Here is a 144,179-nt window from a genome sequence, read left to right as displayed (position 1 = left end):
AAATACACACACAAGAAATGCACTTACTCATGCAGTTCATCCTCAGCTGGTGGTGTACTTTGTGTTTCTTCTGCATCTTCATCTCTCTCATCGAATTGTTTGGAAATGTGACATAGTTACATCATATAGCCGAGTAGCCTACGTCCAAGACAAAAACGCTGTGGTATTATTTTTCATTCATAAATTCAGAACAGAGTGGAAACAAAGCGCATTACTGAATATTCAGACGAACATAGAGAGAAGTTGTAATACAGCACACCTATTTACCAATATGATCGTAAGAAATACACTTACTTGGTCTGTTTTGCTACTTTATTTTTTCAGCTATTCTGCTACTCTACCACACATCACGTATGTATTATTTTGAGATGCAATGGTAAGAGTGTTGGAATTTAAAAACGCGCATTCCTGAATATTCCATTTGAAATACACACGCAAGAAATTCACTTACTCATGCAGTTCATCCTCAGCAGTGTCCTCAGCTGGATCCTTTCGCAGCTCGAAATGTTACGTGATTAAATCTAATCAGTTTGGTTGTTAGACAGACAGTAAGTGTATTAATCAGATTAGTACTGTACAATATCTAAATTAGTAGTAGTTAGTAAGAATAGTGCTTTACAACATTTAACTATCGAGTGAAGCCAGAAGTAAGGAATGCGAGGCTGGAATAGTGAAGCATGCAGACAGGGGAGTGACTCGGGCTCAGAACATTCAGACACAGACATCACAGGGGATCACGAATGTAAAAACTGAAATGGAAACAATAACCAGATATGCATGGTAATGAATAAAGAAGAATAAACATCAAAACAAATAGAACAAACTCAGAAACATTACACATATTAATGACTAAAGATAATAAATCGTAGTGGTGCTATTCATCTATTTTCAAACATTTTAAAACAATTCATATTATATGTCAATAGGTGCATTGGGAAATCAAGATTCTAAGGTTTTCATCAATATGTTCGTTGCATATGTAAGGTAAAATCTCAAAATGTAATAATCCAAATAGAAATTCAGTTTCAAAAAATATACGTCACTTCCGGTTTTGGGTAAATATACGTCATCGATGCGGTACATGAAATCGAAATCGGTACACCATGCAAAAAGTCCAGTAACCAGGAAAACTGTCAGCGGGGCAGTAGTGCAGATGGACGGTAGGCAGGCTCAGAGTCTAAGGCCGTGCAAGAGTCAAGACCGAAGTCCGCGGGGCAAAAGCACAAAGACAGCAAAGGTTTGTGGTACAGGCAGGTAGTGGTCAACAAAATAGAAGTCAATAACTTTGGTCAGTAAACGGGCTTGGATCGTAACGGGTAAACAATGGCTTGACAAAACTGCTCAAAAGTGCACTGAAAAACAAGAGGCAACAATTTTGCAAAGGCATGACATGAACCCTGAGCTTATATGCAGGTGTAGACAGGTGCAGACAATTTGCTTGAGAGCAGCATGCGAATGGAAATCAGGTGTGGAGGATTGACACGTTAACAAAATAATTAGTAATCGTTAGTAATAAGCCTATCCTGCCCTAGCGTTAGTAAATTAGTAAATGACATGCACAAGAAACATAAGGTAAGCATGAACACATGGTTAGACTGTTAGTATTACCCAATCCTAATCTAACGTTAGTAGATTAGTAAGAAGACATGGGAAAATGAAACAATTAGGGAAGCGTGAGCGACAGCAAGAGAGAGTGAGAAAGCATGAACGCAAGATTTTGTGGAAAGACACAAAAAGATGTATGCTAATAAATGAACAGAACAACATAACATGAAACAAACATGAATCATGACATAGCAAGCTTTCCAACTGTGATATGAATAAACTATATATAATGTGACATGACAAGACTAGAAAATACATTGTAACAAGAACTCAAGAACTAAACATGAAATGTAACATGACATGAAAATAAAACGTAACAAGAAATAAAACATAAAAAACGTGGCAAGACTAGACTAACATAATACGTGACATGACAATAAAATTACTATATGAGTCATTACAATAACTAAACATGAAACATGACATGACAAGCATGAAACGAGACACAGTATGTGTATTAAACTGCTGCACCTTTTGATTGAACAACAAAGAGCCTTTTTTTTTTTTAAGTGGAGTTGGAGGGCATTGTTATTGGATTTGGAGGTTTGCCGAGAGCTATTTTGAGTAGACCTTTTACACATGAATTATCTCCATGAGAGGTCTGACCCAGAAGAACTTGTCCTGCTGTGGTGTTACCCACTTCCTGTCATTTTCTTGGTCCTTGTCTGGATCACTCATGTGCACATTCCAGGAAACAGACCTGTGTCTGTCCCTTGACATTATGGTTGCTGGGAATGCGATATAATTTTTTTTTCCTGCCGCCAGTAATCTCTAATTTGTTTCAGCTTTATCGTGGCCTTGTAAAACATTAGTCCAATGTACTTGTAGAATTCCTCTGCTCCAATGTCAGCCCACGTGTACTTGCTCCCTTTTGCTTTTGCCTTGGCAGCATGCTTCTTCATATTGTTGCAGTGTCTTGACAGCATCCATAGAGAAAAATAGTTTGAACAAGTCCAGTGGAGTGTGCGTGTGTGCCGGACTCAGATGCACTCCAGGTGGCCGCGTAGGATGGAAACGCATCACCATTGGAGCCACATCAGCAACATTCTCATGACAGCACTTGTGGAGTTGCTTGTGAGCTTGGTGTAGGCCCGCTGCAATAAATAAATCTGTTGTAACATCGAAATAATCTCTTTGGAATGAACTTCAAACCATATGGAACGATTAAATGCTGTAATCAAAGCAAAGGATATTTAGATATTGACTTTTTGTATTTACAATATATTGTTATCTGTTTACTTATTTTCATCTACATGAACAAATATTACATTAAATAAATACTTGAATAGTACTTGGTTTCTGATTTATCTTCATTGTATTAAGAGTATAATCATCACTGCACTCTACTGTAATTCTTAGAGTTGTTCATAAATTCAGAACAGAGTGGGAACTTACATAGAGGAAATATTTTTGTCGCTTTTCCTCCTCGTCCCTTTTACATGGGTGAAGTTGTATTGGCAGCAATGATGTTGAAGAAGACCAGTATTACAAATTACAAATTAAAAAGATTACAAATCTTTATTTTAAAATAAATCTAATATATTAATCTGGGGAAACTGTGTGCTCTGCGCAAGAAGCTTCAAGAGACCAGATAATTCCAAAGTAACAGTAGGAAGTATTCTAGTCTTTATACAATATAGCTAACCAATCATTTGTCATACAAAGATCACATTTTCTCTCTTAACCCGCCTTAATATTTTCTGTCACTCTATGAAAGCTGAGCTGTCTTAACCCCTCATCTCTGCAATGAGTCAGGCCGCCTGGCCTGCAATCACCAAATTAAAGCATTTCCCTGCAAAACCTCACAATGCCTGGCCCGCACTCACTAAATGAAAACATTTTGGAACTAATGTTATGACTTTTAAAACACCTGATTAAGTCTACTCCTTGTACGTTGTGTGCTCTTGTACAGAAAGAGCTCTTGTACAGCTCAATATGTTTGAACAGACACACAGTTTGAATAACTTATACTGACTTATTCATTTTAACAGCATTAAAATGATCCTTTTAACATTATGACTTTTTTATATTATCATTGTAGTACAAAACAGCATTTAAATCAGACTTCATCATTATTCTAAAATAAAAGCATTTTGATCAAACTTACGAACGCCAATAACTGAATATTCAGACGAACACAGAAAGAAGTTGCAATACAGCACACATATTTACCAATATGATTGTAAGAAATACACTTGCTCTTGGAGTTGGTCTGTTATTTCTGATATTTTCCAGAACGTAGATACAGTATACTAACATCGATTGTGCGAGGACACCCAGGTTTAGAAACTTGGCTACTCTACCACACACTCTCGTGGTTCACAAAATTGCTTGCCCCCCCCCTAACTTTTACTTCAAGCTGAAGCTACTGATCACTGCACTGGCATCCGAGAGCTGTCCAAAGTGCAACAATATAGAAAACAGTATAGAAAACGCAATGTGATGACATGTTCATTGAGCTATGTGAGAAGTGCAAGGGCTCAGACAACCCAGGGCCAAGCAAACACCAGAGAATAGTGAGTAGTAATTTGAAAGAATATGTGATTGAAACATCCTTGGGGCAGCATGTAGCCCAATTGACGACAGTGAGTGCAGGAGAATGTTTTTCAGCACCATCGACACTGTGTCAGGTGAAATGTCAGCTTGATTTAAGGAACGCAACAATCTGCTCATTGAGGCCCATTGTGCTTTGCACCCAGAGAACGAGTCATTCATGGACAGGGTGAAGGTGGAGCCACTTTTTGATTTAACTTAATCGGATTTTGTGGAGGCTGAATTCGAAAATCAGCTAAATCAGCCATTCTGGAGAAGAAATGTGGATGACTGATTTTTTGGAAAGATACAATTTGGAAATTCATATTCGCTCATATTTTTATGTCACTGACTTTTTAAAATGGGAAAATGCGGAAAATATCCGCTTCAAATGGTAAATGGTTAGCATTTATATAGCGCCATTATCCAAAGCGCTGTACAATTGATGCTTCTCATTCACTCAGGGACACTTCGACACAGCCCGGGCGGGGGATCAAACCGTATTTTGCTAGTTCTGGATGTGATGCTTTGACTTATGGTAGAACCTATGCACTTGTAAGTCGCTTTGGATTGGCGTCTGCCAAATGACAAAAATGTAAATGTAAATGAACCAGCAACCCTCCGACTGCCAGATGACTGCTCTTACTGCCTGAGCCATGTCGCCATGTGAATATTCACTTCACATGTGAATATTTTAATTCAAGCAGCCCCGTTGAATTTATAGTACAGGTAGCCTAGTAGGAGTTGCAAGTTTTTCCAGGAATGGTCAAAACTTTGCCACGGTGTCACCCCAGTAAGCCACTGAAGATCAGTGCAGACAACTTGATTAATCATAAATGGAACTGTTCATTTATTCCGCAATATTTATATATTTCAGGCTACACCATGTAAATATCAAATAATTAAGGTATCATTTTATCCTGAAATGCATTATACATTCCGATCTTTCCTCCTTTCTGAATTAAAAACTAATCATTAGCATTAACTAAGCATTCAAAATACAACGTTTTTCTTGAAGCCCAACATGTTTGAATCCATCTAAAATTCGAGTGATACCCAAAGTGCTTTGCAATCTTGACATTATGGCATTTGGTCTGCCTTGGCTTGAAGTAGAGGCCAACAGAGTATACTGTGAAAGCAATTTGAGCTATGCCCATGAGCTCAGATCTGCTCAAATGTGCCAGTGCTAAAAGGGGCATTATTTTAATACTTGAATTTGCTGCAGTGGCATCCATCCATAGATTCTATTGGAATATCAATAAGCATATGAATCTTTCATGGTATTTCTAAGCAGCTCAATCATGTTGACATTCAGGCTACTTCAATTTGGGGCATTTTCGGTTCATGACAAGTCAACATAGCTTATTACACTAATGATTTGCTGTCTAAACATGACAAAAAAGCCATCTTTATCAAATGGTATGCTGATGAAATTCAGGATAAATATTGCAGCAATGCTATGTTCATGGTCTTAAGTTTTCCTTAGATAAATGCTTGTCTCAATTTGGGTAGGGGTGAGCGAGTAGTACATTATTTGTATCCGTTAAACCAATTAAATTACTCTTATTCATTACTCGTACTCGGAAGTTGGCGTGATATAACCCAGAAGTGGTGTTGTTTAAAAACAGTCCGGTGTACTACATTGCGACTTGCAGTACAATGAAACCAAGACTTTTACCTGAAACACAACTACTCTCTATTAAATCTTTATCTGGTTAATCTTAACATAAATTAAAAACGAAACCATCTATATAAAACGATGTGTGTGCGTGAACAATTTTACAAAGAACACTTTTGGCTATCTGCATTGCCATCACACTCACCCTTTAAACACACCCCACGTTGTCCTAAAGCACTATACTCTTAAGCATCAGATCCGTCACAGTTTGTTACAAAAATAAAATAAAAAATAAAAATCATAATCATTAAATAACACTTGCGTGACCAGCGACCACACTCCTCGGACCACTAACTCTCATGGCAATCTGGCAGAGGCAATTCACTGGGCTCGAATGGATTATCAGTACATTTAAAAATAAGTAATAAAACTAAACTGCCCCATACCTTGCCATCAGGTTTATTCAGTGTGATAATCCTGCTTTGTCAAATACCACCAGTACCACCACGCCTTTAACATTATAGTATACCAACTGTTAGATTTACAAACATGAAGGGCTTGGGCTTAATTGTAATGTCAATTATGACAGCTGTCAGTTTAGAGGTTAGGAGGGCATACCCCATACTACATACTACAGTATGTTACTGTGCTATACTGTAATCAGTAGGGTATTACCCAGAGTTGGAACAGATTGTCTCCTCCCCAAGTGTGATAGACCCACTAGCTATCCATTGAATTTGATTGTACTGAATTTGTATTCCATAATTTTATTTTGTATGATCTATTCTGTGATTGAGCTTGCATTGGTGGATACACCTAAACTGGACTGCAAATAAATATCTGCATATCCACAGCACCTCCAGTAATGGATGGACCCACCTGTGCCTTAACTGCATAATGGTTACTGTACCAACAAAAAATGCAACCCAAAATTACCTTTTTTGTGTGTGTTGGACAGCACTGTCATGACAGCTCAAGTTTCTCTACTGTAATCCTTAATCACAAAATATGTTATTTGCTGGAATACTGTTCCACACAGTAACTGCAACAAAAGGATGTGTCATTCCATTGATTCTGTAATCAATTACCTGTTTTGCATTAGTAGATTGGTCATAAAATTCATGCTGACTGTCAAGGCAGCAGCCTGCATATTTAGTGATATGCCATCTGCCTTTGGTAAATTTCCCTTAAGTTTGATCCAGATTGTGCCTGGTTTGGGGGAAGAGGCATTGAGCATACTCATGTTGCTGATGGAAGGAAAGAGTATGGGACTATACCCAGAAATCCTTGTTGGAGACCAAGTGGGCAGGGAGCCTGTGAATGTTCATAAGGCCAAGAACCAAGACCAGCAAAACTGTGCACAAAACTGTTTGTTTTGTAAAGAGTAATAATGATGGTAATGATAAATGACTTCCCAGCAGTCTATCAACATCAAATTTTGAATAACCGGAATTGTATTATATCTGGGTCATGCACATAAATGTGACATTTCAGATTTACATTTATAGATTTACAAACAAAACACAGCTCACCCGGTCCTAAACATTTACAATATCTACAATAGGTAGAAAGTTTGCTGATTTTTTTCAACAAAAAAGTGCAATGTAAGCTAGATGCTGTGCAATATCTTGTTTCACGAATATGCATCGCTTGCAAACCGCAAATAAAATAACATGCAAATATTAAACATATGCATGATAATTGTTCCAGCAATTGTCTGAATAGGGCAGCATGTGTGTAAAACGTTCCTCCAGGTTTTCATGGCACAAGTGTGAAAAAAGCAGCAACTTCCTTGCACAAGAATACACTAGGTTATGATATTCTTACGTAGACCTTTTGTTTCTGAGACAATTTCTTTCATAAATACTGTATCTGCATATTGGGATGCAGACATGGTACTGCATCCAGATGTGTTGATAAAGTGACAACAGCTCGCCACATTGTACATACTGACTTGATTTGTTTCCTGAGTCAAAACACAAGCAGCAAATGAAACTTATACTCACTGCATGGCCTCCCAAAAGTCCTTGGTGAAATTGATGAGCCGCAAATTCCCATCAGGGCATAGAATGAAAATGAACACACTTTGATGTGTAGAAAATGTTTGCACTCAATAACATTCAAGTTGTATGGGAGCATGTTGTGATGCTAATTATAGAGCATTGTATGCTGTAGTTAAATACCCTGGGAGCACACATTACATTGTCACAGGAGAAATTGCTGATGGATGGCTTCTAGGTGAGAGTCGGTAGGTTTAATCAGACCTCCAGCTCTTATGTTTAGAAATGGCATATCTCACACATTAATTTTCCCATTTGTAAGTATGCATCTTTATCCTGTGGCTCAACAAACACTTTAAATGTAATAAAAAAGTTATCACACAGGGTGTGCTCACGTTTGGGTAGACAGCAGAGGGAAATTAAATACTGTTGACTTCAAACCAGATGGGAGTGATCTACATTTGATTACACATGGATCCTCCAAGCAAAAGTAGACGGACAAAGCACACCAGCTAAACAAAGCAAAAGAAGCTCAATACAATATAAGCTTTGTGCTGTATGTACTGTACATCTTGAACATTTTTTAAATTAATTTAAAAAAATGTATAATTTTCAATTAACCCTATCCAATTTAACCCTATCCCCATTGTGGTTGAGTTGTCGACGTCTCAAATTATTGTTGCGCTCATTTTTATGTCATAGAAACTGATGTAATAAAACCTCAAAATGGTGATGACACATTGTTAAAAGACTGTGCTTGCAAGAACAGCAGTTTAGTTGGTTATCAGTTGTATTTGCAAAGCAGGGCTATACAACTCAGCCAATAACAGCCATCCCCCACACAAAGCTCACGGTTTACAACCTTCATCTTGCCACAGACTCAGACAAAAAAAGGCATATTCTAACCGTCATTGATATAATTTCTCTATGTCAAAAAGTCATGTCCCAATATAAGATCACAAATATACAATTCAGAAGTGAAGCATTGTTTTTTTTCTTAGCTTGCTTGTATTCCATATCCGGCTGACATATTTCCGGTTTGGTAGTTTGTTTTGCAAATTATTAGATACAGACTTGTGGAACTGAATATCCCACCTGGTCATGTTCAATGTTGAACTATGTCTTTGCCAGGATTATACCTAAGTCTTGAACGACTTGTTATTGTTGCCTAAATGCATTGCTGGGCCATTTTAGTACCAAATTAATGTAAAACATGGCAGACTTCTTGTACGGGGTTTCCTACCTTTTCCAACAAGGTATAATGTATCATATTCAGTTGATGGACAGTTTAGCAATATTGCTGCATTCACATAGCAGGAAGAATATACACACATGGATGATGACAGGATTTTGACTTGCTATAAATAAGCCTGTAATAAATAACAGGGCTCTGGTTAAACTTTGGGCATGCTTTATACAAACATATTCTCATATGTGAATAAAACACACATGAGAATTCATGTGCCTGGACAAATATATGCAGATGTTTTGTATTTGAAAAGATGTGGGGACACTTGGCGCAGTTTTGGGAAAACTCATGTGGAATAGGTGGAAATTCACCTTACATCCAATCCTTAATCACTCCCTACTCCCCAGTTAGACCACTCCGGTCTGCCAGCTCTGGTCGAGCACCTGACAGTCGAGCTGCACGTTCACGCCTGTTTTACGTTCTGGTTCCTCAGTAGTGGAATGACTTGCCTACCACTGTCAGGACAGCATAACCCCTCCCCCTATTTTGACGCAGACTAAAAACACACCTTTTCAAACTGTACCTTAGTCCTACCTCCTGATTTCCAAATATTCCCAAGTACTCACTCATACCTTCCTCTAAAAACTGTCTGAAAAAGTTAAAATGCCAGCAAACTCAAAATAATCAATATGTCATCAACATTCACAATGGACAATTTCAGCTAAAATGAGGCTGGTAGTACATTTCTGACTACTACATTTCTGACCTGTTCCAATACAAAGTCTGTGTCTCAAAGCAGGGTATGTAGAGAGTGTGGAAAGAGAGAAAACAAAAACAAGACACTGTTTATTTATGATGTGCCTTCCAGGACCCTAGTAACACTTTCCACTAAGATTACTATAATTAGCATTAATTACTGTGGTATTCAACATTGATTAACAGTCAATTCATGTGTTTTATCAAGGTTCACAAATTTAACTAAGATAAACAAATACATTAAGTAATAGTAACAAGTAATACACCCAACAATGTCCATACAATTTGAAAGTTTGCAGACTGCTTTTAGGCTATTGGCTCATAGGTTATGCACATTTCACCAGCAGTGGCATCACATGGTTTTTGCAGGGAGTGAATAGTATAAGGGGCGACTTCATTAAAGCTTGTATTTAATATGAACAATAATCTTTATTAACCATTTATTGATGCTGTTCATTTTAATTTATTTCTACTACTGTATTAATTTGTGTTAATTAATGTACCATTATTATAAAAACTGTTACCAGAAGCCTAGTCATCTTGCCAGTCAAAGTTAGGCTCAAGACTCTTGGTAGTGGTATTTTATTGATCATATGTTTTGCTAATACACCTCAGGCAATGCTTGGGTGTGGCTGCTCCTTTTGATGCAGCTGTGTAGGAATGTATATTCTCAGTGAGTGAGCTGAGGTTGTGAATCTAGTGTATTGATGGCTTGAATCATAATATATATAAAGGACTAAAATGTTCTGCATTCATTAAACAAATTCATTAAACAAAATATCTGGTGAAAAAAAATCTTAAATGTTGGACTACCAACTGTGTATTTCAATTTATCAGATGGGAAAGGTGGTTAAAAAAGGAAAGAAAAAAACCCCCCAGTGATATTCATTCCATTGATAAAGTTGGCAAACATATCTTGTGATCTCCCTCCATCTGTCTATACAGGGACAGAACGTGAAGTGATGTACTGGTGCATGCTGCCAAGGACCTGGTTTTCCAACTTTCTCCAGCTTTCCCCAGTATAAGCAAACAGGTTGCATATACACACTATGACGATTACTATAAATGCAGCACAAATGCTAATAATAAATTTGCATAGCACCCATATAATGTTAATACAAGCAGGGATGCTAAAAGTATCTTTAGCCAGCGTCTTTCACTGACACTGTGGGAAATCCAACTCTCCTTTATTTTAGAAAGCGAGTACAGTATAAGATGAAATGGTAATCCTCCGTCTTCCAAATAACGCTTCACGGAAGGATGCAGTGAAACATGTGCAGTGGTATCATAGAATTGGTATGCTTGTGCATTGTGCAGGACTGACTCCTATAGCTAGGATATGCTTCCTTTTAGTGATTAGTGTGCGCTTCGGTATAGTGACACATTGGATTTCCACATGTTGGTTAACTCATTAACCATCAGTGTATTTCTTCACTTTGAAGGAAGTAGTCTACTGACTCCTATAGGCTTCAAATCGTTATGCTAACCAAGCCAGTGAAGTCTCTCAAGTTCACAAAAATGAAAATTAAGTCAAAAATCTAGTTTAAGTCTGGGTAAGTCGGAAAAATGTTGGTGTATTCCTTTAACCTAGCCAGCTGACTTCACTCATTACTTCTACCTCCAGGCTGAGGAATTGTGCTAATTAGCACACCCAGGTGATTAGAACAAAATACTGCCAAGGTCTTTTACTTTCTCACCCCTGGACTTTCCACCTCCAGTTATCTAAGAATGTGTCTGGCTACAGACTAACTGCATACATTATCTAATTCCTTAGAAAAGCAGAAAACTGCTTAAAACTTTTCTGATTGGTGATGTGCTTCCTGACACCATGTTAGTCAGTAACTGCTGTCGTAGGCCCATTTATGGAAGCACACACCCGTTTTCTGTCCCGTTGACAATACTGACTGAAGCAGCTGTGTGTTGTGGCTACCTTTCACATTCTTGAATGTCTCTGCCAGTGTGCTCAGGCGACAAACAATAGGGACGATTGTCCTCATCAGACAGGATATATTGGAAGTCATGAAATGATCTACTTGCTCTAGCTATGTTTCACAGGCTGTGACAGCTAATGTACAAGCTGGCAGTATCTTCTTTGTTTCCCTTTTCCTGTGGGCAGTGGGTGGAAAACAGTTTCTGAAAAGCAAAATATTCTGAAAAGCAAAAAAACATTTCCTTTCTAGTATCAATTGATTTCCAAAATGGTAACTACAATATTGAACAGTACTTGTGGAAGTGGAAAACTACTGTGTGAATGTTTTATTCAGAAAAGTACTGTATTTACTTGTTTTGAATAGCATTCAGAAACCTAGGGACATTGCTGTTGAATTACATCATTGTTGTGAAACGCATGCAAGCCTTGCCTCCATTATCATTAATGTCTCAATACGATAGCCTGTTCTCTGCTGAGGTGGCCATCCCGGACCCAGCAGTGCCACCGGAGGCCCTAGTTGGACTATGCTGACCTGGAGCTGTATTGCCATGACTTCACCATGTGGATCTCCTGTGGATTAGAAGTCTGTGGCTGCACCACCCACCCTGATTCCATCAGGCACCTTCCTGCTTGCTGGGCTTTGGCCATTGTCTGTGTCTCCTGGTTCCCCACTTGCGTTGCAGGCCCAGGGTTCCAACAACACCAAGGACAGCTATAGCTGCTCTCTCCTCTTTTTGCGTATATTCTGTAATGTCAATGATTTGGGTTTTCCTGCCAGCTCCTTGCAACAGTGATCAGGGCCAGACCACCTGCTCTCAGAACTGCACCAAAATGCATGGCCAATGCTAATGACTCCCATTTTCTGTTTGATCTTGATACAGATTTTCTTCTCTCCGTGGCCTTATTGCCCTCTGCGCTGCTGCAACCCCAGCTCTGTCAAACGGTGCACTGATTTGAAGGAGAAGGATGGATGCCCCCCTCCTCATTTTACTTATAAAACATCTATTTCTTCCTCTTTAAACCTCTGCACCAGCTGGATGTTTAGCCATGTCAAAATCCTTTTTGTTTTGCTCTTGGATTTTAGCCCAATTTGAGCTGCAGTAATGTTTTTTTTCATATCTGTAGTTGCATCTGATGATCTTGAGACTTACTCAGTGCTCCCAGTGTCAGAGTGATCACACATCACAACAGGAGGCTGCCCATGTGAGGAAAGGCAACGTGAAATCATTTCATTGCCCTCATGCTGATATAGCCCCAAGCAGCTTCACACAACAGCCGCCAGGCCATCTCTAGAGCCCACAAAGCAAATGGCCTCAGCCTCTCATGAGCCTCACAAGCACCGGCTGTGCTCAGGAACAGCATGTAATTCCCCTTCAAAGAATCGCTGCCTCCACCACTCTGTCCACGCTTTCACAACCCGCCCTGACAATACAACTCCATCACTGCCAGGGACACAGAATTCTCCATGGGCACTGTGCACTGTATGACATGAATATGCCATGCTTTTTTTTGGAAAACCCACTCCTATTCAATGGTATGATTGTTGTGGGATTGGACTAGCTCCAAGCTCCTTTGAAGTAGAACATATTTTGGTGGAAGGCACCATCCACATGGTAGAGCCTGTAAATCATTATAGAGGCTTTTACTCAAGGTATTATCTAGTGCCAAATAGGTGCCCCTTTCTGATTTTACAAGAACTCAACAAGCACGTCGAAGAGACTTTTCTCAAAATGCTTCCTATGCAGATTATAAGGGATGTCTACTGGTTCCACTCCATATACGTACACCCAGTTTCATATCTAAATTGTGCCGAGAACTTGAATTTCTGTACCAAAGCTTTGCTTATGAATTTTGCATGCTTCCCTTTGGACTGTCTTTGGCATAGCTGCCTCTTGTTCCAGTCTCCTCAGGCAAATTAGCCTGTCAATAAAGAGTAGTGTGCTAACTACAGGAGGAAGATATAGCTTGCAATGCAGAACTTGCTTAGTTTGTGTTTTTTCTTTGCTGAATGTAAGCCTAAAGTAGTCAATTGTTTTATCATTTGTAATGAGTTTCTATTTGTAATTATGATGGGCCAATTAAAATGTTTTATAGACTGTACTATTTTTTTCAAGATTAAGCAACACAATACATACTCTCCAAACTAGTTATTTTTTTTATGCAGTTGTGATGCTCCACAGCCATCAGGTCCATCGCAGTCATCTCAAGCCAAAAGGAACCCAAAGTAGCAAAGCAACTTATCAGAATCAGTCTCTTTGCAAACATTTAATAAATAAATAGAAAATTATTTGTTCACACGTGTGCAACAATAAAAATATTCATAGATGTTTTGTTATGATGATATGTTTTGCCTGTACCTTTTTATGAGTTTGTATGTTTTTTTTTATGTTGTGCATATATGGGTGCCTGACTGTGCAATCATGTACCTATAAACTATTTTGTTTACACAGGATACAATTTGTAATTCTATTCATGCCTTGCCTGCACTCTTTTGCACTACCATTTCCATCAAAATATGGCCCAGATTTTTATGCATGTTTGTAAACAGTAATGACAAATAAAGCATTCTACTGCTGATAATAATAATAATAATAATAATAATAATTAATAGACTGAATGTGGATTTTGTAGGCTTATGAGCACCAACAGTGAATTATGTATTGGTTGGAACGTACTTTCCTTACAATGAGGAAAGGAATGATGAATTATCTTGAGAGGAAGTTGATTTTGTTAAAATCACAGAAGACAAAATTTAATTGATGCCAGAGACTGAGATCCATCTGGCAAGATGAATGAAGGACTACTGCATGGAGCAGCAACAGGACGGGAGAGGTAGAGTTGACCAGATGTGAGATGAAAGACTGCTCTTGACGGATAGTGCCATAACTAAGATGGCTGAGCAGAGACTGCAGCTGTCGCTTAGTGCAAGCCTGACTGGAGCAATATATTGATGCCAGGAAATAAAGTTTATTCCAAGAAAGTGCTGCATTTTGGAAATAGAAAATAATTTACAAGTAAGACATTAATACCTCATGTAAGGAATTGAAGTACCAAATAAAATTATATGAGATGCTACAGTATATCTAATTAGCCAAATAACACTCGCAGATTCAAAGCTTCTCCAAACATTTTCAATTACATATGTAATATGTAATATGTAATATGTAATTGTAAATTGACGTGTTGCAACTTTATTGCTACAGACAAGAAGATCATTTTCCCACATCTGTGCACTGCTGTTCAATGTTGACAGGAATATCAGGTTAGGATTCATATTCAGTTCATTTTAAGATTAGGTCTGATTTGAGCCTGTCGTATATACGTTCTAGATTCCAGGCACTGGTTCTCAAGCAAGATTTATTTATTTGGAACAAAATGTCCCAATGCCAAGAACATCAGACGTTTTGAACAGACAAGCATGTTCCAGCATGTTCCAAAGTATAAATAAGAGAAAACTTCATAGCCCAGGACCAGCATAATTGGACTTTGGATATGATTACTCTGAATAAATAATTGAGATTGAGATTAATTGATGAGTCTTTTAATTTATCTTCAATAAAGTGTATTCAGTGCATCTTCTATAATGTTAAAAAGATTCACTGCACTATAAACACTTTTACATATATTGTAATAGAAAAGCATGACTTATTTATTAATAGCCTATTTTTAACACATGCTGTAAATTTTTGTAAAGATTCATTGAGGTTTTTCTGTTTCTCCAGGCTATATAAGTATGATACATTCTTCTAAACTTCTTCAATCCACCTTGTTCTAGAGTAAACAAAGGCACTGCACTATATATTATCAAACTCTGCTTCAAGTAATTCTGCTACTTCAGCTGAATTTTGGATCAGTTCTGCTACAATACTGATTCATTTTAACTATCAAATCAATTTGTTTATTTCTCCTCATCCTTGCCAATGTTTTGCCCTGCATAATAGCTTTCAATCAAACATTAAGTTTCCACCATTTCCATTTGCTCAATGTTGACATACAATCTAAACGAGATATATCAATTGCCATTGTTTACTTAGAATTTGTCTGGAGCTCACTTTTAAAGACAAGCTGAAACGGGGAGTTGATTTGACTGACGTCAAATAAGGAGGAGGATGTCAAATGAGGATGCATATCGATGTGTGAAAAGGATATTGATTGGAAGGGACAGAAAATGTACGCCAACTGGTACTGACGTAAAATATTGTGCCATCTCGTTTTCCAGGAAGTGGATGGAAAAAAAACTTTTCTTTGAAAATACACAAAATAAAAACTTTTGGAATATACTGTGCTGTGGAAAAGTTTTAGGCAGGTGTGGAAAAAATGCTGTAAAATAAGAAATGTTAATAGTTTAGTTTTATCAATTAAGAAAATGCATGAACAGAAGAAGTGAATGAACAGAAGAAAAATCAAATCAATATTTTGTGTGACCATCCTTTGCCTTCAAAACAGCATCAATTCTTCTAGGTATACTTCCACACAGTTTTTGAAGGAACGCGGCAGGTAGGTTGTTCTAAACATCTTGGAGAACTAGCCACAGTTCTTTTGTGGATTTAGGCAGCCTCAAATGCTTCTGTGTGTTCATGTAATCCCAGACAGACTCGATGATGTTGAGATCACGGCTCTGTGGGGGCCATCACTTCCAGGACTCCTTCTTTACGATGAAGATAGTTCTTAATTACATTACATTACATTACATTACATGGCATTTAGCAGACGCTCTTATCCAGAGCGACGTACAACAAAGTGCAACTCAAACACAAGAACAAGTGCAAAAGTGGACCTGAGAGGACAGTACTGTTCCGAGTCCTAGTGTAAACATACAGAAATTCAGAACCCTTGAAGCGTACAATCAACTTTCAAACTAGCATACCACAGTTGGCAGCTAGAATACAACAATTCAACAGCCAATAAAAACAACAATACCTATACAAGTAACGATATCTATACATAAGTGCCATTACAGTCTAAGGCTACTCACGGTGATTGTGAGTTGGGGAGGGAAAGGTGTAGCCTGAAGAGATGGGTCTTCAGTCTGCGCTTGAAGGAGGTCAGAGACTCTGCCGTTCTGACATCCACCGGGAGGTCAGTCCACCACCGTGGGACCAGGACAGACAGCAGTCGTAAGCATGAAGTGCAGGTGTGGCGAGGGGGAGGTGCCAGATGGCACGAAGTGGCAGAACGGAGGGGTCTTGTTGGTGTATAGGTGTTGATAAGGGATTGAATATATACAGCGGCTGATCCTTTAACTGCCTGGTATGCGAGCACCAAAGTTTTTTATTTGATGCCAGCCATAACAGGCAGCCAGCGGAGGTTGCGGAGCAGGGGGGTGACATGTGAATGTCTGGGAACATTGAATACCAGACGGGCTACAGCATTCTGGATGAGTTGTAGGGGTCTGATGGCAGATGCTGGAAGGCCAGCCAGCAGAGAATTGCAATAGTCCAGGCGGGACAGGACCATTGCTTGAACAAGGAGCTGAGTGGAGTAGGTGGTGAGAAAGGGTCGGATTCTCCGGATGTTGTACAGGAAGAACCTGCACGCCCGGGTCACCGTAGCGATGTTTTTGGAGAAGGATAGCCTGTTGTCCATCACCACTCCAAGGTTTCTTGCACTAGGGGATGAGGTCACTGTGGTATCCCCTAGTGAGATGGAGAAATCAGAGAAGGGAGAGGTTAAAGCAGGGATGAAGATCACCTCCGTCTTACCTGGGTTGAGCTTTAGATGGTGGTTGCCCATCTAGCTCTGGATGTCTCTCAGGCAGGCGGAGATACAGGTAGAGACCTGTGTGTCTGATGGGGGGAAGGAGAGAAAGAGTTGGGTGTCATCGGCATAACAATGATAGGAGATGCCATGAGCAGAGATAACGGGGCCAAGGGATCTCGTGTAGATGGAGCAGAGGAGGGGTCCGAGGACTGAGCCCTGGGGGACTCCTGTAACAAGGGGGCGAGGGGTTGACACTCCTCCAGCCCAGGATACCTGGGAGGACCGGCCAGAGAGATAAGATTGGATCCACTCTAAGGCTGTGCCACAGATCCCTGTAGATGCCAGGGAGGCTAAGAGGATGGAGTGGTTGACCATGTCGAACGCCGCAGAGAGGTCAAGAAGGATCAGAGCAGAGGAGAGAGAGGTTACTCGTGCAGCCTGAAGGGACTCGTTGACAGAGAGGAGTGCAGTCTCCGTTGAGTGGCCAGGTCTGAAGCCGGACTGGTGGGGGTCCAGCAGGTTATTCTGAGAGAGGAAGGAAGAGAGTTGGTTGGAGGCGGCTCGTTCAATGGATTTGGATAGAAAAGGAAGGAGAGATACCGGACGGTGGTTTTGAATGCAGGAGGGGTCTAGAGTGGGTTTCTTTAGGAGCGGGGTGATGTAGGCCCTCTTGAATGATGAGGGAAAGCAGCCAGAGGACAGAGAGGAGTTAACAAGGGAGGTGACAAATGGGAGGATGTCAGGCGTGATTGCCTGAAAGAGGTTTGAGGGGATGGGGTCCAGGGCACAAGTAGTAGGGCGCTGGGAGAGCAGGAGGTGAGACACATCAGCATCTGTAAGGGGACAGAAAGAGGAGAAACAGGGGGCAGACACAGAAATGGAGGCAGGCATAGAAGGTGCTGCGGATATCTGCAACCTTCTCATCAAAAAATGCCCCAAAGTCATCAGCAGTGAGCGAGGACTGAGATGGTGGGGGAGGTGTGCTGAGGAGAGAGGAGAAAATGGAGAACAGTTGACGAGGGTTAGAAGTGGAGTTCTGGATTTTTGTTTGGAAGTAATTTATTTTGGCAGTGGTGATAGCGGAGGAGAATTCCGCCAGGAGAGACTGGTAGGAAGACAGGTCCGATGGGATTTCCTCCACTTCCTCTCAGCTGCACATAGGCTGGGCCTGGAGGAACGTAGAAGGTCAGAAACCCATGGGCTGGGAGGGGAGGATCGAGCAGGCCTGGAGACAAGAGGACAGAGAGAGTCAAGGGCTGAGGAGAGAGAGGAAAGCAGCGCAGAAGATGCGGAATCAGTGGGTAGTTTGGAGAAGGATTCAAGAGGAGGGAGGGAAGCGGTGACTCTGGGGGCAAGGGAGGAGGGTGATAGAGAGCGGAGGTTACATCGGACAGAAACAGTGGGGGTGAGAGAAGGGGAGGGAGGCAGTGGGGCTAGGGGGATGGAGAAGGAAATGAAGTGGTGATTGGACTTGTGTAAAGGGGTAACAGTGGGGTTAGAAGAGGAGCAGTTCCTCAGAAAGATCAGGTCGAGAAGGTTTCCAGCCTTGTGAGTTGGGGGAGAGTGCTGCAGAGAGAGGTCAAAGGAGTGAAGTAGTGGTAAGAAGGCAACAGACTGGGAGACTTCCAGGAGGATGTTGAAATCTCCCAGGATAAGTGGGGTGCAATCCTCAGGGAATGAGCTGAGTGGAGTGTCAAGCTCATCAAGGAAACTTCCCAGGGCACCCGGAGGACGATAAACAACGACAATATAAAGTTTAACAGGGTGAGCAATTGAGACAGCATGGCATTCAAAGGTGGATAGGGATAGGTCAGTGAGGGAAATCGCAGAGAATTTCCACGAAGGGGAGATCAGCAAGCCAGTGCCACCTCCACGGCCAGAGGGCCGGGGGGTGTGTGAGAAGGAGAAGGAGGATGAGAGGGCAACCGGGGTGGTGGTGTTCTCTGGTGTAATCCAGGTCTCGGTGAGGGCAAGGAACTGTAGGGACAGGAGGGAGGCATAACCAGTAATGAAGTCAGCCTTCCGTGTGGCAGACTGGCGGTTCCATAGCCCCCCTGCAACTGTGAAGTTGTCATAGGGGGTCAGTGAGGGGTAGCAGAGGTTGGTGGGGTTCCGTCGCCGTGGAGGGCCACGTCGCTATATAAACTGCTTATTACTAATGCAAACTAGCGATCTAAAAATTATCATAACAATTGCAGCGTCCAAAGTATCTAACTGATTCTGATCACCTAATCAGAATAACAGAACCGAGCAAAACTGCCGGTGGCTGGTGGAAAACACACGAGATTTGCTAACTAATAACAGAAAATGAACACACCTGGTCTAACTAACGCAGTAATTTGACAACAAATCTACAACTGCTGATAGACTAACAAGGTTTCCTTATTACCTACTGCTCACACACAAAAAACACAGAAACAATACTTAAGTTCCCTGGAGGTCTTCAAGTACACACGGCTAGTGGAAAAAATGCACTTAAGGACATTGGCTGTATGTTTGGGGTCGTTGTTCTGCTGCAGAATAAATTTGGGGGCAGTCAGATGCCTCCCTGATGGTACTGCATGATGGATAAGTATCTGCCTATACTTCTCAGCATTGAGGAGACCATTCATTTTGACCAAATCCCCAATTCCATTTACAGAAATGCAGCCCCAAACTTGCAAGGAACCTCTGCTTCACTATTGCCTGCAGACATTCATTCTGTTAGCGCTCTCCAGCCCTTCGGCAAACAAACTGCCTTCTGCTACAGCCAAATATTAATTTTGACTCATCAGTCCAGAGAACCTACTGCCATTTTCCTTCCTGTGTTTTTGTGCATAGTTGAGTCGCTTGGCCTTGTTTCCACTTCGGAGGTATGGCTTTTTGGCCACATTTCTTCCGTGAAGACCACTTCTGACCATACGTCACCACACAGTAGATGGGTGTACCTGGTTTCTGCCAATTCTGAGCTGATGGCACTGCTGGACATCTTCCGATTGCGAAGGGAAGTAAGCATGATGTGTCTTTCATCTGCTGTACATCCAAGTTTCCTTGGCCGACCACTGTGTCTACGGTCCTCAACGTTGCCCGTTCCTTTGTGCTTCTTCAACAGAGCTTGGACAGCGCATCTGGAAATCGCTGTCTGCCTTCAAATTTCTGCCTGGGAGAGACCTTGCTGATGCAGTACAACTATGTTGTGTCTTGGTGCTGTGGTCAGTCTTGCCATGGTGTATGACTTCTGACATCTTCAGCAACCTCACCTTGGAAGCAGAGTTTGGCTGTTCCTCACCCAGTTTTAACCCTCCTACACTGTTTCTGTTTCAGTTAATGATTGTGTTTCAACTTACATATTAAATTGATGATCATTAGCTCCTGTTTGGTATAATTGGTTCACACACCTGGCAATATGCCTAAAAAAATCCCTGACTTTGTGCAAGTATACCTAGAAGAATTGATGCTGGTTTGAAGGCAAAGGGTAGTCACACCAAATATTGATTTGATTTAGATTGTTCTTCTGTTCACTCACTTTACATTTTGTTAATTGATAAAAATAAACTATTAACATTCATATTTTTGAAAACATTCTTACTTTACAGCATTTTTTTTTTGCACGGTACTGTATACTTCAAGACATGTTCGTATGGTTATGAAGAATTAACTAAATTGAAGAAAAAGCTAATTTTGATGTCTTTAAGCCCTGGGCTGATTAGATAATCTCTGGTGCACATTGCAGGAGTTTTCAAATCCTGACTAATATTGACAGTATTGAGTGTTATACTGCACACATAACAAAGGATTTCACATATTTCACTTTCAGTTATCAGTGGGAAATTTAGCCAAGACAGAGCATCACACACTTATACTAGCAGTGAATCAGAATCTGACTCAGAGACTCAGATCTCTGAGAAACTTGCATAATCCAACAGAAAACAAACATGGAAATGCAAACAAACACAGTTTGTGACCTTGTTGTGTCTGCATTATATAAGCATTCACACTGTTGCCATAATACTGCAATAGCTTGTCTTCCATTTCTACTGTCTACCTTGTTCAGAAGTTCTCTTTGTATTTGCCACCATGCTTTTGTTGTTGTGAGCGCCTGAACTTCTGCTTCCCCACAGGTCATATTGGCTTTTGAGGGGTTTTTTGTTTGCGATCCCATTGCTGTTCCCCTCATGCTGCAGGATTTCAAAGTGTTTGATATTTATGATTCGAAATCGAGGAAACCCTGTCTGTTAACACCTCACAGTATAGGATCATTTTAGCTGATAATCTGTTTAGATACGCCTAAAAACAGGATTGAGCACAATTGATGGGAGGGTTGAAGTGGGCCCAAAATCCTCACTATCCTGTTGTGTACACCAGGCATAGTGCAACTTAGGTCTGTGTGCCTACTTAACCGGTAGTCACAGTGCTGAAAAACTTTATTAGGTATTTTCTTTTACTTATTTTGATTTATTGGACTTCTGCTGCAGTAACCTACCCACTTAGAAGTTTGACTCATTGCATATTCAGAGATATTCTTCTGCATACCACAGTTGTAATGGGTGGATATTTGTGTTACTGTGACCTTCCTGTCAGCTTTGAGCAGTCTGGCCTGTCTCATTAACAAAAAATTTTTCGCACCATTCTCTGCAAACTTTAGAGACTCTAGAACAGTTTCTGAGATACTCAAACCACCCTCTCTGGCACCAACAATTATTCCACGGTCAAAGTTACTTATCACATTTCTTCCCCATTCTGAAATTTGGTCTGAAAAACAGCTGAACCTCTTGACCACATCAAGCCGCCTGGCAAGCCACCAGCTTGGTGAGAGCACTTCTCTTGATTGGTAATTGGGTGTGTATGTGGACCGGGGTACTTGATCTGCTCAGCTTCGCCCAGTTGATGAGCTCACACAGCTGCCACTGGTTTCCTCTGATGGGCATAAAAGAGCAGAATTTGTGGCAGTGTGGGTTGAGGTCTGTTGTTTTAAAAAGGTGTTTTGAAGTTTTTTTTCCTTACTCTTGTTTCGTTCATTTCGCTTTGGGAGAAATCTTGTGTGTGTGTGTGTGTGTGTGTGTGTGTGTGTGTGTGTGTGTGTGTGGGGCAGGGGGGAGCTCTGGTGGTGGTGTCCTTAGCATAGCCCCGTCCCCTGACCGGAGGATACTGCAATCCAGAGTGTTCCAGGACGCAGACAGAGGAGCACTCCCGAGCTGGATTTCTTTGGGTTTTATTCTTCATTTTGGGACAAGAAGAGGCCCGGCATTTGCGGCGTTTGTGTGAGTGTGTGAGTGTGTGAGTGTGTGGACGCCCCTTTCCCCGGTGCGTTATAGCCCTGGAGTGGAGTATGGAGCAGAGGGGGGTGGAGGGGGGGTGTACTTACCCGTGTGGTGCAGTGGCGTTGCCCTCTCCCAGGGCTTGGCTTGTGCGGCCTGGGGTAAGTGGGTGGGCGGGGCCACCACACGGGCAGGGTGTTGGTGGAGAAGGGATGGGGGATTAGAGCGGGGCGGCTGCCCGTGCATGAACTGTTTTAATAGACATTCTGCTCTCCTTATCCCTGTGTCCTGTTCGGGGCGGGTGGATTCCTGTACCTGGGGAGGTAGCAGGGGGAAGCCAGGCCGACATCTGATACCCCAACATCTGCATGCTTTTATACATGCCACATAACTGGCTGATGGGCTTATTATTAAAATGATTATCTTCTGTACACATTAATCACTCAAGTATGGTATATTCCTTCCTCTGGCCTACTATAATATAGAGTATGTATTTATTTTCAGTGCTGTGTTTTTGATTTACGCTATTGGTTGTTGACCATTACTATTATATCACAATCCCAACCCCCCCCCCACATACCAGAGGGTATGGACTGAATTTCTGCTCCAATGATATAACTCCCCCTGATCTTCCAATCTCGGATCATAAAGTTCTTGTGTTTGAGCTGTCATTGTTAACGTAAATGTACTCCTATAGAAATGGAAAAATAAAAACTCTGCCAGCCTTACTGATTGCATTACTGCTTGTCCTGCCCCTGACCCACTCTCCCACCTGTGAGCTTGTCACCCATTAGAGTGACCTATGATCTATATCTCTTTTAAATCACTGTCTGCCTCTTTCAGTCACACATTGAACCTTGGTACACTGCTGAAATGAGCCTCATTAAATCCCCTCTTTGCTATTTAGAAATGCTGTCTGAGAAGACATAGTTTGCTACTCACATTCAACCCAACCCTGAGTATCTAAATAATAAATCATGCCCTTTCAACTTCTTTATGTCCACTCTGAAATCAACACTGGCAATGTTTCCATTGATATACTCTAAAAGTTTTCTTACAAACTATTTATACTGGACTCTGCAGCACATCACTGGAACTCTCTTTCAGGACAAAACGTAAGAGTTTGCTCCCAGCAGTGGTGCTGACAAATTTAGTTCAGTGCATGCAAGATAATCTCTATGACCTCTCCCCTGTCAATGAGAATACCATCACTGAAGCCTTTATCAATAGTTTACTACAAGGGTCTGTAGTATATATCCTTCTGTAGAGGAAGTAATTACCACCCCAACCCCTCCTCTGGTCCACAATGCATAGGTCTCCTGGGATGATAACCATAGCCTGTATCTGTATCAGCTGTCAGTAGTATTATAATAAAAAAAAACATTGCCAGCCCTTAAAATATGGCATCTAAAATTTTCTTTATATCCTTTCAGTCTTGTCTCCATTAAAACCACAACAGGGAGATTGCCCTGGTCAAAGTAATTAACAATGTCCTCTGGGTGGCTGAATCAGATCGGATAAACATCTTTATTCTCTTGGGCAGAGCACAGCCTTTGATGCAGTTTCCATAAAGTTCTAGCTGAATGCTTATCTCATCTTTGTATCACTGCTCCTGCACTTGCTAGGTTTGAGTCCTTATCAGACAGGAAACAGTTTATCTCCCTTAATAAGCACACACCTGGCCTTGTATGTCACTATTGGCATCCCACAGGGATCAGTCCTTGGGCTACACATTTTTATCATACTGTGCTGTAAAGTGTTTGCCCCATTCCTGATTCCCTCTATTATTGCATATTTGTGACACTGAATGGTTTCATATTTCTAAACAAAGGGAACAAAAGGAAAAGTTATCAAACACCCATATCACCCACGTTGAGAAAAAATAGCCCCTTAAACGTATAACTGGCTACAGCAACTTCAGCAGCAATAATTGCAATCAAACACTTCCTATAAGGTGACATCACTCTTTCACATTGCTGTAGAGGAATTATAGCCCACTCTTAATATGCTTTATGGCCATTTCAGTCAAAGTAAGATCTTTGTTAACAATCGTAAAAGTATACAAGTATGCAGGGATAAGGTAGGGAGGGCAGCAGCATGCCCAGAGGGGTATACGAAGAACAGATTTTCGGCACAGAGGACAGTCTTATAAACACACAAGGATGTAGCATGCAGCAAGCATGCATGCAAGAGGAAGCAGCCAAATGAGCAGGGAGAGGTAGTTTAAATAGACTGCCCTGTTATATAACTGAACTGTAATAGGTGACTACTCAGCAGATTCAACTGGAGCCAGGCTTGACCCTTATGGCCTGCCTGAACTAATGCATTGCCTGATTTATTTCACAATGCACAATGGAAATATTCCATTTATACATGCACACAGCCATATAGGTCGAAATCTTCAGAACACTATGCTGTAGATTTAATTTCCTGCCCTTTCTTATCTGAGCGGAATCCAGTGAAATAAACACATTTTATCACTTTAAGGTGAACAAATCAAATCTTACTTTTGCTATAAAGCTTGTCTCAACATTTCTCTCGTGCTTCTATGTCACTGTATATGCAATCCGTGTTTTGAAAAAAACATACACATGAGGAAAACAGGCTTAATATATTTTCAAAAAGTCCTACCGCTCAGGGTTTTGGCCTGCTTCTTGTTTCTGTTCAAATATACAGTGGTGTGAAAAAGTGTTTGCCCCCTTCCTGATTTCTTATTTTTTTGCATGTTTGTCACACATGTTTCAGATCATCAAACAAATTTAAATATTAGTCAAAGACAACACAAGTAAACACAAAATGCAGTTTTAAAATGAAGGTTTTTATTATTAAGGGAGAAACAAAAAATCCAAACCTACATGGCCCTGTGTGAAAAAGTGATTGCCCCCCCTGTTAAAACATAACTGAACTGTGGTTTATCAAACCTGAGTTCAATTTCTCTAGTCACACCCAGGCCTGATTACTGCCACACCTGTTCTCAATCAAGAAATCACTTAAATAGGACCTGCCTGACAAAGTGAAGTAGACCAAATGATCCTCAAAAGCTAGACATCATGCCGAGAGCTAAATAAATTCAGGAACAAATGAGAAAGAAAGTAATTGAGTCAGTCTGAGAAAGAAAGTAATTGAATCAGTCTGGAAAAGGTTATAAAGCCATTTCTAAAGCTTTGGGACTCCAGCGAACCACAGTGAGAGCCATTATCCACAAATGGCGAAAACATGGAACAGTGGTGAACCTTCCCAGGAGTGGCCGGCCGACCAAAATTACCCCAAGAGCGCAGCGACGACTCATCCAAGAGGTCACAAAAGACCCGACAACAACATCCAAAGAACTGCAGGCCTCACTTGCCTCAGTTAAGGTCAGTGTTCATGACTCCACCATAAGAAAGAGACTGGGCAAAAATGGCCTGCATGGCAGAGTTCCAAGACGAAAACGACTGCTGAGCAAAAAGGAACATTAAGGCTCGTCTCAATTTTGCCAGGAAACATCTTGATGTTCCCCAAGACCTTTGGGAAAATACTCTGTGGTCTGACAAGACAAAAGTTGAACTTTTTGGAAGGTGTGTGTCCCATTACATCTGGCGTAAAAGTAACACCGCATTTCAGAAAAAGAACATCATACCAACAGTAAAATATGGTGGTGGTAGTGTGATGGTCTGGGGCTGTTTTGCTGCTTCAGGACCTGGAAGACTTGCTGGGATAAATGGAACCACAAATTCTGCTGTCTACCAAAAAATCCTGAAGGAGAATGTCCGGCCATCTGTTCGTGACCTCAAGCTGAAACGAACTTGGGTTCTGCAGCAGGACAATGATCCAAAACACACCAGCAAGTCCACCTCTGAATGGCTGAAGAAAAACAAAATGAACACTTTGGAGTGGCCTAGTCAAAGTCCTGACCTGAATCCTATTGAGATGCTGTGGCATGACCTTAAAAAGGCGGTTCATGCTCGCTAACCCTCCAATGTGGCTGAATTACAACAATTCTGCAAAGATGAGTGGGCCAAAATTCCTCCACAGTGCTGTAAGAGACTCATTGCAAGTTATCACAAACGCTTGATTGCAGTTTTTGCTGCAACTGGCCCAACCAGTTATTAGGTTTAAGGGGCAATCACTTTTTCACACAGGGCCATGTAATAATAATAAAAACCTTCATTTAAAAACTGCATTTTGTGTTTACTTGTGTTGTCTTTGTCTAATATTTAAATTTGTTTGATGATCTGAAACATTTAAGTGTGACAAACATGCAAAAAAATAAGAAATCAGGAAGGGGGCAAACACTTTTTCACACCACTGTAATTATATCAAAGACACTACCCTAAAAGTGGTATTTCAGTCCAATAGGTAATTCATGTGTTTTCACTGTAATTTGCAGGTTTCATGTTTTATGGCCAGTTAATTCAACCAGACAAAGTGCCAAGAAATATAATTTGTTTGTTATGCAACATAATGTATGTATGTGCGCATGATCGTAAAAATAACTGCATACATTTGAAAAATGATGCAGAATCTTACAGCTGTCTAGTCCATTACCTTGGTAAATATGAAAGTGAGCTAGCGATGGATTTCATGCATTTCTTAGCCTGTGGGGTGCCAAGTGGCTGCAGGCTGTAGGTACTGGAGTATGGCACTGAGGGCTGGAATTCTGTGTCGGAGTGGGCTCTCCAAGGATCAGATAGAACACCAAGAGGCTGTTGTTGGCTGGCTGGAAACTGTCAAACCAGTGTCTTTCAGTGTCTTCAAAGCATTCTCCCCCCTTGCTCATTTAAGAACAACAGGCCAGTAAAGGGTGGTGCTTCCATAGGCTGACGTTGTTGATCGTGTGCTAGGGCAGAAGAGCAGTAATTTTATATTTTCTTGCCTAGCAAAGCACGGTGTGGCCTCTCATATATTATGGGCCCAGAGGCAACCACGTCATCTCAACGAGAGGCCAGGCTGTTGGTCCCAATGTGGATGATGATGTGGCATAGGATTTCACAGGACAGGATTGCTGTGTGTCTGGTTGTCTCACTGTATCTTCCTCTTTTATAAGTCTAAAAATGATGAAAATACAAAGTTGAAAGATGACAACTATGGTTGTAGAAGCAACATGATCGGTTGGATCACTTGGAGTTTACAGTATCTGCAAAGCAAAATAAAGTAACATAGGCTGATTTTCAGCATTACAGGAGGCAATTGTCATATGCTGAACATTGGAAAAACCAAATTAACATTGGAATCATGTTTGCGTAAGGTATACAATTATCTGCAGATTTTGCTCAAATTGTTTGCTCAAAAAGCAATGAAAAATGTGTTGACATTTTGATCATTAAACATTGTATTTGCCTATATTCTCATTATGCACATGCAATACAATGTTCAGTAATCACATTACTTTGCTGTGGGAGTGGAAAGTGTCTACATCAAAGTACATATGATTAACCCCTTTAGTCTCATCCAGGGTTTTTTTTGCATTCATTCATATTTTTCAGGGAGCAATTATCTATCACTATGGTAACAGGATATACCATTTGAAAGCGTTAACGACTATATCTGTATGACCTATTTTAAGATCCCATTCCTTTAAACAATGGTTCTTTATTTTGTAACATGTGAGTGGTAAAATAAGTGTGGAAGTGTCCAGCGGACCAAATGCAAAATATTTTAATATTGCTAACTCAGAGAAACTTTGATAGAATGTCCATTGTTTATAGTTTTCATACCGTTTTGCCATGGAATACTTCTACAAAAGCTCTTGTACATAGAAATGCTATTCTACATCATGCATACATGCATCTACATCTTGTATAGACTCTCGGGAAACACGATGAGCCCAAGTACAACTGTCTCTGACAAGTATTTGTTACGTAGTTGGAGAGTATATGTATTATCCCCATCTGTGTGCAAGAAAATTCAGTATAATTCAGGTCATCAAAGAAGCGACTACAGGAATGTTATAGAAGTGACTAAAAAGCATTTTAGCAAATTACATTACGTTTCAAGTGGTGTATAATTTGTTAGGCTTGCGTAAGATGCCTGCGTAATGAAACAGTAGCATTTTCAATATACACGCAGAGGGCCTCATTCATCAATATTATCAGAAATCCGTGTGAAAATATATGTGTGATCGTAAAACAAACTAAACATTTGCGAGGGATTTATGAAACAGGAGTAAACGCAGTTTTTTGTTATTTTTTCGCATGTGTATGTTCATAAATACCAATCATTCATAATCAAAAAAGAGTGTGCACAGAAAGTATAATTAGCATGACCTGACGCCCCTAAAATACCTTATAAGGACCACGGAAATCAATTCCAGAGCATTTAAAGAGACGACAGAGAAAAAACGAAAGAATGTTTGAAATACTGTTTAGCCTACTCATGCTCTGATTTATTTGTTTTTATCATTATATGACTGTGTGTGCTATAGCTACTTTGTAACTCATCTTTGCGACCATGAAAATATATATGAAAACTTATTTAGGACCTAACATCTTCTATGCCATGATGTATAATAAACTTCAAGTTGAACTCGCCGTTATTGCCCGTTGTTTATTCTGTTCAAAGATGGATGAGGAAATTAAGCTGATTGTCCTGGTGGAGAGACATACAGCAATGGGCCAAAACCGACAACCGGGGTCGAAACGTTCATCAAAGCTAACATCAAAATATTAGTATTAGCCTACTTTTGTTTATATAAGCTACATAAACTATGTATGCCCCACATAGGACTGGAATAAAAACAGTGTGAAATGTGGAACAGATAACATAAAACTGGAGGCAAAGTTATACAATAATAGGAGAGACGTTACTGTCTGGGATTATCAAGGAGCGATATATTTTCACTATCCTGTGCCAGTCCGCAAGAAGCTGAGGACAGAAAGCACCTGACCATGTTCTTGAAGTGGAACTGGAACTGGAAACGTCATCCTCGGAAATTAAACATGAGGCAAAAAACAAAACTCATTAACAAGTGACGTGCTCACATGCCATGCCACTTCTATACCATGATTGTTTGAACGTAAAATCGCCATTATTGTTTGTTGTTTCTTCTGTGAGCCTTACCAATCGGCTCGGTATTTGAATATGCGCTTTTCCCAAAGTAGGCTACACCACGCCCCAAATCTTTTAATAGGCTAAAGTAATGTAAAGAGAGGCCAAACATATAGACGATGGCCTAAGCAAAACCTTTTACGTGTTTTATGGAATTTACATTAAACCCCACTTAAGCATTAATTAATGAAACATCACCCATTTTCATGTTGAATCTTGTTGCATTTTTATATGATATGAATAATTATAACATTCAATTGGCTTATTAAAATAATTTTGTCACTCTAAACAAAATATAAATTAATGGAATAATAAATGCTCAAAGCACACTTTACAACTGCGATTTCATTTCCACGCATAATACGAACAGCTGAGACCACTTCTGAAGTTTGTTCGGCTCCATGAAAAAACGGAAAACTTTGATAAATCCCACATTATTTGTGGAAATGCATTTCTGATGGATTTACGCTGAATTTAATTCGGCTCACGTTTGATAAATGAGGGTCAGAGTGTGTTGCGCATCTGCAAAAACACTTCTTGAGATTTTATGCCAAAAAAGGTTGATGTTGTACAACAAAAATTGTATGCACCCCCTGCATTTTTTGTAAAATTGTGTTTATTAATGAAACTACTTCATGTATTATAAACAATTACTATATGGAAAAACTTCCCCAGTTATATTTCTAAGCATGAGGAAATACATTTGAGAGATTTCCAGAGTACAGCCTCATTGTAGTTATCTTCTTTGCATAGTGTTGTGCCATTTGAATTAAATGTAGTACTCACCAAATGCTGCATGACAGAATTATCTCTGCACTACAATTGCACCTTGACCCATGTTTGTCCACTTACAGATTTTGTGTTGCAACTACAGAGTGAAGCTTAATAGCAACAGTGATTGTTGTCTGAGATTTGTGAAGTACGTTTGGAGATGAGGTTTTCTGTGAGTACTTTATGAAAGGATGGTTGGCTATTAATTTAACACATTGAAAGTTCTCACTTAGAACATACATTACTAACTCAATGAAACATGGAGCTTTACTTACAAGGAAAGACAGCTTTGTGCTGTAACAAAGAGCTTTCATTTTTGAGTAAGCACACAATATTGGGCTGTAGTGCTACATTTGCATCTGCTTGCAGTACATAATTTTATTTTTCAGCATATATATATATTCACATGCTTCATGAAAGACAGTGCATACCTTTTTAAATGTAAATACTTTCTGGCCTGTACAAAGTAATTGTATAAAAGATTTATTTTCAAACTTTGTTATTAATGCTGTACATGTTTTTTTATTTAGGTAATTTGAATTGGTCCACACTACTGAAATGGGTAGTAGAAATCAAATAGAATTTATTCATTTAATATTTACAATGATAGAAAGCCACAATTCTATATATTTATACTATACGATAGCATAATAAATAAGGACTGAAAGTGAATACATCACTTATTTGGCTACGGAAAGTTAAACAATGACTGCATGGGGTAAATAACATGATTGTGAAAGGTGAGGTATTCACAGTTGGCTAAAACATTTTCATTGAAGGAAGGCCTGAGACTCTATGCCAAACATTTTATAGTCTATCAGTCTTTTTTACATTTCATATAGTATATATGTATCTGTTTTACATATATATTTATTTTTTACATATTTATATATAGATAGATTTTTTTATCCTGAAAATGTAAATGTATTTAACAAACATGTAAAAGTACAACGTTCGAAAAGAAACATTTGTAAAAATGAACAATCAACTTAAAATAAATTACCCATTATATTGATGCACTGTAAAAATGTCATTTTGAAGATAATGTGTGAACAGTATAACCCTACGGTTTAAAAAAGAAAATCTAATCCACAATATTGCTTCTGATTATGATTACTTAATGATAATCTCTAAATCTGGAACAGGATTTTTGTCTCACTGCATAATTATTTTAATGAAGCAAATAATAATTAACAAGAAATATTGAGTTCTTATAACAGGCCTTATCAAACAGTGCATGCCTATGCGATGTGGGTAACTGTGAAAACTTAAGCAGTCTGTTTTGTATGGATGTAAAAAATCAGTGATCATATGTACATAACATATGTGGAACAGAGGGGACTGCAGTGTGTCTTAATTCTTTAGCTGCATGTTATAATACACAAAAAATCCAACAAAACAACAGGATGTTTACAACAGAAATCCAAGATACGCAGGTATGTTTTAAATGCAAGTTCATACTCTTATCAACAATTGATAAATTCATTGTATAATAAAATAGAATATATACAGATGTATCAGAATTCTGTATATTTGGATATATTCGTATATTCCATAAACATGACATTAAAAGTATTATGGGAGATTACAAGTGAAACAAACTTGTATTTGCTACAACTGTGCACAAGCAACCTTCGGAGAAAAAAAAGACCATGGGTACAGCAGAAGTAAAAAGTGTATCTATCAATTTCACCTAAACAGAGCAATTTCTCATTCTACTGGGCAGCAACAACCTTTTTTTTTTACATCATGATGTGCTTTTGCTGGTAACAGATAGTGAATAGAGTTATTTTTGGTCAAATTTCCTACATAGAAGAATGTAGTGAAGTATATATCGCAAAATCTCAGTAGATGTGAACCTCAGAGTAATGGATAGACTGGTCATCCAAATGGCATACAAAACCTGAAGTGGTGTACAGAATTGTGCCTGCTTATTATCACAAATGCAAAAGTGCCTGTCAAACCAGAATGAGTCTCACTTTGCGAGGATAAAAATAAAATCAATTAAAAACTTGAAATATGATCAAAATGTGACAAAGGGGCATGCTTTTTGATATTGCTATCAAATGTATGTTTTTCTAAAAAAGAAAGAGGAGAATAAAATAAATCAGTCCATTCAACACTCACTGAAGCCAATGTGGGAGTGTGTGGGGAAATGATCACAACTTGTAGTACCGTCTAACAAGGTTTAATAAAGAAAGAAAGTTACATGTTCAGATCTTGTCATGGTCAGATATGCTATCCCTTAGCTAGCCTATCCGTCTCAATCCGGATGTTAACATTACTTCTGTTAATACAGTGGTTGTTGTAGTGCTATAACTAAACTATTAACTATGTAGTGACGTCAGGTCCACTGAAAAGAGACGGGAATTCTGAATGTTCAAATGAGATATTAAGATAATAAGATTCTTACTGGTTTGATGTCTTTGCTTTGGCATTGTAACCTCTATATGTAACCTCTATCTCATGAACAAAAAAACAACTACCAACTACCTGCAACCACAGCCGCCTTCATGCCCAAGCCCCACTGCTGAGTGAGAGACTGTAGACAACTGCAGTTCTCCACCAAAACAAGTGGTGAGACTATTCTGATTCTTTTCACTCTACTACACCTAAACTGAGAACATACCACAGATTCTGATGACCTAACCATACACTTCTTGTGTGATTTTTACTGATGTGTGCTGCATTTATAACATACCATGAGTACAGCTGTTTGGTTTGAGTTTTTTAGTCAGAGATAGTGGTCACATTCATTGTGCTAGCAACAAGGCCTATACTTGTAGCATGGGTCAGATTTACTTGGGAAAGAGTTGTAGCACAAAAACATTCACTATAATGTGGCTCTGTTGACCGATTTAGGCAGACTGGTTCTAATTCCTCAATCAAATAAATTAAACATCCTTGTTTGCAATTTTGCAGGAGGCACCCATCAAAAGGGCCAGAAACAATATGGTATGCTTACACATCCAGATTACAAGGATCTATATAATGGGTATGGAAGAACCAGGCACAAGTAGTGAAGGAACCACAAGAAAAATGTAAATTTACAGATCAGGTAATGGCCAATGAGGTACAGCTTTACAATGGTGTACTACAGCATAGGATGCAACACCAAAGGAGAGGACAAAAATGACATCATATACAACAATGGATTGATTAGGTATTATAAAATGAAGAGCAGAGCATGTAGAGCAAAGATGGCATGATGTCAAGTGGTGTACAAAAGAAAAACGAGGGCTAAAGACACAGGTGGTAAATAGTAAATGGCTGGCATTTATATAGCTCCTTTATCCAAAATGCTTCTCATTCATCCATTCACTCACACACCAATGGAGATTGGCTGCCATGCAAAGCACCAACCAGGTGGTGATCCAACTAAGGAAATAATATTAACAGTGATGTGACAACAGGTGGAAAATCCCTGCAGAATTAGCAAGAATAGAACTTGGGAGAAGGCCACAGAGTGAAATTAAAACTGTATTCACATTTGATTGTATACCCTATGCTAAGCACATACACAGAGTAATTGTTTGAAATGTTTGAAACTACCTTTTTATACAAACTGCTAGCTGATGAATTCAATGGAAGTATTGCATCCTTTCAATAAAATAAATATAAATGTATATTATATCTGAAAATAAGTGAAAAGTGATTAGTAGAAATGTGTGATCAGATGTGTTTCAGATTTATGCATTCGTTCATCTTCACCCCGTGCAGCCCACAATGAAAACTGATTAGACTGAGTATGTGCGTATAGCCCCACAAACTTCTTTGTGTGAGCTATAGGCAATATCAGCATGGAAAAATCATTGGCTGCTTTCATGGGTTCTAAAAATGTTGATGCAAAGAGGGAGTCGCATTCAATGCGTGTTTTAGTAATTTTAGTGTTTTAATAAGACAGAATACGTCCTTGGCCTAATTTACATAATGCCCACCCTGTTTCAATGTAATCACTCCACATATGCATATGCCTGAACACATTTATCTGTTCATCAAATGTAAAGGAGTGTAATACCTGCAAGTTACATCCTAATTGTGATTTTGTATTGTAGGTAAGGAAATTTATTTATTTTTGCAGTTGGTTAGGTGGGCTAGAATTTGAGTTGGTTAGGCTAATTTTCTAGTAGCCTTGCTAACTTGGAAGCATACCCGTCAGTCAGTAGTGTAATGCTAATAAACTTGTTTATATAGCTTGCTCCTGCCAAATGCTGCTTTACATGAGAGCTAGATTTTGAACAAGCTGTATGATGTGTGACAGTGGTCCATACAGCGGTATGGACCTTTTTCATACGGCATCATCTCGTTTATCAGGTATGTCTCCAAGCCATGAAGTGATACTTTTGCAGCTGCAATCCCACTAGCTTGCCAAAAAGGGAGAAGTAGCATTGTGTGAGTGTGTGTTTTACTTCATTATGGCCTTTAGAATTTACACTGTTCTGACAATAATGGTTAAGATTAGCACTGCAGACAGGTAGCAGAGTGGAATTTGTACTAGATAGCTGGCTAATGTGGATTCATTTATTAATTTTCATAGGTACCACTCAATAGAGATTAAATGATATCATCATTTCCAGAGCACCTTAAACTGATATAAGGTGTTACAACTGAGCCAGAGGTGAATTAATGAAAATAATATCCAGCAAATGACACTAGAAGTTTATTTAAACCAAAGTAATTTCATGATTGACAAAATCTCACACGTGAGTTACCAAATTTTTATTTGTCGCCCAAGCTAATGGTAAGGTTGTTAGGCGTATTATTAAAATAGTTGAAGCCTCTATTTCAATGAACATTTCTATAATGTAATTTGTACTGTCAATTTTGCACCTGCTTTAAATCAATAAAAATTAACTTAGTAATTTCGGCTATAATTTTACATTACAGCACTCGGGTGACTTGTGCTTGAAGTATGACTGCAAATACTATAGTTTTACAGGCATTTTTCATCTAGATTTTTTAACAATGCTTCCCTGTAGCTGTACTGTAGTACAGTCAGGAGGTAAAAACAGGGTGAGCAGGCAGGCTAAACACAGTGCTTCATTAAGCAGCTGGATTCAATCAGATACCAGCGAGTTGTAAAATATCTATGGTCTTTACAGTAAGAAATCTTACTCAGTAAGCCTATTTCTGCCTGTGCTTTAGAATGCAAGTTCCGAATAAAAACATATTCAGTTTCTTTCCCTCCAGAATGAAAAGAGCGATTAGAGTATCATCAAATGTAATAATTTAAAACTCAGATAATGCAAATTAAATGTTACCGGTATCTCATTAATTTCCATAATTTAATATAATTATAGCCTATGTAAAAACATTTGTTCATTTTAAAACATTTAGGTAGAAATGCACAAAAATGTTGATGTTAGACAATCAGAATCTGTGGTAATTGGTTACATGTGCTGGATATGTCTGCCTTCGCTTGTCTGCTTGTTAAACTTGAATTTCACTCAAGCAAACATTAACAATGGAAATTATTAATTGAGTGGTACAGTAAATATAAAATAAAATGTATGCAATACAACTAAAGGGCACTTACACTCACGCTGCTTTTCCATTGCTAAAATGTTGGCAAGTGTCAACAGTTTAATCAACTAAACTTTTGTTAATTTATAGTTCCTGGTGACTAAATTATTTGATATACTGCATATTCATAACCCACAATGCAACCATAGTATGAGCTCGTAATGAGTGTTCACAGAGCTACTGTTGATATTGCAATTTCAATTACACTACAGTATGGGCGGCTTTGTGAGACAGGCAATTGTACTTGGGTTCCAGTACTGCAATTTTGCGGTTCAATGTTGTACTCATCTTCAGCTTTTCATTACTTGGGTGTTTTTAGGGAGGAATTATTTATTATTCTTAGAATGTCACAAAATTACAATTGTAGGTTCCTCGGTAACACCAAAAGAAGGCAATTTTATTTATTGATAATAAAAATATTTCTCTGTCTTGCTCTCTCTCCATATATATATTCTCTCTCTCTCTCTCTCTCTCTCTATATATATATATATATATATATATATATATATATATTACGAGCTCTGTGTGTGTGTGTATATATATATACACACACACACACACACAGACTCAGTGAGCACTTTATTAGGTATTTATTAGTCCTATTATTTAGACTTATTCTGCTGCTGTAGCCTATTCACCTAGAGGCTTGACACGTTGTGTGTTCAGAGATGCTCTTCTGCATATCACTGTTGTAATGCGTGGTTATTTGTGTTACTGTCACCTTCCTGTCAGCTTCGACCAGTCTGGCCCTTCTCCTCTGACCTCTGTCATTAACAACGCATTTCTGCCTGCAGAACTGCTGCTCACTGGATGTTTTTTGTTCTTTGCTCCATTCTCCGCAAACTCTAGAAACTTTTGTGGGTGAAAATCCAGGGAGATCAGCAGTTACAGAAATACTCAAATCAGCCTGTCTGGCACCAACAATCATTCTATGGTGAAAGTCACTTTGTTCTCCATTCTGATGGTTGATGTGAACATTATCTGAAGCTCCTGACCCATATCTGCATGATTTTATGCATTGCACTGCTGCCACACGATTGGCTGATTCGATAATGACATGTATAAGTAGGTGTAGAGTTGTTCCTAATAAAGTGCTCAGTGAGTGTGTATATATTTATATTTATATATATATATAAATATAAATAACATACTATATAATTTCTCTATTAATTTTCTTAAAGTCTCAATGGATTGCTAGAAAGCTTTTCAGAATAACTACTGGAGTTAATAAATTCTCCGGTGCTGTGATTTGTCAGATTTTGTTAAAGAAACTAATACCAAAATGCATGTGGAAAGAATGCAAATAACAACATCCATAGGAAGTAAAAATTAAGCTATTCTGCACATCATATTTGATATGTGAAATTAACCGAGACAGTGAAACAGTGGCTTAAACAGTGGCTTCACCTGCAGTGTCATACATTTCTTTGCTGTTTTCTTACAACCTGAACACTTGTAAACATATCACTTGAAATTATTTTGAAAATGTTTGTTTTGGAGCACTCTGAATGGAATCAATGTGTTCTATAGTTTATCCCCTCCAATGCTATTTGAATCAGGCCTCAGATTCCTGAGCGCAACGTCCTTCTTCAGCCGATTCTCGATGTTTCCGGTCGACGACATTTTACAGGCACGGCTCTCTAAAACTATTAAAACGTCCCTTCTCCCGTTTCACGTGTTGTTTCTTTGAAGGAAAAGCAAATGTACTGGGAGGGTTCCTTTTACCCTTAATGGAGCGGTGATCCCGGAGCAACCAGTGCACCTTTCCCAGCGGCCATGGTGTGAGGAGCGAGCAGGCGTGATGCGAGAAAGCGGGGAAGGGAAGCGGTCCTGGGGTGCTGTCAGGTGGAAAATTTCATCTTCCCCAGAGGCGCAGTACAGGTGACGGCGCTGGCTGTGGAGGCCACGGCAGCGGCCGCCGCACCTTGACTCCCCACAAACAGAGGATCCAGACAAGCCACTTTGGCAGCAAAAAAGGAATGGATACAATGCAGCACCGCAAAGAGATTGGAAAACTCCAGCTCCTGGAAAGAAAATAAATGGATGTGAGGACACTCATTCATTTTGACATAAGGAAGACGGATAATATCATCTTTGTAGCTATGGGCATCATAAAGATGGTAGTACTTGCATTATCTGGTACTAGAAGCTCACATGGATATGCATTGCAAAGTCATTGTTTTTCTGTATTCCCAGTTTGGCGTTCCCGGTTGCGGTTTTCAGATTATTCCATCTCCACGACATTCTCCATCAGTTCCAGAGGGTGCGCACTTGCGCTTGCAGCTTATTTCCACTGCAGTGATGACGATGTGCCAGAAGACTGCTAATCATATGGGGCTGGTACAGACAGATATCTGTTAACTGAACAACTGGATACGTTTGTGTCGTGAGTCAAAATGTAGCCTGTGGAGGAAGGTTTGGCTGCTGGTATGGTCAGGACTAGCTTCTGAATCTGGACAGGTGTCAGTTCTTTGGCTGGATAGGTCAACTAAGAGCTAAATAATATGATTCTCAATATGAATAAAATTGAGCAATGGATATACGTATGGAGCATTTGACTTATAAGATGGCATTTATGTTTTTATATGATTATATTATTATTTTAATATTATTATTTAATGTCACGCCTGTGCCCTTTTGGCTGTCTATGTGTCCCTAGTGTTTTCGCCCTCTGTCCACCATAGTCTGTTTTCAGTTTTTTTCCCTCTTGCTCCATTTGTTGTCTCCGCCTCGCACTCCATATATGTACTTCCTTCCTGTCTCTTGTCATTAATTGCACCTGTTCCTTATCTGTTCCCCAGTTCACACACCTGATTCTTGGTTTCCCCTGGTTATCTGTTATATACTGTATATACTGGTCTGTTTCATTTGTTCAGTGCTGTTCATTGTATCCTGTATTCCGAGTCTGTCCCTGTATATTCCTATCCCCGTTCTAACCTCCTCTTCCCCGTGCCTCTGCTCTATTTTTTCTGTCAGGTTTTTGCTCTGTTTTTGGATATTCTGGTTTTTGATCTCTGCCTGGTTTTTGGACTCCCTATGTTGTTTGGATTTTGTTTTTATACTTCTGCTGGTTTGGTCTGTCTCCTTGGTTTTGAACTCGGCCTGTTTCACGATTATGCTCTGCCTGCCCCAAATGTACCTGTCTGCCTGGATTACGACCATTGCCTGTTTCTGGATTGCGTTTTGGATCTGCCCCCTGTTAATAAAGCCTGCCGTATTCTTATCCCTGAGTCTGCTTATGGTTCTTCTGTCCCGAACCCTTACAATTTTATATTTAAAACTATTCCTAGTTCATTTTAAGCACAAGAAAAGAGAAATGTGCACTTCAATTGAGTAAACATTTAATATTTGAAAATAATCTTCTATCGATCAGTCTATAAATGAAATTGCTTCACATTTGGTAAAATGTTGTAATTAATTTATGTTCATGTAGAAAAACACATCAAACGATAGCCAAAGTTCATGCTTATTTAAATATATCCAGTAATGTGCAAAAAGGCACATGAAAAAAATTCTGTGAAGATGCTTTCAAATGTAATGAAAATAATAGTTTCTTAATATCAAAAAATACTATAAAGACCTGTGAACAGATAAAAACTAAATGAAATCAATATTTGTTGTAACCACTTTGCTTTCAAAACTTCATAAATTATTTAGGTACACTTTCCCCGCAGTTATAAAAATGTTTGGAAATTTATATGTGGTTGATCATATCGCTGTTATCGCTGTATTATTAGCATTGTATCTTATATCATTGGAAAGTCGGTCCATTTCCCATTTGTAAGGATCATGTATTTGTGGAATGAGCAGCACAGCTGATTATGTGGATGGGGTCCCAAGTTAAATGTGCCAAATTTCCCAGCCAATGTCAAACAGTGTATTCTCCTGTTGGTATTGACTCTATTGTTATGAGTTGTTTGGGGGATTGGATGTGTTTTGAATGGCACTGCGTGACCTGGCTGGTGATCAGCATGAGGAGAAGGTGCCGGGCTGTTGTGGTTGTGTATGGTCCTTCCACCCGGCTGCTGAGGCTCCTGACTGTTTATTCAATGAATAAAGTGTAAAATTACCAATATGTCTTGTTTGTTCCATGTTACTGAAAGAGAATACAATCATCCAATCCCCCAAACAACTCAAAACAATAGAGTCAATACCAATAGGAGAATACATTGTTTGACATTGGCAGGGAAATTTGTCTCATTGTTTCAGCTTCCACCTTTCTCAAGTCACCCTTAGGAAAGGCGAGTGTAAAACCAACTGTGGCAGCCATAACGAAAGACCAAACAAGTGCTATAAAAATTATGTGCAAGTCTCTTCTGGTAAATTTTTCCAAATAAAGGTTGCCAAGCACTGCTTCTTCTCATGCTGCAGTCCAATAACTGAGCTGCAGTCGCTGCATGAGCCAGTTACACAGTTATTTTGTGCAGCTAATGCTAGCAGCCCAATCAACCAGACAAGTTAGTGATGCACTATGAGACAAGAATGACAATGCTCTTGCTAAATACATTCCTCCACAAGACTCCCAGTAATGGTAGCACTGGTACAGTCAGAATTCTGGTGTTTCAAAGCACCAGTGCTTAAGCTGGTCGCTAAACCTGCTGTGTCAGTTAAACATTGTGTGATACAGCCTTTGCGCTTTGTGTCAAGTTACCAGTTGCTGTTTTTATCACCTGTGTTCAGAATGAATATGACCATAGTGAGGTCTGGGATGGTAATGTCTGCGGTGACATAATTCAAGTATGAAAAAATATAAGCTTACCTTGGCTTCAATGAGTTTAGTGTCCTGATTTTGGAAGAGAAATTTGATCTTGCTCTTCCCATCATCGGAGGACCCTTTTAGTTGGGAGAACTTGTATCTCCAGAGAACAGCCTAAAGGAACAACATGAAATAGTATTGTTAAGTCTTTACAATACTACACAGAACTTTACGATAAAAGTCATTATGTGTAACATAAGAGATGATGAAGTCGATGCTGTTGATAGGTTAACACTATTGTATCAAGTTTAATTTGGTATCAGAACTGTCGCAATGAGACAGTCAGTGGTTAGCGGTAATGTATCACACCAAAACGTATCACACCTAGCAACAGGAACCATGATGCATGCGATGGATGGCTTTAAATAAATAAATGTTTATTCTACATTGGATGTTTATGCCCTGCTGTCTGACTTTGTTAAATTCATTCACTAACATCCGCTACCTGCTACCCGCCGGTTAGTGGGGGGTCTGACACCATCTGCCAGAGGTCTAGCCAAGTAGCATCCTATTGTGATCTGTGATCTAATTAAGGGATATTTGCGCTTGCCTGCATGTGTTGATATGACAGATAAGGCTATTTACCAAAGACAAAGGCACAGATGCTACTACAGGTAAATAATAATAAATTTAATAAACAAAAGCATACATAAAAAAACGAACATTTAACTTATATAGTCCTAAATTGTACTGGTGCAAATGTTGTGTGGCAGAACACTTACAAGTACAAATGTAATCTCAATGTGCTGGCTACGGAGACAGTTACTGCAAGACTGTAATCAAGATGGTAATTTATTGGCTACTGGGACTTTCCTACAAGATTGTAATCTACCATTTAATTACAGGATGCAGCATCGTGTCAGTTTCATTTTTCAAGCTCGTCGCTCCCTTTTCAATTCATATCCCCTTCTCAAACATTTGCGAAAATTTCATGTTTCTGAAACCTCAATTTATATTATAACTTATAGTGGATTTTAAACTTTTTAAAGACTGGCATCACAGCTTTTGAAATCAGAATCAAGCAGTTGATTGCATACTTAACTTGCTTGGTATTTTTTGTCATGATTGGTTTAAAAAAAAAAAAAACATTTCTCATGTTTTTCTGTTTTTAAAAAGCAAAAAAACAGCATCTTGTGTAAGAGTCTTCAATGTCTAACTAATGGGAAATGAAGTGCTCTCAAAATATGTGGAATTCAATAACTCTTTCTGCCAACACAATTTTTTTATGTTGTGTGGATGCTTGCTGATGACACAATATCTGCCAAAAATGTATCCCAAAATCCTAGTAGCTATCACTCTGTAACACTCAATCGTCCTACTTTCCCAATCATATCCTTGCAATGTGGCCAGAGTAACTGATAGGACATGGGTCACGGAGGAATCCCATATCACATATACATAAGATTTACCAACAACAATTCACAGTATCTCCATTCAACAAACAGCAAGTACAAAACCACTTCCAGTTTCAATAAATCACAGAGTAATTTACTGCCCTCCATACTCACATTTAAATGGCAGGTGAGACAAACTGTTCAGAAAAGATAGCTGGAGGAAAAATGGATTTAGCTGAAAATAGGACTTGCCCTTCACCTCATTCTACATGCTGCAGATGTCAGGCCAGCTGAAATTCACAGGCCTTTTGGTCGCAGAGATAAGCTTTTGTCTCTGCGGCTCAGGCTCAGTTAATTTGTCTATCCTTAACAAAGTAAATTCTCCAGAGCGTTAAGCAAATGATTGCTAAAGTACGATTACCAGCTGGGGCCGAGAAGAAAAAAAAACATGCACACGATGACAGGATGGAGTGAATGTAATATCTATAACTGAAAATTACATTACAGGAACATAGCAGGATGAACATGAACAATAACAAAAAAAATTCAAGAACTTTTGGTTTTTAATAAGTGATTAATGTAATTAATAAAATTAATAAGATTACAGTCTTGCAGTAAAATTATTAAGTAATAATTTGTGATCTGCATGTATATTGCCTGTGGCAGCTGAAAATAATAAGAGTGTTCTTCTGTAGAAAGAAAATTATAGATTTATTCAAATAAGTTCCACTCGTTATGGGATGCATTAATCCTAATTTTCCATGGCGATCTTTGGCGATAAATGTAACATATTTGCATTTACTACTAATACTACAACACATTAGAACATAAAGCATATTAAGATGTGGAAGTAGCACTCTAAATTCACATTGGTGTACGTATATATGATTTTCAAATGTGCCATTGGTGGTAGGTAGGCCTTTGAGAATAAAAGTGGTTTCAGGAGAGAAGAAAAACATTCCAGTACAAGGACCCCTTGGGGGAAACCAAGCTTATAGAGCTAGAGAGCTCACTGATGGGGTCATGGCCTTCTGATTACTGTGAGTCCACATATTTGCAAGGTATCTTAATGTGTACCATTAAGCAATAAACAAAATCCATCTTAAGTGTTGTCCATAAATTACTTTGTCAAACCAGGTTTGATTTGTTAATTAATTAATTCCCAAATGTTTTTAGCAAAATCATATACACCCACGCTCATGCTATATATTAGAGCAGTGTTTTCAGAGGATTAACCAGCTCGCAGGAGATTGCTAGCAGTTAGCATTCCACTTCCAGCCAACCTGTAGCCCAGATGGTGGGATAAATACTGAGTCACCCTCTCTTTGAGTGTTTTTAATTTTATTTGTTCTTGGCCTTAGAATAGGCAATTAAATAAAAAAATGACTTAATAAATTGATCATTTAAATGGTCACATAATAATTTCTGTTGTTATTCAAGGCTTTATACTGAGGTGCATGATTGGAAGGCTATTTTATTATCATATACAATAGGTACAAATCTGCGGCTAGTTCTGAAAAACCTCTTCAACTTGCATGACTGTATTATACATCTGTTTTCACTGTTTCCTCTATGATAAACTGTTTTTAAATGCCTGGATTATACATTTGTTTGACAGCACCAAACTCAGTATGGCATCTCATTATGGTTTCTCTTCAAGCAATTAATCAGTGCTTAACGACACCCGATTACCTTACCACGTAGTTATACAGACACACAACTGATTTAATCTTAAAAAACTACATTAACAAATCTGATAGCTGAAAAAGCAGGGCCCTGAACCACAAATGGAAATACAATGCTGTTTTTAACTTTGTTCATGATTTTACCATTGGCCATTTTTGCCATTAAGAATGTACTGAATGAAGCATATGCATATAGGTTATAAAATGTTAATATACTCTATCCGCAAGGTAGAAAAAAAACAGTACCTCATTAAGTTGTGATGTTTCATGTCTGATAGGTGCAAAGTTTTATGAACTTTATCAAAACACATTTTGTTTGCAATTTTGGTTTGCTTGGTTTAACATAATTGGGTGGATACAATTTGACCAAATTTCTTTTTCTCATAATTTATGATTTCTAACTGTATTTGCAGGTCCATCTAATCGCTGCAATGCCCTCCATCAATTTGGGAGAGCACGGACAAATATGGAATTTCATCTGAAGCGTACATAAACATTAAGACCAGCTAATACAACAAATGCCATAGGTTTATGAAGCATGTAATTACAATCATTATTTATGTTTTATTTATTTATTTACAATGCTAAATTGTATACATAAGCTTGTGTCAGGGCTGCAATGCATTACATTCATTCCGGGAGCATGAGCATCCTTTTAATGAGCATATTACCAGCTGCTACTTTTCACTTGGCAGTCCAGACTGAGCTCCACAGCGAATGTCTTTGTAGGAATACAATTCATGACATTTGGTGCTGGCAAGCTGAAGGTGCATGAGCAACCACAGGAGTTGCTGGTTGGCCTGCCCAGAACTGGCCCTATGCTTTTGGTGGCCTTAAACAAGAATGTTCTTCTGGCCCCAAACATAAAGCACGCCCACCACTTAACTTTAATTGTGTGGTCCAGCGATGGTTTGTAGCCCTAAATGACTGCATTGAGTTTTTGCCAGCAGCCAGCCCTGGGTCTGCCAACTAGAGCCGTCCCTCTCTGAGTGAGCCTACTACAAATCATGTATCATATGCTGGAGCTGTTATTAGCACAGTTAGTGTAGCATTGCTGCTGTACTCACTGAACTAAAAAAAACTACGCTTCGTGTCTCTCTTTCAGACTGTATCATCATATTTTGCCCAGCTTCGATTCATATTTATTTGAAATCCTCTCATTTTCTGGTATGGTCAGTAGTTTTACAATGTACAGCAACAGCATTAAGACCATTAATCTGCCCACAGTAACAAGACTGATTCATGCTTTGGAACCACTCCAGACAATGACATTTAATGAGTTACTGAAACACTAAAACAGTACTTTCAGAGATCTAGCAGATGCTGTGGCATTTTCTGCAGTGCTACAACGTGAAAGGATAAATTATAGTACAACTGTGTCTCTTTCTAATAAATATATTGCCATATATATATAACCATTTTAATAGCCATAGCAAAATATTGTAACTCGAAATATTACCACAGCTGTGCATCAGATGTAATAACTGTGGTGCAGGTGTTGCTGGCAATGTGTGCATCAGAGTATTCTCATGTTACTGCCTTTTGTGCCATAGCATTTCTGTATAATGCTGTCATGTGCAGAGTTGGCGTAGTTGACCGACATTAATATTATAATGTTACACTTCAGGCTATACCACTAATGTTATAAAGATTTGTAATTTGTATGGAGCTACTAAGGTTCTGTGTCATTGTAACGCAGGGACTACTCCAAGCCGATAGACTCTCAATATTCGAGCAACTACGAGCGACAAGGTGGGGGAGAGGGTAATGGGTCTCATCAGCACTGGTCAGGAGTGATATGACCCAACTCTCTGTGTTCACACTGCCCCAAAAAGTCGCCTCCTTGTTTGCATCCATTTGCATTCTTTGCCTCGGCGAACACGTCGTCATTTTACGACAGATACAGGAATTGTGCTGGATAGGAAGTAAACAAAAGCACGATGAAGGCTGAAGGGTTGACAGCTAGCCCAGGCTACTCCCAGTCAGATCACTGTGTGCTTTGAAACTGCTGCTGTAGACACCAACCTTGTTGTTGTCTTCAAATTCCATGCCCCTTGTCACATAAAAATTGACTGCACTGGTTAGGTTGAGAGACTGACTGAGGAGCTCTGATTCATGGGAGCACGGGTCAACTACAGCCGATAACACGCTGTAGCGCGATGCTCAGACTACAACAGCCTTGGCTGACTGTGGGCTTGCTGTATTTCCGGCTTAAGTCATTGTTAAATGAATCCAATGTCATTTTTCGGCCTCCCAACCCGACGGAAGACATTCTATGGGATGAGACTGCAAGCGATATTTGAATTTTGAATTGACTGATGATGACTAATTTAAATAAATACATATTTTTATGAATTTTGTTTCGCCATAACGGTTCTGCATGCTTTTGGATCATGCCAATTATTTCGTTACCATGAAGGTGCTATGATTCTAAGTCAGTTTTTACTCAATATCTGTGATTCAACGCTGTTCAAAGTTATCTTACAGAACTATTACAAATCCCATTCTGTCTGGTAAGCAATTTTAAGCTGCCCACTGCAGTAATTTTGTGCAAAGTGCAAACCCCTTATGGATTGCCATGTTTCTGTTTATTTATAAACTGGTTATCTTCCCCTTATTATTTTCATTATTATGAATATTCATGTGAAACAGAAATATTGAATTTACTTCATTAACTCACCTTTGATGCTGCATCAAAGCATACAAAACCCATTCCAAAGTCTATTGTGAGTCCCATAAGGTGACTTTCCATTATGCAAGCATATGTTTTGCACTGAAAAGCAAACAGTATGTTAGTTTTCTTAGACACTGTGTACACTGTGTACTACATCCATCCAATCCACAATATTCAGTCAAATAATTTAATTCATGTGCAGCAATAGCATTGTACATTTAATCAATGTGCAACAAGAGCATGCAGTTAAAAAATGATCCAATAAAAGGTTTAATACATAAACATATCAGGAGTAATACTGCTAAAAAGTCCCCCTCTATTCCATATTAATGGCAGGTATCCCGTTTCCCTGTCTGACAAACCCAGCCAAAATGGGAAATAATGTGATGTCATATATTGCATCTAGCATCAAATATGATTGTTGCCTGTTTCTGTAACTGATGCTTTATATTGAATCACAAAATGGGATTTTATGAAATGGCCTTGAATTGGATTTCAACAAAAACTAAAAATGGTTTAAATCCAGCTCATAACACACCAGGGTTTGGGTCAGTTCACAGAATGAATTGAAATTCAATTGATAAATTGAAAAAAACATGGTCATACTGTTCTATGGCAATTTCTGAATTCAATAATGACATTTTCATTGACAGTTATTGGCTTCTAAGCATTCAGGAACCTTGTGAGATGTTGGCTGCACCAGTTGATACAGTATACTGCATGTACTGAATAATCAGTATCTTTAAATTAATTTAAACACTTGTTCTTTGAATAATTACTTTTCATCTTGCGGGCATTCATTTAAACAGAATAAATTGGTTTGTGTGCATGAGACTGGAACACCAATGTGTAGCTAAATCATTGAGATCTTTACATAAGAACATGAAGAGTTAGCATTACTGCACCAAGCAATACACTGTGCAGTGTGAAATAGGCCAAGTGCACCAGAAGAATGGAATCTGCAGTGTGAAAAGACCATATTGCACCAGAACAATGGAATCTGGTACAACTGCCATCATGTCATATTGGAGGATTCTCATGTTGCCCAAGCTGTTTTGATACATCTTTTTCAGACTACTGCAGCTCTTGACACAGGTTTTAGATGGCACTGCCAATTCAAACTATCATGCTATGTGAGTATATTTAATTATATAAAATATGAAATAACAAATTATATCTTTTTATAGCTTTTATAAATGTGTTCATTGCTAAAATGTAGGCTGTGCCCTGACAAGCTGAAGTGTATACGGATCCTCACGTGATGATGGTTTACGTACACACAGTCCATACAGTTATATAAAGTGGGCTGTTAGATTTTAGTCAGGAGGTGCCACTGCCTCTGTAGGTCTGGGTGCAGGTTAAAGTATTTTATCAATGAACCCACCATTACATATTATATTATTACCAATTCCACTTTGCTCCTCAAGCACAACAGTCTTTTGGGGGAAATCAACCCAAGGTCATATCGTCATGATTTAATTGTGAGATGGTTTATTAATCACAGTTCAAAATGTGTATTCCAGAACTACACATACGTCATTGTATTTATTTAAATAATTACGAACATTAGAAATCCTGAATATACTAACCTAATTATTTGGATTCATCAACCATAATATTTGAGTTATTTTGTTGCACATTATTTCCCATGATAATCTACTACCGTGACATGCATAATTTTTATTTATTTTTATTTTTTTACAAATATCAATGATCAAATTAATTCAAACAACAAAATTTCTAACAGTAAAAAAAGGATTTTCTCTTGAGTATTATTTTCATGCTGGTGTTGAATTTATGTAAAGTACAATAATTGTAGACAAGTGATAATGTTATCCAGTTCCACCATACCAATCAACTGCCTTTTATTAAGAGGTGCCCCAAAATCGGCTTTATATGTAGCTGGTACCTGTATTCTCTCAACTTCTAAAAACGTTGCCATCTGGAAGGCTTTCTCCCAGATCAGCAGCTCGCTGTCCAGTTCCACACTGAAGAACATGTCCTCTCCGCTCTCTGTCTGCAGGCTGAAGCAGTGCTTCCGCTGGTCCAGAAGGTCACTGTCCTGAGAAAGCTTACAGTTATGAAATCTGCCACAGAAATGCCTGGACATAAACCGCAGAAATGTTTGCTTCTAAAATTGGCCGTCTGCCTGAGCTATTGTTATTATTTTCTCTTGGCTGCCTTGCTCAAGTGAAAACAATTGCTAAAGAGTTCCCTTTAATTAGCCAAAACATTCTGAACAATTGCAGGCGCTTCCCCTTCACGCACTATAGTGATGGTGCTGCATCAATTATGGCAATTACTGCTTATTTTTTACTGTCTGCAGTAGTCACCTACACTTGAATATACTACAAAAAACAAATGGACACATTGTATTTCCTTTCTCAATCGCTTCCTTAGTGCAGATATAAGAAAGCTCTCAGTATCTAGTCTTGATTCTAGACTTTTGATTGATAGTGGAGTACAGTTGTGCTCATAAGTTTACATACCCTGGCAGATTTTGTGATTTTTTGGCCATTTTTCAGAGAATATGAATGATAATACAAAAACTTTTCTTTCACTCATGGTTAGTGGTTGGGTGAAGCCATTTATTATCAAGCAATTGTGTTTTTAAATCATAATGACAACAGGAACTATCCAAATGACCCTGATCAAAAGTTTACATAACCTGGAGATTTTGGCCTGATAACATACACACAAGTTGACACACACCGGTTTAAATGGCTATTAAAGGTAACCAACCTCACCTGTGATCTGTTTGCTTGTAATCAATGTGTGTGTATAAAAAGTCAGTGAGTTTCTGGGCTCCTGACAGACCCCTGCATGTTTCATCCAGTGCTGCACTGACGTTGCTGGATTACGAGCCATGGGGAAAGCAAAAGAATTATCAAAGGATCTGCGGGAGAAGGGAGTTGAACTGTATAAAAAAGGAAAAGGATATAAAAAGATATCCAAGGAATTGAGAATGCCAATCAGCATCAAACTCTAATTAAGATGTGGAAAATGAGGGATTCTGTTGAAACCAAGCCACGGTCAGGTAGACTAACAAAAATTTCAGCCACAACTGTTGTTCGGGACGCAAAGAAAAACCCACAAATAACTTCAGCTGACATACAGGACTCTCTGAAAAAAAGTGGTGTGGCTGTTTCAAGATGCACAATAAGGAGGCACTTGAAGAAAAACGGGCTGCATGGTCGAGTCGCAAGAAGAAAGCCTTTACTACGCCAATGCCACAAAGCAGCCCGCTTACAATACGCCAAACAGCAAAGAGACAAGCCTCAAAACTTCTGGAACAAAGTTATTTGGAGTGATGAGACCAAAATTTAACTTTTTGGCCACAACCATAAACGCTACATTTGGAGAGGAGTCAACAAGGCCTATGATGAAAGGTACTGTGAAACACGGAGGTGGATTGCTGATGTTTTGGGGATGTGTGAGCTACAAAGGCACAGGGAACTTGGTCAAAATTGATGGCGAGATGAATGCAGCATGTTATCAGAAAATACTGGAGGAAAATTTGCACTCATTAGCCCGGAAGCTGCGCATGGGTCGTACTTGGACGTTCCAACATGACAATGATCCAAAACACAAGGCCAAGTTGACCTGTCATTGGCTACAGCAGAAAAAAGTGAAGGTTCTGGAGTGGCCATCTCAGTCTCCTGACCTCAATATCATTGAGCCACTTTGGGGAGATCTCAAACGTGCAGTTCATGCAAGACAGCCCAAGAATTTACAGGAACTGGAGGCTTTCTGCCAAGAAGAATGGGCAGCTTTACCAAAAGAAAATAAAGTGCCTCATCCACAACTACCACAAAAGACTTGAAGCTGTCATTGATGTTAAAGGGGGCAATACATGGTATTAAGGGTCTGTAAACTTTTGATCAGGGTCATTTGGATAGTTTCTGTTGTCATTATGATTTAAAAAGAACAAACACAATTGTTTGATAATAAATGGCTTCACCCAACCACTAACCATGAGTGAAAGAAAAGTTTTTGTATTATCACTCATATTCTCTGAAAAATGGCCAAAAAATCACAAAATCTGCCAGGGTATGTAAACTTATGAGCACAACTGTAAATACCCTCAAATTACAGGTGACAGTGAAAGGTGACAGTCTCCAATTTTTCCAAAGTTGTTGATCTCCCACCAGCAACCACCCCTGCCGACATCAAGAGTAGATGGCAGACAGGTGACACTGATGACATACTGACCATGTTTCCGCAGGATAACAAGGTCGACATATCATAGTTTGTGTGTACACAGGCACCTGGTCTGGCCAGGAGTGGCTGCTATAGAGCGAGGAGACAGACATAGATGGCGGTTTATCCCCCATCAGTCCCTGGCGAGGCTGAGCCAACTGCTGCTTCGCTAGACATACTACTCCTAGTACTCCTACTAAGCTTTAACCGATAGGAGCATGTGTACTTGAATGATGTATTCTTGAATATTCCCACAGTATATAACGTTCCCTCATCCCTTCCAAAATGAGATGAACTGAATAGACATCAGGTGCACTTCAAATGGGCCATGACTGTCTCAGAGAAAGCATCAATTGGGGTGAGTTATATCACACAGACTATGGAACCGCATACTTTAATCATGCCGGGCAAAGAGGGAACAGGAATTTATATGGCAAGAGTGGGGAGACAAAGGCACATAAACTTAAATCAAATCCTCTCTAAAATACCACTGTGAATCAAAGAAGTACTGCCATAGCAAGGAACCAAGTCTACAAAAAGAAAGGGAGAAGAAGTTTCCCTGCCAAAGCTCTTTAAAATAGACATTACCTGAGAGGCCCCGAGATGCCCAGGCTTTGACTTTTGTTCCCCACAAGTATGAAGATTCTGTTCACGAGGGTATTTTGTGACTTCCCGAGCACAAAACTGTAATGGTGTGTGCCCTGTGCTATGAATCTACAGTACATGATGGAAAAAAAATGATTCCATTGGATCCAATGGAGGAACAGGACTCTACTTTGGGGAGAAGGACATGGACGTGTCTCTCTCTGCCATGCGGAAATCATACACCTGAGGATCAAGAAACTGAGTGTAGCCATGTACTCAGATGTACTGCAACAAATGACATCCCGCAAGCCTTACTCACTGGGAGTTGTCTGCAAAGCAATGTGTCAGGATGGGATCAGACCACAATGCTTTGCTCTTTCACAAAAGCAAGAGGCTTGTCAGTTGTCATGGGGAATGGTGATGGATTTTTTTGAGGGAGGAACTGTTGTCATTGGCAATGGATATACAAAAGAATTTTGTGCAGTGGTGGTCGGTGAGCTGACAATTGGCAGCAAATGTTTTCTTTAAACTGATCAGTGATCTCGAACTGTATCCATTAAGTTTCCCTGACTAACAAGAGGTAGATGCTTGAGTGGTCATAAAAATGAACTGGCAAACAACACACAGCTTCTTCACATTGTGCTAGTGGATTAAATTATAAATGATAAATTCAATACATCCATTAAAATGTTTTAATCACTATGAGTGAGGAACACACTTAACAGAAGAAGATACACGATAAATGGTTGGCATTTATATAGCTGCTATGCAAGGCACCAACCCGCTCGTCAGGAGCATTTGGGGGTTAGATCTCTTTCTCAGGGACACTTCGATACACCCAGGGCGAGATGGAACCGGCAACCCTCCGACTGCCAGACGACTGCTCTTACGGCCTGAACCAATGTCGCCACACAATTAATTACTGTGATCATCGGTTCGCTTGTTAGTCAAGGAAAAATAATTAAAACAGGTTGAAATCAATGACAAAGATTTCAAGGGTTTGCGCTCCACCAACTTCCAGCTCCCTGCCTGCCGCTGATTCTGTGTGTTTCGAATAAAATGTGTCTCCTTACCTGTGTAATAGACATGTTGCAAAACTGAACAAACTGTATGCAGAGAGCCATGCAGGGAAATAACATACCAGGTCATATAATTGAACAAATGAGTCAATTCATTAAGGGTAGGATTTCTGTTTGGAAGACAGCCTTTCAAAAGCAGGCTTGCCTCAACTGCAAACATTTGTGTCAGGCAACACCCTTTATAAGTGTTTAACTCAAGTGATGACTGATCGTCTTAACCCTGTTAACCTTTGAATGTCATATGACACTGTTCTCTGATATTTATTTGTTAACTCAGCCAGGGGAATCAGTGATACTATTCACAAGCTCTGATTTTGCTGCTTCTACAGCCACTGAGCCACAGACGTCCCCTACTTCATGCTAGAGTCCAGAATTGTATGTTTTCCCCACACTCTATTGTGCCATCTGCTTATAATTGAAATATTTAAAATATACCCTCTGCACATGTATATAATCATTTTCATTTAGAACATCATTTTACCTGCCAAATAAATCTGTGGGTATGTATCGCTTGATACCTTGTCCTCACAGAAATCTGGATTCTTATAAAGATTCCTTTATCAATTTGCCTAGGCGGAATGTGTCGTTTTGACTGGGGCCATATATGACCCTAAAGGATCATCACCTAGTCATCATATCACTCCAAATGAAGGCAGAATCCAGAATCCTGAATCTCAGATTTGGACATATCCATGCATGGCCGTAATAGAATCATACACAGAATGCATTCAGGGGTCACATTCAAGTAGTTTTGGTACATTGGTAAGAAAGGATACCCAGATGTTCCTTTGCATGTATTAAAAATGCTTCAATTTGCATGTGTCTGTGTGAGGCTGGATAAAGCGGAATTGTCTGTATTGAATCGAAGTACAGGTTCAAGTTGGATGCAACTGCAAAAATGTGACATGAAATTTCAACTCTCCCTCCCGTCTTTTGAAAACCTGTCAGGGAAATTAAGCCCACCCATCCCATTAGACTAGTGACTCAGTGCACTGAATTTCTCTCAGGTCAGTGCACATAACAGTGACTGTCTTTTTCTGTATTCTACTTCTGGGTTCATGCCCTGAACGGTTGAGTGGTGATGATTCCAAAACTTAGAGGTTTGCATCTCTGAGGTTCTACTGTGTTTGGAGGAATCATAGTTCAAGACAAATGTTGACAGATTCTAGAACCAAGCCTTTATGCATATCATATACATGTAGCCTGGGCAAAAGTACATAGTAATTATTTTAAATGGCCAAGCAACTCCTTTACACACATGCTCCTTTATAGTATCATGGATGATCTCTACAAGTGTATGTATTTCTGGAACAATGGTTTCAATGCAATATAAATAGACAGAAATAATCCAGATACTGTATGTCACAATAAATGACACAGGCAGGCCCTCATCTCCACTCTGCATGCCATCCAGTGTCAAGTGAAGACTTGTTCTTCAGATTCTTGCCATTCTTGCCATCATCCCTCAGATGCTAGAATATATATTTGCAGTAGGAACACATTCCAAATTGAGATACACCACATACTGTGGCTCTTCTGAGAGTTTGAACAACATAGTATTTTATCTAACTGTAAAAACCTCTGACCTTGGAAACTGATTTTACTTCATCGTTTTAGATGAGAAATAAAGATACTTTTTTGTCTCCATCAGCAATATGTTTTTGGATTTTAAACAAAGAAAATCTGAAGGATGTACTATAAACTGATGTCAAGTTGGCATTGCTAATTTTAAGTCTCAGCTGAAAGGTAATTTGTAATAAACTGCCTTTCATGAAGTTATTCATCCTTTTTCTCCATTTTTATTATTTTAATTTATTTGGTTTGTTTCATTTTTTTTACACAAGCTGTGATCACGTTATTCATTGTCCACAGATTCCCATTATTATTATTATTATTATTACAGTATTATTATCACAGTGACAACAGCACTTGCATGCCATTGATGGCATGTGTATGTACAGTATATATGCACAATACATACATAGAAAGAGAAAAGGTTAAAAAGTAATTGCCTCAGTTGAAACACTCCAATACACAATAAACATTATGGTATGTAACATAAAACATTTCAACATGCCTCGACTGAAGCCAAACAAATGCCATTCTGAATTGCCACAATTGGACAAAGAGGCTGAAAACTAGACCTGACACCCAGCCATTATATCTTTGAGAAGCTCAGAGCTCATTTTTATTATTGTATTGTATGCATGTATCAGCGCTCATTTCTACAGCCTCCACTATAGATCTAGTAGAAAAGCAAGTGCTGTCATTGTGCTGGCAGCAGCTGTTTACATCATCACACATCAGTTCAGGCTTGCACAAATATATGAGGAGGACAATTCACATGTAGATTAACAGAAGGACCTGCGGCCATCCGATTGACCAGCAGGTGCTACACATGCATGATGTGAGCAAGTGCTGCATATTTACAACACACAGTGAGCTGTTGGACATAGCCAGCACTGGCGCATTCTCAATCTGATACCAGCCCATGGAGGTCCATCCATGAGCTCAGCTCAGAGGCCCTGGAATTCCTGCTTAGCCAATCCCAACAATACATGAGTTATGTATATACTGTAAGTAAACACAGTGTTAAATCAATTATACTCCGTTGCTTGAATGTTCATGAACGTTCTAATGTCGCCCAACATTGACTATGGTTATTGTTTAATTTAAAATATATTTAATTTGATTCAATATATGTATAAACTGAATGCCAACTGGACTCATATGCACTCTGTTAGAACTGAATTGACACTGGATTTTACTGTGTAGAAGTGTCATTGCTTAAGAAAATGTCTCCGCTAAGTTTACCTGTATTAATCTGAACTCTGAACTCTGAACTGAGAAGTGGAAATATGATGTAGTTCAGGGCCTACTTTAAAAGAATGCCAAGAAATTGAATAAATTAAAAGACAGGATCAAAATGCACAAAACTGATTTGTCCTGGATGAGTGGGAGAAATTGAAAACTGTGTTTATTCAGGTCAATCTCACTGCCAGAGTTTATTTTAGAAAATAAACCCTTATTTTTTTTATTAAAATCTAGTGTCTGCTGCTATCTCCCAGGCACCTGGGGGTAAAAAGTTTGTTTTCTAATGAAGAAAACTGATTTTTAGTGTGCTTCCTGGTATTTTAGCCTTCTATGACTGAAGTTACATAAAATGTAAGTGAACTCAAACATTAACATTCCTCCTACAGTCCAACACTCAGCACACTGCATTACACAATAATTGTTGCCTTTGGGAGACAATAAGACTGTATTATCCAGAAAAAATAAAATAAACATTCTTACCCTTTTGGGGATTCATCTCATAACTAGCCTACATGTGCACTAGCTGCTTATTCATGCTGTCAGTAATAAAGTATTTGGCTCTGAGAGGGACTAAAAATAATGTGTTGGAGTACAGCATTTAAAACAAACATGCACAAACACTCAAATAAATGTATTTGCATGGACAAGCACATGAAATATGAACAGTGTGGCCTTACCTTTAAAATTTTGCACATGATTTCATACACAGTGAAGCTTTTTTCTGCCCTGGTCCAGTCCCACGTCGTTACCTGAAACAGAATAGCATTTGTGATGAGTTAGAATTTTTGGTAACGCTTTATTTTACAGCCTGTTAATTACCTATTACTGACTGTGTAAATACCTGGTACTTATTAGGCAACTATTTTGATTTGCAGAGTTAAAGATGACACATTTCTGAATTTTAAGCAAAATTACTTCATTAAATTTTTCTGCAGTTTAAAAATAATGAAAAAAGGAAAAAGGCCCTGTCAGCTAGTACTTTGTAACTTCACCTTGGGTAACAGCTTGCAATCACTTCCTGTTAAGTCTTTCAATTTTCGCTTTGGTCTTTCAATTTTTCCCCATTCTTCCTGGCAGAAAACCTCTAGCTCAGCATGTCCAGTATGTTTGAGCTCTCTCCACAGATTTTAAATAATATTCAAATCTGGGGACTGTGGTGGCCTTTCCAGGAGATACTTCATGGTTGATTTTGAGGTATGCTTTGGATCATTGTCTTGCTGGAAAACCCAACCTCTCATCAACTTCAATGTCTGGACTGACCTTATTAGTCTCTAGAATTTCTTGATATTTGGTGGAATCTAGTCTTCCTTCCACTCGCACAATATTGCTTGTGCCCCCAGCTGCCACACAACACTAAAGCATAATGGATCCAGCACATGCATAACAGTTGGGAAGGTGTCCTTCTAGACAAAGACTTCACCCCTTTTTTCTCCAAAAATTACCCTCTTTGGTGGTTCCAAAAGGCTTTAAGCTTCTCAATGTTTTCTTTTGCATACTTCAGATGCGGAATTTTGTATTGCGGTCGTAGGAAAGACTTCTTTCAGGCCATGTAGGTATTTATTGTTTAAAGTAGGTTATATTGTTGTCCTGTGAACAGCTAAACCTGTGTATGCTACTCTTTTTTGCAGCTCTTTTGCAGTGATGTGTGGGTTCTACTGAACATTTCTCACCAGGTCTTAGGCCATCTATTTTGTGGAAATAGGCAGCTTGATACAATTAGTTTTTTGTAGCCTTCTCCTTGGTGGAAATGAACCATCTTCATTCTTCATACAGCCATGTTAGAAGTCATGGATTTACTTCAGAATAAAAAGTTTATATTCACCTGACTCATTGAAGCCCTAACCAGTAAATCACCTGGGTCTGGGCTTTAGTAATCATCTTTTTAAAAAGTAACAACAAATACTCCAAAAGGGTTCCCAAGCTTTTGCACAAGGCCCTTCTCCTTTTTTTAATCATTTATAAACAGTAAAAATTTAAATAAAAAGCAATCTTGCTTTAAAATTTGCAAAAAGGTCTCAACTCAGGCTTGCTTTCCATCACTTACAGATTCATTGTAACAGACATTTAAACCTGGGGTGTCCACATTTCTGCACCCCACTGTACATATGGTACTTACTGACTGTTTCATAGTACTGACTGTTTCATAGCCCTCCATGGCACTGAGTTTGAGACCACTCTCTTAAACTCTCTTTTGCTTATTCCCTGTCTCAGTAAAGCAAACAATATGAAATAACTCGACTGCCCGGCTTTTTTAAAGAAAATTTTGTATTTAACAGGTTTGGGGAAAAAACTAGTTATTTCAAGGGAAGTAAGACTAGAAGTTTAAACACCACAAAGGAAAGAATATTTCAATTCTGATAAAAAGCATAACTAAGCCTCCAAGGACATTTGTATCTCCTTAATTAAAGAGGCAATTATCACTTCTGGAAAGCTCTGGATGTTAATCAGCTTTCATTCCTAAATGAAACAACAACTGGCAGTGTTCATTCGCTGATGTTTTCCTGCCCTACTCACCCTCTATCTTCCTCTAGTTAGCTTTGAGTATTACTGCCAAAGGTGCTCAGCATGTATGTCAGTAAAAGTCAGTGACCCAATCCTGACTTCAGGAACTATGCGGTGCTTAGGCACATCTGAGATAGGAAAATCCTCACTGAAGATATGTGACCATTTAATTCCCAGATGGGTGGCCCATGCTGAGTTGCATGAATATAATTAAATTAGCACATTCCCCATCTACAGATGGAAACAGTATCCATTTTGTTTTCTTTTTTTTCTTTGTAACAACAATTCATCGCCTACAAGGCATGGTTGCCATAAATTACAGAATAGTCAGCAGTATACACATTTTACATTAGCAGTATGTGCTGTACATCATACAATCCGTTTTTTTCCCAAATTTCAATTGACTGGAGTGCCAAATTATAATGTATTTTGTAAGAACTATAACAGCTGAAGGCACACACTATATTTATACATCTAGAATCTAAACTAAACTAAAATACAAGACACTGGATTGTTTGCAAAAAGTTTGTTACTCTATCAAAGGCCAACTATACAAATACTGTCAAATGACATTGGTGAATCATTTTTCAGAGTTCTATATAACTGCATTGTTGTCCACTTCAGAAATAATCCATTAAGCTGTGAATAAATTGGGTAAACCTATCCGTATGCTGGGGGATAAGTTTAGCCTCTTTATCCCACCATTTGTGAGCAAAGGCTGGGCAGATAAACCCTGATAAATGCATGCAATTCTCCTGCCAGGATTCGCCTAATTCATAATTGAACGGGATGCACATTCTTTTCAGCAAAACTCCACACCAAGCGTACATATATCATATCCCCACAAATTCAAGTGCACTTGTATTGAGCCAGGATCTGGCCCTCTATCCCCAAGTGACAAAACCTTTTAGACATTTCTGGATATAACAGTGGATATTTTCCCCCTGCTGTGCTGTACTCGGGGACCATGTGGTTTCTTCTATTTGTTTCCCCTGAAAACTTTTCAAATTTGTCTTGTATATTTTGATCCACTTTGATTTCATTTTTATAGGTCAATGCCACTATTACAATGATCATTTGAGAGATTCAAGACACATAGTTCTCCTACAGTGAAAATAAAATTCAAGGCAAAAAATCTGCCTTGAACATAGAAGAGCTTGCTTTGACACTGCTGGTGTTCAGTTATTATTACCCTTAATCGCTACAGAAAACGTCAAGAGAAATATCTCAATATGAATGGGAACATTTATTCTACCATTTTTCTACCATGTATATTTTAATTGCAATTTGAAGTGAAACCATACAAAACAAAACTGAGGGAGAAACAGAATCTGTAGACCTTCATCAATTCAACATTCAGCTTTGAGTAGTAAACATTATTACAGCCACCGTTTGGTACAGACATACAGACACAGCCAAAATTAATACACTTTGCAGTGTATTTATATTTTAAAATGGAAAGTCATGACCGTTGTATGATGATACAATGGCTTAATTTTATTTTATTTGATCAGGCTTACTCTTGACCAGCCTAAAGGATAGTTTGAAGAGAAGATACTATGCACTATTTGACTTTGCATTCAGGTACAGGCTGTGAAACATACCTTTCACACATCTAAATGAGACATAACGAGGGAGGAATCCACTGAGGAGTGGCCTGAGGTCAGAGGATGAAGCAGAGGGTAGCGGGCTGACAGGTGACATGGTCCCTTGGTGGGACAGGAAGCCATTGGAATGACACAGAAAGTGTGATAAGGAAAAGAGGAGGTTAGCAGCTCGCAGGGGGAAAACGACTTATCTAATGTTCAGTCCCCTGGGATGGAGAGGGAAATTAAAGGAGAGAAGAATGTTGGTTTAAAAGTTAGCGATCAGATGAATGTTGACATTGGCTAATAAGATAAGAGGGACAGGATAAGAGGAACAGAATAAGGAGGGGCAGAAAGAGCCAGGCAAGTTTCATTGAAGAAATATATGATATTCCCCAAATATATTAGTTACAGTACTGTGCAAACATGTGGGCACCACTGGTTAAAAAGCCTTTTGAAATTAATATCTAAGTGAACAGAAGTGAACCTGAGCTCAAAATGGTACAAAATTAAATGTGAAACATTTCTTCAAATGTTAAAGCAAGATTTTATTTATTTACAGTTTCAAAATAATAGAAAAGGAAAATGGCACTGTGCAAAAGTTTGGAAACCATGTCAGTTAGTACTTTGTAACTCCTCCTCAAGCAACTATAACAGCTTGTAAATGCTTCCTGTAGCCTTGAGTCTTTCAATTCTTGCTTTTGGAATTTTTCAACATTCTTCCTGACAGACCACCTCTAGCTCAGAAATATTCTTTGGCCTCCTTGCATGTCCAGCATGTTTGAGATCTCTCCACAGATTTTCGATAATATTAAAAACTAATTTTTTCCCAGAAATGTAAGTTGGTTTATGCTCTATACCAGTGGAGGCTCCTCCATAGAGGTGGAGGAGGCCTGGCCTCCCCAATAATTTGAGAGAAGAGAGAGATTTAAAAAAAACAATAAATATATTTATTTTATTTATTTATTTTAACAAAAAACATATTTTTTATTTTTTATATTCATATTATTTTAGTTTTGTTCATAAATCTAAATTTTCCCATGGCTAAAACCCAATATTGCAATTGTAAAGCAACAGGCCAGATTTCCCTATCAGTTTGTATTAAGGGAGGCCAGGCCAGGCCAGGCCTCCCCTAGGAAATGAGATTCTCATAGAAGTCAATGTAATGCATTTTTTTTCATGCCAATATGTGATTGGCCAGATCACTGAAAATGGGTGGGCAACGGAGGCCTGGCCTCACCATGCATTGTGTCCAGGGCTGAAAGATTGACATTTTGTTCGTCCAATCACATGCTACTGGTTCATTTGGAATCAACTATCCTTTCCTTTCCTATTCAACACAGAAGCCATTTTGAGAATTCGGTAGTCACTTCAGTCAAACAAACACTCGCCATAGTGGCTCAACTTGTGCTTTTCAGGAAATTTAGAGAACACCCCTGGCTATCATCCCTGGAGTTTATAGCTCATTTGGCCAAACACTTTTGCTTAAAACTACCTCGGAAGTCGGCGAGATTCTAGCGCAATTTGAGATCTTGGGCTGGAGATATGCAGATTCCAGATACTAGGGAGTGAGAATGACATTCAATAGGTCATGTTAGACACCATTTGGGATTTATTGAACAGTTTTATTTTTAATGTAGTCCATTTCGTTTTATTACAAGTCAATTTAATAATCTTCCATATCAAATTACCGAATTGTTGCTCTGTGAGGAAATTCACTCTAAATACGAATAGAGTGCTGCCCTCTAGTGGATAACGTTAACGTTAGATAAAGCCAACTGGAACCATATTTTTACATATTTTATATTAAATATATTGAATAAAACTACATATGATAAAGAAAGTGTTATCTTATCTTTTTTATATGCTAAACTTGATTAAATTGGTGATTACATGTTGAAGCTGTAGAAGAATGAAAAATGTAAGCTAAACAAAATTGTTTTTAACTACATAATTAAAATTCCTGCCTTTTACACATGTTCACTTGGCATTTATATTACATCCAAATGTCATTTCTCAGCTTAATTATCAGGCAGGCTCATAGACTTACAGCAATGTCATTTCTTCAGGAAGGCACAAGGCTAAGCTCTGCACAATGAATTTCATCAGCCAGAACTTTCTGACTGTAGCTTACACTCCAAATAGTATGCCTTTGGCCAGCACAAAGACAGATAAGAGAACAGGGAACATTCCATCGCGAGTGAAGTGAGCAAGCGGAAAAAAATGGCCTCCTCAATTCTGGAAGTCACCAGCCTCCACTGCTCTATACCATGCAGCACATTGGAGGTCTTCCTAATGTATCTCTTCTGATTGCAGACTTACAGTAAAGTATACTGTAGTGTGGTACATATGAGTACTGATTCGTCCTCCAGGGCCCCTGGGAAGCTTCCTTGATGAGCTAGACACCCTTCTCAGCTCCTTCCCTGAGGATGGCACCCCACTGATTCTCGTTGGAGACTTCAACATCCACCTTGAAGCCTCCCAGGCTGCTGCCTTCCTACTGCTACTCCACTCCTTCAGCCTCTCCCTGCAACACTCTCCTCCAACTCACAAAGGAGGCAATATCCTAGACCTTGTCTTTGTGAGGAACTGCTCATGCTCCGATTTCACGGTTACCCCTCTGCATACATCTGATCACCACTTCATCTCATTCTCCCTCCCTCTTCCTCCCCATCCTCCTCCCCCGCCTCCCACCTACCCTTCCTCAGCCTGCCGTGACCTCCACTCCCTCTCACCCTCTTCCTTTGCCACCACTGTCACCACCTCACTCCGCCCTCTTGAATCCTTCTCCAAACTCCCCACTGACTCCCTTCCTTTTCCACTTTCTCCCCCCTTACAGACTCTGATGTTTCTCAACTCCTGCTCTCCCACCGCCCTACAACCTGTGCCCTTGACCCTATCCCCTCTTCTCTTCTCCAGACTATCACACCTGACATTCTCCAATTTGTCACCTCCCTTGTCAACTCCTCCCTGTCTTCTGGCTGTTCTCCAGCATCCTCCAAGAGGGCCCACATCACACCTCTACTAAAAGAACAAGCCGCTTCTAGTCAACTTTCTTCTTTCTTTTCCAACAACAAACTGCTAGACCCCAATCAGTCTGGCTTCAGATCGGGCCACCTGACAGAGCCCGCGCTCCTCTCCGTCAGTGAATCACTCCATGCCGCACGAGCAGCCTCCCTCTCCTCTGTCCTCATTCTTCTAGATCTCTCTGCTGCCTTCGACACTGTGGATCACTCCATCCTCCTGTCCGGCCTGTCAGCAACGGGCATCTGTGGCACAGCCCTGCACTGGATTGAGTCCTACCTCTCTGGTCGCTCCTTCCAGGTTGCCTGGGCTGGTACGGTATCGACACCTCGGCCCCTTGCCACAGGAGTTCCCCAGGGCTCAGTCCTAGGCCCGCTTCTTTTTTCTCTTTACACTCGTTCCCTTGGCCCTGTGATCACTGCACATGGGCTATCCTACCACTGCTATGCGGACGATACCCAACTCTTCATACCACACTTATGCCATCACCCAGTGCAAAGAACCTCGGCATGGTTATGGACAGCAGACTGTCCCTCTCCGAGAACATTGTGGCGGTGACCCGGTCATGCAGGTTCTTCCTATACAACATACGGAGAATCCGCCCCTTTCTCACCCCCTACTCGACCCAGCTCCTGGTCCAAGCGATGGTTCTGTCCCGCCTGGACTACTGCAATTCCCTCTTGGCTGGCCTCCCAGCGTCTGCCATCAGACCCCTCCAACTTATCCAGAATGCAGCAGCTCGTCTGGTCTTCAACCTTCCCAAATACTCACACGTCACCCCCCTGCTTACTTCCCTCCACTGGCTGCCTGTCATGGCTCGCATCAAATTCAAAACATTGGTGCTAGCCTTCCAAGCAGTTAAGGGGTCTTCCCCAGCTTACCTACAAAAAATCATTAGACCCTACACCCCTGCCAGACCTCTTTGTTCAGCCTTCACAGGCCGCTTGGCACCTCCCCCTCTCCGAACCTCCACCTCACGCTCACGACTACTGTCTGTTCTGGCTCCACGGTTGTGGAACGAACTCCCCGTTGAGGTCAGAACTGTAGAATCTCTCCCCACCTTCAAGCGCAAACCTGAAGCACCTCTTCAAGCAGCACCTCTCCCCATCCCTCCCTACCTCCCTGTGAACCTTAATTGTTGTCTTTGTGATTTACGTTGTGTTTCGATATTTTTAGTTGGCTAGGTAAGCAGTATTTGGATAGTTAAGTTTGGTCACTTTTGCTTTGTTTTTTGTTTGCTTATTTGTTGATTTAAAAAAATATAAAAAATAAAATAGGCCCTTGATTTATTTCAATATTCCTATTCACAAACATACCCCCACCCCAACCAAAGAAAGAAAGGTTGCAAATCTGTTTCAGAATATGTTTCAGTATATGTTTCTAGCAGTAGCACCGTTGAAGTGTCTGTGCTGGAGATCTCTTGTGCCTCGGGGCATAGAGACTTTATGCACACTGGGGTTGCATTCTTCACTAAATATCACTTAGATATTGACACAAGGTTTTTTTTAATTATTTTTCATTTTCAACAAATGCACCTAACTTCACAAAACAGTCCTAAATTAAGATTATAATACAGTAAAAACATATAAACTAACTTTGTTTTAGTAACACTAGGATAACAAACCTCAAAGGGTTACATTTCAGAAGAGTCAAAAAGGTTAATGTAACCATACAATAGTAACCGTTTTATTATGGGTATGTAATGTATTAAGAAAAGGGGTGATACGTTAAGGAAAATATGTTTCTGAAAACATTTGAGGCAAGAAATAAGCAATGCAGTTGCTGAATCTACATTGATATTTGATCTGCAATGCCTAATTTGAAAGTTTATCTCAGCGGGGGCCATAAACATTCCACACAAATCCCATTGTAAAACACGTTTACTACTCACATTTGAAGGGCATCAGTTCGAAAACGGGTCTCGAATGACAGCAGTTGAGCAATAAATGTTGCTAGATATATCTGTCTGCCAGCTACTGCCAGCAGCCTGCTGTAGTTCATTAGCAAGTGGACACACAGAAGTTCTGCAATGGTTCAATGGCTTAATGGTTGTGATTGCTTTAAAAAATAAGGCATCCGGGTTTGACAACATTATAGATACCTCTTCTACAAGTCTGTTTTCTGCATGCATTTCGTTCAAAATGTAACTGTTGGCTTCAACATTCAGCACCAGCACAAAAAATAATCAACATACACAGACAGGTTTCCCAGCAATCTTTGCATATTATCGGTAAAGAAAACAAGTCTGCTGTTACCAAAGATAAGTTCATAAGTGTTTGCAATATTGAGCCTACATTCTCTGCACGTCTGACTAAATGAGAATGTAAATGAAAAAAAAAAATGAAGTGAACAACCATGCAGCAGATATGTTTGTCGACAGTACCCACCCTTGAGGAATATGACTTGTATATTCAATCCTTAGTTTTCTCACGCATTTTGTTGTTAAAGTTGAGAAGCCAATGCGACTTGCTTCACTTTAACATTGCTTAATATTTCTGTATATTTTGGGGAGAAGATGCAAGGGCCCAACATCGCGGGGGTAGATAAAGCTTTCTCAGATATTGGGGCAGACACGTAAATGACGCATATGTATGGACTGAACAGGTGAGCGTGCTCACGTAAGCTCCTCCCTGGCATGGATCAAAACATGTGGGTTGTTGTATAAAAGCGAAACTGAGTGTTCCCCTCAATTTGAAAATAATAATTCCTTGGGAATAGGCGACAAACATAAAAATAACAGCCAAAATAAGAAGGTAACCACTATGGACACATTAATCATCCATTATTACACTATTTACTATATGCCGCTGTACATAATTGCAAACATTGCATAGCAGAATACAGGAAATAAGTCATGTTTTTATTTTTTCTTCAAGTCTATATAGTGATTCCTCACACGGGAGTTGTGAGATTACACCACACGCACTGTATGTGGGTGACATCACTGCAGATGAGGTCTCAGAGAATAGAAAATTAGGCTCCGTTGATTCTATTATTTTGATGTATCTTTTGTCTGTACACACCTGGCTGATGTGTCCTGATTACATCACCATGCACAACTGCTAAACAATATCACAAGAGACCTGTTCCTGCCTGACAACAGAATGAGGAGAATGATGAAATAATAAAAACCAATAACAGTACTGGGCAACGTACACCAATAAGGAATAACAGAAGAGATATTTATCAAAGTCGAGGTAATATTACAGACTTGAGGTTCCAAAAACGCATTTCATATTCACAATGATTTTTTTTTTCAAGAACTCATAAGACATTAGCTCCACAAAGACAAACCTTTGGGGAGTCATGGTTACATATCCAGTCCGCTGCATACATAATAAATTACTGCAATGGAGTTTAATCACACACCATAGACTAATTTTGCTTCTTGACTTTGACAGGAAATCTCATATCCAATCATTCTAGCACATCTTAATACCTGCACCACCGTATTTGCTGCCATTGTTACTTCCTGTTTCATGTCATTTACAGACTGGCTTCTGCACACTTTGCCTCATTTTAACTTTTTTTACCAGCTAACAAACTGAATTTTAACCTCATAAGCATTGTATCATTTCAAATATATTTTCAATACAGAGCCAAAGCAACACAAATTGTGCCATCAATGACGGACTGGGATCAGAAAACAGCCTTGGCATTTGACACTGACCGGCCCTATTTTTGCCAGTAATGGACTGGGATCAAAAAATTGCCCCAGCATTTGCGACAGGCCAGCCCTATTCTCAAGTTAATTGCAAGTTAAATATTTCCTTCTGTAAGCATGCTTTCATAGTTGAGAGTGTCTTGTTTGCTTTGTTGCACACAGAAAGCTTGACAGGGGTGGTGCTTGGTGAAGGGTTGGTTTGAAAATAAGGTTGGTCTGTCGCAAATGTATTCAAATAGTTTTCTGTGCTCCACTGATCTTCCCTGGGGAAACCACAGGTTTTGCACTGAGAGTATTGCACAGGTTCCAATACACCAGTCAAACTAGTATTTTAATCCAAAAGTAATTGATGCCAATACATACAGAAATGGTTATTATGCTTCCCACTAAGAATACTCAAAGATGCTGTTGTGCTAGTTTTAGCACTGGTAACACTTTACAATAAGGTCACATGCATTGGCATTAAATTCACTTGTCATTAGTTCATGTATATCTTAACTCCTAACTAAAGTAAAACATTAATATTTATACAATAGCAAACCATAAGATAAACATACAATTAGTTAAGCATTAACAGATGATGATGATGTTATAGACTGTTAATCGGTGGATAATCGGATGGATGTGTGCGTGTCACATTCTTTTAAAATAGGAGTATTTTTTTAACCACATTAGGCCATTAAAATTTCCTTCTCAAAGAAAGGGCCAATAGTGCTCCTGTACTTTGTGAAGTGTTAAGGCTGGTTCACTGGATCACACAGAGGCTAGAGGAGCAACCCTGGAGCTGATACAAGAAGAAGCTTTGGTTTAACTCTGGCAGACTGCACACCACTCTAAAACAGTCAGTCAGTGTTGTAACCTGGAGGATTACAGGGTTAAGCCCTACTCGTGAAGAAGCTAATTTATGTCTGAGGAACCTTTTTCCACAATCCTCCCTTAGTCCCCCTTCACCCAGACACTAAGAGCATCTCAGTGCCTGACAACCCCATATCGAACACTGGACAAGAATGTACGTTCTTATAGTCGCTTACCTGACAAAATGATTACAGGTCATATGAGTACAGGCTGCTTTTTACTGACAGATGTGACAAGTTTGGTTGGTGAGTTACTATAGGTTAATAGACACTCAGTGATGACTTTATTAGGTAGACCTGTACACCAGCTTGTTAATGCAAATATTTAATCAGCCAATCATGCGGCAGCAACTAAATTCATAAAAGCATGCAGACGTGGTCAAGAGGTTCAGCTGTTTTTCAGACCAAATGTCAGAATGGGGAAGAAATGTTATCTAAGTGACTTTGACCGTAGAATGGTGCCAGACAGGGTGGTTTGAATATATCAGAAACTGCTGATCTCCTGTCTCTAGAGCTTGCAGAGAATGGTGCGAAAAACAAAAAACATCCAGTGAGCAGCAGGTCTGCGGGCAGAAACGCGTTGTTAATGAGAGAGGTCAGAGGAGAATGGCCAGACTGGTGAAAAGTTGACAGGAAGGTGACAGTAATGCAAATAACCACACATTACAACAATGATGTTCATAAGAGCATTTCTGAACAGACAACACATCAAACCTATAAGTGGATAGGCTACAGCAGCAGAATACTAATTAAGGCTAAAAAATAAGTCTAATTACCTAATAAAGTGAGTGAGAGTGTAGGTTTTTGTTCATAGATTTCATATTAAATGCACAGGATTGACAGGAACACAAGAAAGCAAGAAGTGATTGCAATGAAATGCTAAAGAATATGAGATCATTATCCTGGATGGTTTTTTCATGTTCTGGTGTGTCTCTCACTGTAGGAAACTCACAGAACCTAACCTGGAACAGGCCCCAGAACCTCCCACACACTGAATATGCTGATACATGCTATTTTCCCTTTGGTTGACAAAAAATGTGATATTAACTGTATAATACCACAAGCACATGTTCTTGTAAGTTTCACAGAACAACAAATACACTGCTAGGCTGCTTGAGGCAGGCGGAAGTAAAATTGTCACCCCAGAAAGAGCCATTTTACAGCCAGAGTTTTATTTTAAATATAAGAAGTTTGTTTAAACTGCTTTCCAACGCATGGAATAACAATTCATTTTTCAATGCACAGTGCTGTTCTGAGATGAGCTCTTCCAGTTTGTTTTAAAGAACAGAGACATTGTATTCCGTTAATAATAAACAGTGGGATGCAGAAATGTGGGCACCCCTGGTTTAAGTATCCGTTACAATGAATCTTTACATGATGAAATGCAAACCACTAAATGGTACAGCGTTAATCATGAGACCGTTTTAAAGCAAGATTACTTTTTATGTTAATTTTTTACTGTTTATACATTATTTAAATTATTTACTTTATAAGCCCTTCTAAAGTACCCAACTGCAGTGACTTGTCTGTCAGGAGTTAACAACCATAGGTTCCTCTAAACAGTTGTCCAAGGATTTCAGAATGAAGATCGTTAATTTCCACCAAGAAGAAGAAGGCTAGAAAAAACTCTCTCAATGTTTCAAATTACCTATTTCCACTGTCAGAAACATTAGAAAATAGAAGATAAATGGAACAGTTGAAGTCAGGGCAAGGTCTCAAAGACCAATAAATATTTCAGATAGAATGGCCCATCATTTCATCAATGATTCTCAAAGTTTCTGACTGGAGGAATGTCAAAAATCCCTTCAAATGTGTTCTCTAACCTTATCACAAAGGCTAGGAAAATACTCATGGCTGTCATCTTTGCCAGGGGTGTATTAAAGCAGGGCTGCCAATAATTGTGGAACCTGTTTTGGGGAAACAAATATTTTATTTGAAAAAATGTAAGACTTTGGTTGATTAATCAATAATAAAGAGCACTACACATGTTGGAAAATGAAGCTCATGTCAATAACGGTATTCATTTTTTAGTATTCGAGTTTCTGTCCATATTTATCAAGGATGCCAATAATTCTGGACCCCACTGTATGTAGCGAACATAGCTTAATTTTGATGTCCAAACTGGGCATGTTAAGGTTAACGTACAATTGGCTAATATAATCAAATATTATTTTCTAGTATGACAGTCTGGTTTATTTTCTTTTAGACATCAAGCGACCACTGGCAGTGGTACAGTCAACAGGCTTTATGCACTACAACAGCTAGGCTACCGGCCTCTGCCTACATTCCATGGGTCACTAAAGGCAACTAGCCACAGGCTATACATACCACCAAAATCACAGTGGATAATAAATACTCCCACTAAATATTGGTGCTAATGCCAGCTAGATAGAAAATGTAACGTAATTTGTAATTTGGCAATGGTTGGTACTTAGAGAGCCAGGCATGACACTGGACTGGAATGTAGCTAAGTAACAGCAGAGAGGAAGAGCCGAAAGAAACACACATTTCTTCAAGCTCCCGCCTACACAGTTTGATTGACCCTTGTCCCTTGACAAACAAGGGTTTGTATTGTCGATTTGAATTTTGGCAGGGTTTTTGCATGACCATGTGAAAATGGAATGCAAATGGTTTGTTTTTGCTATTCCCCTCTTGACCGTTAGAAGTCCGAAATTACCTATTGAACCTTTAACTTGAAAATGAAAATGCAAAGCGGGCTTTTGCATTTTCATTTGAGTGATGACATGATTTTTACACACATGGAATGAAAAAACTAAATGTAACTGCCAATCTGCGTTTTCATTTACATTTTGCCATGTATATACTTCCTTAGATTAAATGATTTTCTCTTGATTGGTAGCATTACAATTATCTCAACAAGAAATGTGTTTATTGACTTGCATAAATATTATGCTGATTATCTACCTGTGTCAATATCATGCCTACAATGACACAAAACACTTTGTGAATAGGAAATACAAATGGAAAGCCTGAATCTCTCAAAAAATGTTATTGGCCAGATAATTTCATCAGAAGTGCAAGATGAGAAAAATATAGGAATATTCATCCCTACGAGAAATAAATTATGCTTTCAAAATTTGTGTTGGTCATTTTTGTAATGTGCAGAGTGGTACATTCTGCAGTAACATGCAGGCAGTGTCAATCTACAAGATTCCACTGACATTTTCAGGGCATGGAACAATGTTTGAGCAAATGTCAGGACTAAATCCGTACTGGCATGCCTATTTCCCAGTGTTTTCGTGACATTTCCCTGTGGGACATGTGCACACATTTTAAAAACCTGCTATGCCAAGGATAAGAAAATTGTTGCGGTTGTTTTTGTCCATTGTATAGAAGCAATCAATAAGTAGTTTCTATACAATATATGTTCTAGAAGTTGTTCTAATGTTATATTTTTCATATGTTATATTCATGTCACAATTAAGACTACAATGTAGGAAACATAGCTTTTAGTGAATAATGCAGAGGAAAACAAACATTCACTCATACAGAATATTTAAAGATCCCGATCCTTTGATCCATGCTGTTGGACTGCCCTCTTCAATTCAAACCACAAATTATATCCAATGTAGGCTTCAGATGGCCATTGCAAAACAATCATTTTGTCATATTTTCTTTAATCTTTTGTTTTTTATGCTTGATTGGATTGCTGAAAGATCCATTTGTGGATATGTCTGAGCCACTGTACTATAAATAATATACTATACATCTTTGGATATCTGGCAAAAATTGTGAATGAATTACAGTACTGATAAATGGCTAGGAGTTCAGGAAACCCAAAAGAAGAACAGATAAATAAGTATCCTTCTTTTGGCAAGGAATTTGTGTAGCATCTGGTCATGGTTTTATTACTCATGGCTTGCATATTTACTCCAGTGTGTCAAACCCTTTGATTTGGTGAAGTTTTCTGGGGGAGTGTTTTAAAAATGACTGTATTATATTATCTTCCATGTTTACCATTGATAATATATCCATGTTCCTCTTAGTGTTTCCTCTTCTGCTTTATGTACCCAACACAATAATATAAATATAAAACAGAATAATTACAGTAAATGGTTACAGTGGGCAAATCATACCTTTTAATGCAATAAAAGACAGAGCTTCTATTCTACCTTCAGAATTGACATTAACCCTTTCCACTTTGGCCCCCTAGAGGGCAATTTCCACCTATTTTGTACGAGTCTTCTAAAAGTGTCAATATCTCAAAAAATGATTTACTGCACACACATGTTTGAAGATTTAAATTAAAGAAGAGGCTTGTACCATTCAGGAATTTGAGACATTTATGTCAGAGCATGTATATACAGTGTACAGAAAATATACACTAAAATACAAAAACATTTTTTATAGTTTAGCACTGAATATCTAAATTTCTAGGTTAAGGACCAACCCAGAACTACTTTATCTTTGTGCACAAACTTGATATCAACTTGTATCAACAAATATGTACAAAATTTGGTATAGGTAGTGACAGGCATTCAAATTCTACATGAGTTTTCCCAAAACTGCACCCAAATGTCCTCAAGCATCCCCAAATCTTTCCAAATACAAAACACTTGCATATATTTTTGTCCTGCACATGGATGATCAGAAAAGCTTATTTTTCTATTAAAACAGATTTTTCAATATAAAATTTAATGAAAATTAATGAAAACATGGGCGAGAGTATGTTTTTATAAAGATTCCAAAAAGCTCACCCTAACGCTGTGTCACCAACCTGCATCACACTTAAAAACTTTATTTCAAAATTAGGTTAAGCAGAGCCCTGTTAGCCAGTGCAATTACAGGTTTATCGATAGCAGGTCCAACTGTCCGTCGTCTAAATATCACACATTATGCCTTGTTGGAGAGGGTAGGGAACCCCCTTCAAGAAATGTTTTACATTAGTTCAGCACTGAAATGACCTAGCAATGCATTTCCACAACAATAATAAGCAGTTCAAGACGGCATTTGTTTAGATATACTCCCAGCAAAAACATAGTTTTCTGGAAAAAGGCTGAATGGACTACAAAATAAATATCAACGTTTGTCAGAAAAGAGTCATAGCTTCATAACCAGGTTGGATATTTGGTTCCATAAAAACGTCAGTATCGAATAATTTGCAAAACAAACTTGTACTTCAACCAAACCGGAAATACATTTTTTACCTTTTCCAATGGTATTTAAAATTTGATCCTGTACATATTCGCCCAACTTTGCCATTCATCTGTTATAGTTTAGCACCAGTGGAACCAAATTAACATTTTCTAAAAATCTTCTTTGAGTTGCATTAAATGCTGTGTTAATTTGCTCTGTTTTATTAATTCCAGTCACAAGAAGCATTTCATCCAATTTCCTGCTGAGCTTTTGACAAAGGAAACATCCATCATCATCACTGAAATTAACTATTGTCCGTCAATCATGCTTAAATCTATTGATATATGAATTGAGTTATTTAAACATAGAATAACAAAGTATTCATTGCTAATGCCATTCCAACAGCAAATGAAAGTAATGAGCCCTAATGAAAAACTGTTATGAGAGAAGTTATGATTATTCCCTCATATTTCAAAGAATTCTGAGACTGTGATATTGTTGTTGAATACCAGCCAGGAAACTTTCTAATTACTTTTTAAACACTGTGACAATTTATTTGCATGCATTCCATAGGGGTGCATCTATCCTATATTCTCATCTCCCATCATAGAGTGTTAGTCAGTTCAGAGACAACTCAACCCAGACATTGCTTAACTCAGCTACAGATATCACATATTTTACAAAAGCAAGTACTACATTATCATGAATATAGGTAGTCTTTAAATAGTTTCAAGGAATCAGTACCAACAGGAATACAGTACATAATTATGTTTTCATACTGATTGATATCTTGCAGTGTGTCAAAGAATGACAACAGATTATATTACATTTTGTAACATTAAGTAAGAGAGTGTAATAACTGCACATTGATACCACTCAACAAACTGAAATAATACCTATAATTGACAGAGATAATAAAGATAACAGAACTGGCAACTTAATATGTAGAAAAGAAAAGAAAAGGGAATATTTGCTTTGAAAAATTGCGGGATATTCCACAAAAGGGAATACCCCAATATAGCCATGATATACAGTAACTTCTAACGGTATGTGTTCTGTTATTTTTTTATGTCTTTTTAATCTTGCATTTTGCATTTCCAGATCCATATTTACATATGAAATCAGTTTCAACATGATGTTTTAAACCTAGTAAATTAAACTATACCGGGTTTTACAGCCTGTGTACACTGAATATACATGCATCCAATGCATAGAAAGTAGTGTAAGATAAAGGAAAAACTTACAGGAGGTGCAGAGAATTTGAAGAGTGAAGACCCTCTCAAGGCAAGGAACTTTGGTGTATACATTCGGTCCTGTACTGAGTCCTGTTCCTTCTCATCTACCCAACCCATGTAGATGATCTGTCAAAGACACAGACACGGTCCACTTTGACTACATTTCTTCCCAGAAGGCAAAACCACTAAAGCTAAGACTCATGATAAATAGTCAGTTCCTACGACAGTAGATTGTTATAATGAACACAAGTCCACTCGTACAATGGTTGTGTTTTGTGTGTATACATACACATTAAGTCGTATTTAAAGTGTATGACTAATTCTAAAAAGCCCTCAATCATCACAGGGAATTGCTTCTGTCATGTCATTTTGTTCATCATAAAGAGATGATTGTTCAAAATAATTTCAAAGGAAGTTGGAAGAATAACAAAATGAGAGCTATGATATTATGTACGAATTGGATAGAACACATTGACCATTGTCAAAGATAAATCAGATAAAATACTTCCCTTCAGACACAGAACATGTCAGGTTGACTTTGATATATTTCAGTCTGTAGAAGAAGCATTCTACATTTCTCATCTTTTTGACAGCACTATAAAGTAAAACACAATTATCAGTGATTGGTATAATGCGTTTGTACAATGAATACTTATGAAACCACTCTGCAGGCTTTGCACCCTTCCGTTTAGCCTTTCTTTTTTCTTTCAATTTTTCACTACCAGGTATTACAGCAGGTATAATCAAGAGAATGGCCCATATTTCCAGCTTTAAATAGAGTCATTTTGTGATGCTTGAAAGCTGATGCTGAAATGCTCTCAGCTACTACACATAAAATGAAGAGAGCGCTCTCAGTACCTCAGAGGGAATGTACAGGCATGCAGATTATTAATATATCAATAAGATAATTACGAATAGCTACATCTACTCATCATTATAATTGTACTAATTACCATTTCTGAATTTCGCAATGAATGCAAACGTTATCTTGGAATAAATTGGTCCAATGAGATGCAATAATAAATATATTGAGTAAGTGTTTATACACATAAATAACACATATATAAATTAAGGATATATAAGTAATAAACAGATAAAGAAATACAGTGCTTGCAGAAACCATGCCACTGCTTTAACGCTGCAGTTGTCAAAATCTGTAAATCACAGTTACAACCAGGCAAAATGAGGCGCAACAGTCCATTAGCAGAACATGAGCAGCTGCTGCCCTTTCTGATTAATTGACACTATTCAGGCATGATTTGCAACTTCATTTTAAAGAACATTGATCACTGGAGAGCACCTGATTCTAACCATATGGTGAATGCGGACCAGCCGGCCGGATGCTGGCTTCACATGAGCATGCAATGCAGGCAAATCAATACCGGAATGGAGGAAGGAAGTGTTCTTTATTGGTCTGGCTTCATAAACACGGACTGAATTAATTTAGGTAGGCTGACCTTAGTATATAGTCTGCACATATGGAAATCAAAACAGACCACATGAATATTTCATTACTGTAAATGTTAAAGGGGCAATAAGCAGATAAGAAACCTATGCAATTCTAAGACGGACAGCAAAGATGGGAAGAATATGGAGGAAAATAACATTTAAAAAGTACAGCCCCTCAGTTATACAGCTACATTGAATGTTGTGCTTTCATGGACATTTATTTTGCAGTTTTTAACAATGTCTTCAAATATCAAACTTATTTCTGAAACAGTGAATTGTTGTCAAATTTTAGTCAGGTAATATGCACTTATACGCAAGTCAAACCCAACTTTAAACAAACTCAGGGTGATTTAAACTGAAAAATATAATAAACACATATCTGTTTTCAGCTTTAGAATATTTTTAAATATGTGGACTTTAAAATAAGTTAATGAGCTGAGGAATATCAATATACTTCATTTATGCAACATTTCAGAGTAAAGAAATGCAATTATTGACTAATATCCCACTTTTTTCTTTAAAATTTGATGCATATGGTATTGAGAAGTTATTTTTTATTTAATAATGGATATTTGGGGTGAGAGGGGTGCTGGGTGGTTCACCCTGGTAAGGCATTGTTTGAGTGCATGCATGGGCCTGAATGCGGACTGTGTCATTGCAGACTGTGGCCAGAATATCCATAGGGAGATGCACAATACGTTTTAGCATGACCCAAATGTTTGCACTCTTCCGAATCGACAACAGAAGTTGTCATCAAAGGTGCAGCAGGAACATGACTGGGCATTTACAATGAGGGATAAATCGGGAAAACAGGGGCAGATGTGTTTCTTGTTATGAGGTTGATTTCGATGGTGTAACTATTCTTTGTTATTATAATGTATCGGTCTTCATGCAGTGACACCTTATACTGCTGTAAAGACTGCAAAAGCTGATCCTAAAAAACAGATCCTAGAATTTAATTCAAATTCTTGAGAAAAACTTGGCAACCAATGTCACTGAATAACACAGGTCGATGTTTCTCTTTAGTCCTCAATTAAAATGGGGAAAACGGTTGGAGAGAAGTACTTTTGTTCATTTTCCAGTGCACTGTGTCTAGTGTGAATGCAGAGAACCAAAAATACTGATAGAATAATCATTTTACATTCAGAAAATGTTCAGATAAGCAATCACTGGGAGCATTATCGTGAAATCCAGTTTAAAAACCTAATGCAGTCTCTTAATTGCAAGTGTTTTCAGAGACTTTTCAGAGTGCCATGGAGACGGCAGCGATGGTAATCATGTGGATTATAATTGGGTTGTTAATTGATGGGATTTCATTTGAAAGATACTCATGTCTATGTAGGGGTGTTATCCTCAAACAGCCTTCAAGCGGTGTGATATATTTCACATTTTACATTCACAATTAAAAAGTTGTGACAGTGTTCGTTCCAAGTACATGTGCATTTGTTTATGCGTGTGTATGTGTGTACATACTAATTAATTAATTTATTTATTGATTCATTTTTCACTGGTGAATGTGTCCAGACATTTAATGCACATGCATTGCAGAGCAGGATGAATTTGTCAAACATTGTCAAATCCTTTTCTATTCAGAAGCCTGCTACAAATTTGTTTACCTGTTGATTTACTGGAAAATTTCTATTGATCTTCTTCACCTGCAATACAAATACAGTTTCTTAATGTTTCTTAATCAAACACTCAACACACAAAATATTGTCAATAATTACAGCATTTAATATTATTATTCAATTCGCAATCATTCAGGACAGCAGTTATTCTGGAGCAGTTTTCCCACCTGCAATTCAATCATTCATTTATTATTATAATAATAGTAATGATAATAATCACCATATGAAGGTTTTCAGAGTAGAGCTCTCACAGTTATTTAAATGGTTAATAATACAAGAGGATATTTTGCTTACAGGAACAGATTCCAGGCTATGGGCCTGGTAAATCCTTTTTAATTACATTGTCTCACACAAAATAAAACCAAAGCAAAACTTTGAGTAAACAAGGGACAACACTCTTGGTTATGAGTCTACATCAAAGAACTTTAACATAGGGATTTTGTTCAATGGTGTTTCAAAATCATTTACATGAATATTTTGTGAAGGAAACCAACCTCGTTACAAAGTGATTAAAAAATATGTGCTGGGTGAAACTGAGAAAGATACTGTGAGGGTCTGGGTGCTTGGGAATCAGGAAAGAAATGAAAAAAGAATGTTTGCAAATGTTTCGATAGGATCATTTTAATAAGTCCCCTTATCATAAAGTACTGCTGTATCCTCTTATTTACAGTATACAGTATGCAAACAGTGGCTTTTCCTCATATTTACAGCTGTTAGGCAAACCAGCCCATTAAAATACAAAACCCCCTTCAGTGTTGCAGCTGATTAGCAATGGATTTCAGAAATATAACACTGGAAGCAGAAAAACAAACATGGTGAAAGCCCACCAAGACATCACTGGTTAATCTGCTCAGCCCATTGTCTTTATTTAAAAAGGATAAACACTTATGGCATTTATGAATAGTATATGAGCTAATGCATTACATACTGGAGGCATAGTGTGCTGTGTTTGGTACTTACATTGTGCTTTGTGAGAGCAGATATATTAGTTGCTATAGCTTGAAGCCAGTCTAAGCAGTCTTCAGCAGTAGGGCACTGGATTACCCCACTGCAAACTCCATCCACAGCAATCACTTGAAATGCATTTTTCCTGAAGACATGTCAGAATAAATATGCATAGAAGACATCACAATCAAGACTAGAGTAAAATACAAGGCAAATATATCGATTAATTCAATATTCAGTTCATATGCAATTACCTAACGAGGGTCATTACATCGAAAATACAATCAGAATGTATATACACTCACCGAGCACTTTATTAGGTATTTATTAAACTTTTTTTTTTTTTACTTCTACTGCTGTAGCCTATCCACTTAGACATATGATGCATTGTGTGTTCAGAGATGCTCTTCTGCATACCACTGTACCACTTGTAATATGTGGTTATTTTCATTACTGTCACTTTCCTGTCAGCGTTGACCAGTCTGGCCATTCTCTACTGACTTCTCTCATTAACAACGTGTTTCTGCCAGCAGAACTGCTGCTCACTGGATTTTTGTTCGCACCATTCTCTGCAAATTCTAGAGACTGTTGTGGGTGAAAATCTCAGGATATCAGCAGTTTCTGAGGTACTCAAACCACCCTGTCTTGCACCAACAATCATTATCACGGTCGACATCACTTAGATCACATTTTCTCCCCATTCTGATGGTTGTGAACATTATCTGAAGCTCCTGACCCGTATCTGAATGATTTTATGCATCGCACTGCTGCCACACAATTGGCTGATTAGATAATCACAATAATAAGTAGGTGTAGTTCCTAATAAAGTGCTCAGTGAGTGTATGTAAATAAAAGATCATTGAAAATGTTTAGAAATGTTGCGAAATGTTAAGAAATGTTGACTGAATAAAGCCAAAGTAAATCTTCCCTGAGGTTTATTTTCTCATATAACATTCTTCAAACAATTTAACTCTCATGTAAATTAATGCTGACAATCTGAGCGCCAGGACTTCTGGGGTGCGCATACATTACATTATCTTGTGCAGAAAGAAAAAGTCAAATTCACCTGTACTTCAAAGTTTGTTTCTCAACTTTCAGTGGTGATGCACTAATCATAATTTATAACTAATCAACACCTTCTGTATCTTCATTTTTAGAAGAAAGAATGGCATGGCCAAGTTTGTTGATTCTATACTCATTTATGCGGGCCAGATGAATAGTGTTTGTTATAAACAAATATAACTCATTACTAGCAGTAAAAGCAGTTTGTTTGAAACACAGATGACTCAAGCTTATCAATGAAATACGGTCAATAATATTTTGCCACCCTTGTTGGTTGCATGCAGATATTGTTCAGTAAATCCGGAATCCTCTATGTTGGAAATGGGCAGTCTCTGCAAAGTATCATCATAGGATGAAGTTTTATAAGTTTTGGTAGAGGTGATGTGAGCAAAATGTTAGTAAAAATGATTGTCTGCAGAGTCATATGTAGAATTCGGGCAGCTACACGTTCCTTTTATCTCTGACATATTCAATCATCCGTGTTTAGCTAAACCTTTATTTGTCTCAAACTGTTAGTTACAGTTGCACTGTTTGTGGTAGACTATCATATCTTAGTTATATAGCCAGCTAGTTACATAGCCAAATAAATTGCTGAACTGTATAATAACACTTTATATTATGTGTTATATTCATAGACTGTGGGAACAGTGTTGTGGTTTGAGGTTGTTGCTGCAATTCCTCTCTTGACCGTTAGGAGTCCGAAATGACCTATTGTACCTTTAATGTATCAATTGTAAATATCACAAAAAACTAATTGCTGGATGCCAATCAGTGAACACTTACATGGTGGTAACTTATCTTGCTACTTATTTTTTTGGACATGCTTGGTTTGTTTAATCTCAAAAACTCACACAATTTAACACGGTGTTTGTAGCGTCTTCCAACTGGAGTGCAGCCATGGTCTCAAATTATTCACTTATTGCCATTTCAAAAACAAACTGAACAGTCTCATCCACACACAGACCAGACCTCCTGAGGGATGTCTAAAGTACAGCAGCACAGACACAATAATTCTGCCAAGCTTGCACTACTCTGGAACTTTGATTGAAAGACAAATATTTATTAATATTACTAAATCACAATATTGGCACGGATTTAAGCTTACAAAAGCAACCTGCATAAAAATGTTTTATAAATGAGACCGCTGGACCTCAAGTAGCCTGCCTAATAGGGTTCATTCACGGGGTGTTTGCATTTCATAAAGCGCTGCAGCATGACATCATTGAGGATAGAGGATACTGCGGAGCTGAATGCCTCGCACGTCCTGGGGGAGCCACTGTACCGCCACAGTGCCCCTGTCCCCTGGGAGGCTCTGACAGGAAACAGAGGTGGCTCACCTGCACACGTCTGAGCCGGGGACATACTGCGAGAGACGTGAATGGAGCAGGGGGATAAGGCGCAGGTCCACCCATCTCTTCTCCCACCGTAACCCTGGAGACGTGGGCCAAGACGAGCAAGATAGCGTGTCCTGAAAGAATTTTATCCACGGATATGAATGGTTTTAGAAATGGACTATGCAAAAACACACACACACAAACACACACACACACACACACACACAAATATATACACACAAACCCAAACACAGACAAAAACACACACACATACAGTTTGTACACATGACCACTTTATTAGGTATACCTGTACACCAGCTTGTCAATGCATATATCTAATCAACCAATAATATAGCAGCAACACTACGCATAAAAGCATGCAGACATGGTCATGAGGTTCCGTTTTTGCTCAGAAAAATCAGAATGGAGACTTTGACCGCAGAATGATGGTTGGTGCCAGACGGGTTGTTTAAGTATTTCAGAAACTTCTGATCGCCTGAGAATTTCATGCACAACAGTCTCTAAAGTTTACACAGCATGGTACGGAAAACAGAAAACGTCCAGTGAGTAGGTGAAAATGTATTGTTAATGAGAGAGGTCAGAGGAGAATGGCCTGCTTCAATCTGACAGGAAGGCGACGGGAACTCAAATAACCATGCATTACAACAGTGGGATGCAGGAGGGCATCACTGAACGCACAAAACACAGCAGAAGACCTAGCCCAATAAAGTAAAACAAATAAGTCTAATAAATATCTAATAAAGTGGTCACTGAGGGTACCCCCACACAAACCCACACACACACACACACACACACACACACACACACACTAAAGCCACAGTCATTAAACCTGCATTAAAGAGTCACAGTCATTAAACAACATAAACCTGCCAAATTGCAGTTGTTAATTTTAATTGCTTAAAATAAAAATGAAATTCTTCCATATTAAAGTTCATTGCTTGTCATAAAAGATCATTTAATCATACCATGGTCACAGTCTTAGCCTCATATGGTCAGTCTCAAATGTCCAATGAATCATGTTGCACTGCAGTCACAGTCTACTACAGCCCAAGTCACATAGCATATCATGAGCAACCATGACTGCCTGATTAACACTACCATAAAAGCCACTAGACATGTCATAACCAGTCAGGAGTAACCAAGTCATCATTAACTAAATGATCGTTGATGGTTTAAAAAGTGACATAGTATTTTATTGGGACTTAGCAAGCTTAATAAAAAAATAAAAAAAGATAAAACAATTATGTACCATATACCAATTACTTAACATGTTGCACAGCCAGGTTTCTATTGATTTATAACTAAGGCCAGAATTAAACAAAATGCTCTTTATTACTAATACATATGCAGGTGCCCATATAATTCACACCAACCAAAACAAACATTTCTAGTGTGTAATTATTTGTTTGCTCAATGCTACCTTACTTACATATCGCTTATTTGAGACACCTGGAACCTCTTGGAAGGTTTTGGAGTAGTATTTAATGTACATTTTATAGGTAGATATATTATTTATTGCTAATATTTATTTATCTGTGTTTTTTTTAAATCATTAATTTGTTGTAGGCTTGGGGTCACTGAATGCATAAAAAATGTACAGGAAAACCAATTGTCCTCCAGGACCTTTTGGCAATTCTTATTTCCCATGACTTTTCTGTGACTGGAAAACTGCATAAAAATATTCCAGAATTACCAGGGTGCATGGGAACCATGCAACTGCCATTTTATCAAACAACTTAAATCAAAGTTTGACAAAGGAGTTATTGTATGAGTGTTGCTTTCTGAAAGGCATACAGTGATGTTAACTATCATGCTCTTATTTATAAACTTAATGTATTTATGGAATCAATGTAATCTATGGATTTATTGTAAAACATAAAAAAGAGGAAAAACAAATAGAGTATGTGGCATTCAGTCAACTACATGATTCATAACCCCGAATTGAAAAACATTACCGTATTATTGGGATGATAGTTCAAGTGCAAACCGCTATCACACAGAGGTGACGACGTTCCACTACTCTGGTCACTCGGTACACCTAAGGGAAATGACAACATTCAAAATGGAGTAGACATTTTTCAATTTAACATCATCCATTTAGCATTCAGCACATAGTAATATGCGGTTAGTAGTTAGTTTCTACAGGGCAATTATCAGATGAAAAATATGAATGGTAAGAAAGGTTGGATTCACCGACCTTTGACTTGTATTAAAACAAAGCTCTTTCCAGTACATTTTCCGACATTTTGTATGCTGTTACAATGGGCACAGAGCTGTTAAAACTTGCCCTGTTATCAGGGCACGTTGCAACAGTTTAAATTCTGCTACTTTGGATTGAACTATAATTGCAAGGAATGTCCTAGAACTATACTGATGGTCTATAGACCTGAGACATATACAGTATCATCTTTCTGGATGAAAAGTATTTGCCCTAATATGTGCATATATATTTTTTAATTAAGCAAAATCCAAAAGTGTTAGGTTGTTCCCAGGTCTCCTCTACATTTGATAGCCAGTCTCATCCTCTCCAAAGCATACTCTGCCTGCAGGCATTACAGCACCTGCCCTGTGCAGTCTTTGCTCTGTAGGAGTATACCTTATGCACAGCTGGACTGGTGGACAGCAAATGCCAAATTGCTCAGTGATTGGAGTGTGATGATATGAGAATGGCCTCACCACCCTAAGTGAGCCACGACCAATTCTATACCATTATACAGCGCCACAGTTGCCATCTGCATGATCAAGATTTGATACCAGGCCATGAGGCATATCTTCATGCTGGAACCCAGTGTTTTAGGACGACCAGCTATCCTGCAGCTCCGGAATCAGTATTATTAAATGACAGCTATGCCTGCATTACTGAGCTGAGAGGATCTTGCTCAGTCAGTATGGACAACAATGACATTATTATCATCCGTCCTGCTTACTCTTACTCTTGTTCTGGGTTATGGGAGGGGGGGTTGTGGAGTCGATCCCACCAGACATTGGGTGAAACGCAGGAATACAATGATCGGCTAAAGGACCCATACACCATTCCCTGACATATTCATAGCCCAAGGACAATTTAGAACATTTTTCCCCAATTAATCTGCATATATTTGGACTGTTAGAAGAAAGCGAAGTACTCAGAGGAAATCCACATGGGCACAGGGAGACTGTGCACGCTCCACAGAAAGGATTTGATTTGACCTCGGAACCTTGTTGCCGTGAGACGACGGCACGACTCACTGCACCACTGTGCCACTCCATGATTAAGATATTGGTCTAATTATAAGTTTCTGAATCATAATTAATTTTATGCACATACACAATGAGCTTGTTGTACAGTGTACTGCAATAAAGGAAACAGATTATTCAATCAGTTTTGGAAGACAACTGTGGTAACACCATGTGCATGCATATAATTTAGCATAAAGAAATAGGATCAACTTATACATTTGTGGTGACAGCTACAGTTTAGTTTTGAGGTGTATTGGTCTATATAAGACTAATGTATACACCAATCAGCCACAACATTAAAATCACCTGCTTAAACTAGTTTTTTCATGATTAAAAATGCTTTAAACTGTATAAATTTGTCTATAAACACTTATTCATTATAAACACAATATTCCATTATGATATGGGTACTTATATAAGCAGATAGTCATGCTGTGTATATGTGTATATGTCTAATTATATACATTATATCCATATCAATAAAACTAAAATGGTCTTTTTCCTTAATGCTGAGTCATTTTAAGTGTTTTATGTTTAGTATCAGAGGTACCCAAAATAAACATGCATGCTAAGAGACAAAAAAGAGCATGCATAAAGTTATTACAATAAGCTACAGATAACAAGGCTGTTACAAACAGATTTCGAATTTCATGGCAGACATACAACAACGTACACGTGCAGTCTTCACACAGAGGCAATTTCAGAAAGGCTGGGGTCTTTTTCAAGAAGGAGACTGTAAGTGTCACTTCCTCTCCGGCGTTTCTTAATACTTGCACCTGGAACACAGAGATAGGAGCAACCCCTATGAATATTACATAGACAAAAACTGTGAGCTATGCTCAATGGCTGCAACAAATGACAGAAACAAAGAGCAGTACTCAATGCCTGCAACAAGTAACACAGAGAGCAGTGCTCATTGGCTGAAACAAGTAACACAAACAAAGAGCAGTGCTCATTGGCTGGAACAAGTAACACAAACAAAGAGCAGTGCTCATTGGCTGCAACAAGTAATAAGAGTTTTTATGAAACCAGCAATGAACCACAACTGTGAGCCACACAGTCACTAAATGTCCCTGCTTTCCCTAGTTATGTACCACAACAGCATCAAACTTTGTGCAAGAGATTTATTTTATTTGTATCACATATTTCCAATACAAACAACCTTACAGTTTCAGAATCAAAACACAGATAACGGCCACCTTTAACCACTGTTGGGTTGTGAGGGAGTAATCTCTTTGGAAATTGATTAATAATGTTTAAATGATTTACTGACCTGAGACACCTTCACCAAAGCACATTCATCAGCATTTAATACCCACTTATTGGATTCAGGAGGCATTTGAGAATGCTGAAATAACATCCTAATGGGCCCATAGATGCCACACAATCATAATATCAACAAAAACAAGAGAATGTTATTAGCGGAGTAATGCATAGCTCTGTCTTAATTGTAATTGATAAATCACACTGCCCAATGGCTTATAAGAGCTGTAAAAGAAATGGTGCCCTGATATATTGCGCTAAAGTACTGAAAGTCTACATGATCCATCACTGCCCGACACATTTCTAATTTAATTATATCAACTTCTTTCTAAATTTATTTCTCCACCAGGAGATGTGCAGCCCTAGTATGATAGGCATTAAGGATGAATAGATTATGAATCTGATTCCTCCTACAATACATACACAAGGATCCAGCTGGGATATTTATATCAAGCTTATTAACATTTTGCTTCCGTAATGTATTCATTGGTAATGTTTAATATATTTCCCAGTTAGGCTGTCAGCAGAGGGGAAGACAGACGAGTGCCTTGAGACACTTACTTTCAAAGGTGGATGAGAAACACAGTGCTTCACAATGAGGGTACGCGAAGCAAACTGCATTTGTTCCCGACAAACTGAAGTGATTATTAGCAAGCATTAATTAGGTGTCAATTTAACACTGATTTGTCTTTTTGATTTACTGATACAGCCTTGACCCTCCACTTTGAATACAATTGCTGTTGAGAAAGCCACAGATGCAGTCAATTAAAATGAGCGTGGGAATTTCCATGGGTAAATCCCTTGTTTTTCCGCGTGTGTCGCTGTTCCACAACGCCAGACGCAGTCTTGTTGAACAGCCATTTTTAAAGTTCAGTCAGTTTCATAGGCCAGCGGTAATGTTGTCAGCTATAGTACGGGGTTATTATTGTCCCATAAACCATATACATATAAATTGAGACAAATATTTTTCTTTTATAAAATAATTGGTTAACAAATAGACTTATTTGTAAGCCAAGTATTCTTGTGTTGTTGCACTCATAATCTCCTCTGAACAGACAAATGTAATACATTTTAATTTCTTGACACGCGTTATTGTTGTAGCCCCTTAGATGCCACTTGGAAAAATACAGACGCTTCTTTCCTTCAATTTAACAGACTACAATAAAACCCTGCAATAATGCAATTTCTGGTGCAATGGAATCATCTTGGCTCCCATCCTCCCATGTTTCCTCATTTACTTCATTATTAATGTTAAAAGATTAGTGTTGAAAATGCTAAAAGCATAATTTCTTTAGGAAATTCCTGTGTTGTACAGCAAACTTATCATGAATAGCCTATGTTTATAATCTGAGTAAAAGTTTCTATAATGCACCCAGCTGGTCTGAACTGGTCAACCAGCTACCAACTGTTTCAAAACCTAGCTTGAGCTGTTTCAGCAAGGTAGAGGTATATACATGTTGGCTTCCAGGTTAATGCCAGGTGCTCTTTGGATTAGGGTAGCCTACGAAAAAATGCAATTTAGGAAACAAGTGATGTTACAGAATGAAAAAAAGAGGAGAAAAAAAGGAAAACTGCACATGAATGACTCCCCACAGAATTATACAATTCAGCACTCATTTGAAATGATTCCAACTGTATAGATTTCAGGACTGCTTGGGAGCCCTTCTGTCAAAACTCTGTGCCACAAAGATTATATTAACCCCTCAAATGACCCCAGCCAATAGCTTTGTGGGAAAAACTACTTCCTCCATTATCTCACCGGAACTGTGGCTTCTTGCAAGCACTTGTTTTTTATTATTTCATGTGAATCCATGACACTGCACATTCTTCAGCAGCAGTTCAGCCCATGTTTTCAGTTACATCAGGGGAAACTGAGATGATGAGGTGGCGCAGTAGCCCAGTCAAATATTGAATGCACTATTAAATACACTATGAAAAGAATTCTTAACAAGAATCTTGCAGGGCTTCATGGTTTAGTCAATATTTATATCATTAAACTTCAGTAGCTCTGAGTTGACACTCTATCTAATGAATAAAAAAATAATATAAAAAGATCAGAGTAACTTCCAGAATTGATTACTCTCTTTGAAATTTAATTGGAACTTTGACCCATTTAATAAGCACATATTAGATATCTTTAGAAATCCTTGTACTGCCAAGAGCCAAACAAACAGCATAACCTTCAATAAAATAGGGAAATTCTGAACTAGGAGCAGATATTTTGCAAGAGTATACAGTATATGCAAATTAAAACAGTAGGGTGTGCTTGATAATTCTTTTGGAAGGCAAAAAAGAAGCATTCATGCATAAAACTGAGCGCACTAGAGTTAACATATCCCTATTGTGCATTCCAGTCTAACATAGTATTTTGCATGCATTGTCCTGTATTTTATTTTAGTAATATTCACTGCAGTATACATTCCCAGAGGACGGTGTGAAAACTAGTCCAAATGGTAGGTATTAGAGCTTTTGTCAAAATGACAGATTCATTAAATTGGGAAAGGTTCAATAATATTTTGTGTGGCATCTGTCCCGAACAAAGTGTTGCAATTCATCTATGATTGAAGTGCATACATGGAATTTTATAGAGGTTTTAATGACTGACATTTCCAAACACATTCTGTGCTTCTGCATAGAATGGAAATCAGGGACCTGTGGTTTCCGAGGGAATTGTTTGAAGTTGCATCTGCCATCTGTAATAAGACCAGGGCAGGACAAACCTGGCCGAATAGAGTGTGGTACTGTCAGCGTGAATCAGCTCAGCCTGCTGTTGATGCTGAGGCATCGATTTAACACTAGTCCGGGTATTTTTTACTACCTAGAACCGCCAAGCCTATCTAGCAGCATCAGGCTTGTCCAGCATTACAGCATTGACTTCTATATGCACAACAACCTAATTTAACAAAGACTATGAAACCAAATGTCGCAAAACTATTTTCTTGAAATGAAAGACACAATTGAATCTTATTTTTTATTTCTAAATTCACGATCTCCTTGCATAGGGTACATTTGACTAAAGCACTAAAATGTGTGAAAAAAGACAAACTGCAAAATGAAAAAGGTAGCTAAATACATAGCGCAGTATAACAAATTCAGCACACTTGTACTGCCTGCGCTTCCCCCTTCCGAGTTCCTGCTCTTACATGCGGGTTCTCTCTCCTCCATCAATGCCACAGAAAAACACATTTTCTTTTGTGTGAACAGGAATGGTGCACAAATCTGTTGAGGCATCGCCACCATCTATCTAGTCTGTTCTACAAGAGTATGTTCAAAATCTCTATTTCAGTGAAAAACTGAAAATACTGACCGTCTGAGGCGATATCTCTACAGAATTATAGGCTGAACTTATGACTTCTATATCTACAACACCCACAATTATTCATCCCCATGTACAGTCTTTATCATCATCACCATACGATTGCGATGAGTAAGTATCGTTTGATTATATGTGTGAAATTAGTTTCAATCGTTTTTAATTGAGCAATTTGTATCAAAGTGTGGGTCATTCAGTTGCTAAACAGCCTGTTGGAGATGAGGGACACATTCACACCTGGTTTCTATTGGCTTCCTATTGGCTGGTGGTGGATTCTTGTGATGAAGATGGAACAAACTGCCTGGATTTCTTTACTGAGTTTTAGAATTGAATTACTGCAGTCGTTTTAAGCTCAAATATGTGGAAGGCATTTCATGTACAGTGTTGGAGTCCATTTTAAATTTTAAAGTCCAAATGCCTGATGGTCAAATGCCTCAGGTGATAAAACACAACAGAACTTTAAGCATTCAAATGCATAGGTCACTCTTTCCAAAAAAATGGCATTTTATAAAATACAATTATTCAATTTGAAATATTGGCATAACTGTGAATAATACAGATTATTATTCCAAGTAGACTATTTAGGAAGATTTTGTCAATCTCCAAAGTTTTTATTGAATATAGTAAACCTTTTCATGAGGACATTTTGCTTGAATACAATGCAGTCAAGGAATGACTGAAATATGTTAACTGTAACTCAATGTGCTGGTGAATTTGAATGTGGCGTGTCCAAATCAGTTTTGGTCATTTTGTGACACAAGGCTTTAGCACAATTTTTGTGCAGCCGCAGTTTGGAGTTTGGTATAAATTAACTGTGGGCATGATGATTTTTTTTTGTATTGCCAATTTGAGCGCCCTGATTCTTTCCATTAAAAGCAGTGGATTATCACCACAACCATATGATAATATTTCATGGCCAGAGACCAAGTGCATTATGCAAGGCTCTTTTATGAAACCCTACAAACCATTACCCGTGATATCTAAAACAAAGGTATGAATTTTTGTTAAATACCACAATTTCAAATTTACAAAAAATTTGCTCCCTATAACACTACCTTGTACAGGCTCCCATTATGTACTCCATTTGACTGCATTGACAGTTAGAAATTGAACCTAACAAGAACCAGTGCACCAGCATGCATTTAACACATGCGTATCTTACACTGCTTGACATATGTTGAGCTGCTATCCCACATTCCCTGTGTCTCATATTCAAGCAGCTTACATTGACTAACTCCATACCACAAAAACATTTCTGAATACACCAGTGTTATGTATATTCATATGTGAGTTGCATTCATAATGGTACCAAAAAAAGTGACAGCGTGTAGACTTGGTTTGCAGTGCTGAACACCAAACAGTAATACATCAGCTCAGCTATAATATTATAAGGAATGTATAGCACATGCTTGAATACATGCATCAGCACAGGTGTTCACACACACACTCACATGCACACAGACACACACACAAACGCTCATAGGCAAAAATGATGTGGCAAATAATGGGCACAGCAGAATATCATATAAGCTCCATGCACTGAAGAATGACAACAAATAAACAATGTTTAGACAAATAAAGAGCTACACATGATGTCTGAAACCAAGTCAGCCCATTGTAAATAAATGAATGTAACAAGCAACTGAAATAATAAATGAATGTAACAAGCAGCAGAAATCCATCACGGAGGACAGAATGTCAGTTTCTTCTGGATTATAGATGATTCCCTCCTTCCTTTTACTCAGCAATTTAGGGATTTACCATTCTCTATTTACAAAACATCACAATGTCAGTCTAGTTTCACCATTGGTCAATATCACAACAATGATATGAGTGAATGGTACCATCAAAATAAAGGTTGGGGAAACAAATAAATACATTCATCAAAATAATATGAAATAATTGCATCAGGTAAAAATAGTGTGTTCATAAAGGGGATTTTCAAAAGGCTGTGTAAGATGTTTTTGTTCTTGTTGTGTACATGCTCACATCACACAAAGAAGAAACGCCAGAAGAAATGTGGACAATATGAATCCAATTGAATTATCTTCTGGCTAAAACCTGCACGTGACATCAAACAATGATTCAGATTGTCAGTAACCACTCAGTGTGCACTTTTATGTCATTTTTAAGACTTATTCTTTAGACTCATTAAGTCTTCTGCTGCTGTAGCGTATCCATTTAGAGGTTTGACGTGTTGTGTGTTCAGAGAAAATAATTATTTTTTAAGGTCAGTGGGACATGGCACATGGTATTGAAATCTGAAATAGGGGCGCTAAATATTTCCCAGAGATTGACGGTAAAAATATTTTCAGCATGGCTGACAGTGAAACATTTCTAAATTATACAATGTAATGAACACATGCCAACGTTGGCAGAGCTGTTAAATAAATATTCGGACAAGGATAGCAGTTGCATTACACAAGTGATTAATGGGCTGTTGAATAGGCTAACAGAAGCACACCCTGAGAGTGAGGTGCATATTAATGCACACACCACCTCCTAATGTGTGTTCAGAGTAAACAAAATATCTGACGTTTCCATCTTGTGGCACATGAAAAGTCATGGAGAACACACACATTTTCCATAGTCACCCATGTACTGGAATACCTTTTTTGCCAGGTCAAGACAAATGAGTGAAATATCCAGAGATTTTGTACATTATACACATCATGATTCATCACAGATAATTGATGCACATGATTACTATTATGAATTACTATTATAAATATTGAATGTACGCCTAATGTTGTTGTGGAATCACAGTGCATATGATCTCTTATAGCATACTGAAGTTGTATGGGGGGGTGTCCAGCTCAGATAAAATAACATGAAAGCATGTGGTAGCCTGACTCTTTACCTCAAAATCAGACAGTACTCTTCAGACAACACAACCATATTTCTTTGAGTCAAATACAAATATAAGTTGCCATCTATGAATTTCAAATTCTAGGCATGTACATGCCTGTTATTGTAAATCATTATGTTGCTTTCCGACAGCAAAGGGGTGCATGGTAGAGCAGCCATCGAGGTTCTCAGATGTTCCACAGTACTGTGGAGCGGGCAGCAAGGACCAACCTCGGAGCAGGAAGCCGTAGCTACGCAGCCATGCTACAATCCCAATGATTTGGTCACTTGGGATTCTGGGCAATGTATAATAGATCTGAAAGATCTGCAAGAGGGTTTTCAAGCTTGTGACATCTGCCAGGAGTACGTCTAGCATGCAGTTATGACAAGTAACATTATACATTCAGTACATATTGTTTGATAACATGTGCATTTGCTACTTACTGGTTTCTTTCATTTTGCATACCACAGTTGAGAGAGAGGACAACATACTAAGATATATAAATATTGAATAATGCTTGTATTTCAGTGACATATTTTTATGTATTCTTTTTTTTGTCTAATACTGTAGTTTTGTACTCCCAAGAGCTATACTTATGCTCTCTACTACTGCACAGGAATAAGATCACCTGCCAAGAGACTGCATAATGAATGTTTTCAGATGACAGCAATTCATATTTTCACAAGACAATATTCATCATCAAAGCATTTTCTTTTAAAATAATGTCTTTATTTGATTTATTTGATTTTTTTTATACATTAGAACACTTTTATATTATCGAATGTTATTCCCTTTTACTGTATCTTATATCATCACAGTCTGCACTGCTGGAACTGCAGTGGTTTTACCTGCAATATATACATATATAGCAGGTAAATGTATATAGATTTTTATTCAATTTATTAAACTACTTCCCCCACAATTCTGCCTTTATTACCACACTGCACATGAAGCACTATGGCTGAACCATGTTCTCTGCATATGCCAGCCATCGAACAGCTGATCCACACAAAGGCCAATAAGTTACAACTGGAGCCAGAGGTAATTAGAGGATAATGGTATCTCACCCGTGTAGCTTGAAAGCCTGCGCAGAGTATCATTGGAAGGAACAAATGCAACAATAATCCAAGGAGCCCTCGCCAATTTAAACCCATTCTGCACCTGACAAGACAAGACTAACTGTGCCACTGCACACTCCTGGTCATAGTTGGCTAATGATACCGCCAGGCTCAACCATTGTCGAGGCTGCTAAGCCCAGCTGCCAATACTGCATCATGTTTGTGAAGAAAACAAGAAAAACAAACACATTTACTGTAAAATGTTTCCTGGAACATTGATCTGTGCCTCATGTCTGTTTGTTTTTTTTGCATACTGGATGTTAGACAAGAAACTGTATGAAAAATTGTCCTTAATGGCATCTGAAATTGACATAAATGAAAGACTTCTGAAGGCTTCCATATTGCTGTCAGTGACATGCCTTCATTATTGATTGTTCTTCACCTGTCCCTCTGATCTTCCTTCATTAAGTCTTATTTTGTTCTCCACAGTGGAACACAGCATACATGCTGCTATAAATGACGTGGGGGCAGACCTACGATTTGAGGTTGTCATCAATAAAAATGGCATATCACTGTTATATCTCCATGACAAGGACTTGTAAATATATTCATGAAATATTAATGGAATTCACCAGACAGATTTTCTGATCTATAAATGGTAGCTTTATCTTATACGGTCATATAAAGAGCCAGATATCATTTATTCAATAGTTCTGTGAGGGCATTCCTAATTTCTTATATCAATTCAGCATTTTCTCTCTCTGAAATACATAAATAAACAGACGATTGTGTATTCATGAGCAGATGGAGACCTATTTGAAATTAAAATGGGATTTATCCATCTTTATCCATCTATTCAACCATTTGTATATCTTTTTTTGTTTGTTTCCTGCTTTGTAATGTATTTTCTTTGTTTCAATTTTGCATTCACTGCCAATTTATATTCAGATGTTACTTCTGTGTTTTTTTTCATTATTATTTTTACTTTAGTCTTTCCTTTAAAAGATTAAAAACTTATTTTTGTTGGTTGGCTAAGATTTGTAATATCTGCTTGAACTGAAGTGTAACCTGTACAATTCATATTCCATTACATATTAGTTTTGGCAGGAACATAATTAATATATTGATGCTACTTTATAGAATGAAATGTGTTCTTTGTTGAGACTAATTCTTAGCAATGTGTATGACCTACTTTGATGTGAGTGCCATGCCCATGCAGGAAATCAGAATCCATTTACCAAGTGGCATGGATGCAGACATTTCAATTTAATTAAGCCTTTTTGAAGTACCTTTGTGAATTTGGTAAAATGGCTTTTAACTACAATGCACCCTGGTCATGGAACATGCTGCAAAAACAGTTAACGGTTAACCCAGTTATTTAAACTGAATTCAAAGATCTGATTCAAAACATCATAACTGATGTATGTACATGTACCAAGAACTGAAAGTCTGCAAGTTTTGTGTGTTTTAATGGTTGCCTTGTTAATATGCATGCAGTGTTTGTTGCCTCTTGGCCAGGTCACCCTTGCAAAATAGATATTATAAAGGATAAATACAAATTATTAATTCAATGGGCGTGGCTACTGAAGCTGGGGGCACAGCTCACAGCATGGCACAGGTGAAAAAAGTGCTGGATGCTGACGACAATATCAGTGGCTGTGTTATAGCCAATCAAATTAACTCTTTTCATAAATTATGAATTTGAACCACTAAAAAAAGTTACCATTATGTGGGTTCTACCTATAATTGGATGGATATAATACAGAAAATATATAAGCAGCATTACCCATTTTTCATTATACATGTACGGTAAATAATAATTGTGCTTGACAAGGATTTCTATAAGGAGTAAACAAACCTCATCTGTGAAATTCATATGTTATTCAAATTACTGTGGGAAAATTAAGCATGGTAAAAATTCATTGAATGTTTATAGTAACAGAAAAAGCAATAGCTTAATACGCATCCTATTCTAGGCACACAAACAAAAAGCAATTTTCTGCTTGGTAAAATACATGTTAAGTTTTACTGAAGCAAGGTATGTCATGCTACATTGAGCAATTTATTCACCGTTCTTATGAAGTCCTCTCCTTGCAAATTATTGCCGAAATCAAATTAAAACCGAGTTGCTTGCTTACAATGAAAATAAGCTTGACAGTCATTACAGCATTTATTCAATTTCATATGGCCTGTGATGGGAAACCCGCTTAAACAAGGGCTGCCTAATTTGCACATATTAAAAATGAGAAATGAATACTTCTATAAGTTCTGGCTAAGAGTGTATGCTTTGTGATTGTTATGCAAAGAAACAATTGAAGTATTGTGGTAGCTGGACAGAGGCAGACATGGTAGGGGTGACTGAGCGAAATAGGGGTGATATGGGATGGCAGGCTGGCTCTAACCGATCCTGATTTGGGAGTTCCAGTGTTAACAGTGTTAACACCCCCTTAGTGTTTGTTAGCATTCCCCAAATAAACTCTGGGTGCAGCCAGTTGTTTGTGTAAGGACGTTTTGCTTTTTGGTCATTAGTGGCATTGAAACCCTACATCCCAAGTCTCACTATATTATACACACAGTGGAGTTTGCATTTGGATAGTGCCGCAACAGATGTTTTGGCTCTGTACTCCAGCATATTGGATTTTAAATGAAACAATGAATACGAGAGCAGATTGTCGGCTTTAATTTGACATTATTTACACCCATACCAGGTGAACCATGTAGGAATTGCAGCCCTTTATATACATAGTCCATACATTTTTTTTGGCGGGGAGGGCAAATTTAATTGAACAACTGGCAGTTCACTGGCCAGTGGTGTTGTTGCATTAATAGTTCATGCAGCCTGGTTGACCACAGAAAAGCACTGTAGTGGATGATGCCCAGGATATCCATGCATGTCTATGGATCACAGACTTCAGAGCAGGCTGGCACCAAATGCAAATGATTTTTCAACCAAGTACTATATATGATTATTTTAAGACAATGTTCATTTGCCCAATTTGTTTTGGTCCCCTAAAATGAGGGATTATGAATAAAAAGGTAATTCATACATGCATCACTGGATATGGATATAAATACCCTCAAATTAAAGCTGCACATTAACCTTATATTCTGCCCATTAATCAGGTATTCATCATTTCATTTCAAATCTAATGTGCTGGAGTACAGAGCCAAAATAATAAAAACAGTGTCACTGTCCAAATACTAAAAACTTACGGACTGCACTGTGAATAAACTATTTAAGAGCTCCATAAGTCTGTACCTTTCATAAAATTTTCAACTTTTATTAAAGAGTGTTTTGGCTTCATATTGTAGTAAAAACAGCAGTTTTTGTACTCGTTTCACTTATTTCTCAGCCTCATAATGGCTTCCTTCCTTTTTGTTTCACACAACCCTGGTCCTCCTGTTGACAAACACCAATAACAGACTCCAAAGACAATCAAAAGTCTAGAATCAAGACATGATACTGAGAGCTCTCTTATACCTGCACTATTTGAACACATCTGATTAATCAGAAACAAGTGAAGCCATTTGTCCAAAGTGTATACACCCTTTAATAAAATTACTTTCTAAATATATGTTGCAACAGAGAGAGAGACATTTCCATAAAAATGATTTCCACTTACCACTTCTTCATGACGATAGCTTCTTACGTTTATTCCATTTATCTAAAAATATATGAATATGTGGTAAATAATAATTTTTAATGTACTCTGAGTGATATCTGTGTATTTCTGTATATAATTATTTATGTAAACAATGGTTCATTTGCATGTTATCATCTTGGTCAAGGTGTCTGGATTATTGTAATTCACACTCATTAGCCCATTCAATTCTTACTTTGAATTTAACAAAAAAAGCTTCCATATACCATGAGCAAAATCTATAATCATGTCCCCAGAAAATGAAATGTTGTAATGGCCGGCTTTCAGTGACATACTGATTTTAACTAATTATAGTCGCTTTAATTAGGAATCAGTGATTGACAACCCATGGCAGATTCATCCATAATATTGGTCAGGAAGACTCACATTCCCATCAGTAATGGCAAACTATTGTGTATTCTAAGTACAAGTCCGATTATTTGACTCACCTGGAGGATTCCATCTCCTATAAACAGCAACCCAGATAGCTCAGCTTGAAAGAAAAATAAGGTGGTAAGCAACAGCAATTCCTTTGTGAAGAAGAAAAACATGAAGAGAGTAATGCTTACCTTTCTGCTCTTTTGAGATTTTTGATATTACAACAGGGATATTGTGTTCTGCACCACCCTACAAGAGGTAAAAAAAGACACTGTTATTTTGCATCGCTCAATTTGTTGCCTAAAACATTTAGTATGATTCCTCTGTCAGTTTGCTTTCCAGAGAACACTTGCTCAAACACCAAATAAATAGATGCTAATTACTGAAGAGAATCTGTCATTCATCATCAAACTTAATCCTTTACAGAACACAGACACACAAATGATGCTATTAATTCTAGAGTATAATGACAATTAGCATATACTGACTGTGAAATGATCACAATTATGATACAATGCTAGCATTAACAAGGACACTCAAAAGTTAATGGGTTCTAATAAATGTCTTCTAACCATCCGTATTTTTGCAGACATCTGTATGCATTTGCACAATGCTGTGCCTGTGTAAGCACATTGGGTAGTTAATTCCGTCCTCTACATAGCTGCATTGAAATTGAACAGGGTGTTCATTATTCACCCAGTGCAATGTACGCTGCTGTCACAAGCACTTGCCTTGACAGTATCAATGTGGCTAATATGTCCTGCACATGGTAATGGTGACTCACTCGCTACTCCCTTCTGTGAAAAGGATGCTGCCATCACTTTAAAATCCAGTGCCCCTGCTCTGTGCTGCTGTCCTTCAACCAGCCTTCCGTCCGAATAGAGCCTGCTCTGCGTTTACATGTTTAAAGCAGAAGATTCCTGCCTAGAGTATGGTCCCTGTATGCTGTCAGCCTGAACTGCTTCATTACAGGGAATAACCAGCGGTGTGCAGGGATGATGTGCTACATGTCAGCTACATACCAAATGGTTGTACTAAATGTACTATAGGATCCGTCATCTCAGGTTCCTCACTTCAGGTTTCTACCTAATGCACGCTGTGTGCTGCTTTTAGAAATTCAGTAAATGCATCCATTGCTTACACATAATAATTGGCCAAGAATGTTTACTCGGTAATTCTCAAGACTTCTGCCAATGCTTTCATCCAGTTATACTGTATAGCAGTCAGAAGGGAGACCGTTTTGATTCTATCTGGCCATAAAATGGCAAATGAACCACCTCATTTGTGAGGGATTTTCTATAACTGCCTCCGAGGATAGTGCACCTAGCGGCTTCCGAACAACCACAGAGCTCAAACTTCAATTTAGGAAGTGATAGAGTCCCGGAATTGCCAATTACCTCAAACACTAACCATATCCATGGGTTTTGTTTATGAAAAAAATGTGAAACCTTAAGAGCTTTCAGATGCCTGCCATTTATTCCAGTAATTCAATTTCACACAATGTGGCCAGCAGGTAGCAGAAACGGGAAGCACTCAGAATAATAATGAAAGCTATGTAGGGGATGGTTCAGAGCTTGGGCCACACAGGGATGGAGAGGCACAGAGGGGATGTCTCATGGACGCGTGTCATCAACACCAGGGAAAGGAGTCAGGCCATTTCTTGAGATATACCGCCTCCCTGGGTGTCTTTTTAACGTCTGGTTGACTGATCTCACTTGAACTGCATGTTCATCATAATCCAGCAGAAGCCTAAAACAAATTAGGATAACGATTTGAGCTGTCGGAACAGAAAGTGTTCAGCGCCAGTATTGCCCTTATAATAAAACTGCTTCATGGGACTTTTTCTTCATCTATCATAATTAGACTGGCAGTGCACATTGTACATAATGCTCTAGGAAGGCTATCTGTGAGCATCTCTTATTTTCTGCATATCGGATTCACAGATCCCACAAGTACCCCTGCCATCCATTTGTCATATTTATGGCGAACCGACTACTCTGGAATCCTTCGAAGTCTCCCTTGATTTCAAAACTCCCTTTCACGAATCTCAATGTCAAAACATATAGGGCATACCAGGGCTAAATCATTGCATAACTTTCTGAAGTCTAAATAAAAAAGCAAAAATAAGACAAAGCACCCAATCAAGGAATGACACAGTTGAAATCATAGCTCAGTAAAGATCCCTGTGCAATTAACCTCTTCTATTCCATTGTACTCTATACTATATAATGGACTTCTGCCAAAAAAGTGCTGCATTCGGCTAAGAAAAGCATGTTTTTTTCACCTTAACGGTTTTGAGGGTTCATTTTATTGCTGAACTCGCCTAAAAATCCTTGTAAAGAAAAACTTTCTTCAATTTTGATGTATAGTGAAGGATAAATGTTTACGTCATCCAGGCAAAGCTTTTAAGAGTAAAAGCAGGCTGAAAGGCATTGCATCACTAGCAGCAGAAATGCGCACCAACTTCAATTTAGTTGCCAGGGAAAAAAGGAAAGAAAGAAAGAAAAAAAACCTTAAGTAGAAGGAAACATGTCAGTCCCCTGAACTGGATGCATTCCCTCCCAAAGTGCAAGAGGGACAGCAGTGATTTTGATTCACAACCCCTGTCCCTTTCAATACACAGAGCATTAATTATGAGGAGAACCACACGCTCAGCAACAAACAAATGATTAAATCAATGCCTAGTGTCGCAGAGATCCAAATAAAGGACGTGGAGTCTGGGAGCAAACCTGGACACAGCTGGCATGAGAATGTGTGCGCTTGCCTCATGTGCCGTTAGAATGCAACACTTTTTTTCAGGGGAAATGTAGCACAATATGTTACCAAAAGACAAAGCAAAGCTATGAGAAAAAGACCTTAATACTTAAGCCGAATCCTCCAATTGTCTGTCTCCTGATTGTTACTGTTCTTTCCTGCAAGGAAATAAAAAGAGTGAGTCCCACCTCCATAAACGTTGGGCCCTGAACAATGTTAAATCCTTTATACACAAAACGATTCATGTCTATACCGCAGTGTATGTGCAAAAACAGCAGCACGGAGCTGATGTGTTCTGTACCCCTGTTATTGCAGCACGTAGCCAGATTTATATTTCCAATGTGACTTTAGTAACATAACATGAAAAAGATTATTCTGTGCGTTATAAATACATTTCCTCATCTGAAGTGCACTGGGTCATTGTGTGGGGGTTCTTCCAATGTGCACGATCCTTTATCATGATTTATAAATAGGTGCCAGTACTTTATTGTAAGCATGCAGAGAATGAGATGTTCTGCATATTCCACTTAACTGACAATTGCCAGCTGAGGTCTGAGGTCTATTGGATTTTCCTTAGTGGAAAAAAAGATCCAATACAAATAAAATATCCAATACAATCACAAAATGAAACACATCTGGTGATCACCAACAGCGGTCCAGTAATGTAGCTGTTATATTTTTTATTTCAACTATTCTTGAAAACCTATAATCTGAGCCAGAAAAATAAAAACACTAAAGATTATATAAACATGAACCAGTTTGCCAATTTTCCAATAAGCATCACATTCTATGGTTGTGGATGTGAAATAAAAATAATCTGTTCTTTTTACAGTTCTTCTGGCCAGAATTGAAGGTGATCCCTTTACCTCTGTTGCTGGTGATAATACAATTTTATAGCACACATCATAGGACATAGTGTGGCTCTAATGGTTCGGCTCATTCTGTAAAAGTTGACAGACATACAAGCACCCAGGAGCCAGGGCTCATGCTTGCTGGAATTATTATTTTTTTTCTCCTGAAGTGGTAAAGTTTTAATGGTATTTCTGACTCTGAGTGAGATAGACAGTCGGCCTGTAGCATAGTGGTTAAGGTAAATGACTGGGACACGCAAGGTCGTGGTTCTAATCCCTGTGCAGCCACAATAAGATCCGCACAGCTGTTGGGCAGTTGAGCAAGGCCCTTAACCCTGCATTGCTCCAGGGGAGGATTGTCTCCTGCTTAGTCTAACCAACTGTACGTTGCTCTGGATAAGAGCGTCTGCCAAATGCCAATAATGTAATGTAATAATGGAATAAAAAACATATACGTAATGGAGTTGACACTGTTGGTTTATTGTTTCTGCCCCGTTTGACATTTACTGCAAGTCAAAACATCAATTACAACTGCTTTATGCAAACCCAGATCGCAGGCCAGAATTCTATAGGACAAGGTACAATTAATAATTAGAAACAATGGGCCTCATGCAAGAACCACTCGTACAAATAGATTAGTTCTTAAATCACTTAAATATCTTAAAACAAATTATTTAAAAGGATTTGGTGCATTTACCAATTTTTTCTTATTTTGAAAATAATCATGCAAGTCATGTAAACAAGAGCCTTGTACTGCTCGCATGGCACACCAGCTCGGCTCAAACTTTCAAACATGGCATTGCAGATGAAACATGAATCAAGATTCAGCAACTGCATTACTTATTTTTCACGTTTTAGGATACATATTTCAGTGGATGGATCAGGAAAAAAAAGACAAAGTTTATCAAAGTCCACCATATAATTACGTTTTGCCAAAAAATTAAGGAACCACAGTCTACCCAATCAGGTATCAGTCGTCCTTTGTCCTTGTTAATCCCATTGGCCATCTATCTGATGGAACCTACCACAGTACCGTATACACTGTATTATAATGGATATCTTCATTTAGGACAGTTGTCTGAAGCTTGTTGTATCCAACATGGCAGACTCGTATGAGCCCTTCATTCAAAAAAAGTAAGAGAAATTTATGATAGGAAAAATGAAATGTTCTTGCATGAGGGCCATTGTAAGTAAATTCATGAAAATGACAATGGGTTTATCACATACCCTACGTCTTTCTTCTAGAAAAAGTTAGGTCTTTAGGATAATGTTTCAAACAGTTAAAGTTAATGTGTTCATATAGAATAGTACTAATATAGTACAAAGAGTTGGGAGTACAGACAGAAGTAAATACTTGGAACGCAGATGAACAAATACTGAGCTCTGGGAATAATGTAGACTGGTGTTCTGGACACCAAGTTAGCTCTCAATGTTTTGAACAGTGAACCTTTCACAATGAATAAATAAGAAATCATTTCCAGACCTTTGTGTTTTTTGTGTGTGTAGTCTAATTCCTTCCATTTTCATAAGAACTTGGTATGAGATACATATGTGATCCGTCTCAGCATACAGTGACAAGGTAATGCTGCTCCCCTGTGACAGTTTGGTGGGGAAGCTGTTGCCAACGAGAAACTACAAACCGGGGAGGTTTATATGGCTCTGCCAAAAGTACCCCTTGTTAAAGTGTTCACGCACATACACACACATCGTTTTATTTAAATGAAATAACAGAGTGCAAAACTGTAGTCAGCAGTTCTGCTTCAGGTGCTGTTCAGAACATTGTGAGCTAACACTATTCCAAACATCTATTCACTCCTCAGGAGAAAAACTACTATTGAACAGACGATAACTTTGACCAGTCTGGCCCTTCTCTCTCATTAATAATGCATGTTTGCCCTCAGAACGGCTGCTCACTGGATGTTTTTTGTTTTTCCCACCATTCTCTGCAAACTCTAGAGACAAATCCCAGGAGATTAGCAGATTCTGAAATATTCAAACCACCCTGTCTGGCACCAACAATTATTCCACAGTCAAAGATCAAATGTCTTCCCCATTTTGACATTTGGTTTGAAAAACAACTGAACCTTTTGACCACATCTGCATGCTTTTATGCATTTACTTGCTGCCACATAATTTGATGATTCAATATTTGCATTAACAAGCTGTTGTATTGGTCTACCTAATAAAGTGGTGTATATACAGTGTATGTATATAAAGTATACTTCAGAATCAGAACAGAGAATCTGATGCAAATGAAGGGAAAATAGTATCTTTCAACATATCGTGTAGCTTGCGTCAAGATAAAGATGATATGATGGTAAACCTCATAACACAATTTCAGAATTCTGTACCCAAGCAGATAAAACAGCTGATTACAGTTATCCTGAGATGCTGTGCCTGCAGGTCCTCAAAAGCCAGCCCCCGCAAACAAAATGGAGCCCAAACTGTTCACAACATATGCTGTAAATCCAAAGCACTGTTAAAAACTGATTCTTCTTCTTCTTCTTCTTCTTCTTCTTCTTCTTCTTATTAATAATAATATGAATAATTTCAATAATACTAATTTGGTCATTCATTTGTTCAGTTGCTGCCTGAATTTGAGCGAAATAAGTAGGAAATTCTGTATATCATAGAAGTAAAATCCTGTAATTTTATTAGAGTTAGAATACTGCCCAATGTACTCTTAAGGTATTTGAGTATTTTTGCATTTCTTGTTTCTTGTTTGTATATATTGTCTGTTTTTGTTTGTGTGTTTTCCGCTTTTCTCTATTCAGGCAGATTGAAAGCAGAGATGGAAACAGACAAGAGAAGGCACCACGAACCATATGGTGTCGTAGCAGGAAATCAAACCCCTGCATGTGGGGGCCCCTCCATGGCTCATGAGTTGGCCACCCCACAGACCATGCCACGCGTCCCACCTATAGTGAATCTGACAAAAACAATTAGCTATATTGTGAAATGATAATGTGGCCAAATGAGCTGTGATCTTATATAATGCAAAATACCATGTGTACCATGTGAACCACATAAAACCCAATCGCAATGCTGAGGTGGAATATGGTTGGCTTTGCCTGCCAGCGTTTTCAGGGTTACTAGCACATGTATTCACCGCAGTATCACACAGAGGCCTCTACATGCGACCGGGATCACTGATCACTGATCACTGAGCCTCTCGTCATGTGCTGGTTCTGAGGGACTGCGTTCACCGTAGGGTGGACAACAATTACTGGCTCATAGGGAACAACATCAAAAGAGTCCAGCTGCACTGGACCTGGTGTACAGGTGCCATAGCTGTGATTCAACATGGACAATTAACGGGCAGAAAGGAACTGAACATTATAAATTAAGTCATTGCTCTTCGTAATATGTCCAACCTCAGTGGTTATATAAAGCTACACTATAAGTTCTGTGCTTCTAACACGCATAACATTCTATAAAAAAACATTCATATATTACAAGGACAAATGTAATTTACCCCCATATAAATCTACATCATTTACTAGATTAGTTTGACAGAGACAGATGGACATCTGAGAGAAACTGTTCAACTACATATGTAGTGCGCTCCAGAATGATTGGCACCCTTGATAGAAATTAGCTAAAAATGCTGTTTAAACACAGGAAATAGCTACTTTATTCAATTAAAAGTTAATGTAGCTAATAATAATTAAATTTGCATGCAACATGCCAGTTCAAATTTGAATTGTTTATACAGTATACTTTTAGTACACTGCTGGGGTATTCAAATTAATTTCCATATGTTGGAGAATTTGATGATCACTGTTGGCGAAGTTTGCAGACTAGGAATCTCCACAGGAAATGCATAATGTCTGAGAATGAGCATTTGTCCCAAAAATGCTATAAGGTATTTTTCATACATTTTGGTTTCACCATGTAGTAATTACAGCACTTTTTATATGTAGTCCCCCATTTCAATGTTTGAGACAAATTAAATAATGTCAAATGAAAGTAGTCACGTTTCGTACTTTGTTGCATATCCTGAACTAGATTCAGCTGTAAATTATGCTGATACAGCATGGAACACATTTGTTGGCTAAATGGCTTTAAGTCATCAAGGGTCAAAGGTATTAAATGAGCCTCAACCACTGTGCTGCTGTCAGATATGCAGTAGATACTACAATAATTGTTTCTCGGGACTATTTTTCCAGCAGGAAAATTCTTGTAGTATCTACTGCATATCTGGCAGCAGCATGATGCTTTGATTATGCCCACTTTGATCACAAAATCTGGGTCATATACAACTACTAAAGGTCTATGTAGCTATAAAAAACATCGTACCCAGGTGTACTTTAGGGTCTCCAAATGGTTTCATTCATGAAACTCACTTTTGCATAATTTTCATGTGGGTATTATTATCTTATACCAATGGGCCCAAAAAACTGAAATGTAATAGAAAAATAGAAAAATAATGCAAAAATATGTATTACACATATACATTCCTCTGTACTCTATAGCATATGGCACATTTGAATGAGAAACATCCTGCCCTAAGTGACAAGTATAATGGATATACAAATTCCACATATTATGTACAATAAGATTACAATAAAATAATATTCCACCATCAGAAACATTTTAAATGTTGCCAAGGTTCTAGCTTCATGGCAAACTGGAGCATGAAACATAAGACATTACTGAACCACTTATGGATTCATTGTGAGTGGTGTGCATTCTAATAAAGCAGACCATTACAAAGCACAATGCTAACATTGAACAGGGTACCAATGCCCCTATCGTACCAATTATTAGCAAGCCCCCCAAAAAAAGTATTCTTAGCAAAGACAGTTGCCCATTATGACCAAACCGGATATAATAGAATGAAAAATATAACTCAATGTAAATAATTGAAAGCTATATAAAGTCGAAATGTATATATCTTGTTCACATGTATCCTCGTATGTAGCCATTCATATGTAGCTCCAACTCCTCAAATCTCCTGACATCATGTGACAAGCTTCTCAAAAATTATTGAGGGTTAAGCGTAACATTATGCTTGACTGCCAATGCTATCCTGAAGCGTTGTTGAGAAACGTGTCACGTGATGTCAGGAGTCCCTCATTCATAGGATAAGTAAAAAATTTAGGATAGCAGAAATTTGTTGAACAGATACAAATACGTAGTGAAACCAGGTTGTTACATTCCACAGCTTAACAATACAAGCCACAAAAGACACAAAAGATCTGCTGATTCTTTAAATGTGTTGTTAGTTGCAGTGGGAAAATGTTACTTACACTTGAGTAGAAAGGCTCGCCAGACACGCAGATAACATCTTGCTCTTGAATTGTCAAAATGTCTTTAGCTAAGTGCAGTCGAACACTGAAAGGCTCCTGGTTTCCATCTTGCAGCAAATAAACCCCAGTCTTTATCTGAAAGGAGGAAGCAATTCATATGAATTCTTGTCATAGTTCACACTTTGAAATATGTGTTTACACAATAAAGGGTATGGCCGTCTGGGACTTTTAAATTGAAATCGCTCCAACACCGTAAATGCAATACCCTCCTCCTTCCACAACCTTTCCTAAATATTTAGGCTTAAATGTACAATAGGTAATTTCGGACTTCTAATGGTCAAGAGAGGAATTGCAGCAAGAAACACGCTCAAACCACAACACTGTTTATCCCACCCCACCTCTGTGAACGCGCAGATGTTGAAACGCCATTGGCTGTGGCAATTAGAACCAATTTTCAACCAATGACCTTGAATTATTGTACAGCTATACAATGTTTTGGAGTGCCGGCCTGTTAACAGCATATTTTGAAACCTGAATTTAAGGACTATAAACACAAGCAGAGGGTGAGTTAACATGTCAATGAGCCTTTCTCAAAGATAGGAAGGGATTTACAATGGCCTTGTAACAAGGTTTTAACACAAAAATCTTACCTGCAATATAGAATAAGAACCTGGAAAATCAACTCATCAAGAAATATGGCCAGTTTTTCTAGGTGAATTTCTAATTTCTTTCACACCGTTCTCTATTTGTGTTGTAAGTTGTTTCCTTTTTGAACTAAAATATCAGAAAATATAAGTGTTTTAATTGCTAATAACTGAGGATATAATAATGAGTGGCACTATTTCAAATTGAGGGTCAAATTAATTACACATGAATCAAGGTGAATTTACATGCATTTTATCAATTTGTAAACTAGTCTGCATGCTTGTCCTATTTTTGACACCATGATAACTCCAATTAATTGCACATCTGGCTATTTAATATAAGAACATTATGAAAGAAACATCAATTTCAGCCACTTTCTGAACACATTTATCAGCTACACCCAGTGAGTTCCTTCAGAAAACTGTAAATAACATCATATGTGATGGATATTATTTGTATTTTTATTAAATAAAACAATATTAAAGGGCAGATTAAGTTATATATTGTGTACAGTTTTCATTCATGCATATGCTCAGTTGCACACATACTGTACACTTTTGCTGTTTCCACTTTCCTCAGTGAGAATGTGCACTGACCATTGTTTCTGTTGAATCATCCCAGCTTCCAATGCTCTCTTTGCCCTATTTCCTAACTATTTATCATCTTTTTTGCTCACTCCTGTACCTGTACATTTTGTATCTCTAGGTACTAGTCTTTTGACACTTGGAGTCTAAAGATAAGCTACGGTATGTCCAGAAGCAATTTCATCTTTAGGTATGCAATGCAGCATCCTTTCACACTGCAGGCTGCAAATTCAGCTAGGACAGACATGATTGGAGGATTGGGGCGGCCTGTAGTGTAGTGTAGTGTAGTGTAGTGTAGATGTAGTGTAGTGGTTAAGGTAAATGACTGGGACACGCAAGGTTGGTGGTTCTAATCCCGGTGTAGCCACAATAAGATCCGCACAGCCGTTGGGCCCTTGAGCAAGGCCCTTAACCCTGCATTGCTCCAGGGGAGGATTGTCTCCTGCTTAGACTAATCAACTGTACGTCGCTCTGGATAAGAGCGTCTGCCAAATGCCAGTAATGTAATGTAAAATGGAGGAGACCTAACCATATTTTGGCATATTTTACTTTTTATATTATGCTGATACAGGGCAGAACACATTTGTTGGTTAAATGGCTTTAGGTTATCAAGGGTCCAAGGTATCAAATGAGCCTCAAACCACTGTGCTGCTGTCAGATATGCAGTAGATACTACAATAATAATATCTCAACCCCTGAGTGGTCTAGAAACACGGCCTATATTGTCATTGACACGTTTGAAGGTAAGTTTGCAATTGGTTCTACAATGTTGTCCGTCTGTCAAAGTTAGCAACCAAGGAATGGAATCTAATCCCTTTTAAATCTGAATATACCAGCCTCTGTTTGTCAAAGTAATGGGACAATGTGACCAATGGTGGTTTGACACATTTTGCAGATTAAATGTATGTGTTTGATTTATGAATCAAACACTAAAAAAACAATCAGTAATACCATGGGCACCCTGCTCAGGGTTAAAAAGACAAAACATGACTTATATGTCTTCAGCTTCAGCACACTTACTCCACATCCTGGCAGGAATCATTTTAATGATGATACTTGCAATTTGAATAACATAATAAACTTGTTGATGTTTTTTCCGCAAATTTTGGAAATCTCTCTCAAAATGTCTCTAGAATGGCCACTGTGCTAAGCAGCATTATGCAAGGAGCACTCTGGATGAAACAATGCAATCACCAATGAGCTGTTGACTCTTTTAGACACTGCAGATACTTCACAGAGTGCTGCAATGTCTTTTACTCATCGCAAGTGGAGTTCTGCAGTCACCTGGTGTGTCATTTAGAGGCACTCATGCAGCAACAACCCGAGGAGCTCTGATGAAAATACATGTAAACAGTGCTTCTTCTAGCAGAATGAACACTCTGTCCCCCAATGTGGAGTCTCAATCATAGCTGACTGGTGTAACCCCTAGATGAACCCGTTATTCCTCCGATGCCCCCTAACATGCATCCGAGATTAATAAGTTTACTGACTCAGGCAGAAAATACGGTTTAAAAGAGGGGGCTCTGAGACTTCATAGTAGTGACTCCCTTCAGTAATCACCTTTACTGGCTTGGCGTCTTGGGAGACCAATTCATCCTTGGTTTCAGTTATTTTATGCCACATTACTTTTTTGGCTGGGAATATATCTATTTCAACTTTATATCCGGTGCGGAAATGTTATCTAGTGCATACATTTGAATAGTGTAGAAATGCCTTTGTGATTCTTTGCTGTTTATGCTGATAACTTATTCCAATCTTCTACTTTATAGCCATCTTCAGATAGTCGGTTATGTACTGAAGCCTACCAATAAATAACCTTAATGTACTTACAGGTAAGTTGAAACTTTGTTGACAGTTTGTTAAAAACGTGACGGTATTAAGACAGGATTATTTTAAAGGGATGGAAGAAATTCACTGCATTATTTCAAAATGCGCTTGGTTCATAAGGCTCAAACAAAACAAACTAGCAAATGTTATGACAACATTTTTTAAATAGAAAACCAAAATGTGTTCCAGTTCATTAACATCAGAGACTGCCCTTGGAACATTTTCTGATTAATTAAATAAGTTACATTAAATCAGTTGTGAAGAAAGTGTAATGTTGGCAGTCTAATGTCCTGCCAAAGTCCATGTGCCATCTTTTCCCACATGCATACAGATGTTACACATAAATAAATACAAATGAAGATAAATAAAATATGACTTATGCCCCAAGCGGATACAGTCTAGCTACAATTTATTCAGTTGCATTGACCAGTTCTGCTCTATGTTTCTGTCTTTACTTTCCAGACCAACTCTCAAAACTGTGCAATTCTATTAAAACTTACACAACTCATATTTTTTACCTGAACAAAACATGCCAGAGGAAATCAAGCTTGTCACTTTAGATCTGGAATCTTGCAATACTCGTCTATCATTCAGCTATAAATCCATGTGCACAATGTGAAAATATGAAAAAAGTCTACCCGAGTCCGGTTGCTTTTCCCGTCAATCCTCCACATTCTTCTTTGTTGGTGGAACAGCCTAGTCTAAGCAAATACTGTACTGATGCTGTACCGACCACCAAAGTGTATAACAACAAAATAATTGGCTCAAAACACTCTCCTGGATAGTGGAGTAAAGGTTTGCAAAGTTTCATGATGATAGGATGACAATGCACTGAGAAAAATACAGTAATATCATCCAAAATCAGGTTTTGAGTATTATTTTGCAGCAGTAAGCAGAAAAAGGTAAATTTGACTGAAAATGTGATTCTTTTTAGTGCAACAGAACCTTAAAGCACACACCAAATAGTAGAGTATTATATAATTCCTGTGCCTATAATATGCCTCAATCAATTCACCATTAGCAAAACACAACAGCAATACTTTAGAAATAAAACATAGCGGCACTGCTAGAATGTTCTATGCAGTTCTGAGACAAATTGGTGAAATTGGGTCAGAATAAGTAAATTGTCCTGCAAAAAATGTTTTCCCCTACACTACTTCCAGTAGCCTATAACATGGATTGTTTGCCATATTATTCATGCTTTATGGGAGTCTTTCTGTATTGTTCGCTACCCAAACTGTTCCATATTGAGATGATGATTTGCTTTATGGTACACATGAACAGGTACTAGCATCTGTAGTATCACCTGTAGTAACGTTACAAAAATCAGCTGTGCATGTGTGCAGCAATTAGTTATTTTCTTGACACAAGCTTAAAAATGACATACCCGAAATAAAATGGTAACTATTCTTGAACCTTTTTGGCTATAGGCATAATCCTTGTCTCTTCTGAAAGGTAACCCTTTGGGTCAGACTTGCTCTCAATATTACTAAATTAAAGTTACAGAAGCCCAAACACAGTGAACATGGAAGCGTTTATTCTCATTGAAAAGATTTTCTGTTTTTGACTGGATTCAGTTTATTGTGGCTGCGGCTGATGGGGTTAGAAACACAATGGAGCCACAGGCACAACACTGGACAAATCTAATTTCAAATTTGATGACAATATCACCAAAGATGAGCATTAGTTTTTATAAGCTATGTCTAGGCAGTTTTCCAAAAAAGACATTTGGTGATTCCAAAAGGACACATGGAAACTAAATCATAGTATGGGTCTTGTAAAATACTGGTTTTTGCTTACTAAACTGTACAACACTTTTTTATCCTTAAAACAAATGTTTGCACTTCCCCCATCTGTCACCCTTCCCCTACCTCTCTGCGTTAACCTCCTTGCACTTGCAGCAAAAGGTTGAGAAGATAATAACTAATAAGTACAATAATGACAATAATAACATCTTGTATACTAATATATTCATTGACGTTTATTGATTAAAGTTTTTGTCAAATACCCAACCCCCATCAACAAGTCAAACACATTACAATAATCTGGCATGCTATGTGTTATTCAAAAGCAGGCTGGCTACTTATTAATATTACTTGGAGATTCCTTGGAAGTCATCCAATGGAAGTCCTCTATTTAGACATAGACATCACAAAATTCATTTTCTGCTGTAAAACGTCAACATCTCAAGAACTTTTTTTACCATAGTGAGTGACAATTGCACCGTGAAAAAAATCATTAATGCAGAAAAAACCCTCACCAGCCTAGCGCTTACCACGTCTCGTCACATATATTCGGTTTAATCTTTTTTTTCCTGACAAAATTCTAAACATTGCATTACTACTGTAAAACCTTAGAAGAAATCAGAAGAATAATAGAAAACAGCAAATGAGAAATGTCAAGAACTCTTAGTCTCATACACGGCAACAATATTATGAAACTGAAACCGTACCTCCTCACTGGAAGTCTTGAAATCCATGTGCTATGGCACAGTGAGGAAAGCAGGCCTAGAACAGGGAGAAATAACATATAAATTTTGGCAAACCCAAATAAAAATGTTAATCTGCAGCTGAGATTTCACAACTGCAGATTGGAAAGTGCAGTTTGAATTATATCTCATTAAAATGTGTTAACAATCTGCATGTCACACAATAAACAAGTCTATCCTCGTTCCAATAAATTTCAGTCCATACAGTATACTAGATAGAAAAACAACTTCTACATTCTGAGAACTGCTTCAACAATGATACTGAAGTACAGTACAAATTGCTTGAAATAAAAATGCATAATCCATAACTAAATTATTTTAAATAACTGAAAATAGTAACTAGTAACTTCCTGAAGCTTATATTTCTTGAAGATATGTTTGGCTTTGTTGTATATAAACATACAGTATTTTGAGTATTTTTTTCATGCATGCTCAAAACCCTACAGAGAAACCACAGGAGAGGGGTGGTGTGAAAGTCACAGAGACATGTGCCACAAGTGTGAATAATTCACTGACAACAAAACAAACTGAGCATGATAATTAAAGATTAAATGGCACTGTGTCCACCACCCTGTCTACAAGCCCTCTTACTGTCCTACAATGACAGCTGAAGAAATAAAGTGAGAAACCAGCAAGGCAGCTTCTCAATGGACAATCTGAATGGCATTGTGTTTTGGGGTCACGACAAGAGAGCAATCCTTTCAGTAGTGTCTAGTTTTGATTAGAGACTACTGGAAAAGGTGAAAATCGCATCACGTGTCTTTAAGACCCACGACACCATAAATCATAATGAAACGGCAAGACATTTATGCTTGCTGGTGCATGAAGCGCATGTCCATTATGAGGAGTCCTTGAAATAACTTCATGTTCCAAGCAAACTCTGCCCAGCTTTCTTTGGCAGCATCTATTATTGTTCTAATGTAATTTATGATTGCTGCAACCTTTTGATTGAAAAAAAGACAAGAAAGCAAAACGAGTTGGCACTGAATGAATAAAGTTAAATTATTGTTATGGATTTATTCTGTCGCTATTTGAATGCAACAATTTTAATGTAATTTTTAATGTAAATGCTGCTGACATTCCAGAAAATGCTTTCATTATATCGATTAGCCTTTTTGCAGTGGCATGCCACACATACAAATGGGTAATTAGCTCCTAATTTGTAGGATTAAAAAAATCTGTCATTATATATTTAAATGAAATACTGTGTGTGAGGTGATCACTACATTTACAATGTTTGAGTTTTTTTAAAGGTTTCCTACAGAAATAACTACAATGAATAGTAGTTCTCCATCCTCGCAGAATTAACATATGTACTGTCTAATCATATGATATCATAAAAACAGAAATGTATTCCTTATATAGCCACCCAGAAAAGTCCCAAGCTTCTGCTGGTCTCTCAGAAATTGCTTGATCCTATTAATTTGTTTTACATTTACCAAAATAGCTGCTAATTTTCACAAGCATAATGTTGTATATTGAAGTATGATCATTAAATGTGGTTAAACAACTTAGAAATAAACGAATTGTATACAGATGTTTACTCTCGCTTATTCTCTGGCATTATTCCCAGTGACTGGGTGTGTTTCTCCAGATAAGGTCAAAGCCTTTTGATCTTTCCAAGTGGGAAATCAGGCTTGGACAGCAATTAAGCCCCACAATCTGACAGGCCTTCCAAACTTTTGCAAAAAATCTATTATATCACTGTAAAGCCAATCCAAGAGTTCCATTGAAAAAATTCTCCTCAGAATTTCTGTAGACACCCAAGGCTTCACTGTGCAGCTACCCTAAGTAGTACATATACACTCACCGAGCACTTTATTTGGAATATTTTTACTTTATTACATCTACATATTCATGCGATTATCTAATCAGCCAATTGTGTGGCAGCAGTTCAATGCATAGTCATGTAGACACAGGTCAGGAGCTTCAGTTAATGTTCACATCAACCAGTAGAATGGGGACAAAATGTGATCTAAGTGACTTTGACTGTGGAATGATTGTTGGTGGCAGACAGGGTGGTTTGATTATCTCAGTAACTGCTGATCTCCTGGGATTTTCATGCACACTAGTCTCTCAAGTTTGGAAAAAATGGTGCAAAAAAAAAAAAAAGTCTAGTGAGCAGCAGTTCTGCAGACAGAAATGCCTTGTTAATGAGAGACACCAAAGGAGAATGGGCAAACTGGTCAAAGCTGATAGGAAGGTGACAGTAAGGCAAATAACCACACATTACAACAGTGGTAAGTAGAAGAGCATCTGTGAGCACACACGACATCATAAGTGGACAGGCAACAGCAGTAAAAGTCTAAAAAATAAGTCTAATAAATACCTAACAAAGTGTATATTGTACCACCGAGCAAATACTTACGGATTGAACTGTATATATATTCTTCTTCTATAAATGAGATAAGCTGTCAGTTACTCACTAAAAGCGAGAGGTGATGGCACAGAAAATGCTCAGTAAATCATGGTGAAATGTCTGCTTTCAGAAGGCAGGACCCCGGCATTGAAAATAGTCGGATCCACACTATAAGCAGATGAAATGGGGTGCTTTAAAAAAAAACCCAAGCTTTATGCATTCAATATTAAGGAAGTAGTATACTTTGGGTTTAATATAGACATCACCATTGTTGAGTTAATACAACTTATTTTTCCTTTAACCTTTTCTTATAGATCATTTCATACTTCATCACAAAAGCCCGAACTAGACAACACTTCAGCATGTCTAGTTCTTTTGCGATTACTGAATAATGGTCTACGGCCAAAGCTTTTAATGCAAAAGCAATGGCTCTGGAGTGGGCTCTGAGCATGTGATCAATAGCTGAGTGTTATCAACTCTATTTCTCACACACAACACCAGACAAGTCTACTTTGGTACCTTTTCAATTGCCCTTTTCCAAAAAAAAAAAAAACCTTTCAATGAAGCTATGAATGTAAGATTTCCTCTGTTGAACCACTGCAATTATTAAAAATCTCTTTTTTTCTATTTAATAGCATACTCCCAAAGGGAAGGTCTGTATATTAATCAAATTTTAGCCTGATCATGAAACCTGAGAACAACTGATTATTGTTGGAAAATACAGCTCCGGGGCTCTTGGTGCACATCCATGTGGACAGCAAATTACATCACAACAATGGTGTACCACATGGATTATGGCAAAGGCCTTCTCATTCAAATTTAGATCAAACCTATTGATACGGAGCTTGCAATATAAACAAAAGACATTGCATTACCTCTCCAACAATTAAAATACCAAGTGCTGGCCATACTTAAAGCAGCTGTGAGACTCACTACAGTATTTTCCTCCCAATATATTTAGTTGATATTTACAATGAACAATCTTCCATACACTGTTACAGACTGTACATTGCTCTTCCACTGTTATTTACAGGCTGTTATTGTTGTCGTACTGTATTTCTAGGTATAGATGTCATCGTATTCCAGCTTAGCATTACAACAGATAATTTTTAGAAAAACAGTATTCAAAAGTAGCATTTTTTCCTTAATAATCATAGTTGTGTTTTTGAGCAAGAGCTTGTAATAGATGTGATTTCTTAGTTTTTTATTTTTAATAAATTTGCAAAAATCTCAAAAAAAAATATTTTCACATTGTCATTATGGGGTATTGTGTGTAGAATTTGGAGGGAAAAAATGAATTTAATCAATTCTGGAATAAGGCTGTAACATAACAAAATGTGGAAAAAGTAAAGCGCTGTGAATACTTTCCGGATGCACTGTATACTGACCATGGTATTAAGCTTTAAAGTAAATACTATTATCTCCACAGGTACAAAATATTGTGACCCAAAACAAACCAATGTTTTGAAATAAACAAATATTTGTGTGGATGATTGCATATTCAACCAGTATGTCTGTGTACCTTTGTAAGTTTTATAATCATTTTTTACAATTCTATCACAGGAAGTATTCATCTCTGTTAATTATGACTGCCACTGGCTGACTTTTTCCTCCTCTACAGATCACTCATCTAATGCATTTCATTAGCTGTATTATATTGTAGCCATAATCAATGTACTAAATGTAGAAAATGCATCCTGATTAAGGTACAAAGAAGCCTGTACTGTCATTTGCCAGTACCATAGGAATGCACATCCAGATGCCTGAACTGTGCTACAGTCTAAAGTTAAGAACAGGTGGCATGTGACAGTGTCTACAAATTTTAAAAGACCTGACCTTCATATTAGCTCTCCTCATGAAAATGCTTTCAACAAAACATTACTTAACAGTGCTTTGCACAAGGTCAGTGACCAGTCCTCCCCCGGTGGACAGGCACAACGTATAAGGTCAATATCACTTCTGGCAACAGATGCTTTTAAGTTGTGCCAGCAATTACAGACTGTACATGGTGCATGAGGAGATGTTTTGCTCTCTTTGGAAAACAAATGCCAGCCCTCCAGGAAATCCAGTGTAGAGGCAGCTTACTGCAGTGACAGCAAATTTTCATATGAAAGCACAAAGCAAAATGCCAAATTTTGGGAAAAGTACTATTTTACTAGGGGTGAGCGAGTACTGCATTATCTGTATCTGAAGGTGTATCCGTTCAACCAACTATAGATGATCTGCACCCGTATCCCTATTGTGGAAGCAGGGGGATCTCGATAGGCAGCTGTTTGATAAGTCCCAAAGCTTTGTATGGTTACTTATGACTTTGACCTTTGCAAATAATTGTCTGTCATTTCAGTCGTTTATCCAGGGGCCTAGCTATTCAAATCAGTGGATCTTTTTGGAATTGTTTTCATCATCACAACCCCATGCCCCTTTTGCCTTTTGCAATGTATTCCGGACGTTTCGGTTTTGTTGATTTTTTTCAAAGTGCAATGTTGTATGGGAACCCTGCCTTCGTTTGGATCCGAACCATGGTGCTGTCTAATTTCAAGTCGGCTATTTAATAATACTGGCATACAACATAACAGTATGACATTTATGTTACACATTCCTTACTGAGGTACACTGCTGCTACTGCAGCCAATGTACGTCAATTCACCGTGATAATGATTAAATTGCTCATAAAACACTCGTGTTCAGAAAAATTTAATTAATCATAACGGGTACTCATCTTGTCCAATTATTTGGATCACCTCTACTATTTACAGTTGGTGTCATTCAAAATGAGTGCTGTTCCGCTGGGAGTCATTCCATGAATAGGTGGAGTTGGACATGCATGAGGGGACAACATATTTTTATCACAGGCTGCAAAGTTATGATATTGGTAGATTAGAATGTAAAAATATCTCAACGTGAAACTCGATATTCTCGGTTTTGTAATGGCTAGCCAATATTGAGTTTTAGGAGTGTTCTTGATTTGGCTCTACCACAGTTTTAAATTGTAATCAAACAAGCCACATGAGGTTAGAGCTTTTATGTCTATTAAATTCTATTTTTATACATTTCGGTTTGCAAAACCGAGTGTACAGATTAGGCTACAACCGAGAGTCTGGTTATGATTTTTGTCCGCAGTGTTTGGCCAATTGTGTAATGATTTTGGTGACCCTAGTTGTAGGCATACCCATGGCACATTGCTTGTTCGGTTTATGAGTTTAGAAGTGGCAGATATCCATTTTCAATATGCATCCAATGAAAAAATGGCACTGTTTACGATAACATTATAGTTTTATTTATGCAGGTCTTCAAGGGTTACTGTTGTAACATCTTTCAGCTGCTTAAAATCTGAAATTAAAAAAACACAAGATGAGGAGGTAGCAGCATTTGGAGGCCAGCCAACTTGTCATTTGGAGGTTAGCCAGCTTGTCATCCTTCCCCAGTCACCTGCTAAAAGTGTGTGGCTAAAAGGTAATGTGGCGATTTGGTTTTATCTGATTTTACTCTAAAATGTATTGGCTTTCATGGTCTCTATGTCTTAATATCAAGAGTAAATGTTCAGAGTAAAACAAATAGGGGTTTATACATAAGATGAATATTAGTCATTAGAAAGCTTACATTATCCTACTTTGAAAATTATCGATTAAGTTTTGGGGTCAGTGTGACTGATTTTGATAGAGCAGGTCACATTTTGGGACTGACTAATAGGACTGACTTCTTGGGCGCACATTTTTTTCAACAAAGGGCATTAATACCAGCACTCATAATTCCACAGCCCACTTAGATGATCAAGACTTGGCTGTAGCAATGATGGACATTCACAAGATCTGTAACATCTGATGGTCAGTGTATGCTTCAATGGAGGTTAGAAAATGCTTCAAAAGTTAAATCAACGCATACAAAGTATATATGGTTCCAACTTATCCACATGACTACATTCACTTTCTCACTTCACTGAGTACCAATAGATCTCTTCTCTGGAGTACTGTGTACATGCTCTCATCCTCTAAGCCATGTTATTGCGATGAGAAAGAGAATGCTTTATGGCCAATTCCACTGATTGCTAATAATGCAGCCACAAAGTGGGAGCAATGGTTATTAACCTTTATGTGGCTGCAGCCTTTCGGTCTTCAATGCACAGAAATTAGGAATAAAAAATTCTAAGGAATTAAGTGAAGGAGCACGACGATAGTAGTGATCATAGATTATGTTTATCCAGGATCTACAACTAGAGGGCTGATTCAATCTGAATCAAAGCTTCATTTGACAGGTGCAACACACAAATCATAACTCTAAATTCAGAAAAACTGGTGGTAAAACCTGCATCTTTTCAATTTTTTCCCACTTGTTATAGTGGTTACTCATTACTTGGATAGCGGCTTTTATTCAGGATATAGTTGTCGGAATAAGGCATTTACATGATGCATATCCTAGTCTGAATACTTGAGTATATAGCTAAACGTCCATGTAATCATGTCAGGTTGGTTTTTGCATCTATTTGTTGACAGGTTGCAGAGAAGCTAGATATCTTCTCTTTTTTCTGATCCTTGTTAATTAAGAATGTATTCTTAATTAATCTACCACATCCATCCCACTGGCTTCTCTAACTAGTACTAATTGTTCATTTCTATTGGCTTGGCTTCTGACATTCTGTAGGCTGCTTACACTTCAGCTGAGAAAGTTACATCTTTCACAGTTTAATCAGATTCATATTGGCAGTTTTCTAAAGCCAGGCACTAACATCAGTAAAATTAACGGCTTCTGTGGTCTGAGTATCCATGCTGTTTTTGTGGATATCTAATTGCTTTTTTGAATGAATTTGAATGAATTTGAAAATATATTTTTTAATAATTTTGGGATGGCAGTGTGGTTACTGCCTCCATATTTTGATTGGATGAGGAGTAAAAAGTTATTTGAAGTTGCAGTCACTGATCTGGCAAGAGACGTCTCATATTAACCATAATCATCTTAAGGTGTGGGAGGTGACAGTTGTGTGACAGACTTCTGTTTTATTTCAGACTGTTGATTATAACATGATGTAATGTCATTTTGTGCCTTGACTGTTTGATTTCTAATCCCATGGGACCTATGTTTGAAGAGAGTGTGTTAATGTTCTCTAGCAGATAATAGGTTTTTAGCTCTGCTGATTAGGTAAGAGCTTCCTGCTGGGTTGGGATGCATGGGTACAACCTGGGGAGATGGGGAGATTTTAATGGTTTGTTCTTTTCTCCTGCTTACTTTCAAAGGCACCTTGCTGTCCCTGAGCAAGACACCTAACCCCCAGTTGCTCCTGACAAGCTGGTTGGTGCCTTGCATGGTAGCCAATCACCATTCGTGTGTGAGCGCTTTGGATAAAGGTACTGTATAAAAATGCCAACCATTCAAATAAAATGAGTATCAATCAGAAAAGGTCATGTTTTAAGTAAAATGTTTGCATTTGCTGAAAGCCTCAAAAGACAGGAAATTAAAATGATCAGCCCTAAAGCTAACATCAGCCTGCTCTCCATCAAGGTATCAGCACAGATCTCTGACAACATGCTACAGCCATGTACAATGTCTACTCTTCATCAAACAACATTTGCTCACAGCTGGGCAGACTTTTAAAGATTCAAACCTCTTAAAGAATTTATAATCTTACAGCAGTGCTCTGTAAAGTGTATTGGCAATTTTGCATATTGAAGTTTAAGGCAACTTACTTATTTTGCATTTTCCTAAAGTAAGCTTTATTTCCAATTTATGTCTAATGTGTCCGATTTGGGACCACATATCTTGTATCACTCTTTCAACATAGTTCATATTGCTAGCTAGCTACAGCAGATACTGCAGCTAAAATGCTATACATGCATGCTGCAACAACAGCAATAAGCCAACAGGGTCCACCAAGATAAGCATTTAATGTTATAGTAGGGCAACTGTGGGATTAACTGACAGGAAGGATCAGAAACAGAGGCGTTGATTAGTTAAACGTGGGTGAAGAATGGCTAGACATTAAGAATTTTCAGCTGTCCTCACACATTAGACCACTTCAGATCACAAGTAATCTGACCAGAAAAATCGGTAGCTCACTCGCTAGCTACATTAACATTACAACTTGAACAAACAAATCAAGCCAATGGCAATCACCCACACGTTCAGCAATCCAAGTACCTAGCTAACTGGCTAGTAAACACATTTAAAAGTAAATCACTAAATAACAAAAATCAGCACCAGAAAAAAGCTAAATTGACTAAATGTACTACCTTACCTCGAGCTAAACTAATGTCCATGTCGACAAAATTGTGACCGCATCCTCCGTACTTACAGTTCACTTTGGCATTTGTTTGGCATCAGCTCTGTACCACAGCTTGTTTGAAGCTTGTTCACACAGCCATTTCTGTGAGCAGCAAACTCCTTTTTCAAATTGTAACAGGAAAAGGTCTGAATATGTTCGCTAACGTTTGCGATCTAGAACGCACCTCTCATCACACGATGACAAGATACTAGTTAAGTAGTTATATCCTTAATCTATGATCGGAACAAGTTCACACAACAGTCTCTTGACATGCACAAGAGAGAAGTGAGCAAATAACAGCAGGCAGTAGTTTTTACTGATCTTAGGGGGAGGAACTGGCCTATCAGGAAACAGTGTGAACTTTATGTTACACATTCCTCACTGATGTACAGCTACTGCACCCAATGTAAAAAAGAAATAAATAAAGCAGGCCATTGCTCCAATCACAGTTTATGAATCCAATTACTCGTACAACATTCATATTTGGAAAAAAGTCAATACTCGTTACGAGTAGTCGTATGAAACGAATACTCGGCTCAACCCTAGTTTGTACCTTGAGCCCAAGCTCAAGTGACAACAAGAATCATGCTCCCTGTAGCAGATTTGGAGTTCAATATGGAGGCTTGCCTTTAATCTACCTAATATTAATTGCAGTTGGTGACTCATTTCTCAGTGAAACCTAACACTGATTCAGAAGCATCATCTTATTCTTGTGTTTTAGAAGGGCTAATATAAAGGCTAACTTTCCAAAACACTTATAGGACAGTCTGACTTGTGGGTGCCAGTGTTATTGAGGCAATCAAAAGAGGGTCACAATGTTAAGATTCCTCAAATCCTGTCTGGTGCAGTGCTGCATAGCTCATATGGAGGTGCTGTCATACCAGTCAAAGCGGATTATAACAACTCTATTTTGAGAATACAAATGCAGCTGTGAAGTGCGAGGGCAAGCACTGGCGCAGATCAAAAAGAGGTGAGTTTGAATCGGTTTTCATTGGTTCTAACACATCTGGTCTAGTACACATGCAACATTTAAGTTTGTAATTATCTGAAGATGTGACAAAGGTGGGACCATGCAGTGACTTTCCACATTCCCTTTAATTGAGCGGTTCTTTCACACGCTCATTTCCCGTTCTTTGTTCGTTCTTAAAATATCTCTTCATTATATTCTATTTAAAAACATAATCTCAATGAACAAGAAAATGACGTACATGAACGATTTTTAAAGATTTTTAAAAAATCCAAATAAACTAGTGTAGTGTTTTCTACTCTTCCTTTATTTTTTTATGTTTAAAGAAAAGAAAATTCAAATTCTCTCAATTTTGTACTTGTCTTTTTTGGATTGACATCTACAGTATGTGTACAAAACTGCCAAGAAGATCATTTTCAACTGTAATATTCATCTGTCATCTATTTTGTTGAGTGTTTAATGTCTTATTGTGTCTGCTTGTACTGTCTGCATTCCTGTATCTACTACCACTACATGAAGTCAAATCAGACTTACGCTATTTTGCACACCGAGGGAGAGTATTGTTTCTCCAAACTGTTAATGTCTTCCAACAATGACTCAGTGTGCAATTTGCTTTCCCATCTCCACAAACCTTGCAAAAACCTGATGTATTTTCAGTAGTATTTTCAATTTCCCCATCTTATTTTGCATGGCTCAGGAGGAAGTCTGTGCTCTTTGTCCTGTAATTCTCAATTTACTTATTTATGTATGTGTATACTGTGCAGTCCATAAGTATTTGGACAGTGACATCATTTTTGTTGTTTTGGCTCTGTGCTCCAGTGCAATGAATTTACATTTACACAATGAATATGAGAATAAAGTACAAACTGTCAGCAACGGTATTTACATCCATGTCAGGTGAACCCTGAAGGAATCGCAGTCCTTTTTTACACAGTCCCCATTTTTGGAGACCGAAAGTCAGACCTCTACAATTGATCCAGAATGTTATGGCTGCCTGTTATGGCTCACATCAAATTTAAATCATTGGTGCACGCATACCAGGCAGTTAAGGGATCAGTCCCTGCATACATCCAAATGCTAATCAGACCCTATACCAGACCACTTCCTTACGCTACTCCTAGATGCCTGGCATCTCCCTCTCATCGCACCTGCACTTCTCTGTCATGACTGCTGTCTGTTCTGGCCCCACGGTGGTGGAATTACCTTCCTGTGGACGTCAGAACAGCAGAGTCTTTGACCACTTTCAAACGCAGACTGAAAACTCACCTCTTCGGGCTGCACCTTTCCCTCCCTACCTCACTGCTATAATAAGCCACGTAAAGAGCGTCTGCTGTTAACTACGGTTTGATGAAATCTCTGCACAGCACAACTACATTTGAATATACACTCACTGAGCACTGTACACCTACGTATTCATGTGATTATCTAATCAGCCAATCTTGTGGCAGCAGTGCAATGCATAAAATTATGCAGATATGGTTCATATCATCCATCAGAATGGGGAAAAAATGTGATCTCAGTTATTTCGACCATGACATGATTGTTGGTGCCAGCCGGGCTGGTTTCTGCAACTGTTTACTCGGTTTACTCAGAAAGGTGCAAAAACAAAAACAACCAGAGAGCGGCAGTTCTGTGGACAGAAGCGCCTTGTTGATGAGAGAGGCCAATGGAGAATGGCCAGACGGGTTGAAGCTGACAGAAAAGCTACTGTAACTCAGATAACAATTGTGGTGAGCAGAAAAGCATCTCAGCATGATGTAATGGTGTTGTAATGGTGTGGGGAATGTGTTCTTGGCACACTTTGGGCTCATTAATACCAATCAATCATCGCTTGAATGCCACAGCCTATTTGAGTATTGTTGCTGATGTGCATCCCCTCAATATACCCATGTTTCATGTTCTTCAATGGCCTTCCCAGTCATCGGATATGAATCCAATAGAACATATTTGGGATGAGGTAGAACAAGAGATTCACAGTATGAATGTGCAGCTGACAAATCTGCAGAAATTGCGTGATGCCATCATGTCAACATGTAACAGAATCTCAACGTAATGCTTGTGCAATCCATGCCACAAAGAATTTGAGAGCAAAGGGAGGCCCTACCCAGTATTAGTATAGTGTTCCTAATAAAGTGCTCAATGAGTGTACTTCAGTGTACAATCTTCAGATTGTAGAGAACTGCCTCTAGTTTGGGCCAAAACTCTTTAGCAGACTAATTAAAATGCTTAGCAACTGGAATAATCTGACACTGAATGCAAAAGACAATGGTATGTTCAGGGCATGAGACCATTTCTATGAGAGCTGCATGTTGAAGGAAGAAGAAGTACAACTAGATCTTTACGACATGCTCTCAATGTACTGCATGTAGAGGAAGTTCTTTGAGAAATACTGCATACAACAGATATGTCAGGGTTGGAGGTAGTACTGGTTGTGGCCATCAGGGGGCTTATTACTTTCACCTGATGGTCATTAGTGCTTACATGATGTCTACCTCCTGAAGGTACTTAAAGCCCGCATTTCCCCTCAGTCTTCGCTTCGGTGTCACTGTTCGCTCTGCCACCTAAAGCCGGTATTTGGCACATGGTAGACTCAAAGCTACGAGTCGGGTATTGTGCTGGTTCGCTCGTGTTTTCAAAAGAAAAGGGTAAGGAAGGGGTCTGCGTGGGAAGTGTGTGTACACTGCGACCGCCTTCCGTTTGGTTCTTTGTTTCTCTTTATTTTCGGCTCGTGTGAGTCCGTGGGTGAGGGACGTTGTCCCCGGTATTTTGTATTTTGATTTGTGTTATTATGGAGCTGCGTCTCCTGTATCTTTATTTTCGTTTCGCCCAGTCTTTTATACTGGGTTGTACTTTTACTTTGGGTTTTCCCCGGTCCGGGAGAGAAGTGCTAGCCGTTACGCACTAATTTTTGGTTTGTGAGTTTCGCCCTAGTTTTGTAGGGTAGTTTTATTTTCAGAGCCGTTATTTGGGGCTCTTCCTTTTATTTGTTCGGAGTTGTCTCCGTGTCTCAGAGCTGTCTCCCCTACCTCCCGGGGTCTTAGTGGCGGGCACGTTTGTGTGTCCGCTTAAAAGGGATTCCCCTTAGTCGCACCTGGCCCTCCGCACCTCCTCAACCTTACAAGATAAGGCTCATCCAAATTTAAGAGTGTTATCCGTGCTGTCCTCTGCACAATGTGCTTGTGAAACATTATTTCACTGTAATATATGTAGTAATCACACTGTAATTACACGTGTACATGTAATATATGGATCCTCAAAATCCATATATTTTGTGCAAATTTTCAATTCTTTTTTCCTGTAAGTCATTAACACAGTTATGCAACGCACTAAACAATAGTGTGGAAGTTTCTGTTGCAGAGAGTTGAGAGTTGGCATTGCTGTTTTATTTTTAATTTGTTGTTATTTGACCTTCAATCAACCAGGTCAGTTGAGAACCCAGTTCTCATTAGCAGTGATGACAAGAGAAATCAAAGTTGAGGAGGGAATAGGAGGGATTGTGTAGTCAATCAAAACTAGGAGAATGATTAGGTTGGCAGATGCAGAGACAGTTTTGTAGGTGTTAACAAGGATTAACTCAAGAATTCTTTCAAGAAGTGCCTTGGGATCTGTAATGACCAGAGGGAGCTTGTTTTCCTATTCAATCTAAAAATGAATTACTGTGAAAAAAAACAGTATTTTAAATGAACAAAGAATAGATCTCACTGAACTGTGTGCCTAAAAAAATATTTTATGCTGAATGCAATTATTGGTATCAGAAAGCAAGAAACAGAAGAGCTGAACACAATAAATCAGAAAAAGCAGAAAATGTGTTCTACCCAAAACAAAATTAATTGTTTCTGCATGTTTCTTAATAAGGTTAATAAGCAGTAATATGTTCAGTTATAAAATAAAGGTATGGAGCCATGATGGAGCAACAGGATAAGATGCAGCGGACTAGCAGTTTCAGTTTGTTGCAGTTGCACACCGAGCACCGGGGTTCGATTCTCAGTCCTGCCAAAAGCCAAGTTTGGCCGGCTCTCGTGGAGCGGCATAATTGGCTCGCTGCTCCAGGGGAGGGACTTGGCAGGGTTAGTAAGGATCGCCGTATGCAGCGCCCCCGAGCGCCTCTGAGTAACGGTCTAATTGAGACGAGACGGCTTGGAGAAGGCGTGTCGCTCTCAGGGTCACAAGATCCTACTGGGCCAAGGGACGAGGTCGTAAAGCGGTGTATCTCCAGCTGGCACCGGTTGGATTAGATAGGGTATAATTGGCCAAATTGGGAGAAAAAAAAAAAAGTGAAAAAATTATTTTAAAATAATTAAATTATTTTTTTATTTAGTGATTTCCATACCTCCCCTATTTATAGTTTACTGGCTGTGGATCTTAGCTGGTTTGAAAGCAATATCAGACAACAAGCACTATCACATTCTGTATTCATAACTTAATTATCATATGTATAAGCAAGAAAATGAAAGCTCCATTCCATACAGGAATACATCACAGAGACATCAACCAGAGCCCAAGGGAGCAGGTGGCCGAGGGGTGGTAAAAAGCCATATTTGAAATCATAGTCAATAGGGTGGCACTAATCTCACTTTTATTAGTGATTAGCATAACTAGACATCTCACACAGTGTTTTGGGAATTTAAGTTCCAAAGATGGTAATGTACACTGGTACAAGTTATTGAAACAATATAATGACAGCCAATAAAAATGCCTGGTAAGCATTGAATTGACATTTTTTAGAAAACATGAAATATTCCATTATTTGACACTGCTGAAAAGCACTGAATTTCTCATTAATGTTTGCATACAATTTATATTTTTTCATTCTTTTATTTTTTGTTTGTCCTAGTGGGGATGGAACAATCCAGCAATTTAAATAGCACATCAAATAACAACCAGATTGCCATCAGTTAGGGAGGTTGAATGTCTATCATGGGTCAATTGCAACATGCCTTCAAGTTGGAGACTAGGATGGGATTTTCTTGAGTCTTGTTTTAACTAATGTAGCATATGATAATACTGTATATTGACATGGGTGCATGCACTAAAATGATCAAACTCTATTGACCTCCATAGTTAGTTTGTCATTTGGACGAGGTCCCAAAAGCGGATCAGAGTGAATCTGGAGCCGGGTAAATGGGAGCAACAGCAATGCCACTAATGCTCAGCAAGCACAGGTGATGTTGCCAGTATTCATGGTATGCAAATACAATGGGGTAGGCTCCTCAGAATTGCTTGTTAAAGGAAAGTGAAATATCCCTTTAAGTGCAAAATAAGAAACTGTCAGGGAAGCACTTACACAATTGGACATGGGAATGTGTTCGTCTCTGAAAGACCAAGGCAACATGGTATTACACACACTTAATTTTATACATATATTTGTACAGCTGATATACAGTAGAGCTCTAATGGCATGTCGCAATCAAGATTGTCCAAAGATTAATATGCAGATAATCCCGTGTTGGTACTTTGGAAACCTGTGGTAATACTCCGCTGCACACTAAAACACTGAAGGGCTTCCTCCAGGGCTGAGTTTAAGACTAATTTGACCCACTTCACCATGGTAACTGTAGACTACATAAAAATTTTTTTAAAAGAAAATTCTAATTAACATTCTGTAAATGTTCTGTAAATCAATCACACAAGAATGGGAATGCGTTTTTATCTCTTCATTGGTTATGTATGACAAATTCAGTGACCACTTTATTAGGTATTTACTAGACCTTTTAAAGTTATTGGTCTTCTACTGCTGTAGCCTATACACTTAGAAGTTTGACACGTGTGTTCAGAGATGCTCTTCTGCATACCACTGTTGTAATGTGTGGTTATTTGCATTGCTGTCACCTTCCTGTCAGCTTTGATTAGACTGGCCCTTCTCCATTGACCTCTCTCATTAACAAGGCTTTTTCCCCACAGAACTGCTGCTCACTGAATGTCTTTTGTTTTTCACATCATTCTCTGCAAACTCTTAAGACTGTTGTGCATGAAAATCCCAGGAAAGCAGCAGTTTCTGAGATAATTAAACCACCCTGTTTGGCGCCAACAATCATTCCACATTTGATCTGAAAGGCAGCTTAACCTCTTGACCATATCTGCATGCTTTTATACAATTAGTTGCTGCCACATGATTGGCTGATTAAATATTTGCATCAACAACGATGTATACAGCTCTACCTAACAGCTCTACTTAAGTGCTCAGTGAGTGTATGACAGCTTTTAACCAGTACAATGTGATTCCTTTGACATTCAGAATACAAGTACTAAAGTAGCTAAAAGAATCATCCTCAATGATATTAATGGCCCACACTCATCAGCATTCTCTTCCTGGTAATAGTATCTAAAACACACACAAAGTTCTTAACCCTGCCCCCAGAGCCCAATTCCCTCTCCCCCTCTCCACCCTGTGGTCAGCTGTCTGTGTTAACATATAGCAACAACATCTGATAATTATGCAAAAACAAGGAAAAAAACTAGTAGTATTAGACCCTACAATATGCATACTTCTGCCAAAATTGAAATGGTTTCGCTTGAATTGGAATGCTCCTGGATGTGAAAAGCCATGAAAGATATGCATGTGCGCCTTTAACATTACGTATATTAGGCTGATAAAAAATCATAATCGGTTCTGTTCACATGCAATGAGATACTGCAAGCAGAGCTTTCCTTTTCATTTTAGGAACAGACAGTTGCATTAAGAGGTAACTAGAGCATGACTGCAGAATAGATGGAGAATACATAAGAAATGTAGCATTCAACAAAGATTCTGATGTAATTAAAATAGCGGAAATGAATACTGCATATCAGGCTAAAGTGAATGAATACCCATAATTATTCCATAATTATTGCATATTCATAAAGCAATTCTGTTCATTTTTTATCCTAATCATCTTCCATCAGTCTGAGTGTTCCCATCAACTAGTATCAGGTAAGCTGCAGTCTATATCCAGTGGCCTCCAGAGTTACTGACACCCTTGATACAAATGGAGAAAAAAGGCTGCATATAATAAACAACATGGATAATGATCTATTTTTTCTAAAAACCACTGGTGCCAAAATTATTGGCACCCCTAACAGTTATTGGAAATTAAATTGGCAAAACAATTTCACTTCAATTTAGTTAATCTCAAGGGTGCCACAAATTCTGGAGCCCACTCTATCTCTAAAGAGGCCTGTGAGCAGAGATAAATTCTATAATTTAGGTGTAAAATAATAAAAATAAAGAAACTGTCAGAGACACACACTTGGGCATGACAATGTGTTCAACTGTGAAGTACCAAGGCAACATTCTATCGCACATACTTAATGGTATGCATTTACAGGTCATATCATAATAACACCTTGTATAAATACTTCATTGAAAAAACATGCAGACAACGCATAACAGAAACTACTCTTGCACCTACCTCAACAAGACAGAAAAACTAAGGAATGAGTCAGCAGAATTGTACAGGTGAGTACATGTTCACTTAGCTGTTTCTTATTTATTATTTTCACTCCCCACCCATGCACTTTACTCGAAAAAAGTGAAGGAGCTGACAGCAAGTTGATGAATGATGCCTTGTATACAGCCTGGGAATCACACCTACAGAAACACCATCAAAGCAATTTCAGAGTCAAGTCTCTGTGGACATATCTGCAAAAAATCTATAATTACAGCTGCAATGAGCAGGTATATGGGTGGGTATGACGGGGCAATAAGCATTTTCAATCCAAATGCTGATTACTATAGACTTCCTGAGAGGAAGACTGCATGAGCAGAGTTATATTTATCAAAGATACGTACATTACATTACATACCCAAACTACAAGCATCATTGATTAAATGGTGTCATTTGACCCTTTAATAATGATTTATTAGAAAACAAATATTACATTTTACTCTTTGTTTTTCTGAATAATCATGAAATTAAATTAAATGGATCACACTGCTCTACACTCAGTGAGCTCTTTATAAGCTATTAATTAGACTATCCACTTAGAGGCTTGATGCATTGTGTGTTCAGAGATGCTCTTCTCAATACAACTGTTGTGTCATGTGTGGTTATTTGCATTACTGTCACCTTCCTGACAGCTGTAACCAGTCTGGCCCTTCTCCTCTGACCTCTCTCATTAATAACGTGAATGTAACTAATATTAAACATTCACTACAGCGAACAAAAATTAATTGCTGGGACTCAGGGGATTATAAGAAGAAAAAATACATTTCTGAATAATCGTGAGCTCTGTGGATTTTTAGTTTAGTATTAGGCCTTGCAACTTGATTTTTCCAGCATATAGTTCCATGGTATTACTGAGATTGAACAACTTTGTTTTTGAGGTGATTTGCCATTTAAACATGACTGGCTGTCTGTAGCATTATATTCACTCCTCTTGGGGAATAATAGGTGTCTTTTCATGATCAAGCTTTATTGGTTTGTTTGTTCCAGGGTATCAGTGTGAAATGTTAGTATATGGGTCAATACATGCATTTGATGGAGACAGGTTGGCACATACAGACCAATAAAATTGACTTTTGTAACACTGCACCAGGTTTTGTTTATTACTTTCTTATGTGTAGGATCTACTGATTCTTTAGGATTTAGCTGTACCACAGGTTCCACAACAGTAGTTTACAAATAACTAGCTGTGAGAACATAGAACATTGATTCTGACTTTCATATTGAAATATCTCCTGAGCGGTCATGCTTTAACTGGAAACAGACAACAGACCTAACACCATAATTCAGCTACAATATAGTCTTGTTACTCAGTGAATATTCACAGAGAATTCACATGAAATACAATGAGCCGCATTTATCAAATATGAGCCAAACAAATTTGACCGTAAATCATTCTAAAATGCATTTACACAAACAATATGGGATTTCTAAAAGTTTTCTTTCATTAATAAATAACACCATACAGGTTTGGCTCTTTATCATTTTCTTTGTCTGAATTATTTTTCATTATCTTCCAGATGGTTAATTTTAGTAGTTACGTGTCCATACTATCACCAATTAGGAGCATACTGATTCAACTCAGGCTTCAATTTCATCATTTAACAATTTACTTCTTTTTTGTAGTTGTTTGCAATATAGCACAATAAGCACTATGAACTTATATAAACTACAAATGGAATATCCAAGCCATGTCCTGTAGGGATAGGCTATGTTTTTTTACATGCCACCAAGTTCACAAACATACCCACTTCATGGTTGCTCACTTAAAAAAAATGTATTTACAATAGCCTCTGAACATGTCAAACATGTGCAGAGAATATATGCTCTGTGATACACCTAATAGATTATAGCCTACACTTGATAGTAACGTTTGGCATTTTGCAGTTTGTAATATTGAAATTAAACCTACCAGCTGTCACCCAGAACCCATCCATCAGTAATGTCACCTGTGACAAAGCGGTGGCACAAGCCACAGTTGATGTTGCTCCAAACATAGCTGTTCTGTGTGCACCCAGATTATTTAACCACATCATCTAATAGCAAACTCTATTACCTGGCATCACATACAGCAAGTCTAAAAGAATTAAATCCTTCTGGACACAGTTGCCGGCACAAACTAGATATCTATCAGTATGGCATCGCATAATATCATATCTCATGGTTTTAGACACTTGAACTTAAATCTGGTGTGTTATTCAAGGCAGGGTTGAGTTGAAGGTATTTGATGTAAAGGAGCTTTGTATTGTCAGTGGGATGGGGTTAAGTCTGAAGATGACAGAGGGCTGACATAAACCAGGACTCTGCTCTGTATGCAGAAGGATTGTAGTGATTCATGTGAGTGTTTACAGACAGCTTGGCTGTGAGGGGATTGCAAGGTATTTTCCTGACAACATGGGTATTAGTAATTCATCAAATCTTTTTTCATTATATATCAATTTTTGAACATTAATTATTTGCTTTTGAAATGCTTTGATAGTCGGTTGACAACGTGTCGAAAATGCGTATGTATTTTGCTGTGTATGGCTGACAATCTATTCAAATAAGGTAAGTCTAACAAGGCTGTTTAGAGTACTGAGTAATACCTCTTTATTGTTCATTTAATATTAAAACACCTTTTAACATGCTACAGTACATACAGCAGAAGTATGCTGTGTTTGTATGCTGTGTTTGTATGCTGTGTATGTGCATATGCAGCAGCAATATGTCTAAGTGCAGTAGTCAGAATGTGTAACCTTTCACAGAACAGGCACAATCGGGAACCACTGAAGCATATTCAGGAAAAAAAAGTTCAGTTTTTGTTCATGGTCAATTTGCACTGTACTCTGGCGCGTATGAATCTCAAAGCCATCTGAGGACCTAGATATAGCACGCACACTCTTTGAATTATATAAATCTTGGAGAAGAACAAGGGAATGAAAATGCTGAAAAGCCTTGGAAAATGCAGGAACTCAGTATCTGACTCCCTGGGTATAATGGATGGATATTTTTCATGACACAGTGTGTTCCTATATTTTCAAAGCAGCGGTCCAACCAACATACATATTTTGAAACAAGAAATAGTTGCTGAACTTCATTCAGCATGAGACTGTGTCTGCTCGCCAATGACATAGGGGCGACATGGCTCAGGCAGTAAGAGCAGTTGTCTGGCAGTTGGAGGGTTGCCGGTTCGATCCCCGCCCGGGCTGTGTCGAAATGTCCTTGAGAAAGACACCTAACCCCCAAATGCTCCTGACGAGCTGGTCAGCACCTTGCATGGCAGCCAATCGCCGTCGGTGTGTAAGTGTGAGTGTGTGTATGAATGGATGATGAGAAGCATCAATTGTACAGCGCTTTGGATAAAGGCGCTATATAAATGCCAACCATTTACCATTTACCCCTCAAGATAAGGGGAAAAAATTCATGATCACTGATGCCCTGCTCAAGTACACAGCTGTGAAGTTTTTACAGCAATTGTCATTGTGAATGAAAATAAGAGTGAATTACGATGCGATCATGCTGGAGTATTGTACCTTAGTGTTCTGTATTCAGCATCTCTGGGCTCACTGGGCCTGCGGCATCCTGATTCACACAAAGGCAGTGAGCTTTCTGCAATTAAAAAAGAAAATCAGGGATGGTACAAATTGAGCAGAATAAGGTTGTTTTACAATGTTCTAAACAGATTCCTGAAGATTTCCGGTAAGAAACAAAAAGAAAATGATGAATATACAATCAGCTCGACAAAAATGAAGAAAAAAGGCAGCACATGAAAAACATGTTATGTTCAAATATATGGGGAAATTATATACTTTTATGTCAGTACATTTACTCTCATGTTTCAATGGGTTTTTTTTTTTTTTTTAAGTATACATAACTTCACATAACACAAAACTTCAATCAATGGACACAATGAATATATTAATATGCTGTATAAGTTATTTTTGTGGTTATTTTTTAACCTCTCTACCTTTTGCTGTCTGAGGAGAGCGCAAGGAGAGGGAGGTTGAGATGGAGAGGTGGGGGAGGGTGATAGGCGGGGGGAAGTGCAAACACTTTTTTTGGGGGGGGAAAAGTGTATAATTTAGTAAGCAAAATGCAGCTCATAATATCATTTATTTTCCATGTGTCCTTTTGCCATCTCCAAATGTTCGTTTTGGAAAACTGCCCAGACAGCTTAGAAAAAACAATGCAGAATGCTCATTTTGGTGATATTATCATATTTGAAAGATAATTTGTCCAGTGTTGTGCCTGTGGCTCCAATAATCTATATCCACTAAAACTGTGTTTGAGCTTCTGTAACTTTGTTTTAGTAATATTTAGAGTAATTCCGACTGTTCTGAAAACAAACCCCAAAAGGCTACCTCAGAAGAGAACATGCTTATGCCTGTAGTCAAAAGGGTTCAATAATATTAACCATTTAATTTTGGGTACAGATGTCATTTTCAAGCTTGTGTCAAGAAAAGTGGCAATACTTAAGCAGTTAATATAAAGTACATGAAACAATTGTCAGAGTTGCTTGAACAAAGATCCAGTTGAGACTGAGGAAGATATAGCTTAGACTGATGGATGCTGAGATAAGGTTAAGGAAGTACACGAAGACAGACGAATGTTGAGCTCAGGCTGACAACGTGAAGCATAGACTGCTAGAAATATATGCAAGTAAGATGGATGTTAAGCTAAGTCTGATGAGCTGAGACTTAGGTATCATCACGGGTCCACTGTACTTATATTATTGACACAGTCCTGTCCAAGTCTTGGAGATTACCAGTTCCCAGTTCATAGCACTTTCCATTTTTGCATGTTTTGTCTCTGTTCTGCAGTCTTTTATTGTTACTGTTTATTCAGCTCATTATTGTTTGCACCTGTGCTTCATTAGTTTATTCTCACACCTACCTGTTTTTCAGTGTTTTTAAGTTCCCTGTTTTTGGTCAGAGTTTGGTTGGAGTTTTTTTTATGACTTTGCCCAATGACTTTCCTTTTGTCTTTTCCATCCAAGTAACTTGAACTTCAACATAATACAGTTGTCTGAGTCTTCACAAGAAAACTGAACAGACAGTTAGAGCAAATGGTAAATGGTAAAAGAGCAAAACTTCAAAATAACTAACGACACATTTAATGAACAGGACAAGAGTTAGATTTAGTCTAAGATGCCGAAGATACCAAAACATCAGTCAGTTCTTATCCTGTTCATTAAAGGTGCTCTTTGCTCCAAATCTATGTGCAATCTAGTTCTCCTCATTCTTTTTTTATGTGCCAGGAATCCTTTTGCCTGTAATTGTCCTAGCTGTTGTACACCAATCTATTCCATTTTACATTGGGTTGAAGCATGCCTGGCTGTATTTTCATTTATTTTTGTTCAGACAGTGTAATTGCAGGTTATCTATAGTGGGTGATCATGACATTGTGTTCTTAATACTGCCAGGTCTTTCAGAAAACACCATCATTTATTTTTTCAAGACCTTTTTTACAGCATGTTTGGAATTCATTGATCGTCTTACTTTCTGCAACCCTCAATACATCAAGTCAGTTTTAGCAATTGATTGAGTATGGAAGTTTTCAGATCTTTGAAAGCAATAGTGAATGTGCTGTGGTTTACTGTTTAAAAGAAAAAGAAAGAACTTATGTACCCTTCTGTATCCTATAGAAACAGGTCTTTATAACATTTTATAATGTAGTACACTAAGATACATTTGTTGCCATCTGTCACACTCTTTTCAATCTACACTACTAGATGCAAAAAAGCTGTGTCATGTCCCATGAAGATGTGACAGATGTTGCCTTGTCGTACTTTCAGATAATGTAATGTATTAATGTTGTTAAGTTGCTAAAACATCTGTGGCAGTATTTCACTTTGATCGCAACACATTTCCAGTTCCATGGAAGTTATTCCATATCCTTTCAAATGTAAAAGACACAGCACATTATTACCATTTTACACATGCAAAATTATCATACAGTAGTGTAGGAATTATACAGAAAACAGAATATATTCAAACCATTCTCATGTTCGGCTATATGTCCACTGCTGCTGCAAATGTTGCAGTTAATCTCAGAGGGAGAGCAATACACACCATGATTGTTTGATTCCTGACCTTGCCACTTGTGTACTTACCAATGTACAGTCCCCTCCAAAAGTATTGGGAGAGCAAGGCCAATTGTTGTATTTACACCTAGATGCGTAAAACTACTTAGAACATAGCACCTTTGGTATCAGACCACCCACTTTTTAGGTGAGCAAAACTATTGCAACAGAGAATATTTAAGTAAATGAAAGTAAATAACACTTAATATTTGGTAGCATATCCCTTGCTTCCAATAACTGCATCAAGCCTGCAACCCACTGACATCACCTAACTGCTTCATTCTTCTTTTGTGATGCTTTTCCAGGCTCTTGTTGTTTTTTTTTGTTTTTTTGGGGGGGGAGGGGGGGGGGGGTGACTGCTTAATTGGGTTAATGTCTGGTGATTAACTTGGCTTCCATTTTTTCCTCCCTAATGAAGTCTTTTGTTGTGTTGGAAGCATGTTTTGGGTCATTGTCTTGCTGAATGATTAAGTTCCACCCAATTAATTTGGACACATTTCTCCGTAAATTGGCAGACATAATGTTTTAGTAGACTTCTGAAATCATCCTGCTGCAACCATCATGAGTTACATCATCAATAAAGATTAGTGAGCCCTCCACCATGCTTCACAGATGAGCTTGTATGTTTTGGATCATAAGCAGATTTTTTTTCTCCAGAATTTGGCCTTTCCATAACTTTGGAAGAGGTTAATCTTGGTCTCAACTTTGTTCCAGAACTATTGTTGCTCATCTCTGTACTTCTTTGCAAACTGTAATCTTGCCTTGTGATTCGTACTACTGATAAGTGGTTTGCATCTTGTTGTGTAGCCTCTATATTGCTGCTCTCTAAGTCGTCTTCAAATGCTTGATTGAGATACCTTCACCCCAGCCCCGTGGAGATTGTTTTTGATGTCACTGACTGATGTTTTGGGGTTTTTCTTCACAGCTCTCACAATGTTTTTGTCATCACCTACTGTTGTTTTCCATGTTCAACATGTCTGATGTTCAGTACAGCAGCATTAAAAAATAATAATAATTCCAAGTTCTTGTACAAGCTGTCCTCAATGCTTGAGCAATGGATTTCCCTCTTTTCTAAGTTTGGTTTGCTTTTCTCCAAAAGACAGCTCAGATCTTTTCTTCCAGAAATGACTCGAGAACCACTGAAGTAATGTGTACCAACCAGCTAGGTAGCAAGATGAACAGTTCTTTTCATTTTGGTAAGGCAAGTTGCCTACCAAAATGATAACATTACACTCCAGGGCCGTGTTTAAACACAGGTAATATAGGCTGCTGCCTACTGCCTATGCGTTAGTTAGTTTTTTTGTTTGTTTTTGTCTAGACACCTAGAGCTAGAATTACTTACACGAAGCCCAGAGCGCAAAATGCAGCCTGACAAGAGTGTGTTGGTGCAGACGCAGTCTGCCTGAAATGCTAGAGACTGTTGTACTTGAAAATAAGCGGTTACAGAAATACTCAAACAAGCCCATCTGGCACCAACAATCATGTCATGGTCGAGATTACATTTTTCCCCATTCTGATGGTTGATGTGAACTTTAACTGAACCTCCTGACCCATATGTACATGTTTTTATGCATTGCACTGCTGCCACATGATTGGCTGATGAGATAATTGCATGAATAAGTAGGTGTTAAAGTGCTCATTCAGTGTACATTTATCACTGCTTTTCAGTGCATATCAATTGTGACTAATGAACTTGAAATGCCTATGAATACTGCAAGAATATTATGTCTTGATCAGTTTACACTATTCCTAACAAAGTCTCATATTTCTGTGCAAAGCATAACAAACTTATTCCGTATTAAAATAAATGACCAACTTAAGTGTAATTCTATTATAGTTATAAGGATACATTTATAAAATGTATGCAAATGTAATTATTGTACATGCACAGAGTAAATGCAGTTAAGTAAAAAAAAATGAATGGTCCCTTTGGAGCCAGTGGATGAAGCCCTGGACGTGGTATTATTCTCCCACTTGAGCCATAAATCATCACTTGTTTCACAGCAGCCAGTAAGTAAACATTTTTTAATTCTGAATACATGTTTGACACAATGCATGTTTTAAACAAAATATTATACAAAAGCCATAATACTGCTGAAGCCAGTATACGAAGAGGCCCATACCACATGTAATTTGCCTCTAGGGATCCCTATCTCCCCAATCAAAACCAATCCAAATTTCCCAAAAGCATGACCTGAAAGTCAACCGTCAAAAGGCAACAGTCACTTTGCTTTCACAGTTTTGAATCAGCTCATTACTGCCACCACATTATAATCATGCTTAGTCATCACATCACAGATACAAGACCTTTATATGATATCAAAGTTAAAAAAACAGCCTTAATATGTCCAAATATCATATTTAAAAAGCTCCTTGATCAATATCTGATAAGATATGCCCGAATGCAGAAATATAAAATATACAAGAAAATATTCATGAAAATTAGTTCAATGTCCAATTCCACATCCTTCCTCTAATACCTCAAATTATTTGTCCTGCATGGACTGATAAAATAAGTTTCCTACCTCTCTGAAGTTAACTCTATCTCCCTTTTGCATCAAACTCAAACAGAACTGCCTCTGTTGTCCATTTTGATGTCATGGTGGATGCTCAGTAATACAAGTCGATTACATTGTTTGTCAGCCATTGTACACTGTAAGCAGGCCTACGTCTGCAAACAAAGCAAACTGCTGAATGAGCCATTTTAGCAGTATTTTCAACACAGTGTTCATGTTAAAGTTGTCCTAGCTGCTGGCTGTAGCTGGGAGCTGGTACTGCTAGCCAAGACTGCTGATGTATTTGTAATGTTTCTGTATTTGTTCTGTATGTTTTCATGTTTATTCTTGTTTATTATTCATTTCTCATAGTACCTGGTTTATGTTTTCCCATTACAGTTCTCTATTGTCCTCCCCTGTTATGTCTACGTCTGAATGTTTATCAGTCTAGTCACTCCCCTGTCTGCGTGCCCCACTATTCGGGTGGTTACGGTAGTTTTCAGGGTTCAACGTTTTTTCTAAACTCGCGATTCTTACTTCCTGCTTTTTCTTGATAGTTAAATGTTGTAAAGCACGATTCTTACTAACTACTACTAATCTAGGTTTTGTACAGTACTAATCCGATTAATACACTTACTGTCTGTCTAACTAACTAACTAACAATCACTTTTATTGGGTAGTTTAGAAATATTCACGAAACTAACTCACTAACGCTATCTCTTAGTATTTCTGCACTGTTCTATAACTCCGCCTCCCTATGCTATCCCTGATTACTCGTTTAGTTTCAGCGAAGTGTTCGCACCTGTCTCTAACTATCACTACGTCTTCTAACTATGCAAATGTCTACTCCCTAATCCGGAGCCGTATGTTTGACATGTTTTGTTTCGTGCATCCAGTCCGCGTTTTCGTCTTCCTCCCGTTATTATGTTATTACCCTATTGTGTTTCCCCACCTGTTGTCCATTTGTTTAGCCCACCTTTTTCCTCTGCCCCGCCTAGATTGTCACCTTCCCTCTTGTATTTAAACCTCAGTCTCAGTATGCTTCGTTGTCAGAACGTTGATCTTGATAAGTGCCGATTGTTTGTAAGCCTTGTTATAGAGATTCTTGAAAGACACCCCTTTGCCTTGACTTCGACTTTGCTTTTGCCCTGCTGTACCTTCGCCCTGTGATTTTCTGGATTTTGACCTCTCGCTTGTTTTTTCGACTATTCTTTTGCTTTTCGTTTTTGGCTGTGTTTTGGATCTCTTGGCTTGTGACTACTGGACATTAAAACTACTCTTTTGGATTATCCTGTGGTCTGCGTCTGGGTTCCCTGGACCGTACATAACAGTATCCCCTTCTAACTTACTCCTTTTCTGGCCAAATTGGACTTGTTTGGGTTTGCTCTTTTTGTATTATTTCCTCATGATTTCAAGTTGTCTTGCTTCCATCTTAGTGACTGTTAAAAACAGCAAGTCACTCACTCTCCTACCAGCCAATGCATCGAGTATTTTGCTGCTTATTCCCCACGACTCATGTATGCTGCCGGGGGCAGAATGGCACTAATTCAGTGCATACAGTTACTCACTCACTCACCACTCAGGGATGCTGCATCATAGGCTGCTTTAACCCATATGACACTGCTCACAAGCGCCTGTAAAGGATCTAGCTTGTCTGTGGGGAGGGGGAGGGTCGGAATTTGAACTCGGTAGTACAACAAACAAAAAACAGATTAATACGTATTTGCGGGTGATATGTATATGTAGCGTCAGTGTTTTTATTCTTGGTTTTGTCACTATTTGTGACATGGAATGAATTTATTTCAAGCCAAAAATATCAAGTTTACTTTAAATGCCCAAAAAGCAGCTAGCGAGTACATATCTTATTTTATCAAGATTTTGAGCCCATGGGCCTCAGCATATCTGTGCTTGTTTCAGTTCAGTAATCAGGAGTCCAACATCAAAAATAACAAGCCAATCAACCATTATTTTTGGAAAATGCTTAATGGCAGAGGACAAGCAGCAAGTCACTTCCAAACTGCAAAATTAAATCCAGAGATTTCTGCAGTTTTATTGATAGGATGGGAACAAGTAAAAATAAATAAACTGTGCAGGCATGATGGTACGCTCAATGCGTACTGGTGTATGGCTGCAGACCCCAATGCTGTCTTACACAGTATCAAATAACAGTGAAGCTGTTCTGGAAACTGTCTTTGTCAATAGCCATTTTCTCTCATTATCAGGGAATAATGTTTCCATTCCATGTGCAAAAATAGCAATATATTAACCACAAAAATCTATGTTTTAAGAGAAATTCATTGCATTTGCTAAAAGTCTGAAAAGACAGGAAATTGAATTGATCAGCCCAAACACTCACATTAGTCTACTCTCCATCAGCCCTAATGCTAACATCAGCCTGCTCTCCACAACTTAAACACCATACATTTAGGTAACCTAGCAATCTAACTTAGCTTATATACATAGAATGGCTGTTGTTAGACCTTTTTATGAGTATTGCTGTACGTTATTCATTCAAATGAATGAAGCTCATTGGAATTAGCTAATTTGGCTAGTTGAACAGGACAGGATAATTTGTCATAGTGTTAGCTACCTGGCTAACACAATTAGGATAGCATAAACTAATTATGAAATGGAACATTTACTAGACTATGTTAAGCTTTGCCGTTGGTGCTGGCCATATCAATTTATAGCTAGTTATCTAATCTAACTAGACATGAGTTAGCCACGAAGGTCGTGCTGAAAAGATAGTCAGTCAACTCAGATCCCGCCCAATATAACATTACATTACATTACATTATTGGCATTTGGCAGACGCTCTTATCCAGAGCGACGTACAACAAAGTGCATACCCATAACCAGGGATAAGTTCGCTGAAAGACCCTAGAGGTAAGTGCAATTTCAACTGCTACCTGTACAACAAAGATAAGGACAAGGGCCATTTTTTTTTTTTTTTTTTTTTTTTTGAACAAACAAACAAACAGAGCAAAAGTCACCAAAGTTAACTATCCAAACACTGCTTACCTAGCCAACTAAAATACCGATACACAAAGCAAGTCACAGAGACAACAATTAAGGTTCACAGGGAGGTAGGGAGGGATGGGGAGAGGTGCTGCTTGAAGAGGTGTGTCTTCGGCTTGCGCTTGAAGGTGGGGAGAGATTCTATAGTTCTGACCTCAACGGGGAGTTCGTTCCACCACCGTGGAGCCAGAACAGACAGTAGTCGTGAGCGTGAGGTGGAGGTTCTGAGAGGGGGAGGTGCCAAGCGGCCTGTGGAGGCTGAACGAAGAGGTCTGGCAGGGGTGTAGGGTCTGATGATTTTTTGCAGATAAGCTGGGGAAGACCCTTTAACTGCTTGGAAGGCTAGCACCAATGTTTTGAATTTGATGCGAGCCATGACAGGCAGCCAGTGGAGGGAAGTAAGCAGGGGGGTGACATGTGAGTATTTGGGAAGGTTGAAGACCAGACGAGCTGCTGCATTCTGGATGAGTTGGAGGGGTCTGATGGCGGACGCTGGGAGGCCAGCCAAGAGGGAATTGCAGTAGTCCAGGCGGGACAGAACCATCGCTTGGACCAGGAGCTGGGTCGAGTAGGGGGTGAGAAAGGGGCGGATTCTCCGTATGTTGTATAGGAAGAACCTGCAAGACCGGGTCACCGCCGCAATGTTCTCGGAAAGGGACAGTCTGCTGTCCATCACCACGCCGAGGTTCCTTGCACTGGGTGACGGCGTGAGTGTGGTATCCCCGAGGGAAATGGAGAGATCCAGATGGGGAGAGGTATTAGCAGGGATGAATATCATTTCAGTTTTACCTGGGTTGAGCTTTAGATGGTGGTTGTCCGTCCATCCAGCTCCATATAACAGCTAATTAATGTTAGAGCTAGCGATTACATTGAGCTAGAGCTAAAGTGGCTAGCAAGCTTAATATTAACTTAATATTTAATATTATACAGACAAATACATTATTAGCTGACTAGCTAGTTAGCTAACATTGAACTGTTATCTCACTGAGGTGGCTAGCAAAATTAGCCAGTGCAGGTTGGGAAAAAGGATAGCCTGTACTTTAGCTGTACTAATGGTAGCTAGCTACATTAACTAAGGTAGATGCCCCTGACAATGGAGTACTGTAAGTTTTCTGTTTATGTACGCTGACCTAGCTGGTCTCTTTTTGGCCATCCTCGCTTTACTGTATCAAATTATTTACTGTACTGTTTTCATAAATTGAGTGCTTGCTTGCCACTTTAGCAGTCTGTCTGCGGCAACTAGCCTACTGTCCCGCGAAACATTGAACATGACAATTTTGTGATTCTCCAGTCCGTTTAATAATAGAACTTTCAATTAGTCTCATTTGTGTTAGCACAATGTCTCCCCATGTCTATGGACAATTCATCATCAAAGTTTAGAATTTTGAGGTCTAATTCAAATGTAATCAAATGTACAATCGTGAAATTAGAAAATGCATGCATAATTCTGAATTACCCACAGAATGGTTAAAGTGGTCTTGTGTTGGAATCCATTGGACTTAAATGTCGCTATTTTTTGCACAAAAAAAGTCCTGCAAAATGGCATTGAGATTGGTGAACATGCTCACTATAATGCTAAATTAGTGTTGTAAATAAAAGGCAAATAAGAGAAACTGTGACAAAGTATCAGCTTATATAATATGTAAAGTGCAAAATACTTCCATAGATGTAACTTAGGTCATCTAATTAGTTGTGAGTTCACTTAGCTTAAGGGTCTACCCTGCATGAATCTGAGAAAAAGAAACTGCCAAACCATACACAGATGGAGCCCAAGGGCACTCATTTCTTCCCATAAATAACACAACCCAAGGCAGGAGTTACAAACGGCATTTTTAAAATGCCCAATTTCAAACAACCTCTATTCTTTAACCAAAACACAAATTAACATTTAAAAGTGTTTTTGCCCTTTGCACATCCCTTTAAGTTTCCCTTAATGCCCTATTATTCCAGATTTACCAGATGTGATAGGAAGGGAAGAATTTGGTAGGCAATTATATTTAGGCCTACATGAATATGCAATAACATGTTTCAAATATGATGCAAAGAAAACATAATGAATGAAGAAATAGTTACACATTATATATAAATTGTTGTGTTTCTTGTGTTTATATTAAGCAGCACCAAAATATATCCTCAGTGATATACAATATACAGTAATATTTGCTCATGCCTGAAATCACTGGCGAGCAGATGCTTTTTTATTTTTATTGGCAGGCTATGGTTTTATTCATTAACTTAATAAATAAAAAAGCAGTTTTCAACAGTAATAGCAATGTTAACAGATCTGTGGTAGCCCATGTGTTTTCTGAATCAGAAAATATAGCTGCCTGGCCACCATGTCAGCCTTTGTTGATGCTAATCTTAACATCCGTATTTATTTGCATGAGACTTATCCTTTGAGACATATTCCTATATAAATTAGGCAATAATTAGTGGTGTTAATATGCAAAGCACATTTATCTATAATATAGGACCATAATTTATGCATAAACATAACATGTTATAATATTATATAACAAACAATACATATTTAGCCTTGAGTTTCTACCTATCACCTCAGGCTGAAATCCTACGCAAGGAATTCTGTATGTTTTAAACCATCACTGTCCTGAGCTTTTTTTATGTATATTCCATATAGTTTGCCTTTATTTGCTCCATTTGCTGAAAGCTTTTGTTGCTATGAAATAAAATTCAAGTACTTTCCACTACTTGAACTACTTACATCTTTAAATGTCAATTTTGGATAAAATGACAGTGGCATACACACTTTTTATCACCCCTTGTACCTTGGGAAACCTGACTACATAAAGCACATGTACTGACATACAGTGGCTTCAGAAAGTATTCAGGCCCCTTCACTACACTCAATAACCCAACACGTTTTTAGAAACCTTTGCACATTTATTAAAAATCAAAAACTGATTCTGACTCTCATTCTCTCAAGTATTCAGACCCTTTGCTGTGGCACTCCAAATCCTGGTGCATCCAATTTGCTTTAATTATCCTTATTGTGTCTTGAACCTGATTGGAGTGCACTGTGGCAAGTTTAATTGATTGGACATAGTTTAGAAAGGCACACACCTGTGTATATAAGTTCCCATAATTCACACTGCATGTCAGGACAAAAAGCAAGCCATGAAGTCGAGTCTGTAGACCTCCGCAATACAATTCTGGAGAGGCATAGATCAGGGGATGAGTATAAAACCCATTTATAAAGCTTGTAGTGTTCCCAGGAGCACAGTGGCCTCAATAATTGTGAAATGGAAGAAGTTGTGAACCATGAGGACTCTTCCTAGATTTGTCCATCAGGCCAAACTGAATAATCAGGCCAGAAGGGCCTTGGTCCGGGAGGTGGCCAAGAACCCAAGAGTCACTAACAGAGCTTCGGAAGTCTCTGCAGAAATGGGAGAATCTGCTGGAAGGACGACCATCTCAGCGGTACTCAATCAGGCCATTATGATTAAGTGGCTAGACCAAAGCCACTCTTGAGTGAAAGGGATATGATAGCCCACTTTGAGTTTGCCAAACAGCATTTAAAGGACTCAGAGCATGAGGAAAAATATTCTCTGGTCTGATCAGACAAAAATGTACTCCAAGCACTATGTCTGGTAAACCCCAGGCATTGCTTAACACCTGCTTAATACCATCCCTACGGTGAAGCATGTGGTGCCTGCATCATGGTATAGGGGTGCTTTGCAGTGGCAGGGAAAGGGAGACTGGTCAGAATTGAGGGTAGTATGAATGCTGCCAAATACAGAGCGGTCCTTGAAGAAAACCTGCTCCGGAGTGCATGCAACCTCAGACTGGGGCGACGGTTCATCTTTCAACACAACAATGAGCCGACAAGTCTCTGACTGTCCTTGAGTGGCCCAGCCAAAACCCAGACTTAAACCCCATAGAACATATTCACAGACGCTTCCCATCCAATCTGATAGAGCTTGAGAAGATCTGCAGGAATAATTGGATAAACTGCCCAATCCAGGTGTGCAAAGCTTGTAGGGACTCAAAGCTGTAATTGCTGCCAAAGGGGCTTCTGCAAAGTACTGAATTAAGGGTCTGAATTCTTAAATAAATTAGAGTTTTCAGTTTTTGTTTTTTAATAAATTTGCAAAAATTTCTACAAACATGTTTTTACTTACTTAATACTTTCTGAAGCAACTGTACATTACATTTGAAGGTGCCTTAATCTACATTACATTACATTATTGGCATTTGGCACACGCTCTTATCCAGAGCGACGTACAACAAAGTGGATACCCATAACCAGGGGTAAGTGCGCTGAAAGACCCTAGAGGGAAGTACAATTTCAATTGCTACCCGTACAACAAAGATAAGGACCAGGGCCTTTCAAATTTTTATTTTTTTATTTTTTTTAAACAAACAAATAAACAAACAAACAACAAAGCAAAAGTGACCAAACTTAACTTTCCAAATACTGCTTACCTAGCCAACTAAAAATACCGAAACACAAAGAAAATCACAAAGACAACAATTAAGGTTCGCAGGGAGGTAGGGAGGGATGGGGAGAGGTGCTGCTTGAATCTACATTTCAAGTTCAGAATACTTTTTCAATACATGTGGGAACGACTGCTCTAAATCAATCAAACAAGTTTGTATATCAGCTGAGGTCAACAATTCAATCCTACATGAAATGGTTCCTAGTGAATACTTTTGTCCTTTGTAGACTGGATATTACTGAGCTTAGTTATACATACATCCTGTAAGGTGTAGTCTTTTTATAGAGAAATAAAGTTCACAGAAAGCAATACATGCAGATTTACAAAAAATAAGCTTGTGATCAAATGTTCCACACTGGGCTCAGAGTTTTTGTTGTACAGTAAGACTGTTACACTCTTGACTACTCGACCACGGATGTAGTTTTCAATTCATCTAGAGAAAAGTGTGAGGAAGGCTAGATGTGGCTGGACTTAGTGCTTTCTGGGCAAATATTTGCTAGTGGAGTTTGTAGAAATGTTAATGCATTTAAGAAGGAGAAATCTGAGGGGGTGGCATGTTGGTTTACCCTGCAAAGCCATGGACCACATCAGCTCAGTAAAGCTGCACTGTGAGATTGCCAGGGCTACTGGGCTGTAGGAAAGAGTAATGGGTTTGTATGGTCGGCATCCTCATGGACCAGAGAATTAGAGGTAGATAACATAAGCCTAAGCCCTTTGGTGCCTTCAATCGGCATGCCACCCTAGCGTTTCCAAAATATGGATTTCTTTTGACTAAAGAGGGTACTAGGAAGGTGTGGGGGGGGGGGGTATTTCTGATGAAGCAAACTGACAGAATACCCAAGTGCTTTAGTACATTCATTACTGGATAAACTAGCACATACACAGTAAGTGTCCCGAAATGTGGAATGAAGTTAATGGGAAATAAAGGAGCTATACAGTATAATCCTCTTATTGGAGTCTCCCCACTGTCACGCTGTCAGATTTAGGCACTTCACTTTTAGGTCCCTTGTTGTCCCATGGCATTACTCAATACCATTCCTATAATTTGTGATAAGGTTAGAGGATTTTTGACCATTCCTCCATGCAGAACTTTTTAGAATCATTGATAGCCTTAGGATACCCCCCTTTTCGGTTCAGACCACAGGTTTTTCATGAGATTTAAGTCTGGAGACTGAGATGGCCATTGCAGAACATAGATGTTGTTTTTATTTAACCATTTCTGTGTGGATTTCAATGGATGCTAGGAGTCATTGTCCTGCGGGACAATCTACCTTACATCACGTCTCAGCTTCCGAGCAGAGGCAACCAGATTTTTCATAATGTCTGGAGACATTTTTGTCCACTCGTCTTTGCAGAACTGCTTTATTTCAGAAAAATCTATACATTTATGAGCATGAACTGCTTGTTTTAGGTCCTGTCACAGCATTTCTACTGGGTTTAAGTACAGACCTAGGCCACTTTAAAGCCATTTCTAAGACTCTGGGACTCCACCAAACCACAGTGAGAGAGATCTCAAATGAAGAATACTTATGAATAGGAAGTGGTGAATCTACCCTGGAGAGGAAATTCCTTTTCAGTAATGTGAATGACTGATCAAATTATAGGATTATAG

At 38.4% G+C, this 144,179-nt stretch overlaps 1 protein-coding gene across 1 annotated transcript; it reads right to left on the bottom strand.

Moving 5' to 3' along the window:
- Nucleotides 1–37,130: 37,130 nt before the first annotated feature.
- Nucleotides 37,131–109,527, bottom strand: sntg1 (syntrophin, gamma 1). Its single transcript, XM_061255740.1, has 17 exons — nucleotides 109,501–109,527; nucleotides 103,993–104,127; nucleotides 97,991–98,047; nucleotides 95,327–95,384; nucleotides 95,207–95,250; nucleotides 94,740–94,781; nucleotides 83,308–83,410; nucleotides 81,371–81,453; nucleotides 79,398–79,528; nucleotides 77,014–77,143; nucleotides 76,042–76,080; nucleotides 72,986–73,102; nucleotides 55,692–55,763; nucleotides 48,246–48,398; nucleotides 46,343–46,435; nucleotides 40,647–40,757; nucleotides 37,131–37,911 (listed from the first exon to the last, which is right to left on the bottom strand). Exons 1-17 carry the CDS (start codon nucleotides 109,525–109,527, stop codon nucleotides 37,729–37,731), a joined length of 1,578 nt encoding a protein of 525 aa, XP_061111724.1. The 3' UTR covers nucleotides 37,131–37,728.
- Between the last annotated feature and the right edge of the window lie 34,652 nt (nucleotides 109,528–144,179).

The sequence above is a fragment of the Conger conger genome, chromosome 9 (assembly GCF_963514075.1).
Source record: "Conger conger chromosome 9, fConCon1.1, whole genome shotgun sequence".
Classification (NCBI taxonomy): domain Eukaryota; kingdom Metazoa; phylum Chordata; class Actinopteri; order Anguilliformes; family Congridae; genus Conger; species Conger conger.
Note: the sequence above shows the minus strand (reverse complement) of the source record. Positions and strands in the feature narration are given on the sequence as shown.

Coding starts and splice junctions, on each gene's coding strand:
- sntg1 (XM_061255740.1), bottom strand. CDS start 109,527: ATGGATTTCAAGACTTCCAGTGAGGAG. Junction 76,081..77,013: donor CTGCTCTCACAAAGCACAAT/GTAAGTACCAAA, acceptor TTTGTATTGCAG/GTGAAGAAGATCAATAGAAA. Junction 48,399..55,691: donor TCATGTGCAAAATTTTAAAG/GTAAGGCCACAC, acceptor AAGCTTTCTCAG/GACAGTGACCTTCTGGACCA.